Source organism: Lethenteron reissneri, chromosome 27, assembly GCF_015708825.2.
Source record: "Lethenteron reissneri isolate LAM-NWPU_2019-01 chromosome 27, ASM1570882v1, whole genome shotgun sequence".
Classification (NCBI taxonomy): domain Eukaryota; kingdom Metazoa; phylum Chordata; class Hyperoartia; order Petromyzontiformes; family Petromyzontidae; genus Lethenteron; species Lethenteron reissneri.
In genome coordinates this window covers 14,577,885-14,722,063 of record NC_083805.1, presented here as the reverse complement: position 1 = coordinate 14,722,063, position 144,179 = coordinate 14,577,885, and the positions used below count along the sequence as shown (strand labels likewise).

The following is a 144,179-nucleotide window of genomic DNA, read 5'->3' as shown; positions in this document are numbered from 1 at the left end:
TGGGGGGGGGGGGAGTGTTTGGAAAATAGCGATGTGATGTTACACACGTGAAGAGAAAAGCATCTGAGAAAGGGCATCCACCAAGGAGATGAAGCAGTGAAATCAGTTCGGGTACAGGTGTTAGGTGGATTATTACACATCACAGGTTGATAAGAGGTGGTGGTGGCTTGGGGAGGTCTTCATCCAGCAGTACATTGACCGTGGCTATGAAGAAGAAAGTGATTTTCTCATCAGGCTTATTAAGTGTTGTGCCTGCCGAACACCGACTAGACAGCCACCCTTCAGTCTACAAATTCTGGCACGTTATTGCTTAGTTGCCATCTGTGTGTCACAGTCAATGCGAAAGATGTGTAATGTCTACATTTTACTTCATAATTGTAAATAATTCATCTATGTTTCGATCGTAAATTCATTGGGGTTACATGTATTTACTTGGTACGTTAAATAGTTAGAAACAGTCAAATCAATGACAATGGAAATCATACACAACCATCATTTTCTAGTTCATGAAAACTAATTTTAATGTTTTCTCAACAAAGCTTCAGTGACACATTCAAAAGCGTAGAGCATATTGGATGCTGCCCTGGTGTAACGGTTTGCTCACTGGACTTGCAACCCAGAGGTCGCCGGCTCGATCTCCCATCCAAGCACGATCCAGGCTTAATCCCACTAAACTTCCGAGGTCTGACACATTCCGGGCGAGTTGGTCATACGAGGGAGTCCACACCAGTGCCATGAAAGCACAATCATATGGTTCCCCCAAAACGGACTGTAATTCATTGACAGCGCAACGGGGGATGTAATTCCTGCTTGCATGACAATAATGTGCACAACGTGAATCAGGCAGCGGTGCTTCGCCTGGAGATGCATCACCTCATGATTCATGCTTCATGGCTGACCGCCTGTTCTAGAGGTTAAAATGCTCAATTCATGATACTCCAGACTTGTGATCTCACGGGTAACTTCATAAGCTTGAACAAAGTGATCTATTATTAGTTTAAATATTCCAATGCAAAGTGTCACTCAATAGATACGAACGTTCAAAGCCACATTAAAAACTTAAAAACGGACTCAAGAGCTACACTTCTGAAACATTGGACAGAAGCCACTTTTTCAAGACGTACAGAAACCATCTTGGGTTATCTGGGTAGGTGGCACTGCGGCAAGAGCGAAACTCAATCGGAAGGTCACGGAGGTCATATTACAGTCAACAATCAGCCCATCATTTATCTGGGGGCTGATAAAATAAGTATCACTTTGCGGGAAGTCAACGTCAACAGTGGTTAATCCTTGGGCGACTCGATTTCCACCACTGACTCTAAATAGCTCGAACATGAAAGGGACTCTCTCCTCAAGACACTTTGCAATGCACTGGTTTCACGTGTAGCGTATTAGGAGAAAAGGGGGCACACAATATATTGGCTTTCACAGGCTGAGTGCAGATTGTGCTGAGAGCAGGAATGGGTTAATACAATTCATTAATCATTGAGCCTATGCTTCTCATGGAAAAGTCTCCTGTCATATTGGCCCAACGTTGAGTTTTTTCAAACGTCAGTGCAGCATTTAAGTACTGTAAGGGACAAAACAAAAACTAGACATTAAATTAAAAACATTTGAATAAATCATTTCCCACACCAAATCCACACCAGACTCTGAAGCAGTCGCCGTAATTTTGGTTTCTATTTCAGAACAAATCATTGGACCCTTTAGCATGTATTTCCCTTTGCAATGCTAACGACTAAGTACTACATATACCTACTATAGGTCAGGGGGAAAATAATCATGTATAAATATTTATAACCGCTACAATATTCAACAAAGAAAACAAAAATAGTCAGACTGGGAAGTCTAAAAAAAAGACAAGCAGTATAATCCACAGGCGAAATCTGGCCATCATTATATGCAAAAACATGTATGTACATGTACACACACACACACATATGCATACATGATCCACATACATAGAAACACCATGTATATGCAAGATATCCTAGTATAGACTAACGTCTGCATACAACTGGATCAAATATTCTTTGCGTATATTTTTAAATAATAAAAAAGTGATTCATGTTTCTATCATGCTAATAGGCATATAACAAATAATATTAACAGTACATACACATGACTTGCCAGTTAATGTTGCAGCCAGTAAGTCGCACACTATCGGACAGTAATGTACAACAGATGATGCCAGATGAAACCGGGTGACACAAACCAAGCCAGTGGTCAATGATTATAGGGGAGGCAGTGTGCACACCTCAGATATAAAGGCCGCTGGGCAATGCGCGCTGTAGTAAACTTGGTCCTAGACAGGTCTCTGATGTGTATTGTGCATAAAATCAATTCGCATTCATTAACGACAATTGGAAGAGCTACGGTCTCTGACAGCATCATAGAGGGAGTTCTAATGGGTGGGGGAATTTACCCATGGAATAAATCAAAACATATACAACTCATCTTGCATGGTAAGCTATTTGCCATCGGTGATATTTATGGATGACAACTGAATTGCGCGCTGTGTCAGGATTACGAGTTAGGTGAATGCATAAAATTGTTTAATGTCCTGCATTTCTTCTCACCGCACAGTGGAAAGTTCATAGGGTCACCAAGTATAGCTGACATATCCAGAATTTACAGCGGTGTTGGTTAAACGCAGTAGGGATCAACCGCAAATGTCTCGGTCGGTGATTGGAGCATTGCATAAAATGCCAACGTATTTCTCATGATTCTGGGCGGAGGTGGCATGAATTAGCTTTCTAAAATATATACTGTTAAATATTTCCAAAGCGCTTTGAATATTAATTGCTATTAACAGTTAATTGACGAAAATGCGGTGTTCCTGGTTGGCTAACGCAACACAGCTGTATGCACCGATGTGAGGAAATGTGCAGGGTTCTTACAGCCCGACATACGGGTGTCCGCGGTGCTGCTGCATTAACATCAATGCCTGTTGTAAACATTTTTTGAGAAAAATTACCAAAAAAATTGTCTTTCCTTCTGAAATACAGTCATTTTGGGCACTCGGCTCCTCATATCTTTGTCAAAGGTGATTGTTGTGGGGACTCCTTTTGGTGACATGTATAACAAACGACGTAAAAATAATTTAAAATCGTTCGCGCCCTAAAAGTCACCCTCCCCGTCGATGGTCACGGGGACCTGAGCATTCCTGTAGGCATCCGAGGCGTTTTGGGAAGCTGCCCGTTCGAGCCGCCGCCTGGAGAGGGCCGCTCTCGTGCGCAAGGGCGGGTCGTCCCTGTGAGTGGGGTCCTGCTTGCGACACAAAGACAAAGTTCCCCCCCGTATAGACTTAACGGACTGTTGGAGGCTATACGCACAGAGCGCGGATCGTATCGCAGCAACATAACATCATGAGACCACAACAACTCCAATCCTCAGATTCAGTTGCCACAGCATCCCACGTCCAACCTAGAATCGATTACAACACTGCCCCCCCCCCGAAAAACTCCCATGTGGAATTTACCAACCTCATCTCGCATTACTAGCCCCTTCTCTTAATCATCCAACAACAAAAGGCACAATGACATTACGATCCTACGCGAAATGGACAATACGATGATTATCCTGCATCTTGTAAAGTATGATGTATCGTCGCAACCCTGGTGGGGCACCGTTTGCACCTGCGGGCTCGTGTCCTTGTTGGTGGAGTAGGAGCCCGTGGCGTTGTCGTGGGACGCTCGACGTAGGCTGGGCGGTACCGAGGAGCTGCGGATGCGCACAATGCGCGTGTTGGTCACCTCGCAGTCCACCTGCATCATCGTCTCGTAGCCGGCCGGGCCAGCATCCACCAGCGAGTCTGCGGGTAGCCCCCACAAAAACACAAAGACCCCCCCCACGTAGTCTTAAACAGGCTGTTGGGGCAAGTGCTGCTCGTGAGCACCTATGAATGCCGGTGCGGCACACGAGGGGGTGGGTGGCCAGCACCAAACGCAGTTGCCTCTGTCTCCCGAGCGGCGATGTTTACGCACCGCATCAGGTACTAATTTGAGGCTGAGTCAAACTCGGGGAGGCCCAGGACCAGTTCAGATAATCGCCACGGGTGTTGGTCCTAAGCGGGAATTAAACTCGGGTCACCGGGTTCGTAGCGCAGCATGCTAACAGCTGCGCCACCGCTCCCCTCAACACACACATGACAAGCGGACACGGTTATTGCTCGTGTGGCATCCGAGAGGGTGAGGGGGTTATCGTGGCGCAGTCTGTCAAAGAATTTGGCAGTATTCAAAGGTTGGAAGCGCCCCTGATTTAAAAAAGTGTGGGATGGTAATCATCTCCATCGGCGGCCCTTAGCCCATGGATAAAATTCCACATTCATATGGCTGAGGTTAAAATACTCCCAGCGAGGGGACGTGGAGCAATGAGATCAGTCCGTGAGCAGGAACTGCATTGATGATTGTATTACAGGATAACGAGAGATGGCGATGGGCTGCAGAGGCCTTCATTCAGCAATGAGATATATCATGGCCAATCTTTGCATCGGATGACCATGACTGATGTTCTACAAAGTGGTACACATTTAATCAAATCTGGATTGACTGAAGTGACACCTGCTTGGGTGTCAACCCATCTCAGCTGGGTGAAAACAGGCTTTCAGATACGTGATTGACAGTGGTGAGGGCAGTGGTTATGATGTGTGTGTGTGTGCTGCATTCATGAATGTTTGTACCGTTGAGAGCCATGGCCGGCATGACCAAAGACATCTTGGGCCTCCGCGTCTTGTTATGGCTCATAGCAGGCAGCAGAAGATGATCCTTAGGAGTAAAAGCCAGAGGTGGGACAAAGTCATTGTTATGCAAGTCCAAGTCGAGTCTGAAGTCATCAAATTCATGACTCGAGTCTGACTCGAGTCCAAGTCACATGACTCGAGTCCACACCTCAGAGGTGGGACAAAGTCATTGTTATGCAAGTCCAAGTCGAGTCTGAAGTCATCAAATTCATGACTCGAGTCTGACTCGAGTCCAAGTCACATGACTCGAGTCCACACCTCTGGTAAAAGCATCATCCTCCTTATAAATGTACATAAAGCAAGCCTTGTCGAGCAGCCTCGCATTATAATTCGCGCTCAGGGAGGTCACTCTACCCACCTCCCTCTGATGTTCTCATAGTCTGGCTTTCCCCTTGTTGTACGTCCACATCATTCACTGGCAAGGTCCCTCTGGGCTAACAGTGTCTAAAGTGGTACATGCGGCATAAATAAACACACTCACTTAAAGGTGCATGGTGATACACAAAGCAACGTCCGTGACTCATGATTCAACCAATTATTTGGTGATACTGCACGAGCACAATTAACAAAATAACTCGTTCGTCAACAACACTGTAGCCTTAAAAATGAAATATATAGTGAGCCACGTTTAAAGCAATTATGTGGCTTCATCATAGCACACAAATGTATGACTCATGAGATCATGAGACACCTGTGGAAGGGACAGACTGACCCAAGCCTTCAATTTGTTTAATGTAAATAATATGCAAATGAGGCAATTGTACAGTATCTACAAAGATCACAGTGTCTAATTCCACTGAACCGATACTCAAATAGTGTACATTAGATAAAGCCACTAAAGGGTGCATTTCATCACTTCAATCAGTTAAAAAACCTAGTAAATATAACCAGCTGAATGAATGGTTCCAATTACTAAAATTATGACTGCCATTTATTGACATGCAGACACACAGCATAAATGTTTGCCGTATCTGAAAAGTATTTCATTCAACCGCAGACAACGCCTACCCGTCACACTGCGAGAACCAAACACGCGTGCTATGGTATTCATGGAGGGAAATGCAGAGCAGGTTTGATAACCAGTTTGTCTTAACACAAAAATAGGCACCAACATTCCACAGTATCCATACTCTTTGGTATTTTCGGTAAAGTCACGTAGGTAAAAATGTTTTTAATTAAATCACGACGTTTCGGAGGCAACACAAGCTTCCGTCTTCAGGTGATTTAATTTAATTTATTTTTTTTACTTACGTGACTTTACCGAAAAAAACAAAAAGTATGGACCCTTGCAGTCACGAAAACTTCAAATCTAGAATTCCACAATATCCTTTACTGAACAAAGTGAGAGCCCACCCAATAGCCGAATCCCTCTACCTAACTATACATTTATTGCCCTTTGGTTCTTTCGGGTAAAGTCACGTAGAAAGAAAATTATTAAGTAATAGAGTACGACGCTTCGATTGCAACACAAGCAACCGTCATCAGGTAGAACTAATTTTGAGAGAGAGACAAAACACAGACACGGAGACACACAGACAGACACACAAGCAGAGAGAGACAACACAGAGACACAGAGAGAGACACATAACATAGACACACAGAGAGACACACAAGCATGGAGAGATAACACAGAGACACACAAAGAGAGACACATAACATAGACACACAGAGAGACACACAAGCAGAGAGAGACACACACAGAGACACACAGACAGACACACAGTTCTGCCTGATGACGGTTGCTTGTGTTGCAATCGAAACGTCGTACTCTATTATATTATTTATTTTATTTCTATGTGATTTTACCGAAAGAACCAAAGAGTAATTCCTGCAGTCACGAAAGCTTCAAATCAAGTTTATACATTTATTTTACAATTCAGTTCGTGAATAAAGAACAAGTTCGTCTTGGAACATGACAATAACACACATTGAACTACACCTGCTACTTTTACGGGGTCAATGGTTATTACAAATGAATGCTGGTCTACTCGGCTACCATAATTTATGCTCTATATTTTTGATGCTATCTCATGTCAATAATAACACTTAAGATGAAAGTGTATATCTCTGAAGAAACAAGGCAACCGCTTGTTCACACCACTGCTGACAAGACGGATCGTCACTAGACAGAGCTCTCGAGAAACCCCCTCTAAGCGGGTATTTGGCCTACTTCTCCACACTGGTCAGATGTTTTAAAAGAGATGGGAATACCCACAATTTACCCCATCACACATGACCTGCCGATGGACTCTGTGTCCCCATTTTATACCACCGGTTGGACGGAGGCGATGAGATTTAAGGAACCCGCCTGTTGTTTGAAGTTCCGCGCCCTGGGAGATTGAACGGCCTGTATTCATAAAGTAAAAGAACAAAGTGATGCTCACCCGGCTAAAGGAAACAACGTAGAAGGTGTCATCTTGTCTGTCAATTGCCTCCAGGAAGTCGATGTATCCCTGCGCCGGGCCTCCATACAACTGAAGCTGATTGGAGGGCATTGCCCTGTTTCCACAGACACACACAAAACATGACTCTAACGTGCACCAAGAGACCACGTTATATTCCCGATGCCATCAATGCCTCCCTCCCTGCTACCATTGACGAAGATGAATACCGACGCAGCGGCGTGTGGGTGCATGCGTATGTGCACGTCACATGTTCCGCATTGGCCAAATAAGCGCCCACACCCAGTGCAGTTGTTGTGCATGAGGGTGTAACTGTCATTTTATATAGATGATCAGAAATCTGATCTTATCACAGAGAATAAAGTGTGACTAATCTTACGTTAAAGCTATGGGTAAAAAAGTTAACATTCTCCTATAAAAAATAACAAAACTCGTTACTAATTTTTTTATGTGATTATAATGAAAAGCTTAACTGTCACTGAGTGGAATTATTTGCAGTTTGGGGTTTGTGAGGGTCTGATGCGCAAGAAGGGTGGACACGAGATCAAGAGCATTCCTCTCATATATTTAAATTAACACACGAACAGGAACCAAGAACACCGTGAGATCACTTAACACAAGGTCTAACTATGCTAGACAGTCCATCAACAACTCCGGGTTTGCATGCTCCGCACAGAAGGCCGGGAGAGACACAACCTCCTTGCAAGCTTCAATTCTTGGAGCACTGTCTTCTGTTACCAGAACGCAGTTGTTATGACAGCCGTATTGGCAGGAGTGGAATGGGTCTCTGGGTCGTCCCGAAAACGAGCAGGAAGTCCGATGGACCTCTCCCCGTCAATCGGGGAATCACTCTTCAGCCTGACGACTCCTGATAACGCCCTCGCAGCAGTTCACCCCCTCTAAAACACCTCCTCTTCAGCCCCTCATTGGCTTATGCTCCACATAGCATGGCTGTAACAGTTCCCTTGTACTTTGTAAAAATATAATATAGAAATACACCTACCTGGTGGCGTCAGGGTGAGGTATGGACAGGATTCGCCCAATGGATGACCGCTTGGTGGTGAATTTCTGCAGGAGACAGAGGCAAGGCTCTCAACAGGAAGATCGTCCACGCCACTTGCGCCAAATCAAGCACGTAATTGCAGAGTCGTCTAGCCGTTCAAGAGCGAGGACTTGTCAACATGAACGACATTCGTTCCTGCGCTCAACGTAGGGTGGTGATTATGCATACGTTTGGAAAGTATCCCTATTATTTGTCCAATATAGTTATATCCAAGATAAGATAAGATACACTCATGGTCACAGCATGCAGTTTGACAACGATGAGACTTAGTAATACTGTGGGTCATTAACAAAGCTTGTCTACATGTACACAGGAAGGTTTTGTCTGTGTGTGCGTTTGCCTTGAGGGGAAATGGGTTTTGCATGTGGCAATTTTTTTGTGCACGGCACTATCAATACCAACCACCTGAGTTCAACTCTCAGCCACAAACAACACCATACGGTATACTAGCTTCACTACAGAGCTTCGCCCGGGACTTGGATTCACCACGCCCGGCCGCCTTTGTCCCCCCAGGGGCGATGTTCACACACCACAACAGTTACTTGTTTGAGGCTGAGTCGACCTAGGGGAGGCCCAGGACCGGTTCAAATAATCGTCACCGGTGGTGGCCGTGAGCAGGAATCGAACTCGGGTCGCTAGGTTCGTAGCGTAGCGCGCTAACCACTACACTACAATGCGTTATGCTTCCACATGCGCGGGTCACATGACAGATTTGACGTCACAGCTCACTTGACGTGCAAAAAAAAATGCATTATTGAGCTCCCCCAAAAAAAAGTGTATTTTCATAATGTTTGCATGGTGTACAGTCTGGAAAGTACCCACATGGCAAATTTAAAGTTTGTTGCATGTCGGGAAGTACGCTAAACATTTTGAACAGACACACATATTCACAACTTTGCCTTTTATATATATATGGAGATGAACCGGTCTTAGGCCACGCCTAGGTCGACTCAGCCTTAAATGAGTACCCAGTGCAGTTGTTAACATTAGCACTGGGGAGACAAAGGTAGCCAGGTGTCGTGTTGGGACACCCACTTCCTCGTGTGCCGTGCCAGCCTTCATAGGTGCTCGCGAACATCACTTGCACCCCAACAGTATGTTAAAGGCTACATGGGGGGGTCTTTGTCTAGGTACCGGTGGGCTGGGCGGCTTGGGCTGCCACCGTTTAGTCACTTTGCGCCGCTCAACCTCATGCCGGTACACCCAGCCTCTCAGTTCATCTGCAAGTCTGCACACACAGACACACACACACACACATGCCAAATCAATCAACAATCACACACACACCTCATCAATGATATTTCAAATACAGTAAAACCTTGGATTGCGAGCATAATTCGTTCCGGAAACGTGTTTGTAATCCAAAGCACTCGTATATCAAAGCACTCGTATATCAGCTGTGATCACGTGACACTCGGCAGACAAAGCATATACACGTACTACTCGTATTGCAAGACCTCGCTCGTTTATCAAATTAATATTTATTCTAAAAAATTGCTCGTCTTGCAAAACACTCGCAGACCAAGTTACTCGCAATCCAAGGTTTTACTGTATTTAATAACCGCTGAAATCCTGGGTTCGAATATGGGCAGCCACCTGTGATGAACCTGGGTTCTCAAGAATCCAGTTCAGGTTTATCTTGTTTAACAAAATAAACTTGAAAAATTAATTAATCAAAATCAGACCTGGTCAATCAGGATGGCATTAAACACCCATAATGTTAATTATGGTATATAACTTCACTCAGCATATTCCAGCTTTGACGAGCTGGAATAATGTTGGTTTGAAGGTGTGCTTGAGTGGGGATGAGGCCAAGTGAAGAGCTTTTTGACACGACCTACGAAGACCATTTTCTGACACGTGATGATGTGATGTCACACTGCTCACTGTAAGAGTTCTGAATGGAATTTCTTTGGGGTCTCATGACATATCACCAAGAGTAAAACTGGAATTTAAATGTAAAATAAACATGTGTCTTCATCCTCACGGCTAGCCATCGTACAAAGACGGTCACTGCATCGCACACTTTCAGATGCGCTTCTGTAGCTGTCTGGAACGCTCTTCCTTCCAATATTAGGAAGCCATATTCTTGGATCTTTCGGTAAAGTCACGTAGATAAAATAAAATAAAAATTACAAATAAAATTCAAGCAAAAAACCCACAACGTTTCTATCGCAACACAAGCGGTCTTCATCAGGCAGAGAGAAAAGTCAAAATTAGTAAGCCACTGACTGAAGCTATGTAATTTTAAATCATCTACAGTAAAACCTTGGATTGCGAGCATAATTAGTTCCAGAAACGTGCTTGTAATCCAAAGCACTCATATATCAAAGCACTCGTATATCAGTTGTGATCACGTGACGCTCGGCAGACAAAGCGTATACACGTACTATTCGTATTGCAAGACCTCGCTCGTTTTTCAAATTAATATTTACTTAAAAATGTTGCTCGTCTTGCAAAACACTCACAGACCAATTTACTCGCAATCCAAAGTTTTACTGTACATTGAAATCTCATTAATTTACATCTTCTTTTGGTATTTAGTTTACTGTCCTTCCCCCGTACCTCTGATTAGCACATTTGACTATGTACAGTTCGAAATAAAAACTACATGCATACATACCGGAGGGACTCGGTCTTATTGAAGTGTGGGCATGACGGTGGCCGGAGGCTGGGTAGGGAGCTGTTCACAGTCACCAGCAACTCTTTTCCATTGGCCAGGGATGTTGTCTTGTTCCTAAATAACAACAAGGCACGGTGCACACATTCACCTCTTATCAATGGCAGGTACAACAGGTGGTGATGTGTTGAACTTTCAAAGTACTTGTCGCAACATGAATGCTAATATGTGCGTACGCTAATAAACATAAGTGCCACCTGGGCAGTGATGGAAATTATACATTTTCAAGGTGACAACAAGCCTATACATTACACACTGTTGACTCTCCACAAAGTAGTAATTATTGTATTGACATCAGAGAGGAGATGACGGATCGAATGTATTTCGATGCAGGATTTTAAATGAACGCTTTACAATTGTGAGTGAGCATTTTAACATGTAAAATGTCAATATCCGGATTAAAACGTGGATATTCCATGTTTATTACTGAGCACAGGCCCCAAAAACACAAACTGCCAGCAACAAACAGCACTATAAAAGTTGTAATAGATAAGAGCTAACACGTTTCTGGAACTGAGCAAGCTAATAAGAGCTTGAGAAAAGAGACGATGGGAGGACATTCTAAAGTCAAGTAGCATGAGGCAAGAAGCAGGGGTAAACAAAAAGATTTCCAAAACCATGAACAAACACAAGATTTAACACAGTACATAACATTTGTGATCTGATCTCATCTGTGAAGGACAAGATTCCTGACGTGCAATATCCCGGCGTCTACAAATTAAGCTGTATCTGCGACAACCTCATCAGATCTTGGAAGGTAAGCCTGGATAGTGTTTAGATGGGCAACCACCAAACAAGTGCCATGTTGGTTGTGTGACTTCACGGTGGGCAAGTGAAGAGAATATTGCAGTAAAATCCATTGTTGTACTGTACTTCTAAGTTTTCATGTATATGGTCTTCGCCTTTACCAACCTGCAGTGACAAGTGTAGTGATTCTAGATTTGAAGTTTTCATGACTGCAAGGATTCATACTCTTTGGTTTTTTCGGTAAAGTCACGTAGGTAAAAAATTTAAATAAATTACTCGTCACAGCCACCTCTGAGACACACTTAAGCGGTGTGCTTTCGCTAAGTTGTCCCCACCTGAAGGACGCTTGTGTGATGCGCCCGAAACGTCGTGATTTAATTTATTTTCATTTTTTACCTACGTGACTTTACCGAAAAAACCAAAGAGTATGAGTTTGGTCAAATTACCACCGCAACCCGCAAAGGCTAGGAAAAGGCCCTCAGCCGTAGTGGACTGAACAAATAGGGATGAAGGTTAATTGACAGACAAGTGTGGACAATCGTAGGAATTGCCAAGTGAACAAGATTTTTCCAGATTGGTTTGAGAGGCCAGTGATAGAATGAGCCAAGAAGAAGCCCCTCCTCCAGCAGTGGACTCACACAAAGCATGTCAGAAACAGAATATGTACTTATACTGGAAGAATCCTATGAGCTATTCTGCTCTTTTTCACAGATGTCCAGGAGGGGTGGATCAAAACGTTACAACAATACTAAAACATAATAGTGCAAAGTATAGGAAAGGTAAACAAATTATTTAAAAAGTATACTAATGAAACCAAACTATGTTTATTCTTACCAGGTAAAGCCCATTGAACCATTCACTTATATTTCAGAAGTGACCTGGCCATAAGTGATAGCTGAACAAAGTGACTTATCACGTGTACATTTATAGCAGCAAAAGAGTATAAATAATAAAAATGCATGTTTCCAAATCTAAACAAAAATATCCACACGACCACGGGGAGAACACGCCAACTTCAAATATACAGTAGGCATCAGGGTCGGGATCGAACCCCCGAGGAGGCTGGCTAGCCAACAGCGTGCATGCGTGCGTGCTTGAGCGCTGCTGGGTGGCATACGTGTAGACATGGTGCTTGCGGGGGCTGTGCGGGTGGGGCTGGGTGTGGAAGGCAGGCGGCTCGGGAGGCACCGCCAGCAAGTGCCGCCCGTGTCTCAGCGTCAGCTCCGCGGGAGACTGAACCGCGGCCATCGGCACCGTGTCGCTGTCCATGAACCTGCAAACGTCCACACAGTAATTAACGAGTCGGCACTCGGCACCAGCACTGCGGACATCAATGATGGCCATTGTGTATTCTTTAGCCTAAATAATGTGCACCAGCATGGACCAGAAGTAGTCACACTCGACATGTTGATGTCCAACTCAAAACTGCAATGGAGTGTGTCACGGGGTCGACTTGAGGGCTACAAACACCCTGAGCTGCCCGTGCTGTCACACCATATCTCCCCCACCCACCCATTGCAACGCTGCAAACCTCTCCCAAATGTAATCACAATTGTGCTATCGGCATCATGTAATGAGACAAGGAGTCCATTTGAAAATCTTGCGGAGGAGTACAACCATTTGTGCGAGATAATAGCCCACAAAAGTGGATATCACAGAACTGCTTTTGAAATCTCTTCCAGTGACCTCTGGTCCACACAGATGTAGCACTTTCCCACCTGCTCTGCTACAAACTGACATTCAAACCAAATGATGTGCAAAATCAAATTTATTGCGATAGTTTTTTTTGTGCAGTCATTGATGACGAGGCTGAAACCAATAACTCACTCTACCCGAGAACCCGGTTTAACCACGGTCAGCTGCCTGGATTCAGACCCAGGATCCCAGTTGACAGCCAAGTGCTTTGACATGTGACACCACTGCATCAGTTATGAACATATTATCGACTGATCAACCCAAATGAATTTTAGTCATACAGCAAACATTCATTGGCAGACTCAATCCAGTAGGGGAAAATTGTACAAACCTATGGCGATGGGTTAATCACTCCATAAGATAATCCCTATCGACTTTGCCCAATGTGTATTTTTTACCAAACCTGCAAGCACTACCTGGTCATAATGTGAGGACTGCTGTGCAATCAAAATCACAAACAGCTCTCCAGATGTGCATGTCCCTCTCTTTGTACAGCATCTTGATACTTGTTCCCATTTAGATGTCATGTAATGTATCACATGATATACATAACTAGATTGAAAACTCATTTCTTCACAACTGATATTTTTGTGTTTAGTTTGTTGTCCTTCCCCCGCACCTCCAATTAGTATGGTTGGCTACGTACGGTGCGAAAGAAGTTCTACATACATAATTGCCGAATGTAAGCAGGGGAATTATGACACTTCAAAATGATTACAAATTATTACAATTAAACCACCAAAAAGGCAATGTTAATTTCGAATGTAGGTTTTTGCAGCCAATATATTTATCCAAGATTCATAATTGGTATAATAGATTAACATTGATCCATATCTGTTTTCAAATTCTGACAAATAAACAAATATGGATAAAATATAATGTACTGTTCTTATAATCTATGTGAAACTTGATAATAAGTGTTGAGTTAGTGCGACCAAAGAGTGCTGTGCAGGAATCAAGTTCCACTGCGGGATCTTGGTGAAGAAACCGCTGACGTGATGCGAGAACACTCAAACGCTGCACGTAAAGAGCCGGCAAACTACTTGCTGCACTGCCCCCAACAGAAAACGTTGCCACCCTGCATATAGGTGCCTTGCACGCACGATGAGCGTTTGAGTTGCTGTTGTTATAAATGTGCATCAGCGCCACCATATCCCATTAATTCGTTGAGGTAGAGAGGCGACCGTGTGGTTTGCGGTAGCAGCGAGACGTGTATCGGCATGCTTGTGTGCATGCGTGCGGTGTGAGTGTGCGTGTGCTCGTGATCGTTACCTGCCAGGACTCCACGTCAATGCCAGGAAGCAAAAGAGAGCCATGACGCACACAGCGCGTCTGCCCGATACACCGCCTCCTTTCAACTGGGTGTTCTAAGTAAGAGAAGCGCACACGCAAACACACACATGTGCCATCAAATTAACCCCACTGTAATAATAGTCCCCCCCGCCCCGATGCTGAAGTGCAGTGTAGCGGTTCTCCACTTCACTTGATAGAAAACACGCAGAAAGGTTTCATCACCAACGTGGAGACGTGCTTCACGAACACCCGCGTGCGTGATTCACCGTCAGCCGGACCGCTCGAATGGAAATCCCTTGCCATGATGCGCAATGCAGTCATGTCTGGGCAAATCTTGCGTGCTTTACGCATCGATTGCACACACCTGTTGATCAGTGTCAGGCCACGGTTGTGCGTTCAGTGCTCAGTTCTGCACTCCTTCAACGGAGGAACAGCACAAACTCTCTCCTGAAGCCCTCTCATCGTGGCTAGCAAGCAACAACATTGCCATTAAGCTCCTGAAATACATTGCTATAAGCAACAACAGAATTAAATAAAGATAAAGATAAAAACACATTGAAGCAAAATATTAATTTAACAGGGATGTCTTTTTTAAATCCTTTATATTAAGTTCGCTTGCTTGCTTACAACCGTGCAAATCTTTCGGTCGTTTTTTAACCCACTTCCCGTGATCCAATCGAGCTGACATTTTCCACACAGACTCGTTGCGCGTGACAATTAATGTTCGTGAAAATTTTTGTTCCAAAATTTTACACTTTTTAGGATAAAAATATTATATTTAATTACCAATTGCTTAATGGTGCAATGCAATCATCTGACCCATAGGTGGCAGCCATCTCAAGCCAGAGGACGAGAGGACTCTAGCCGCCACGCATATAAAGGATTTATAGAGAAAAACTTTGTTTTTACGGGTTATACTTGTTTAATCTGCTCAGAGCAGCAGGATATCCTCACAACCAGCACCAAGATCCAACATCAATATCTCTTTTGGAGACATTTTTCAAGATCAACTGAAATACATGCATCGAACTGTGTGTGTGAGAAGCAGTTATCTAAGATTTATTAAAATGATATTTTTTTGCTAACATTCAGGATGAAGGAGAAATTTAAAAAAACTATTAGGTGGCTAATATGAAAAAAACTGGAATTAATTAATCAAATTGCGACCCAGAATTGCAATGAATCGAATATCTGGAAGAATTAATGCCTAATACTTGACGATACTGGAAACAATGGTATTAGATCATGATATAAAGATGCCATACCAATCAGGAATCTTTTGAGGCCGAGTCGACTTAGGAAAAGCCAAGGCCAACATACCAATGGCGCTGTGCATTTTTGGCCAGGAATCTAATCCTGGACAGTGAAGTTGAAGCATACTGTACTAACAACCATAACAACCCTCCCCCCCTTTCCCAGGCACACAAAGGCAAATTCACCCTATACAGCCTTTCAGGCGATAAAGACAAGTGCTTCATAACCAGTACCAAAACCTGGCTACATTTGCGAACCCAGTGCAGATGTCTGTTTACTACACACTCAATTAAGGGCGTGTCAACATAGGTAAGGCCCAAACCTACGTTGAATAGGCACAATTGCCACGCAGCTCACATGGGTGGTCAGTCGCCTCGTTATCACTCTTTTATCCCTACGGTGATGACCTTTCCCACAGATCTCACTCCATGATTCCTCCACCCATGCTGGAGATGCGATCTCACCAATACTCTTTTGTCTTGTTCATACTGTATTCCACCACCAAACTGCAGGTCAAACACTTCTCTTTCAGCTTCCTATCTGGCACTGCGCGATGTTGGACTTACCTCCCATTGTATATATGTTGAACTTCTTTTGCACCGTACGTAATCAACCATGCTAATCGGTCTCTTTTTTCTCCCCCAAAGTTCTTACAACCTTGCTCAATTAAAGAAACGTCCGATAAACCTTTACCTATTATCACATCGAAACGGGCACCTACCTCGGTTATCAGCCCCTCCAGCCTCTGCTTGAGTTCCGCGTTGTCTCTCCGGAGCCGCTCGTTCTCGCCCAGCGCGTCTCGAAGGCGCGCCTCCAGGCCCGTCACGTACTCCTTCTTCTTGCGCCGGGACTGGCAGGCTGACTCGCGGTTCTTGATCATGCGCTGCTGCCTCTTCAGCACCTTCACCTGCTCGCACAACGGCACAGCATTCCCTCATTATTCGAGAAGAATACGTTCCGGAGATGCTCGCACCTCCGATTAGCACGATTGGCTATGTACGGTGTGAAAGAAGTTCAACATATATATATGAATGGCAAATTTTGCTGAAAATTATATTGGCCTATGAAAATATTTTTAATGAATAACCTGGAGTACATAAATAGCTATTAAAAACATGAACCTAACACAAAAAAATATCAAATTGGTTATAATAAACAAAGTAAATAACAATAAATATTTAAGTATTAAATAATAGTTTATAAATGAACATACGCCGTGGTGGCCAAGGGCCAGTCTCCCTCACGTAGAAATACATTTGTGTACATAATATATGGTTTGTTTCTGTTTGCAAAGATCCACTATCTCTATCAATATGCCAATGAAAAGTGCAAGGGCAGAAACTGCCTTTCGGGGTATGGATGCAAGCTATCTGAGATTGCAATATGAGACACTGCAAAGTTATGAAACAAAATGAACACCCCTTGATCGTTACAAAACACTTTGTGTGATTTAAAGCAAAATATAATTTAGGATGTATCCTTATAAAAAAAATGCGAACATGCCCAATATCCTAATTTCCTGATATATTTGTACATTTTAGCCATCATGCGTGGATAATGCCAGATTAAGTGAAAAACCAAACGTTAAGATTTTCCTGTGCAATCATTGGTGCCTGGGTTGAGGCCAAACTAACTTGACTTGGAAGTCTGATTAAATCAGATATATGAAAACTATATTCATACCTAGACCATATTCATCAGTAAATGCACAGTAACTCCAACAAGGCCAACAGCATGAACTCACTGAGCCACCTAGCCACTTCCTTTAGCCACACCGTCCAACGGTAACATCTGACAAACACGGTGAAATCTTTGTGTGGGCTCAACGTACGTCGACGTCCCTGCCGTACGGGTCTCTCGACGGCGGTTGTAGGGGCACAATTCTCTTGACGACGGCGGCGGCGGCAGCAGCAGTGGTGGGTGGTGCTGTACTGGCAGGCGGTGACAGGCAGGCACCCGGCGCAGAAGCAGACATGGAGCCCACAAACGTCGGAGAACACAAACCAGCCACCGACGTACCCGTCACCCCATTTTCCATCTTGGTTGTCAGGCCATTGGCCATTCCCTTGACAACAACGCCATTAGCTGTGCCATTTGATAGTCCGTTTGCCAGGCCACCCTGGGGCAGGTTGCACGGTCCATGTGCAAGCTGCGTGCGGCCGAGTCCAGGCTGCGGCTGCTTGAGAAGGCACTGGGCTGGCAGGCGAGTGAGCCCACCTGTGGATAGGACCACCGGTTGGGCTGTGTGTGCATGGATGACAGGGATGGAGAGGTCACAGGGCAGTGTGGGATAAACGAGAAGGACGTGGTTTAGCTAAAATAATTCTCTAGTCATCGTGAATGAAATATACTATTCACATTTGTATTAAACATACTCGCGTGAAATAAATGTGCTGGAACATATATATTTTATCATATACCACTAATATTTTCAAGGTTGTCCTACATGCAGTGGAGTTGTCATATACAACATAGGATTGGCACTTCATAGTATTCAAAGTCAGTGTTACCCTGGTCAAATAAGCAATGGGAATGATGGTGATCTCCCCATTTTTGGTACAGAGACAATTATGGGATTTTCACATTTAATTCGTGGAGACCAGTTCCTCTATAGCAGTGGTTCTGAACCTTTACTGCAGCCTGCACCCCTTTGGTTCTCAATCGTTAAAAATAATTATGTTAATAAATACATCGATTTCAAGAAACAAAGTAGCTACTTATGTGCCCGTGCTAAATTTGTGTTTTCTATCATTTACCTTGTAAAAAAATTCTGGCATGTCTCACACCCCCAGAAAGGGCATATTGCACCCCAGGTTAAGGACCACTGCTCTATATGCTATCCACTATTGATCTCCAACCAAAGGGTAATAATGTTTAGAGTCAACCCCTGAACAGAATTTAAACTTATTTTTAAACTGTTTAATTTTGAGCTGAGCACAGGTATCACATTGTGTGTGGTGCATTCTGCTGTGCCACTGCTAAGTGATGGGAGATGAACTGCAACCTTCAGGTCACATTACTGACCAGCAGGCTTTGCCTGGAAAGCGATGGTTTGTGGCACCAGGGAAGTCACCGGCTGCAGGATAAGGGTTTTGGTGGTGTTGGGTGCTGCAGTGATGCCAGAAGGCAGAGCAAGGTTGGACTGTAGCAACTGGGGTGCCTTCTGCTGGCACTGAGTTGGCACCAACCCTAGAAGGAAGATAAAGTTTTTTTTTCATTATTCATATTTTTTAGGCAGGAAAATCTCACTAAGTCTCATGGCTCTATTCCGTGTGTTTAGTTGGATGTCCTTCCCCCACACCTCTGATTAGCATGGTTGGCTATGTAAGGGTGTGAAAGAAGCTCAACATACATACGTACTGCCCATGATGATTGCTGTATACAATTTAAATTGAGTAATTGGTGGGTAATTTTTCTAATTTGGCAAATTTAGACCATGCACACAATGACTGATGATATGGGCTCTTCAATGTCCAATCTGCACTATCTGAAGCAGACTGCGTGTATTTTACGTTTAACACACCCACAGTGTTCACCAGGCCAGCTGCTGGATTAAAATCGTGAACACCTGCAGCAAGTGGCAAACATCCTTTCACTCGGTCATGTCACAGCCAGAGCACACATTTGTACACGAAAAAACACAATTCACAGGATATGATAAACCATTAATTGGAAAGGAATGTGATACACTCAATCAAGCATGGGTCCATAAATATTTAACTCTCTTGAGCAAAAGTAGTTACAAACGCTCCAAGTGGGGCTGTTGTCAGGACAATGAGTACATTTTAAGCTTAAACACACACGCAATGGCCTAACCCTTACCAATTAGCTCACATAAAATCCACTTTACAGATCAAGAGTACACTGAAAACTTCTCACAAAAGTTAAGGGGCAGCTACAGGTATCACTGTTACCTACATGTCAACTGTCCTAGTGTTTATCACAAAGCAATTAAGCCTAAATTTTAAATCCTCAAGAGCTAAAATACGTTTAATAAAGTAAAAAGCCAAACTTGACACGAGTTTTTTTGTGGCATCATTGAAAGAAATCTGGTTTAAATCACAGATAAGTTGAAATCTGGATATGAACCTAGGATGTCAGTGATGTCTCTGGGCCACCTGGCCACCGTGGCCTTATAAAAGTTTCCCCCCTCTTGGCAGTTGCATTCTCCCCTTACGCTCCATGTCCAAACGTGCCAGTGCATTAAGTGACTTGCTCCTCGGCCAAGCGAGCTCACCCACCTGTGGTCGGTGCAAGAGCCTCATGCTTGGGTTCCCGTTTGGGCCACTCCAGGATGGCCTGGGTTTGGCTGGGTGGGGAGCCTGAAGCCTGCGTCCGTGGCGGGGAGGGAATGTCCCCCACACAGTACGGCGGTGTTGGTGGCCCCTCCAACTTCACTCCCAGGCACGGTGCAGCGCTTGCCTGCGTTGGGCAGGGAGAGTTGAGAGGTGACGCAAGAGGCTCTTGATTTCACAATTAATTAAAAGTTTAAGTCATGGAGTCTCTCCATGAAAAAACAAGTGTTGTGAGGTGCTCGTCTCCACCGGTGGCCACGAGCCACATTCCTACGATGGGAGTTATCTTACCCATAAGACCATCATTGTTGGGTTTATCTCACAATAATACTATTTTATGGACACGAAGAATGATGGCCCTGGGTTAAGATAACCCAGTATTTTACCGACTACATTTTTCATTCATCGATATAAAAATCATCTGCATTGTCCCTGCTTCCTCGTACCGCGTGCTTTTGTGAAGACTCCACCACGGTGCTGATGAGGACCTCGGACGAGTTGGATGAGGGTGGAGAGGGAGGCTCCTCCTTTATTAGCACGTCTGCATGAAAACAAACCAAAATCACCTCCATTGCACCACAGTGAAAAAGGAAATGCTCTGTAAAGCACAGGCAAGTGGACTAAACACGAGGAAGAGGCGGCGTTAAATCAACCCTGCCCCTTATAACACAAACAAAAAGCTCACACGAGTTCCACACTTAAACCAATGGGACGGACTTGTGCAAAACCCAGTCACAACAACCCTTGACATCTGTTTGCTGCCGCTATCGGTAGACACATACTGAATTTTACAAGCAAAGCACAACACCAAGAGTGCCACCATGTGAAGCTAGTGATTCACTCACATCGCTACCCAAGGATGTAGTGGGTCCACACACGCATTAGCCAAAGATAAAATAACACGTGACATAACTTCCTGATGGGATGCATGCAAGGCTAGGAGCAAGGTAAGGAGCCAGATAAGATAACAATTGTCTGATTGGCCAGAGAAACGATGCCAGATGAAACCATTTCCTTTATCGCTCCATTGTGCCGCACATAGCAATGACAGCTTAAAGCTCGAAGCATGAATCATCCTGTTCTTGAGCCTGTGAAAATCACCATGTGTGAAGCAGGATTTATGAACAGAGGATGACTCAACTGTTTTCAATACGTCGCACTATTAGGCTGATGCAACTGAGTGACAGTGCCCTCAATCAAGAGTCTTGCGTCACCTCCCAACTCTCCCTGCCCACGTCACTTAAAGAAAGTGTCACCACTGAAAGAGCACATAAGTGTCAACAAAGCTTTAAAGTTTATCAAGCAATGATTACCGTGGGCATGAAACCACAATGTGGCATGTCAGAAGACTTACTCGTGTGCGTTCACACTAAAACTCTTCCACTCTCAAGACTTGCAAACACCTAGCACTCGTACCTTGGAAAATTTCGGTGTAAACGTGTGACCAGGGGTCACTGGAGGACGACGATGACGAGGAGGGGGAGAGAGATTCCAGCTTGAGCTCGATGTCATTGTCTTCGTCCATCTGTAAGAAGTGCAAGTGTGCGTGCTGTGAGACGCTTTCGTTTTGGTTGGTCAAGTAAAGTAAATATCCCTAGAACAAGAATTGGAATGGTGACAAAGCCTTTGCCGTTGCAGCACCAACGTTTGGAACAACCTTGTTGCAACCCTGAACATCGCAAATCTTTCTTCAAAAATATACTGAAGCAGAAGTTTAGTGCTGGATAGTCACATTTGCAAATGTGATTTGTAACTTTGATACTTACCTGAGTAGTATCTATAGTTCAATGTTATTTTGCCATTTTATTGAGGGACTACTGCCGAGTGCTGTTATCTTGGTGTGGTCTGGGACAGTTTTGTTTTTGTTTTTGCTGCCTTGCCCAATCTTGAGAAATCTGACTTGTATAGTTAATGCATGTAATATTTATTCATATTTCGTGGCTTCCTGACCATTTTCTCTAGTTTGCACTCCCATCGTTTTTCGTATTGTTCACTGTTGTAAATCGCTGAGCCGCCAAAACTGGACACCTGTGAAAAAAAGCTTCAAAGCTCATTGGAATAAATAAAGATTCCGATTCTGTTTGGCGAAGTGGCTAGGTGACTCGCAGGGATAATTCCATGTTGGAGCACTAAGCCAGCAGGGCAGAGCCCTGGTTTGAATCTGGTCATCCATCTGCAATTAAGCTGCATTCTCAAGCATTGTGAGCTACCCCTCTAAGCTTATTTCCCTTTAAATGCACATCACATATTGTAATTAATTTGGATTTTCACTTAATGCGGCATATTCCAGCTATACGAATTAAAAAGAAAACGTCTCTCTGTGGGAAACCAACAGTGTCTATCTAACAAGAGGCTGATTGCTGCCCCGAGACGGCAAAATGTTGGCCGCTGGACCAGGGTGAGAAATGGAAGTGAACGGATGCAGTCCCCCACACTCTGTGAGCCATACAACTCTGTCGATGTTTGTCCCTTTCCACAATGCCCCCCCCTTCTCTAACCTCTGCAACCAGAGGGTAATTATAATAATTTAAAACATATTTTCAAAACCCTTGAACGAATGCTCATACAACATATAGCGAAGCAATGCCCTCTCCACAAATACGAAGAAGACATCACAGCGATACACTCCGCTGCTCCCGACGCGATTATTTGGCTTGACCACCTGAACGTAAAATTGTAGTTGTTACTCTGCGTCTATATCAACCCTATGAAAGAATAATTAATGCTTAGATGAGGTCATCCCAAACATAAATATATTGTTGTATAATTTTGTACCATGTGAATGTTTTTGGACAAAAACAGGCAATAAAGTTATACTAAACAAGGGTTCCCATCGATCGCACGTCTGACATCCACATCCATTTTTATTTATTTATTCTTTTATTTCACCAGGTAAGGCACACGGAGCTATATACAGTAAAACCTTGGATTGCGAGCATAATTCGTTCCGGAAACGTGTTTGTAATCCAAAGCACTCGTATATCAGTTGTGATCACGTGACGCTCGGCAGACAAAGCGTATACACGTACTACTCGTATTGCAAGACCTCGCTCGTTTATCAAATTAATATTTATTTAAAAAATTTGCTCGTCTTGCAAAACACTCGCAGACCAAGTTACTCGCAATCCAAGGTTTTACTGTAGCTCTTTTTCAGAAGCGACCTGGCCACAAATGATAGCTCAATGAAAATGTATAGCAGCCAAATACTCTAAACGCATGTTTCTAAATGTGGAGGAAAAACCCAGAGGACCCCGAGAAAGATCCACAAGCGACCACAGGTAGAACGTGCAAACTCCAACTATACAGGCATCAGGGTTGGGTTGCAGCCCACGAACTCGTGCCTACCAGGCGAGTTAGTTAGCATCTCGCCACTGTGGCGCCCCATTGACCCTGCGATGTGCAGAATAGTTACATGGGTGGCCCTAGTCAAAGAATGTGCCTCAATTCTGAAAGAGTCACATGGTATGCTGAGCGTTGGGTCGGTCCGCTAAGAGCTACCTTGAGAAGCCGGGCCAAGTCCGCTAGCCTCGTTCGTAATCCCGCTAGCCTCGGTGATAAGTCAGCTCGACCCAATAGTCATGGAAACGCAGGTTCAGTGGTGTTGACTCGGTGCTCCAACAATGCCATAAGCCATACAGCCACATTTCTTCAATATCATTCGTGGGAACTATGGCTGTTTCAATAAACAGAACACATTCCTGCGGAGGGAGCTGGTAGGAACGTTTGGTTTCTCGGTCAATGGCCAGGGTCAACGGCGGCGTGGTGTATTCAGCAAATATGCCCGACTGTGAGGGCGGGCACAAGCCGGCGTGAGTAGGTTGAACGTTGAGTTTTACAAGGGCACCACGGGGTGACCAGCCCCTCCCCACCCAGCCCCACCCCTCCCACCCAGCCCCACCCTCCCCACCCAGCTCCTCCCCACCCTCCACACCCAGCCCCTCCCCACCCAGCCCCTCCCCACCCTCCACACCCAGCCCCTCCCCACCCTCCCCACCCAGCCCCTCCCTGCACGACGGACACAATAATCCCCTGTGGGCTGGTGTAACCAGGAGGTTTCTACCAGTAAAAGGTGTTCAGACAGTGACAATGTATATATTCACAGACATCAATTTCCCATTTTTATTTGTTTCCAATATCAAACCCAGGAGAAGATATTGCCATACAAGGGATCATAGAAGTCTTCCCATTTGATCTAGAGCAGTGTTCTTCAATGCAAGACCTGTGGGCCACTGGCGGCCTTTAGTGCAGCCCCTGACGTAAAGCCCCAGACAATACACAAATGTGAAAACACCCCATCATCGTACTGTCAAACCCAATGGTTTCAAATGCGTGGCAGCCCTCACACTGATGTCTTATCAGCGAAAGTGCCCCCCCCCCTCTGATAGTTAGTGAATAACACTGATCTAGAGCGAATATACAACATCCATAGGAATAGGACCGATCCAGACACACATTGTCATACTATGCATTAACAGAAGTGTCTATATTACTGAAAAGGTTGCAAACGCAGCAGCACACTCACATGGGAATGATCGCGAAGGATGCCAAAGGGGTCTTCGGGGTCGTCTGGAATGTCCATGTTTTCCAGGTCATAGAGGCAGCCATCTGTAAGGATGCACACAAGATGGGGTTACGGTATGTTAAGATGAATTCATTGCTGTTTATCGGACTGTAGCACTGTTATTGGGAATGTGGTTTCAATCCGGCTGGGTGGCATTGCAACACAAGGGTTGGTCAAAGGTTTCAATCTTGGTCAAGCTGCCACACAGCCCATAAACCCCATCAGGATCAATACAATGGGTATCTCTTTTTCAGAAGTCAACAGTAATTGTCCTTCGAAAAAAACGGAACACACCAAAAGAATGTGGAATTTCCACCACTGGCGTATGGTCTCTAATAGAAATGAGTATCATACCTTGACTGTTTGAGCAGACAAATACTTGGAATGATCGATGTTGTCCATTATAAGGACTTATGATGTGTGTGATGAGCATCATGCTATGACCACTGTGTACCTGTGATTGTGTGATCACTTTTCACAATCAATTAACTTCTGGGTGAACTACAACAACAATGTATCCAGCGCCTTTCAGGGAATAGAGATTATGGCATGATTAGGTGGTAGATAAACATAAGGTCGTAGTCGCACTAATGTAATGTCCAAAATGGCCAAAAAAATTACCGCAAATTACTCAGTTAAAATATTCATAGCCATTGTTGGCCTTGTACTGTGGAAATGTGGTAGGGCCATCTTGAAAAAGAGTCATGAGACTCGGGCTTTCCTGGGTAAACAAGTGTAAAGATAATAAATTAAGTGGCTATAATAATAATTTAAAAAACATTTTAAAAATTCCAGAAACATGGAGTTCTTGTCGGGAAAGAAAATGTAGCAAAAAAACACGTGATCTTTGCACAGGAAACTGTTGCACAATTTGTGACGCAATAGTTGGCTAAATAACAATCGTTTTGAAACCAAAAATGTGGTGGACTTGTTATGCCCTTTTTTTCCCAATCGTGCAAGTTGTTTTTCATGGCTGAGTTGTGATATTTAAGCAACTGTGCGACTTGCAAAGGTGTGCAGTGTAGCGTTACGTTTCCGTGTGTTCAGGTCTGTAAAGCCTGCATGGGTGTTGCACTCAAAACATCCTGAACCTGGATATTCGTGTGCTATATTTATGCTGCCAGTCAATGCCCTTTGTTGAATCAAATGAGCATCCATTGTGAATCACAATCCTTTATCACAAGTAAAACATGATCATCCTGGCAGTGGGTGGTGGCTATGCACACCTGCAATGAAATCGAGCACTGTGGAGGCGAGAGTTGGTGCATCGCACAAATGTTGTGAAACTCCTTTCCCGTGGGCGTTGAGATGCCATAACCTGGCTCGCCAGCAGTAGGCAGCACACCGAAGTGGACTGATTGCCATCTGTTCCCATCTGTGCATGGATAGTGCGTTGCCACCTCGCACGTGTGCGGGTGTTCCAGTTTCCTCCCACGAGCTCACACATTAATTAATTGCCTGAAAAAATGTTATAATAAATACCCAATACATGACCCTCCCGAAAAAGAGTCCTGCAATACAACGTGGCTTTCATGGATAAATAAGTAAATGATTGACAATGGCTTTATGGGGTAAGATCTTTATTTTCTCTCAATTATTGTCATAGGCAATTTCAATATTTAACACAGGCAAACAGTAGTCTACTCTTGGGAATGATGTCTCATGGTCTTTAACATGGATTCCAGCAGACTCTGCTTTGGCAATTCCAAAATAATCTATCCGTGAAAAGTAAAGTCAATTCCAGGTTACTACTAACATTTACTACCCTATTGTAGTGTTACACATACCACCATAATGACCCTGCCCATAGTTAATTTTACTGTTATAGAAACTAAACAGGTTATATGCCTGTGGTCTAGCTAGGATGTAAATTGTAGGAAGGAACACAAACAATTACAGAAATGGAAGATAATTAGTGTGAACAGCAATTGCCATGATAATTTATAAAATGGCAAACATTCTTATTTCAACTTTTCACAATAAGTAGGCTATACTTGACAATTTGATCGTGCTTGATTTGTAACAAATTATGTAAACTTTACTGGATAACTGCTGCACCCAAGTCAAAAAGTCGAGGTGATTAAAACGATCGTAGAGTGGTTCCAGTCGCCACTGTTTGTCCTGAGCCAGTGGTAGAAATTCCACATTCCCAGGGTGCTGGCCATGAGAGGCCAAATTGATCCTCGACCTTGATTTTAAACCTGCGATGTTCCGGCTGCCACGAGCAAGGAACTCCAGTCACAGCACAACTTGGCTGGATTCACTCTCACACCTGCAGCACTCCATCGGATCTCACCAGAAAAATCAGGGCATCTCCTTATGTCGACCATTATGCAAATTACCATTATTCTGCAGACCCAAGTGCAAAATATACATTAACACTGCTAATTCACAGCCAAGTCCCTTGATGAGAATTTAACGTTTTTACAACATCAGCGTTCAGTGTCACTCTGTGTGCAATAGTCTGCCATGTCAGATAAAATTATATTTGCATTGAATGCTAATTCTTAACGAATGGATGGTCTGTTGCAGACTGCCAAATTCAGCTATGATGCAGTCTCATATAATCAGCACATGGACGCCTTGAGACATTTGATATACACGCTTTAGCAGGCAGGTTCAAATTCCACGTGAAACACGACTTCAATGGTAGAAGGAAAGCTTATAATCTAATACATTACCCTTACACAGATGAGCAGATACGCATCTGCTTTCTAACCCCCCACCATCCCCCTCCGCTGACGCAATTTCGCAAAGTGCTCCTTGTAAATAAAGGTTCATCCTACAATCCACAAAAACTATTCACTTTACGAAGTAGCACTGAAACTAACGTGTGTACAGTGTGCCCCTCCGGCATCGTGCCAACGTTCAGCTGGCAAACTGAGCCACGTGGAACACCGGCATCAACTATGAGGGGGACAGCTTCTAACAAGTGGTTTGCGGAGCTGGGTAATTCGCTGCTTAATTAAGATTTATGCCAGATCAACGCGGTCATAAGTGAGTAGACGCTTACGTAACCTGATAAAATGAGCCGATTTCTCGGTAGTAGTAATCTAATGTGCACCTCCAACTGTCGCAAACAACACGGCTGCTTGAGCAAAAACAACCGTAGTCAACAGACGGTAGAAACCCAATACGTTTGGGTGGGCTGTGAGAGCGATTTTAACATGGACATGCTGTACTTCTGTTTAAAAACCAATAACACGGATACATGTTAATTAAAAGTCACAATTCACATGAAATTATTGTTCCTATGGTGTGAAAGTTTAAGCACACACTGTGGCTGTCAATAGTAATAACCTTTCAAGACAAAATAGAGAGCAGAGAAACGTTTTTGGGGGCAAAAATTATTCACCAGAAGAGGAAATCACCATATACAATAGAGATAGCCAACTAAATGTTGTTATGCTATAAAGCAGTGTTAAAGGATACGAGTTTTCACATTTATATATACACCACCACCATATCAGTCCTTTAAATTTTGTATAATTTTTCATTTTAGTAGACCAATATGCTAGCCAGTGTCCCTCTGCTAATCTCCAATGACTCTGCGAAAATTGTAAAAAATCCACATTTCCATGACAGAAACCAGTGTATATTATATAACCACGGTTGCAATGCCTTTAAACGGTATTCCTCTCATCAATCTCAGATGTACGATGGGCTGATTCGACCCCCCCAAACCACAATTACAAACCACAACTGCTGGTCATGGGTCACGAGCGCTCTGACCACAGTGCCACGCGCCCGGATATTGGCAGGTTAAAGTATTCGATAAATTCGATGAACGGCATTACACTTTTTAGAAGCTCATGTTAATGTACTTGCAGTGAGTATTCTTTAACATTGCCTTGAGTCTGGTGGGACTAATCTACGTTGCTTTTCCTGGTGGTTTCCAAGCATTGTTGTGCAGCAGTGTTAGCTGATAGCGTATGAGCGGCGTGTGGTTTCGGTCATGCGACATTTTGTTTATTATGCTGTGGTTTTTATTTTGCTGTGTAACATGCATGCGGTTGATGCATTTTGTTGATTGTGCCGTGTGTTATGAGGTGGTCACTGCTCCGCGTGTAAATAGCAACCGTGGAATGCATGCTTGATGTTGCTTTTAGTCTTGTAAGTAATTTTGGGGGCCATCAAGGGCCACTCTTAAAAAAACAACAAAAGCACTTTGCTCCATTATTTTCAACTCAAATATTGGGGTACCGATGAGGTCTAAATTTATGTATTCAACAGGCCAGTTCAGACACTGTGATAAGTTATCGCTTTGCACTAGACTGGAAATTATACTTTGGACTGTGATATTTCCACACATGAAACACAAAGGAGTGTAACAATGTATTGACTTGACTTCAATACATGATGCTCATGATGCAAGCATGACATTAAGTGTGACTTACATATTTTAATATATGTTGTATATTATTTGTTCGTGTCAATAGAGGCACTGCAATGCACGAATTTTTGGAACAAAATCAATTCTTAAACTCAACCACAACCCTCAATTCTGACAATTAATCTAACTACAAGGGGGTGCATCATTACAGACCAACCATTCCACATTAATTTGAGCAGACATTACCTTTAAAAAAATATCTAACCTGCTTCTAAAGAAGAGATACCATATACATAATTCTAGTTTAGTCAAAAGTTGTTTTGGATGAATGTGTACGTGTCGCTAACGTGAATCTAGTAACTACACTTTCACAACAACACTCCCACGCGCACACACACAGCTTGCCAAGTGAAAGCCACCATTATGGAACGTGGCTTCATAAAGAACTTTAGCCACCGCCCTTGTACCCCAGATCTATTGCTCAGTCCTCTCATTTGTCTCATGGTTTGAAGAAACATCTGTGGGGATGGGAACCCAATGCACTTTTGAATCGAGATTTAAAACTCATTTGTTTAAAACTGCTTTCTGCGTTTAGTTCGTTGCCCTTTCCCCGCACTTCAGATTATCACGGTTGGCTACGTACGATGCGAAAGAAGTTTAACATACATGCATTTAATGCCAAATCAATTTCCCAGATCAATTTCAAAATTGCGCTCGCCATCTTCAATATCCTCCCTGGACTCGTCCGTGTCGACATATTGCCTCTCATCCCACTCTACTCCCCTCCAAATGGCCAGTCAATCTTCGCTCAATGGGAGGTTGCTCTTTCTCCTATCGCCCGCACATTCTGTAACTCCCTTCTAGCTATCTATGCTGTTGAGTCTCTATGTCCATGTTCAAGTCAATGCACAATACCCTTTTTGTCTCTGCCTATGACCAACTGCCTCTCTTTATAAAAAAAATATATGCCTAATGTATCTATATAAATTCACACTATTGTATTGGAGGTTATAATATGCTTTACCTGGGGTGTCCCAGTTGACTTAAAATGTAACGCGTTGAGGGGAAGACGACTTTGATAAGTGGTGAATGAATAGGACACGCGACTCATCGCAACAAGATCATCCATCATTTTTCTGTTCCTCACAGTCGCCCTCATAAGAGTAAGCAACTATTTGGCTTAAAAACTGTACACTTAATATCAAGAAGCCATAAACCTACCAAAATATTCATCATTAATAGCCCTTCCATATGTCTATTCGTTTGCGTATAAATAACATACATTAGGCACAGCTGCTGCACAGTTTACAATCAAACGCTGAACAAGTCGTGGTCTATGAGGACATAACTTGAATACAACAAGGGCTTAAACAACCAGTTTAAACAAAGCAGTTAAAGGTATTCAACAAGTGTGCCATGTTGCTGGTGTAGCTGAGCTTGTTTTTCCGGATGCGGCTATTTTTTTTAAATGAACGTACGCCAGCTCTTTGTCAGGCAGCCTCCACCCTCTAAGAGACGCATCTTTGGGCCGTGCCTTCTGGGCATCCATTTCGTCCACAATTCCTGTGCAAAATGAGTTTAATTTCCAAATACAGCGTCACCCAGTGTGCTGTATGTAGAGCAAAGCTCTCATCGGTATCTGAAACCAGACAAGTTAACCTGGGAGCCACGGGCACTACATTGGCTAACCATAACCCGGTTACCAACGCCTATACATGTGTAGATGTAACACTATTGTGTGGGAAGTCAACAGTGATTGCAAAAATCAATTAATTGTCCTCTGACATAGGAGTGAGGATTTACGATCACTGCCTTGGGGTGGTCAACAGAAACACCTCCCCCCTTGATGTTTTAGCAGTGATGCTCTACATCCTTCACAGGTGATGTCCTCAAACTTGTGCCGTCAATTGTGTTAAGTTAGTGGCTTCGTCCATTCAAATACAGTACCATGTAATTCACTAAAAGAAAGCAAAGTGCTATACACGTAATACCAGTGCTTCATTTATAACCGAATCCACTGAAAATTGACAGACACACTACGCTGTATTATATAAGACTCTCAAATACAATATTTTCTATAGTAAAAGAATAGATTATAGCAGGAATAATCTGCCTCATTAAAAAAATGTGCATTAGATTTCCATAAAAATGCAAATGCCAGCCCTGCCAGAAAACCACAAGTAAAAAAACAAGGAAATGCAAGTTGACATCAGAACCAGAATTGGCTGGAGAACCTGCATGTTGGGTGGTGTGCTGCCTGATAGTGAGTGCACTCACCATGGCGATGACTCACAGATGCCCTCCAATTTCCGTGGGGAACGACTACTAAAGCATGGTAGGTGCTGTTAAGTTTCAAAGTAAATGTCATTATTCTGAAACACAGATCACTGTACTGGTGTCAGAGTTCAAACTCCAAAACAGACAAGTGAATTGCTAAACAATTTTTTTAATTAAAATTGGCATGGTCTGTGGACCCAATTAGACCCTCTTTGGGAAGCTCTGTGAAATGAATTATATAATAAGGAGTAGGATGATGGTAGGTTGAATAAAAGCAGAGCAATAACTCTCCATATCAAAGAGACTAGAATTAAACTTTCAACTATGAACTCACCAACCACAAACAACAACACCCTATCAAGATAGCAACACCCAGTTCAATCATGTGGTTACCAACTTGAGTCCTAAACAACGATTATGATAGTGACATGGTCTGATAATGGTTTCAGTCGGGCTTGTACGCTGAACCTAGCCAAAGAGTTGGCAATAAATAACGTTGGCTAGGGTCAAAGGTGGGTTTTGATATAAAGCAGAGAGGTAAGTTAAGCAGAGAAAGTGTCAGAAAGTGTTAAAGGTTGGAGCTTGTTAAAGAGTACCTGAATGGTGTAATCATTCATCTCATTCAACTGCACAGCACGTGGTAGTTGTTAAAGAGAACACACAATTAAGGATGTATTGTGGGTTCTAAATAAGTGAAGTTATAAACAAATAACTCCACACAGTGCGCACTGGTCAAAGTCCATCTATGCACACCAACCAATCATGAAATGAATGTAAAGGAGTTCATTATTCCACCTGCAAGAAAATTGAGGCAATGGATTTAACGTGGAAAGGTGAGGAACGCATTGTGCAAAAGGCAGGGCAGCTGTCTCATCGCACTCTACAAGCACGTGATTGACATCTGTATAACAATAGTTACACGGAAGGGATTGTGACACGGTGCTGTAGGGTAGAGGTAAAGCGTGTGTGTCTTTGCAGTTAGTGCATTGCAAAGAAAAATGTCACAGAATAGCAAACCATGGGACGAACAGGGTGTGACAAGGTGGACAAATTTCAGTGTCAAACATGGTGCTATTCAGTCCATGAGGAGGGAAAAGGGGAGAATCGCCAGTCATGCATGCACTCTTCTGCAACAAACGATCAGCAACACTGTAAGGGTAAAGTATAATTTCTATTGCACAAGCTAACCTGCAGTACATGGACAGAAAACACGACACAGGTAAACTTGGTATATTCAACAACCAGATGTAATATGGTTGCAGCCCAAACACTTTCAGTTCAAGCAAACATCCTTACAGATACTAATAGGGTTTTCCCCCTTTTTTCTGGCAACAAAACTGACACCTTTTGCAAGGAATCATGCTTACATTAACCACAATACTTGCAGTCAAATGCAAACAAAAAACAATACTCTGATAATTTATGCATTGTCTTTGAAACTGATTGGTCCACACCAGAGACAGCTTTCTTTAGAGCCTAGTCTCATATGGTGTTCGACCAGATGACGCCAAAAGGCGCACAGTTCAAAGACAACGCACTACGAGAGTAATGAGAGCTCGGGGTGAGCAACTACATCATGGCACCTCCTTTGCCAGTACCAAAATATACTAATAGGGTTTTTCCCCTTTTTATGGCAGATGGTCGAAATTAGTTTCCCAAAAGGGCATTTATACCTACAAAAACGTAATGCAATATAAGCATGTGAAATAATATATATACCATTGCATTACCTTGGTGTACCTGCTGCATAACTGTGGTCACAATACACCAATTTTATTGAGAACCTAACTACAATGTGGGGTTTTGAATAAGGGTGGCTTACAAACGAATCCCCGCACAATGCACGTCTCAGCAGATCCTGCATGAACAATGCACTGCATCATCATACGGGTGCAGCAGTGGCACGATGGTTTTCGGACCACACATTGCAAAGCTGATAACCTAAGTTCGACTATCCGTCAAAGTGAACATCAGTGGCAAGTCTTGAACCGGTGCTCGGCCTCCCCTTCGCCCTTCATCAAAGTGCACTGCTGACCAGAGTAGTGAAGTATGGTCAAATTATGACCCCCCCAACCCCCCACTAATGACAACGTGAGAGAGATGCCTTCATCCAAGTGGCTTGAAAAAGGGATGCGATTCCATGATATGCACACAACGAATGCATGGACACCTTTGCAAGAATGATGAGCCTGGTTAGGCCCCATTCATGTAGATGTCGTTCTCGCAAAGGAGAATCTTTGATAAAAAAAAAACAGGGTGCAACCTTCCACCAAGCAACACGTGTAATTGAATGGTCTAATGCAGTGCCGCATACACAGCAGTATCCTGAGCGATGTTTGACGTTTCAGGAAAGCATCACTGTCGTACAATTCAATACAACAATCAATACAATGCACTGTTAACGTGATTACATGAAACAGCATTTAAAGTCAGCTGTCAATCCATCCCAGGATGATCTCCCCATGTGGTGTCAGTCATGGGGGGGTTGACCATACTTCACCAGGCTAATCAGTGTGGTTTGGCGACGGTGCATGGCCAAGTACACATTCAGTTATCTCTCGCCACTGATGTGAGTCGTTCACGATGGTAGTGACCACCACACACCCCCCCACACACACACAGGGGGGCAGAAGACAGCAATAGGCAGCGCCCTTCATTATCTCCCGTGAACCTCCCTACGCTCCTCTCAGCGCCTCAACCGACAACGACCTGCACGCAATGGCGAAGTATGTTCAAACAGAGCCCAAGACGTGTACACCAAGGGGGCTATAGATGATTATCACGACTGTCACCACCACCACCGTCGTCGTTGTCACCGTATCAACAACTGACATAGCGCACACAACGCTGCACCTTACCCCAGTCCTCCTTCATGAGCAGGTTGTCGGCAAAGAAGCGGCTGTCCAGCTCGCTGATGTACTCGGTGGCCATGGCACCGTCACCACGCGCTTGTGTGTCGGTGTTAAAGGTAGAGAAGAGAGAACGAAGACTGCCTTGTGTGCGATGTCCAAAGCCGCCGCCGCCTCCTCGTCGCTCTCAACGTGGACCGGTGACAGCGTGCGGGGACCCAAGATGGCGGCGCTGGATCGGGAACCGGATCCGTGAGGAACCGGACGCGGGTCACAACGCCCGGAGGCGGATCCGGATCCCGCGGTTGCCCCGGGATACCGGGGTAAGGCCTAGTCTAGACTAGGCCCCGTCAACAATAACAACAATGACAACAATGATCACGATAATAGCTTTTGATGTAAAGCTTTCGTGACTGCAGGGATTCATAGTCTTGTTTCTTTCGGTAAAGTCACGTAGAAGGGAAATAATAAAAACATTCTTTATAAATAATATATATTTTATTTCCCTTCTACGTGACTTTACCGAAAGAACCAACAATAACAACAATAACAACAATCATTAAATATTATGGATGATATCGGTCGCGAAAGTCTACACGTTAAACTGATTAACAGCAATACTGGACGGAGAACAAATAAGAATAGGTGTTTACCCCTTTCTGGCAATAAAAAAACTGGTGTTTAAAGATGTTCAAACTATATTCATATTCTTGGTTCTTTTGGTAAAGTCACGTAAAATATCACGTAAAATATAAAACAATATTGTTTTATATTTTTGTTATTTATTTCCCTTCTACGTGACTTTACCGAAAGAACCAAGAATATGAATCCCTGCAGTCACGAAAGCTTTAAATCGAAATTGAATCCAGTAGTTACATAATGTTCTTGTGGGTTTCTCCACTTTCAAAGCACGACAATAAAAATATAACAAATTTAAAAGGACCCAAAAAAGTGCACGTTACACTAGTCAAATCCATTACTATGCATTACAATGTATAGTGACGCAAAACTATTTCACTATAGGTAGCTTTGAAATCTATAAGGAATCAATTATTAACACCGGCGTCTCTTCCAGAACTTTCCATTGTTACAATCCGCAGTAAGAAATCTAGTCGTGTGTACAACTGTTACTATCTGTAGTAGCAATTCTTTAGTCACATTATTGTTGTGTTGCTCTTAAAAACTGTAGAAAGTTAAGCTTGTCCAAAAACTGCCCAACCACTGAGTTTTTAAACACATTCCTGCGCAGGGAGCTGGTAGGAACGTCGGGTTGCTCGGTCAATGGCCTGCAGGGTCAACGGCGGCGTGGTGTATTCCGCAAATATGGCCGACTGTGAGGGCGGGCACAAGCCGGCGTGAGTAGGTTAAATGTTGAGTTTTATAAGGGCACCACGGGGTGACCAGCCCCTCCCCACCCAGCCCCACCCCTCCCCACCCAGCCCTCTCCACCCAGCCCTCTCCCACCCCCCACCAAGCCCCACCCAGCCCCTCCCCACCCTCCCCTCCCCACCCAGCCCCTCCCCACCCTCCCCTCCCCACCCAGCCCCTCCCCACCCAGTCCCTCCCTACCCAGCCCCACCCAGCCCCTCCCCACCTTCCCCTCCCCACCCAGCCCCTCCCCACCCTCCCCTCCCCACCCAGCCCCTCCCCACCCAGTCCCTCCCTACCCAGCCCCACCCCTCCCAACCCCCACCCAGCCCCTCCCCACCCTCCCCACCCAGCCCCTCCCCACCCAGTCCCTCCCTACCCAGCCCCACCCCTCCCACCCCCCACCAAGCCCCACCCAGCCCCTCCCCACCCTCCCCTCCCCACCCAGCCCCTCCCCACCCAGTCCCTCCCTACCCAGTCCCACCCCTCCCACCCCCCACCCAGCCCCTCCCCACCCTCCCCTCCCCACCCTCCCCTCCCTCCCCACCCAGCCCCTCCCCACCCTCCCCACCCAGCCCCTCCCCACCCTCCCCTCCCCACCCAGCCCCTCCCCACCCAGCCCCTCCCTGCACGACGGACGGACGGACAGAATAATCCCCTGTGGGCTGGTGTAACCAGAGGTTCCTACTAGTATCATTCTGATGTTGACCCAGCTCACTTGCAAATGACACTCTGCTGGCCTCCTGGGTTCTAATCTGGTTAAACAACATTGAAACGTGAACTTAATCCGCCTTGGTGGCATTCCTCCCACTTGTTTTGCTAATACTATATTTACCTTGAGCCCAACCTTTCAGTGTTCTTTGATAAGGGGCCGTCCATAAATGACGTCACGCACCTAGGGGGGGGGGGTCAGACATTTGTGACGATGTGTGACAAAGGGGGGGGGGGGGGTTGAGAAATGTGACGTCACATCAAAATGCGCAACTTTAAATAAATATAGACAACGCGTTCCATTTAATTAAATCGACTTTTTAATAAATGTTTTCTCCTACAACATCAGAGTGCAGCACCACATTAAATACGCACTATAATGACAATAGTTTAAAACGATTTGAAGCATTTTTTGGGGGGTGGGGCAGAGCTTTGTGACGTCATATTTGAGGGGGGGTCTGACTTTTTGTGACCCCGTGTGACGACGGGGGGGGGGGGTCAAAAAACGTCCAAAATCGCGTGACGTCATTTATGGACGGCCCCATACAGCATATTGATTGAATTGACAAGCTGTTTATATCTCAGACCATATCGAGTGGTCTGAAGCCATGGCAAATACAAAAGAGCCTAGTTTAGCCACCAGAGGGTGCACGTGAACACAGCACAGCCGTCGCAATAACACAACCAGAGGCGAAATTTCGATTTAAAGCTTTCGTGACTGCAGGGATTCATCTTCTTGGTTCGTTCGGTAAAGTCACGTAGAAGGGAAATAATAAAATAATAAAAAAGGAAACATAATAAAATACAATTTTTAAAAAATTAAAGTCACGTAGAAGGGAAATAATAAAAAAAAACAATAAAATACAACATTAAAAAAAAAATTGTATTATGTTTTATTAGTATTATTTTATTACCACATTAAATGCGCACTACAATGACAATAGTTTAAAGCGATTTGAACCATGTTTTATATATATTTTTTAAAATTGTATTTTATTATGTTACATTTTTATTATTTTATTATTTCCATTCTACGTGACTTTACCGAAAGAACCAAGAAGACAAACCAGAGGCGGTTGGGTGTCAGACTTCTCTGCGGGGTGACTATGGCAACACCAGAGAGAGAGAGATACATGAGACAACACAATGAAGGCCCATTGCTGTGGGTTGTTCTGTTTGAGAGAGTTCACAATGGCTGTGTCAAGAGCTGTCCAAACATGACTATGTTACTCTTTGGTTCTTTCGGTAAAGTCACGTAGGTAGAAATATGTAACTAAAACTAATCATAAGCGTCCTTAGAGAATATCAAGTCGCCTTCACGTGTATATATCCATCTCCAGACATAAAATGTATATTTCTTACACAACCCATAATCCACACAGCGTTCTGGGAGTGCATAAGTTCAGAAGCATTGATTCCGAAACAAAAACAAATCTGGACTATCATGAGGCCGGCCTCTTTTGCCAGTACAAAACTATACTAATAGGCGGTTTCCCCTTTTCTCTGGCAACAAAACTGGCACCTTTTGCAATGAATCATGTTAACATTAACCACAATACTTGCAGTCAAATGCAAACAAAAACAATACTCTGATAATTTAAGAAATTGTAAATTATCAGAGTATTGTTTTATTTTAATTTTTACCTACGTGACTTTACCGACAAAACCTAAGAGTATGAATCCTTGCAGTCACGAAAGCTTAAAATCTAGAACCAGTGCAGTGTTTTGCTTGCACTGAATCAATGCTGCCAAAATGATGCACTCCCAGAAGGCCGTGTGGCCAATGGGTTGTGTAAAAATACTTGTATTTTCTGCAAAGGAAACATTGTCTGCTTATTTAGAGTATTTAGTTTTTTAAAGGAGATCGATATTTTTGCCACCGTTGATGCCGCTGGCGGAGGACAGGTGAGGATGGAAGGGCTTGGCAGAGTCACTGCTCCCATGACCCGATTCAGTTCGGAAAAGTGGGCCGATATTGATTGATTTCTATATTTTTGCCGAGAGGGCAAGACACAAGACAGACAGACATGAAGGGAGGCAGAAGAGAACATAACTGTTATATTCTGCAGACCGCCTCACTTTCCAGGAGTCCCATTGTATGTGCGCATGTTGATAATAAATATACATCCCTTAGCCGATTCACTGGACGAAGGCATCCCTCTGCTGTGTGAGTAGTAGGGATTGTCTAACCATACTTCACCGTGCTGGTGAGTGCTGGTGCACGTGTGTAAATTCTGAGATCTTGTAATTGATTCCATTCAAACATCTCTCAAACTACTGGACATCTGTATAACTACTGGTCATCCGTGAATACATATTCTGATTCTGATGATGAGTGTTGGATACGAAGGCCTCTACTGAGATGGCGAGACGTCGTGTGGCACAATTTTCCAGAGCTTCTGCCAAATCTGTAAATGGTGAGAAATGTCTCCATGACAGAACGAGTGGGCCTTTGCACACCTTTGTGTGCTGGTGATGCTATACGTACAAAATGGAGAACTTCCAAAATGACTTCCCTTGTCTTATGAAACTCCACTGGGGAGCAATTTGCATATCGAGTACAGTGTGTCTTCACAATAATGGGGCGGATATGCCATGGATATACCAGAGGTTTCCTTGGGAGACCCATAACAATTTAAAATCGCACTACCAAAGCTTAAATATGGAACGGTGTCTAAAGCAAAATTGATTTGTTACCCAGTAAACATGCAAACGTTGGCCCACGGTGAGTTGACGTTGGACACACGGTTAGCTGACATTGGGCCAACATTGGTTCAAAAGCCACAGATTCAAGAATAGTTAATACTCTGGTCCAACGTCGACCAATATTGGCCAAACTATCGCATACTCTTTGGTTCTTTCGGTAAAGTCACGTAGGTGAAAAATAAACTAAATTAAATCACGACGTCATCAGGTAGGACAGCCACAGCAAGAAATACCTGATGACGGAGGCTTGTGTTGCTTCCGAAACGTCGTGATTTAATTTAGTCATTTTTATTTTATTTTTATTATTTTCATTTTCACCTTCGTGACTTTACCGAAAGAACCAAAGAGTATGGATCCTTGCAGTCACAAAAACTTCAAATCTAGAATCAAACTATTGAATGTTTACTGGGCAGCTGCGTCTCCACGCCGAACAGAAACGTCATGTACCATATTTAGTGACTTGCTCAGCTTTCCTTTCCTTTGCACTCCTATCTGTTTTTGTATCGATTGTTGTTGTGACTTTCTAACCTACCCCTTCTGGACATCTGTGAAAAAGAGCTTAATAGCTCATCCAATTCTTACCGGTCTAAATAGTTAAGAACAGTACATTAATGGATGCAAGCGTTGGGTTGTGAATTCCAGTGTTGGCTTGTGATTTTAAGTTCTGTTTTCTTTTGTTTACATCATATAATTTTTTAAACATGTTGTGTTTAGTTTGTTGTCCTTTTCTCGCACCCCCGATTAGCACGGTTGGATAGTATAGTGCGAAAGAAGTTCAACATACATACATACATCCATAATAGAAACGCAATATAAATAACGGTAATTCTGTAAATGGACTTAATTTAATCTCGTTGACAAAACGCATTTACTAGGGCATCCATGAGTTGAATATTCCCAGTATTTTGAGGGCTCACTGATACAATACAATAGGAGATGTAAAATAAAGCCACTTATGAAAAAGACAATCGTTTGTTATGTTCTTGTGATTGTAAATGTATTTAAACATTACCGTATTAAAACAATGAGCCCACCGTTCTGTTTCTCTAGCATCCATGGTTAAATATGATGTTTTATTTTATTTTCATGTAAGCTTTGCAACGCGTGGCTTCGTATTGATAACTTGGGACACCCCAAACTTTTTAAAATTATTATTTTAAATGACCACACTTCAACCACAGTAATGTGAGCTTTGAATGACCCGTGGGTAAGGATGATTGAACAGCCATTCAAGAGATCAAATTATTTGGCGATACTGTGTTGGCAGTGGAGAGAGATCACGTTGAAATACAGACACCAGCGCAAGGCAACAATATATTTGCGTGAGGCAGTACACATAGTACACTGCTAACCTATCTGTATTGAGCTTTAAGTATTTTTGAATCCGTGGCTTTTTTCCTGGTTACTTCTGTTTCCTCATCATCAGTCACGATCATGGGTCGGCAACCAAAATAACAAGAAGAAGTTGCTGACCTCTGGTCGTGGTCAATGCACTTCCGAATAAAGGGCACCCCAGGCTGCCGCAAGCTCTCACAATCCTAAGAGGCAACAATGCATCCAGCTCCTGCACGGGAGTTGTCACCGCTCCATCTCCGTGGGTGACATCCTCTCAGGAGTGACGCCGCCTTTGGCTGCCGCTCTGTCATTCGTCTTGTCCACTGACCGTCATCCCTTGCAGCAACATAGTCATGCCCGAGGCCACTTGCGTATTCTCTCAAATCCTCGTGTTCATCTCCCTGTCTCTTAGTCTAATTCCTAAGCGTATACTTCTCCACCTTTATTGTAAAATTGTCAGCCTTGGTTACATTTTCTTTTGTCATTGTTCGTGTTTCTGATCCAATAATAACACTGGTCAACACACTTTTTCTGGCATAAGGTACTCCAACGGTTTAAAATAATTTTGGAGTGCTGATTCCAAATCTGGCATCAGTTTTTGTCTATCACATCAGGTTTTTGAGATATCAAATATAGCATTTTCAATACAAACTGCAGAAGAAAATATTAAATAAATGTGGATATCTACATAAAATGATATTATAAACACACTATCCTAAAAATACGCACCATATTTTAACACTAAAGCAGTCACTGACTCGCAACAACTTGCAATCATAAAAATGAGATGTGATAGAGCAAATCTGAGATCAGATTTGGAATCAGCACCCTGAAATTAGTCTAAACCAGCTGTAAAAGTCCAGGCCAGAAAAAAATGTTTTTTTGGTTGACCAGTGTAATAGAAGGGAATGTACACTGATTGAAACACGTTCATCTTTGGGCTTATTGCCAGGTTGCTTTTCATTCGGTCTTATAGAACAACACAAAAGACTCAAAAGTTATGACCAGGCTGCCTAAAGCAAGATCAACAACTGTCCCGAAAATGAGCCTTGAGTCTCAGTCAAGGATTTTCTGGGCAAATAATTGGCATCTGTATTCCTATCATTATTCTGCCGACAGCCCGTGTGGGTGCCCATATTTGGACCCGTGCTCACGAACAAGGAGGTTAACATCTCACTTGGGAGACCGAGGCAGGGCAGCTGGACACAGGGAGGGCAGCAGAGGAACAGGACATGTGTGTGTGTGTGCCCTTGCTTTCCTCTATGGGGAGCGGTAGCACTACGAACCCGGTGGCCTAGAGTTCGATTCCCACTCGCGACCAACACCAGTGACAAAATATCTGAAACAGGTCGTGGGCCTCGCCAAGGTCGACTCAGCCACAAATGAGTAACTGGTGCGCTGTGTAAGCATCGCAACTCGGGAGACAAAGGCGGCCGGGCGTGGAGCCGTTCCACCCACCCCCTCGTGTACCGTGCTAACAGCACTTGCCCCGACAGTCTGTTAAGGCTACACGGGGGATCTTTGTCTTTGCTCTCCGCTGCCGAGCGATGACAAAACAGTCACTGTCGTCGAGTGAAAGCAGAAGCCTTGGAACAAGTGGAGGCTGTCGCACAGAAAGAGAGAGAGAGAGAAACCCGCCCCGTCATATTCACAGGGCAGCCCGCACACAACTACAACACCCATCCCACACCAGCACAGCTGTTGTGACAAAAAATGGGGCCCTTCCTAAATTAGCCCCTGCCACAGCTGTTGTGCACACATCACGGCCGATCTCAAACTCATGCAGTCTATAAAACTCAAAGACACGGGTTCCGCTCGTTCGTGTCAGAAACTGTTGGGGGAAGTGCTGTTGGCGGAGTGCCTATTTAGGACTGGTCCCATTGTTGAGGTTCGACCACATCGTGTTGGGTACTAAATTTAGGCCGAGTCAATATAGAGGAGTTCCAGGAATAAATTCAGATTTTTGCGAATGACTGGGAATGAAAGCAAGGATTCCGCCGATATTGTAGTACATTTTACTTTTTTAGTGTTTAGTTTGATGTTTCCCCACCCCCCCCCCCCCCCATCTCTGATTGGCACGGTTGACTATGTTCGATGCGAAAGAAGTTCAACGTACATACAATTTCAACATACATACATTGTGCTGCACTAAAGCTCACACAAACACACAGTTTACACACACACGCGTGTGCCAAGACACAATACCCCCTTCCATTCAATCATCAAATTCACACAGAATGCACCCGATTTTATGAAGCTAAACAGCTTTGAGCCTGGTTATTAATCAAATGTGCATTCCAGGTGATATAGGCTTGGGCTCTAAGGTGGAAAGGACTCTACTGTAGTAATGTACAACAATGCATTGCGTGTGTTAATGTAATTGGTCAATATAGGATCGTCCTGAAGATGAGACTTGTCAATAAAAGGTATTGTTATTATGAACAACTTGGCAGTTATATGTGCGTGGCCACCACTTAATCTGTTAGCGTTGAAAAATACAAAAAATAATTTTGATGTCGAGGTAAGTCCCTATTTATAACGAGATCAGAACACATTGGGACATAATGAACTTTGCAAAGGAGGCCTGATTAAAATTTTACGTAAAGGGAAAATACACAAGTGGGAAAATATTTTTTTACGAAAAAAAAACAATTGGCCAAACATCCCAATGAGGGACTGAAAGTAGTGAGATTTCTGTGGTTAATGCGTGCATTATTATTATTCTCTGTAAGTCAAGAGTGATGTCTAGCTCACGAGAGCATTTAGGTGGTGCTCATCACCTGGGCACAGCCCTGAGCCAGTGATGGAAATTCCACATTTCTATGGCAGGATTAGCGGGGGAAGGACAACAAGTGGTTGTCCTTTTTAACACGTAGGCTTTCGCGACCAATGTTATTCATAATCAACGTTTTTGGGTTTAGATCGCGTTATTTATAAATGTGTCGTAACCCTCCACCACCCGACACGGCCAATCAGTAAAAATGTGTCACGTTGACAAAGACAAATAGTTCACTGCTTTAGCCCACCGGTGTGTTGAAGCCACAACATTTACAATTTGAGTACGACGATTATGAAGTGGTTGTCCTTCCCACGCACCTCCGATTAGCACAGTTGACTACGTACGGTGCGAACGAATGTAAACATACATACAACCATATTCTTGGTTCTTTCGGTAAAGTCACGTAGAAGGGAAATAATAAAATAATACATATAAAACAATAAAATTCTCACGACGTTTCTATTGTTTGTTATTGTTTTCTTTTTATTATTTTATTATTTCCCTTCTACGTGACTTTACCGAAAGAACCAATCATATGAATCCCTGCAGTCACGAAAGCTTCAAATCGAAAAATACATACAACCGTTGTTGACTTCATTACAAAGTGTTATTTATTTTATCAACCCACGAGGATTGATGGTCTCAGTAACCCCCCCCCCCCCAACCACGATGTGAACTCACAACTTTCCGATTGCAACCCGCTCGCTTTTCCGCTCAGCCACCTGACCGGTTATCGTTTAAGAACCAAACAAAATATCTTCTGTAACTTTGTGCAAATAAACAAAATAACAATAACAATCAGATACATTTTGAGATGAAAATACACGCTACCGAATAATGAAACATACGAACATTATTATCATTTTTATTCACAATCAAGGTTATTTTGGGTGATATCGCGTAAATATAAATGTGTTGTTAACCTTCATCAGGCAAACCGCCTGATGAAGCTGATTGTAATCAACAGTGAAACGTCGTACTCGAATTTTAAACGTTGTGGGTTTACTCTTCAACACACCGGTGTGCTGAAGTAATAGCTAATTGCCACGTTTTGTTAACGTGACAAACCTTACTAATTGGCTGTGTCGGGTGGTGGTGGGTTAACGACACATATATATTTACGCGAACTAACCCAAAAAGAACCTTTATTATGAATAGTATTGGTCGCGAAAGCCTACGCAGGAAAAAAAAATTCCGTTGTAGTTTGCATCTGTTGATCAAATATGGGAACTTCGCCTGGGCCAGGTTTCAATATCAATTGGCATTAATGATGTATCCAGGAATGACACCCAGCCACCACTTCTCCACCACCACCACCCCAAAACTTGTGAAAAATCGGTTAGCGAGCGCCTAATAAGGTGGCAAGCCACCCCACAGTGTATGTGTTGGCCAGCAACACGCCTTACTGGCCTGCCTGCCTCCCAATATTCACGTTGATCAGATCATCACACCGAGTAGACCGACTCATAATTTTGGGCTGAGTTGACTTAGTGGAGAGCCAGGAGGCTCCGTTCAGATGCGATACGCATTCCGTGACCATGGCCCCACGACACACAAATATCCCCTGCATCACCTGGTACAGAAGAGAATCTATGGATGTTTTGTTATTGCTCATGTTTCAGAGTGTACGGTACAGCTTTGTTCGCATTCAAAATAATAAATTTCCGCCTCCCCGATGCTGAAGTGCGTTGTAAGCGGTTCGTCAATTAATTTGATGGGGAACGCACATACACCCACACCACACGCATGTTTTACTGGTAGGAACCTCCTGGTTACACCAGCCCACAGGGGATTATTGTGTCCGTCGTGCAGGGGAGGGGCTGGGTAGGGAGGGTGGGGCTGGGTGGGGAGGGAAGGGTGGGGAGGGGATAGGTGGGGAGGGTGGGGTTGGGTGGGAGGGTGGGGCTGGGTAGCGGGTGGGAGGGGTGGGGCTGGGTGGGGAGGGGCTGGTCACCCTGTGGTGCCCTTATAAAACTCAACGTTTCACCTACTCACGCCGGCTTGTGCCCGCCCTCATAGTCGGGCATATTTGCGGAATACACCACGCCGCCGTTGACCCTGGCCATTGACCGAGCAACCCAACGTTCCTACCAGCTCCCTCCGCAGAATTGTGTTATCGCCAATGTGGAAACGCGCTCACACACGCCCGCGTGCGTGATTCACCATCGGCGCCACCGCTAGAACGGAAATCCCTAGCTATGACGCGCAATGTCTTCGCGTCTGGGCAAATCTTGCCTGTTTTACGCATCGATTGCACACGCATGTGGGTCACTGTCAGGCCACGGTTCTGCGTTCAGTGCTCATTCCTGCGCTTCTTCAACGGAGGAGGAACAGGAACAGATCAAACGACACGGACAAACTCCTGAAGCCCTGTCGTCGTGGCCAGCAGAACCTCAACACTAGCATTGATACTCCTGAACCATATTACCATCGTATGCAAGAATAACGGAGAGAATCGGCGCTTTAAAAAAAATTATATTCAAATGTTTCGTCCTGGCTATGTATGGAAACATCTGCCACAACGGTGTAATGGTTAGCAGTAGGGCTGAACGATTAATCGATTTTCTTATTGGATTTAGTTTTATTTTTTATTATTAGAACTTTATTTATTTAACTTAACAATTGTTCTATGTTTGATTGTTCTATTTCAATTAAAACATTTTAATAAATACATGTTGGAAACAATTCATATCTTTTAAGTTCTCATCCTTGAATTATAATATATAGAGCAATTCATATTTTGATGGTATCATGTGGTAATGCTCCATCACATGTTTTAAATCTATTACACAGTGAATATTGTACTGAAGCTTGACTTTAAAAAATGTAATCGCAAATCAAATCGCAATCGCAATATCTTTCAGAAAAATCGCAATTAGATATTTTCCCCAAATCGTTCAGCCCTAGTTCGCAGGGCACTGCAGAGATGACCGGGTCTATCCGATCTCCCCGCGTGGCAGTTGAAACAATGGGTCAAGTTTTCCTACATCCTCCCGCCTCTGCCATCCTAGAAAATACACGCAGTTAGTCCTTTCTCAGGTTGCGTGTGGTGGGGTAAAGTGTGGGTAATCCAATCTCTTCCAAGATATCTGGCCAGCGGGGAAGAGTAGGCCAAATACCATCCAGAGGGGGCTCTCTAGCGGTCACTCGAGTGGAGAACCTTCTGCCAGCAGTGACGTGAGCAAGCAATTGCAGGGTTGCACCCTTAGCTTGTATATTAATATATCAGTACATCGGTGTATATTACCTGCTCGAATATGGTATGTTGCACTTCTTTCACACCGTACGTAGCCAACCGTGCTAATGGGAGGCGCGGGGGGGAAGGACAACAAACTGAACACAAAAAAACATCGTGCATCCTTTTAATTCCTACTGTAACATGGATCAGACCCATTAAACAAACTGGAACAATAGCTGAAAATACACAAAGAGCAGTTTCTCGGATAATCGTTGCTTGGAATGACACTGCGAGGAAGAGGGAAAATGGAATGACCAGCTGGATGTACAACGGGGCGAGAAGTATTATTGCTTGGCGATATTTTGAGGGATGGTATTGGGTTGGAGAGGCGTTCATCCAGCAGAGGATAGCCCCTGGCTCGTGTTGTTCATGATGATATCCAGTTGTATCAATTGTCATGTTTTTTTTATGGCACGGACAGGCTTCTGCCCTCACGAAATCTCTCTCAAGCACTGACACACAGCTGAGTCGAAGAGAAACGGGTCCTCTCATGCCTTCTACCTCCGATTAGCACGGTTGGCTACGTACGGTGCGAAATAAGTTCAACAGACATCCATCCATACATTCGTTGTTGTTTAGGCAAGTTTTGTTCGCCACTATCTATTAGGACTGTGTGGGGACGTGGTGAGTGGCAGCAGTAACACACACCCACACACCCAACTGCCTCGATCTGTCAATGTGCTGGGGTTATGATCACACCAAAGCATTCTAGGCTGTGCCACAACCAGTTTTTTTTTCGCAGAGCGTGCTAACCACTGCGCCACCGCTCCCCACGCACACAAAGACAAAGATTCCCACTATAGCCTTTAGCATACTTTTGGGGGCAAGTGTTGCTAGCGAGGCACCTACGAAGGCCAGAACGGCACACGATGATGTTTGATACTACTACTGATGCTCCTGCTGTTGTGGAGTGACTCATGCAGCCAGCTATGGCTACAGGGTTTGGTGGTACATGTTGTTTATGTCGTTTATTGTGAAATTTCGGTCACAGTTCCTATGATCACTGTTACATTGCTTTTATGGCCTTATTTTGGTAATTTCGAAAATGTTTTTTGGTTTGGCCATTTTTGTTTGTTGTAGTACGGAGTTAGACTGATGGCTTTAATCTAAGTTGTCTTGTGGTTGTTGTTGTTGTTGTTTGACTTGCATCCCACTGGGATTTTTGCACACATCGTTGGTGTACCGTGCTTTTTCTGGAAGATTTTGCTGTCTTTTCCTGGATTTTTCTGTTTGCGCATAGTCACATAGTCACTTTAAGATGTTTTTCTTGTTCATGTTTTTTGTTTGTTGTGGTTGCACCCGATTCAAGAGCCGAATGGCTCACAGGGCTATACCAAATAAATTAAATTAAATGAACAGCGCGGCGCACTAACCGCTGCGCCACCGCTCCCCCACGACTCACACACACGCTGTCAATCAGTCGACGCCCGCACGCGCGCACCATGTCCCCTCTCGCTCTCTCAACCCCCCCCCCCCCCCACATCAACCTCCCCACCCGCCCGCCACCTCCGGCCACAACCCAACCCAACAGCGGACTCTCCCCCCCACCCAACCAGACAATATTTTTAGCAGCTCTCAGTATAGATCAATATAGGGTTACACTCCGATCGTAGTAATGCTGCCCAGCGCACCGCAAACACTGTAGGGGCTTGTGCGCATAACGGTGTGAGCCACCACGCGTGTTGCTTGCCCCCCCACCCCACCCCCAGTTCCTTATCTGCTCCGTCAAGCAGTTTCCTGCACGTGTCCTGGGTGAGCATTACGCCGCGAGTTGGCCCACTTTGCAACTAGCCGCGTTGGTTGCTCAACGTCGCGTGGTCGGAACAATAGCGCGTGGTGACAGCAGCGGCAGCGGCAGGCGTGGAGACGCAGAAGAGCACGAGGGGAACGACGTTGAGGTAGGAAGGCGAGCGGCTGTGGCGAACACCTCGTGGGGTTTGAATGAGTGGCGTACGGGGGGGTGAGGACAGGAGCGCACACAAAGACCCACCCCCCCCCCCCCCCACCGCCGCCCCGTGTAGCCTTAACAGACTGTTGGGTCAAGTTGCCGGCACCACTCCCGGTCGCCTTTGTCTCCCGAGTGGCGATGTTTACACACCGCAGCAGGTGCTCATTCGCGGCTGACTCGACCTGGGTGAAGTCCAGAAGCGGTTCAGATAAATGTCTCGTCACCGGTGTTGTTCGCCGTGAGCGGGAATCGAACTCGAGTCGCCGGGTTCGTAGCGCAGCGCGCTAACCGCTAACCCTACCGCTCCGCACGCGCGCGCGCACGTGGGGAGAGAGATGTGTGGGACAGAGGAACGAAGCAGGTTGAGGACTTCTCCACAAATCTGGCTGTCGCCTGATGAAGCTGGTTGTAATTACTGGCGAAACGTTACGGTACTCAGATTTAAAATGTTGTGGCTTGGATCTGCAACACACAACCGGTGTGCTGTACTAGTGACGAATTGGCCACGTTCTGTTTACGTGACAACCCTTACTAGTTGGCTGTGTCGGGTGGTGGCGGGTTTTAACGACACATTTATATATTCGCGCGATCTTACCCAAAAAAAAACTCTATTATGGATGATATTTTGGTCGCGAAAGCCTCCGTGTTAAACTGGGACAGAGCGTTGGGCATTCGGGTCAATGAATAGGACGGGCAAAGTGAGAGGTCAGAAGCAGCGAAGGGGAAGCAGGCAGTGAGAGACAGACAGGGCAACTACTGGACATCTGTGGAAAAAGAGCTTTATAGTTCATCGGATTCCTCCGGTGTAATTAAATGTGATGATTCAAGATTCTCCTATCCGCCGCCTGTCAGCCGTCGCCTCCAGCCCCCCACCCTGCAAATTGCTTTGATTGAACCTCGTTTCGATATTCGTCGTCGCGCGTTTCAGGAACGCATCGTAAAACTGGGGTATTTTATTTATTTATTGTGGATGGTGCCCCAGATGTCTTGTGACCCCCGATTCATTCTCTAAAACAGATTTTTTTTTTAAAGTAGGGTTTATTTAAAACAGAAATGAATATGCAAAGTGGAAAACATTTAGGGGCCAATTAACTGGGGGGCGGGGAGGGGGCGCAAGAAATATGGACGACCCGTATTGTACTGTGAATGTTGACCATGCTGTTGGGAATACTGCTCTCGTATCTGGAGTGGAGCAACCGAATCCTACTTCACTTTACTCAACAGAAGTCATTGTTAGACACTCGGGGCGACTTCCAGCAGTCACCGATTCACTCTGCAGTCATTCTCATGCCGGCGGTAACCGCCTCCTTTTCACTCTTCTAACGCTTGCTCAACATTCCGTGGTGAGGAATACATGCTCTGTCAACCCATACGGAATACCCGTATTCTTGTACAGGGAAATTGAGATTTCAGGTTCATACGGCGTATAGCCGTTTCAATACGGGCGAACAATGTTTCGTCTATTTTTGTTGTGTTTCTCCCTTGTGATTGGACTTTGTAGGTTGATTATTGAGATTTATAAGAGCACGTGGTGACCAATAAGGTCCGAATAAAGTAGGCACTGATAAGGGGTTAACAAGTATGGAAATATTTAGATTTAAAGCTTTCGTGACTGCAGGGATTCATCTTCTTGGTTCTTTCGGTAAAGTCACGTAGAATGGAAATAATAAAATATAAAAAATAAAACATAATAAAATAATTCTCGACAGACCTGTTCTCCACCTGAGGACGGCTGCTTGCGTTGTGGCCGAAACGTCGTGAGAATTATTTTATTATGTGTTATTTTTATTATTTTATTATTTCCATTCTACGTGACTTTACCGAAAGAACCAAGAAGAAGTATGGGAATGCCAAACTGTCTCGTCTCATCGCCAACGTGTTCAACCACCACCATCATCACCACCACCACACCAGGGCCGGATGAAGATTATTGTCGGCCCTAGGAACTTTCTGCTTCGTCGGCCTTCAGGGGTTACTTTCTATACAGTCGCCACTGCTGCTGCCAAATGTTCCTACCGCCGCCGTCACTCCGCTGGACTGTCGTCGTTACCGCTGACACCTTCATTATTTAGTCTATGCCCGAATTTCAATGGTTAGTTCGCTCTGTGTGCCGCAGATAAGCAGATTTAATTTAAATTTATTGAAGACAAAAAATAACGAGGTGAGCCAAAAAATATCACAAGCGAACATTTATTCAACAATTTTATTTACTATGATTATCATATCGGATGACGCAGCTTAGAAAGGATGCCGTTCCTTTTAATCGATAACAAATGCAATGTTCTGCCAAATCGACCGCGTGGAGAGCGCCATGTTGCTTGACTTTAAATTTAAGCTTAAAGATTTATTTGACTGTTGTTTTAGGTGTAATACGCCTCGCTTACAAAGAGTCAACGACTTGTTACCCCTGCAAAGAAATTGCCACGATCTGCCAGCCATATCACTATTTTTGATTCAAGAAGATATCTTGGTGGCATTTTTATTTATCATCACGCAATATGGCACTTTGGAATTACCTCCTCCCATCATCGCTTCTTGTCACAAATTCTGATCATAACCTCACTCGATGCAAGAAACGTGTTGACGCTTACCTATTGTCATTTCAATAGTGCTGTGTGTTCCTAGGCCGCTTTGTTTTGTAGCCAATGCGATAAAAAGTAATAGCTTTACTGCGTGAATACCGTTATCCTTACCAAAGACAAAGATCTCCAGTATAGCCTTAACAAACTTTTGAGGCAAGTGCTGTTTGCCAGCACCCGATGAAGGCCGACACGCACATGACGGGGGGTGGCCCACACCACGTGGCGATGTTTGCACATCGCACCAGGTACTAATTTTAAGGCTGAGTAGACCTAGGAGAGGCCCAGAACCGGTTCAGATGAATCGTCACTGGCAGTGGACCGTGAGCAGAAATCAAACTCGGGTCGCTGTGTTCGTAGCTTAGCGCGCTAATCACTGCACTACCGCTCACCACTTGTTTTAGTTTTAATCCTAACCAGGTATCGTTTAACAGTGGCTGTGTAGCTCGTGAGCTCTGGGCTGGGGTTCTGAAAAAAGTTCTGATGGCTCTAGGCGCATTTACCACCCAACAGCCGATGGCCCAACCATGATTTTCCAACTTGGAATTTGATGTTTCCATTCTTATACAATTACTCTTACTGCCACCCCACGCCGCGTCGAGCGTGAGGGTTGTTTGACTGACCATACTTCACCACCCTGATCAGTGCGGGTTGGTGAAGGGGTGGGGAGAGGGACTCCAAGACCAATACCGGTTCAGGTGGCTGGGTTCGTAGTGCAGTGCGCTAACCACTGCGCCACCGCTTAACAGAATGATGTTGGTTTATTAGGTTATCCTGGAAAGACATCACTATTTTTTTACAATCGGTTGTGTTCAGACGAGTCATTTTATTATACTTTAGACACGTTCCACACATGTGTCCGGCTGAGTAGAGACGTTTACTCACTCTTTCTTTCCAGGTGAGTGGCACAGTTGGTTTAGCGAGCAGCTCCGCATCGGAAAGTTAAAATCCCAGGCAGGAGGCCAGCCAACCTATCACCATCTCCCCATGGTCACCAACACGAGTAAACTCTGTGGGATCTCACCGCGCTACCAATTATATGGCAAATTGGCGTCTGTCGTGAGCAGTCGCATAGCTGTGAGGAGCGCAGGCGGTGCAACTGCGCACGGGCTGAAGGGGTCCAGGCACCGGGCTACGAGGATGGAAAATCTTTGACAGGGCGCCCCCCCCCCCCTCCCAGTGTCATTTCTTAGACCGGGGCTGCAATGCCACTCGACACGTCAATGTGTGAACGTGGATTTCCTCCACTGGCTCAGAGATAGCATTGGGGTTGATTGCCAGTATATGTACTACGTATGGTGCGAAAGAAGTTCAACGTACAGTTGGTGGTGATGATGCTGCTGCTGCTGTGCTGGAAGTGGTGCACAAGCACAGCCAACAACAACAAAAACAACTAAACACACTCAAGGGCCATTGCCCGAAACGTCGCCAATTATCCATGTTTATTTTAAGGCCGCAGTGTTGTTGACTCGTGTCAAAAAAAGGTCCGGCAAGCCCGACCGGCTCCCTCCTTCGCTTTGCGTGACACCAGCGGTCGGCACACAATGGCTTCACTCGAATTCGTGGTGACATTCCAACTGGCATTTCCATTCGAGGCCGGCCCCATGACTCCTGTATTTATAGCGAGCGGCATGATTTACGGTGGTGCTCGTGAAAATTCCCCGCGCTCGTTTGCCGCACGGAGGTACTGTAACTTGGAACGCGGTGCCATGCCTTATGTATGAATGGTGAACTTCTTTCGCACCGTACGTCGCCAACTTTGCTAATCGAGGAGTGCGGGGAGGAAGGGTAACAAGCTAAACACAATAATCAGTTCTAACGAAATGGGGTTTTCAATCTAGATTTAAAAGTTTATATTTCGCTCTCTAACATCGGAAGGAAGAGCGTTCCAGACGGCCGCACAAGCGCATCTGAAAGCGCGCGATGCGGTGACCGTCTTTGTTCGATGGTTAGCCAAAAGCCGCTGCCCTAAGTGGGACTCGGCGAGTCGCCTGTCAAATGGTGGCTGTACCAGTGAACGTCACTCATTGATTCATCCACCCACGTTGAGGAATTCGGTGAACCAGACGCTGACTGTTTCGTCTCATCGACCACACTGTGTTCAATCAGCACCACACTACAGATTACAAGAACACACTCATCCTCACACTCACCCACCCACTAACTCAACCACACACTCACTCGTGCACCACACTGCATATCACTAAAACGCAAACACTCATTCACCCATTAACTACCATCCTCACACTCACCCACCCACTGACTAACTCACTCAACCACCCACTCACACACCACACTGCAGATCACTAGAACACAAACACTCGCACACTCACCCACCCACCCACCCATTAATTCACTCACTCACCCACCCACTCAATCACTCGACCACTCACTCACCCACTCACCCAGTCAGCACACTGCAGGTCACAACTCTCCTTGTTTCTCCCATCATTGTCTCTTTGCTTTAACACGTAGGCTTTCGCGACCAATATCATCCATAAGAGGTTGTTTTGGGTTAGATCGCGTAAATATATAAATGTGTCGTTAAACCCGCCACCACCCGACACAGCCAACCAGTAAGGGTTGTCACGTAAACAGAGCATGCCAATTCGTTACTAGTACAGCACACCGGCGTGTTGGAGAGCCAAGCCACAACATCTACAATCTGAGTACGACGTTTCGCCAGTAATTGCAACTAGCTTAATCAGGCAACAGCCTGATGAAGCTAATTGTCTTTTTTCCAAAGTTTAAACAGTATCCTTGTTCAATTCGATTGTGCTGTTTATTGCGAATCTGTCCCCTTCGTGGTGGTAAACGTTAAACACATTCAACTGAGTGACTCAGGAGCTCATGGCGGTCACGTTGGTGCAGTGACCCACAACTGCTGACATCCTGGGTTTGAATTTGGCCATGCGCCCGTGATTAAATCGGCGGCCAGTGTCAGTTATTACGCTTACAACACGCGTATTGAGTCGTGTTGTTGTTCTTGTTAGGTTCGGCTTGTAACTTTTCACTGGTAGGCAAAGGCCTGCCTCAAATTTTATTCAAAAATGTTCCTTGCCTCGGGTTGTTCTTGTCCAGTAGCGGCCTCCGAATTATTTGATTTTGATCTCATTGCTGCCATCCTTGCAGGCAGCAGGGAGGGTTGGTGGATCCATAAACACCAAATGTTGTGAAACTTCCTTCCACTCGTGTGTATCATGAAGGTGTCATACCCTGGCTTGCCAGGAGAAGGAGTTACAACAAAAACGTGAACTCGACATGCTCCGTCTGTATGGGATAGAGTGTTGCCCCCTCGCATGCATGGGTTTTCTCTGGTTGCTCCAGCTTCCTCACACTTGTATAATTATCACTCATAAATTGATTGAAAATATCTTCATGCATGCTGAACTTATTTCGCACCGTACGTAGCCAACCGCGGCAATCTGAGTGCCACCGTCTCGCTCTGCTTCTCTTCCCTTCTCAGCAGTCTTCCGCTCACGTCGCTTGATTCTGTCACTTGTCTCTCCGCGGTTGTCATCGCGGGCGCTCCCCTGCCCAGTTTTATTCGAATCTCTTCTGCTTCGACAGCAGCACCATCGGGTGGACCCTCTTGTTCCTTTTCCTTACGTCTTCATCCCTCAGCCTATCCATTGAACTCACTCCTAACATACTCCTGAGATAATGCTTAAACACGTGCGTGTGAGAATCGTAAAAAAAATGTAAATGCGTAAACCGTGTTTGTGATGGGTTCGTGTGACGCCTGCTGCCACTAGAGGCTGCTACACTGACCATGACACAAGCCACTTCGTTGGAGCAATCATTTGTGATAACCAGGTCGCTTCTGAAAAAAAGAGCTACACAGCTCTGTGTGGCCTTACCTGCTAAAATAAAATAACAAAAGTAGTTACCAGTTTTTTAGTAGGAATTCACTTCTTGTGAACCGAGGGAAGTGTTCACACGAGTCGTTATGTGGCCGACCCCCCAGGATCCCGCGTGGTTCTAGGTGACGCGGCGGTCACACAGCGCGGACCCCCCAAAAACTGTGCAAGCCCAGGGACGCGTCATCGTTCATTTTGTATTTCATGCTCAAGCCAGGCCTTGCCCCACACAGCTCCCAAGGGCAACAGATACGCCCCGTGTCAAATGACCGCCGCCATCCCCGGGACACCGCTACGTTATGGAACTTGAACGAGCTGTGACTTCACCGAAGCCCCCCCCCCCTCTCGCCGCCGATTGATGGGGAAGGTCGCCGGCAACGATCGTTTCGCTGTGCCCACTGACTGCCAGGGGATCGATGTTTCTGCCTTCATTCAGCTTCATGACGTGGCCTAAATACACACACCACAACTGTGAGATTGTTGCTGAATATTCAAATAATAACAACCGTACTAGGGGAACTTGTTAATTTAGTAGGAGCGGAGCGGTGGCACGATGGTTATCGCACTGGGATTTGAGCCCCGACAACCTGAGTTTGACTCCCAGCCACGGATAATCTCAGTGGTGATATCTCAACCAAGTCTGGACTCCCAACACCCCCCCCCCCTCCCGAACACAGACCTTAATTTAGCACGGTGATCACTGCAGCCTGCATGGGGAAGCCTTCCTCCAGCAGGGGATTGACAAACTCTGGCAATTTTTTTTGTTTACTCCGCTATGCCAGAGACAAACTCACCAAATAGAAAACAGAGCTAAAAGAACAAAATATGAATCAGAAACAGAACAACCAAATAGAAATGTAATTGGCCAAACAAAAGCTTAAATAGATTGTTTTTTTTTTACTTACGGAGAATAAAATCCACGTTTCATCTTTGCCTTCGCGCGAGATGGCTTATGACACCACTTACACACAACTGTTATTGTTTACAGACGTGCATGGATGCATGAAGAATAATAATCATCGTAATCAGCCTCGTCTATGCGTGCGTGGTGCCATGCGACAATGCTTCTTTCATGAGCAGCCGAGCCTCCGTTCCCCCCTGACACGCAAGGGGGGTGAGTGGTTAACGGCACTCGCGTTATGACACCGCTCTTGTGCAAATGGCTTGTGATGAAAAAGAACCTCGCCACGCGGGCAGCCCCCACAGGGAGGGGAGGCGGGGCGCGTTGCTGCGTGAGCCGCGTGCTACCGCCGGCATTACAAGCGGCAAACGACAGCTCGCTCTGGGATTGCTGCCACGGTGGTGTAAATGGGTACGGCGCACTGGACTTGTACGTATGTGCTGCACGTTGGACTTCTTTCGCACCGTACGTAGCCGACCGTGCTCATCGGAGGTGCCGGAGGGGGGGGGGGCAGGACAAGGAACTAAACTCACAAAAAAACTCTTCTTAAGAAATTCGTTTTCAATCTAGATTTAAAAGTGCATTGCTCCAGTGGCTTGTTAATATCGGAAAGAAAAACGTTCCAGACGGCCGCATAAGCGCATCTAAAAGCGACCGCCTTTGTTCGATGGCCAGCCAAAATCCGCTGCTGTGAGGATGACTGGAGTTCGCGTGATGGTTTATGCTCTTTGACGAGATCAGCAATTTATCGTGGTTCATTTGTGGCAAGCACTTTGCGTGTAATGGGTGCGACCTTATAATGTATTCGTTCGACAACCAGAAGCCAATGCACTCCAGAGGTCGCCGGATCGATTCGATCCCCCGGTGCGACAGTTGAAAGAATGGGGCCAGAGTTTCTAAAACCCCTATGCCTCGAGTCCACCCAGCAGTCTCAATGGATACCACCACAGTGAGTCGATTGTCAGGTCGTGTATGGTGGGGCACAGTGTGGGTTACTCCCAGCTCTTTCAAGACGTCTGGCCTAGCGTGGAAGGGGAGGACAAATACTCCCCGAGAGGGGGCTGTCTCTCTTGAGCGGCCTTCCGCCAGCAGTGGCACGAGCAGGGAATTGCAGGGCTGCGCCTTTACCTGTCACGGGAGAATTGAGCATGGCGATGATAACAATTCGTTTTTGCAGAGCCTTCCCGTCGTGGACACAACGGCGTGAGAATGTCTTTTATGTTTGTTTACAATCCTCACAGAACGTCCGCGAGTTCTGAACGTCCATGCGAACGGAAAGAAAAAAGGGGGACGTACAACAGCACGAACGCGGCGAGGATGATGATCCACTCGCGAATCTAATCTCGGCCCCCCAGATTGCGACACGCGGCGCCGGCCCCGCGCGGTCGCGGTCCATCTCGCGCGCCACCGCGTGACCCCCCCGCCCACCCCGACCTCGTAGACGAGCCGTAACCTGCGCACAGAATCAGAATGTGTGTTTATACTGCAGGAGGAATCCGATGAGCCGTGAAGCTCTTTTTTTTCTCACAGATGTCCACTTGGCACTCTCCACCACTCGTCTGCCGATCCACCTCTGTCGTCCGATTAGCACGGTTGGCTACGTATGGTGCGAAAGAAGTTCAACATACACACATTGACATGCGTACATAGATGGACTTACATACAGTGGCATGCGTTTTACCCAAATCGTTTATATGTTTTGTTTCTTTGATTATTATTTTTTATTGTGTGTGGGGGGTTCGTCACAAATGATATCCTCATTGTGAAATCGGACGGCTATGACCCACGATATGAAGCAACGCTCTTGCTGAATCAGCTGGCTCAGCGGCGCCTCGTGTCGTTATAGTTAACATCTCGACACGATGGCAGCGAGATGTTCACTACCTCGCCTGGCATGCAGGAGGTCGTGGGTTTCTATCCCGACCCTGACGCCTGCTGCTGTATATTTGGAGTTTGCACGTTCTCCCCGTGATCGGGTGGATGTTTCTCCAGGTCCTCCGGTTTTTCCCTCTATATTTAAAATCAACGTGTGTTTAAAGTATTTGGCTGCTATACATTTACACGTGATAAGCCATTTCGTTGAGCTATGATTTGTGGCCAAGTCGCTTCTGAAAAATAGATCAGTGGGGCCTTCCCTGGTAAAATAAAAAGTTTATTTGACTGTTTAGTTTCAAATAGTTTTGATATCAGGGATTGCCAACGAAGACAAAGCCAGAGAACCAGCTGTAAAGTCGCTCCAATATCCCCCTAGAAGATGTTTCTTGCCGTTCTGCAGAAGAACGTGTGTCAGTGCGTTCTGGAAAAGTCGAGTATCAACTTCAAGTGATTTTCTCTTACCAGAACTCCAGACAGAAGGATGAACATAACAGCAGAGACAACCGAATAAAAATCAGAGCAAACAACAAAAGTGACCGCAGGAGACATAAAACAGTGAACGAACATAAATAAATAAATACAAATATACTTCCTGTAACTAAATTTGGCTCGGATAAATTACTTTTAGAAACCCGTTACTGTACGGTAAAACAGGGTGGCCGTAAAAAAAAATCTGCACCCTTTGGGTTATTTAATTCGTGCTTGTTATTCAAGTTAATATTTTATCCATTGTCATTATTAATATCTGGGTTTTTTTCTCCCTGTGGCATCACCATATATCCGTCGTTTAAAAAATTCGACCAAGAACCCGGAATGAATTGAGACAAAGCAGAAGTGATGAATGTTCAAACATTATTCCTGTAACGTGAAAAAAAACTAAATTAATTCCAAAAATAATTAATGTACACACACGTTAATGTTAAAGGAAGTCGGTTTGAATATTCTTACAATAATTTAAATAACCCTATGTCATTTGGTAAGCTTAATATAATAACCCCATGTGTCCTGACTTTTGGGCCATCCTGCATATGTTTGTAGTGACTGACTCCGAGACACTAAGAGAAGGAGACACTCTGTTTATCAAACAGCCTTAACAGTTCACACTGGATAACTACGGTTCCCAGTCAGGACAGCTGGTAGACTGCCTGGCTGGGGACGCCGAGATGGTGAAGACAGAGACGGCGGCGAAGAATCCAGCAGCACGACGGTGATCCCACTCCAAACGACAGCCCCGAGGTCCCCTCCCAGGGCCCCTCTTTTACTGCCAGCGTGGCCTGGCTTCGCCCCCGGCCACGCCCCTCTTCTGGAACCTACTAGCGGGTTCTCTATGTGCCCCTTTCGTAACCTTTCCCCTACATCCCTCTGTGGCCTATCACGTGGCCTGCTGTCAGTCAGGGCTGCTGTAGCTGCAGATCCCCTTCCCTGTCACGTAGATATTTACGTAGATATCTACGTAGATATCTACGTAGATATCTACGTGACTTTACCGAAAGAACCATAGAATATGAATTCCTGCAGTCACGAAAGTTGTAAGTCAAAGCACAACACACTTTATAACACTGACAGTTACGTACAGCTAAATACTGAGTTCCGAGGGTACGAACAAATCGACTTGCGAACGGGCTCCCAGAAACGCGACCCGTTCGTAAGTCGATGACTGTCCGTATGTGTGTATGTATATATACACACACTGCGTGTAGAACAATAATGAATGTGAAAAAGAAAAATGTAACCAAGCACGCTCGTGAAAAGCCTCATGGAAAACAGGTGACAGAAAGGAGGGGGCAATCGCAGCCGCCGTCTTCGATCGCAGTACACAAGTGTGTGTGTGTGAGCTGACGAGATGTAATTAGCCCCGGTCATTCCTCAGCATTTGGAAAAGAGACTTGGGAGAGATTAAAAAATAAATTACTGCTGCCCAAACGCAATGTTTGTGGCTGACTGACTGCTGTACTCATAGCAAGCACAGTGCACATGCGCGTAAGTGCCCATGTGTGTGTGTCTGGGTGCGTATGTGTGGGTGTATGTGTACGTGTGTGGGTGCATGTGTGCGTCTGTATGAGTGCGTGTATGTGTGTATGTGTGGGTGTACGTGTGGGTGTGTGTGTGCGTGTGTGGGTGTATGTGTGCGTCTGTATGTGTGCGTGTATGTGTGTATGTGTGGGTGTATGTGTGGGTGTATGTGTGCGTGTGTGGGTGTATGTGTGCGTGTGTGGGTGTATGTGTGCGTGTGTATGTGTCCGTGTACGTGTTGGTGTATGTGTGCGTGTGTATGTGTGCGCGTGTATGTGTGCGTGTATGTGTATGTATATGTGTGGGTGTACGTGTGGGTGTATGTGTGCGTGTGCGTGTACGTGTGGGTGTATGTGTGCGTGTGTATGTGTGCGTGTATGTGTGTGTGAGGAGCTCACAAATCCTTGAAAGATCTGGGCAAAGTCCCATCGGTGAGCTCCTCCGGCAGGCAAGACTGCGTTGGCTGGGTCATGTAGCCCGCATGCCCAGCCACCGCATGCCTAAACAACTTTTGTTCGGCCGGATCGAGGGGGCTAAACGGGCGCGGCACGGGCTAGAGGAGAGATGGAGTGATGTGGTACAGGATCACGTGGAGCTGAGTGGACTTGCCGATGACTGGTACCAGCGGTGTCAAGATCGGCCTCAGTGGAGGAGGCTCGTGAAGGACGCTACTGGGCAGTTGGAGGCAGTCGCCCTCCAACAACAACGGAGGGCGGAGGAGCGACGCTCACAACAACGAGCGGAGCGCCGGGTGGCTAAAGCACAGCAAGTTGGCACAGGAGGGGACACAGGTGGTGCATCAGCCAGTCATCTCGGTCATCTCAGTCAGTCGACCCGTGGCACCTGGGTCTGCCCCGTGACCTCCTGTCAGCGGGCGTTCGACACTTCACGTGGCCTCAAGGTGCACATGGCCTGGCACAAGCGTCGTGGTGACGTCACCGCCACTTAGTGGCGAAAGGCGGTTGTTGTTGTATGTGTGGGTGTATGTATGCGTGTGTATGTGTGCGTGCACGTGTAGGTGTACGTGTGAGTGTATGTGTGCGTGTATGTGTGGGTGTTTGTGTGGGTGTGCGTGTGTATGTGAGGTGTATGTGTGCGTGTGTATTTGTATGGTTCATGGGGATTGGTGGTGCAGTAGTTAACGCACTCGGCAATGGTTCAATTCCAGGCGAGACGAAACTAAAATTAACTTACGTATCACAACCTCCATTGGGCCTCCCCTCGGTCAAATCATCATTGCATAAGTACGTCAGGAAGTGTGTGAACATTATTACCAAGCGGACAATGGGATCTGTCGTGATGCTGTCAATCTGCCCATCATAGGTGCCCGCCAACCGCACGCGTCTCTATGGCATATTTGTTCCCGTGTGTCCGATTCCCGTTTGCTTTTCCGTTCGGTTCTTCGAGTATGGGGGGGGGGGCGTGACAATGATGATGATGATGCACCGGCCAAATCTGTAGCCCTGGCGTGCTCATCCAAAGGGCACGAAACCAAGAGAGGGCCCCCCGTGTCTCGATGCAGACCGTCACACAACGCCAGGGTCGCGCGAGTCGCCCCAACTCGCAGTTCAGAGGCGATTGAGACCCCTGCGGAGAGAGGCGTTCGGCAGAGTCCGTGTGGTGGTGGTGGCGGTGATGATGGTTACGCTGCGCGTCGCTGAATGTAGTCCAGCACTGTGCAGGCAGCAGAGAGGGTTGGTGGATCACCACGCAGATGGGATTGTGAAACTTCCTTCCACCCGTGGGCGTCGTGGAGGATGTCATACCTTGGCTCGCTCGGAGAAGGAGTTACAACAAAAATGTGAACTTCACCTGTTCCGTATGTGTGGGATAGAGTGTTGCCCCCTCGCACGCATGGGTTTTCTCTGGGTGCTTCAGTTTCCTCCCACTTGCATAAACACTCAGCGATTGACTGAACACATCTTCATGTATGTATGTTGAACTTATTTTGCACCGTACGTAGCCAACCGTGCTAATCGGAGGTGCAGAGGAATGGCAATAAACTCAACACAAAATGCAGTTCTAAAGAAATTAGTGCTTCATATATATTTAAAAGTGCATAGCTCCAGTGGCTTCCTAATATCGGAGGGAAGAGCGTTCCAGACGGCCGCAGAAGCGCATCTGAAAGTGCCACGCGACGCAGGTAGGTGGGGACGGGTGCCTCAGATGGCTCGTGTCTGGATACTGTTGCAACCGAAACGTCGTATTCTATTGTTATTTGATTTTATTTTCAACGTGACTTTACCGAAAGAACCAAAGAGACTTGACTTGTTGTTATGGTCTGTTCTGGATGACGACAGTCGCGCACTCCTGGAGAGTTTTTCAATTTCCATTTGTGCATCAGGTATCCGCATCTGCTCTGGTTTGTACGGATGCGATTTAGGGTGGACCATGATCTTCGTGGAAGGTCAAACACTTGGGGATTTTCTGCGTTGGGTCTATATCGCAAAAAGGTGTTTGTGAGTTATTTTGAACTCCATTGAGCTCTTCAAGCTTCACCGGGTTTGAATTCGCATTGCCTAAGGTTACACGGATGGTTCCAAAAGGGGCTTGTGTGACTTCAAGCGATGACGAGGGACGCTATTGAGGTCCTGATGAATGGGAAGGCGACCGTTTTCCTCGATTCGCAGGATTTACCCCACAGGGTCGCAGCGTCGCAGCGGAAGGACGAGTAGGGGAGAGACGGTGTGACTCGCGAACAGCACTTGACCCCAACAGTCTGTTGAGGCTATAATGGGGGATAATTTGTCTTTGTCTGCGTTTGTGTTTCTCAACCCGGCAGGATGTAAACACAGAACCGACGTCGGAACGTGGATCAAGAACGGGGAGCAGTCGCACAAACCGCACACCCATCGCGTCGTTCCGAGTCCAACGGCACCGAGAAGATTAATCGCAACGTGATGCGTCAAAGCAACTGAAACTCGTGACAGGCACAGCATAGCTGGGAAGAAGAAGAAGGTGGGGGGGGGGGGGGGGAGAGGAGAGGCGTTTAGATTTTACAAAGCCTAACAGCCAGGGCGCAAACGCGAGCATTTCCAGACGAGCGAGCGAGGGAAACAAAATAATAGTCTGAGAAGGAGAGGCCGAGACCCCAGTGGCACCTGCTGCTATTGACGAGGAGGGAGGGCACCACAAGCCCGGCGCTGCTGATATCACCAACCAATGCTGCAACTGAGACGACTAAAGCCCCCGCTGTCCAAGAGCCACGAGACCCACAGCTGGCATGCGTTCATAGCAATCATCAACGTTTGAGTGGGGGGGGGGGGGGGGGTAAAGTGGCAATGTCTGACCAGCAACTAAAACATTGGCGCTCAGAGTTTTTGACCGAGGTCGAGTCATGGATCCAGGAGCCGTTCATCTCGGCGTGACGGGGACAGGCTGCCACCATGCGAGACTCGACGTGCAGCCGCGACGAGGAGCTATTGGAGATCTGTGAAGAAGAGCTTCATCGCTCATCGGATTTGTCCAGGATAAATGATGAGTCTGATGATTCTGAGTCCCACCGAGGATGTTTGTTTAGCGATTCTCTTCGAGAACTGTTGAGAAGACGCTGCCAGAGTCTGTAGCGCGAGAAACTGCGGCTGAAGAACAGAAACTGAGAGCGTTTCTGACGGAGCCAGATATTTTGCTGCTGCTGCTTCTACTGCTGCTGCTGCTGCCCTGAACCCCCACGCCCTGGGAAGGTGGTGGACCTTTGGCGACTGGCGTCACCGGCATAAAGGCGAAGTCCTGCCAGCAGCATCACCCATTAATTCAGACGCCCGATGCACAAGAGATTATGCAATAAAGTCGCCGGGTCGTATGAACTTTTTGTAGGTGTACGATTTATTTAAACATATATGTGTGTGTGTGTGTGTTAAAGCGACGTTTTCTGGACCGTTCTTCAGTCTGGAAGAAGATCACGTGCACTGCCGCGGGTGAATGGCACCGTGGCTTTCCGAGGCGTTCGTTCCATCCCTGTGCCTCTGTAGCCATTGAGCCTGCAGGCTCACTGACCCGAGCCAGAACGCTCAACCACGCAACCTCCCGTGTGGTACCCGCGTGGAAGCCACTTAAAACCACCCACAGGCCTCTATTAGACCTGCCTATCCCTATTAGACCGGCCCATCTCCATGAGATTAGCCCACATCTATTAAACTTACCTACCCCTAATAAAAGACCTACACATCTCTATTAGACCAGGTATCCCAGTTGTCACCATGGGCTGTCTAAGCTGCAAGCCGTCCACCGGGGCGGTCACGTCCAACGGGGCCGTGACCTCCTCGTCCACCGTCGTGACCCCGCCGTGCACATCCGACTACGGCGCGGCCCTGAAGCCGGGCAGCTTGGACGCCGCGCCGCTGCTGGGAGGGACACGGAGGCCTTGCTCGGTGACGGGCATCGCCGCCACGCGGGCCGACCCGGGGGGGCAGCCGGGGCCGCCGCCACCGCAACCTGCGCGGGCCGGCGTCGTGGCCAACGGGGGGCCTCGCTCCGTGGGGGGCTTGGGGCGCTGGGAGGCGCTCCACGGGGAGCTTAAGGTGAGCGCGGCGTTCGCTTTGTTGATGAACTCGACGACGGAAATATCTGTCGAGCTGAGCGTGTCTTTTACACGCGGTGGCGAGATGTCAACTACTCTGACGCCTGCTATTGCAGGAGGTTGTAGGTTCGGTTCCGACCTTTGACGCCTGTTGTATATTTGGAGTTTGTGGCCTCTCTCTCTCCGTGGTCGCGTGGATTTTTCTCCGGGTCTTCCGGTGTTTCCCTCCACATTTAGAAACATGCGCTTGCGGTATCACGCATTTAGAAGTATTTGGCTGCTATAAATGTCCGCATGATGATACGCCACTTCGTTGAGCAATAATTTGTGACCAGGTCGCTTCTAAAAAAAGAGCTACATAGCTCAGTGGGGCCTTCCCTGGTAAAATAAAAAAAGTTTATTTTTAGTTAAATGAGACCCAAAGAATATGAATCACCGATAATTTTGAGTTGACGGATTTACGCATGAATACGTAAATCATATTCCGTGCGTAATTCCATTCGAGTCTGAGTCTTGACCCGCCTCCTCCCTACCTCCTCGTCACGACCGTTTGCAGGTCCAGAACCGGGAGGACGTCTCGGCGGACGACTTCGTGCTGGAGGAGGTGCACGCCTCCATCGAGGAGTGCCCCACGCGGCTCGAGGAGGACTCGGCGCTGGTGCTGCGCTACGTGACGCCGCACTTCACGGCGCGTGCGCGCGTGCGCGTGCCGCCCGTCCCGCGCGCCGCCGAGCAGTGGCACGTGGGCTGGATCCAAGCGTGCACTCGGATGACCTTCCACAACATCTACGGAGACCTGGGCCTGTGAGTGGCGCGGTTGAGGCGGGTAGGGAGAGGGGGGGGGGGGACCCCCACCCGCTAGCCTCTCTCCCTCAGTCTTCCTTCCCTGTTCGTGACCCGGCTCCCGCACCACCCCACTCCAACTTGTGGGGAAGGCCTCGGTGCAATTGCACCGCCTGCACACATTAAAAAGATCGATGCCACCACGTGGTGGATGGGCGGAGAGGCGGTTAACCATGACACTGGGGGATGTCAACGCAGGGTGGCGCCGTGAAGATGAAAATTGACAGCACCTCCGTCAGTTCACTGCCGGATGAAGGCTTCCCTGTTCCGTGTCGGTCACGGGGGCTCGTTGACCATACTTCACCACGCTGGTCAGTGTGGGTTGGTGAAAGTGTTGGGGACCATGGACCGGTTCAAATATCGCTCCTCCCCGACTCTCTCTGTGGATTGAGCAGCGCGCTAACCGCTGCGCCACCGCTCCACCCCGTTAAAGTGAAAATAATTTCAGAGTTGAACATAGCTCATGCGAAGCATCGCTGTGCCTCATGTGTACAGTGCATTCTTTACTGTTAATTTTCAGATCTTTGGCAATTCACTGATGGATCAAGGCCTCCCTGCACCGTGTCGGCCATGGGGCTCTGTTTGACCATACTTCACCACGCTGGTGAGACAGCGACGGTGTGGGGAGGCTTTCATTCAGGAGTGGATGGACAGTGCATGATGATGATAATAATAATACAAATGTATTCTGTATATTTGGAGTTTGTACGTTCTCCCCGTGGCCACGTGGATTTTTCTCCAGGTCCTCTGGTTTTCCCTCCACATTTAGAATCAACGTGTTATTTAGAATATTTGGTGGCTATAAATGTCCACTTGATAAGCTACTTTGTCGAGCTATCATTTGTGACCAGACCGCTTCTGATAATTATCCTTCTTTTCCATGGAAACCAATTGTCCGACTGATGGGTTCATTGCGCTCAGATATCCCGCTCCATCACCGCTGCGCGTGCAAGCGAGCACAGGGCCAGGCTGGGAGATGCCGTGGCACGCTGAAGAAAATGCGCTGAGCGGCAACAAAGCTTCCCAATTTGCGTCCAATGTTTGTTCGATGGCTCCTGTTGGGAGGCGTTGCCGTCGGGTCGTGCCGCTTTGACGTCTGCGACGCCGTCGCCTCTTCATCCTCCTCCTTCTCCCTCCGCCGCGTGGACAGGTCGAGCTGGGAGCTGCCTCCGCTGCGCGACGGGCGAGTGCGCACGGTGAGCGACGCGGACGGCTCGCTCTACCCGTGGTACGGCAGCTCGGGCGAGGTCCTCACCGTCACAGGACCCACGCTCACCAACACCACCTTCTCGCTGGCCATGAGCGACAACTTCTACCCGAGCGTCACCTGGGCCGTGCCCGTCTCGCTCGCCGCCACCGACGCCACCACGGGGTCGGCGCACAGAGAAGGTGGCGCGCGCATTCACTCATTCATTCACTCATTCATTCACTCGGATTATAAGAATAGGTTTCCCCCCTTTTTTCTGGCAACAAAACAGGTGTTAAGATGTAATAACACCGAACTGAAACCTTTTTTCAAGGAATAATGTCTGCATTAACCACAGATACTTGTGGTGAAAATACAAACACAAACATACTATGTATATTTTGTATATACTGACAGTACATTGTATATGAAGCGTGCACGCTGAGTCCTCGCTTAATGCGTGGTGTTCACACTACAAGGCGTTTTCACTGGGACGCGGTTCGTACATTCGGGAATACTTGTAAAACTACGTGCAACGCGCGTCCCATTGTAACGCGGAACGCACACCCCTCTAATTGAGCTTCCTGAGCGGTCGCCTAAGAACTACTTTCATGAGCTGCGCGGCTGAACGGTACTGTGATACAAGGCCGCAATAATAATATATATTGTGGGGGGACACATCCCCCCCCAATATTCAAATATGCTCAAAATGTCCCTCCCTATATATTGCTATAAAATAGATTTCTGTTTATATGATTGTGGTTATGGTTGTACTTTATCAATCCCTAATCTCTGCCATTACATACAATGAAACAAGAAAAGGTAAAAAAATAAATAAACAGAGCAATGTACTACAGTACACTATTAGACATTATTGTAAAAAAAAATCCGTCCTATGTGTTAGTGAATTTTTATATATTTTAGGCAGGAAATTCGTTTTCAAATTTTTTCTGGGGGGGGGGGGGATCCCCAGACCCCCTGGAAGATTTGGTCCCCCCCAATGTTGACTCCATGGCTACGTCCTTGCTGTGATACAATGCGGAATGATGCAATGACGTGGCGGCATACCCTCAGTTATTTATCCCACCATCTCACTGCGCGGTGTGTGTAGCAGTAGTAGTTGTACATCGCATCTCGCCAAACTTGATCGTTACATCATTTATGGGGCGATTGTTTTTGCTGAACGCATTTTTCGCTCAATGCGGCACTTCTCAGGAACACATCTACCGCGTTAAACGAGGACTCGCTGTTCAGTAGAATTTGCAAGATGTAAACTCTGGAAATCCCTCCTCCCATTGTTTATCTTCCCGTGTTCCTAACATCATCATCATCAATCGTCGAATTCCACATGTGCATTTCTCCTTGCGACTTTGCACACTGTACGTTTGCGATCCGTTCGCGCCGAGACCCTGAATAAACAAAGTCGGATATCCGACTTACCGCATGTAACCTTGCTTCTGTTCAACGCGCGCGACCATTGGTGCTCTAAGCTACTGGCTTTGGAACTCTCTCTCTCTCTCTCCCGTCATCTTCTCTTTTCTAATGTCCCCAGATCCTCGATAAAATCAACGCGCGCGTTCAATCTAATCCGCTGTAATGTTATTGTTATCTTTAGCGTTAGTTGCTTTGCAATTTAGAGGCCCGTATGCTCGGCAGCAGCGATTTGCCAAAAAAGACTGTCGCCTTAAAAATCACCTATCTTACATTTTGCTTATTTTAAGGCCACACACAGTGTTAGTGACGAATGCGTTGCGTAATTTTTGTGTTAATCGTGCTTTGTGCACCGCTGCCAATGCAGCAGCAGCGTCACCAAATCATTGATTTTTTAAGAATGCTAAATATAACTTTACGTGGTGGGGGCTTTGCAGCAAGATCCATTGTTGGACTGCACTTACATGCTGCCACAATTTACGCGGCCTGGCTGCGCAAAGCTGCGGGGAGCAGCGTGGCGGAGCGTCGTCAAACAACCCCCGCGACTCGCACGCCCTGGGCAGGCGAGGCCCCCCCACGCAGCGGTGGATCGGCAACACGAATGATCCGCGCGTGAATCTGAACGGCGTCTGTGTGCTGCGTCTGCCCGTTCAATGCCAGGATCGTCCAGGGAGCAGCAGCAAGGGCCGCCGAGAGAGAGGCCCGTCACAGCACCGCCTCGGTGCGGCTCACGGCCTCCCACCACCACAACCACCGCCACAACCACCGACACCACCACCGACACCACCACCGACAGTGCCGACCCGGGAGGGGTCACGAGCAGCCAAAAAACGCCACGGACGCCGCCCAGCCGCGACCGTAGCTCGGCGCGGCCCGACGGTGCGACGCGCGAAGCCCCGCTCGACCGCAGCGGAGCCGATGACAAGACCACGACGACGACGGCGGCGGCATCGTCATCGTCGTCGTCGTTCACGGAGTCCTCCACCCCCTGTCTGGTCTCGCCGGGCGAGCCGGCGCTCACCGTCGTGGTGCGCGACCAGAGCTTCGTGTCGTGGCTGGCGGCGCGCTGCGGCGGCGATTCGGCGCGCCCCGTGGTGCTCGCCACCGTGTCGTGGCGCATGCGGCTCCGCGTGGCCGTGGAGCCGGGGGCGCCGCTGGGCCAGCGCGCGCGCCTCCTGGGGCCGCCGCTGCAGGAGCCGCCCCGTGTGTGCCGCTACGGCGCGAAGGGCCGCGGGGAGGGCGGCGACAGTGGCGATGCCAGCGGCGGGCCGAGCGTGGGGAACGGGCTGAACGGACTGAACGGGCTGGAGGAGGCCCTTCGGGGTCTCGCGGGAGTCGGCGAAGGTCGCGAGCGGTGGACGCGCGACGCCGCCGGCGCGCCGTGCCGCTGCGGTCTGGCCCCGTGGCTCCACGCGGTGCCCGACGAGGTGCTGGGCCCGCCCAACGCCAACGGGGCGCAGGTGCTCATGTGGAGGCCGAGCGTGGGCGAGCCGCTGCTCGTCATCCCGGCCAAACTCCAAATGTGAACGCGGCGGTGACCGCGCGTTGCCTGCGTGCTGTCATCCGGCAGCGGAGTCGCGGACAGCTGCTGCCCGTCACAGGAGACTAGGAACGCCAAGATAATGGATTGCGTGAAATCAGCCGGGGAGGAAAATGTCGTCGTCTCTCGTGTGTCTGTCTTTTATTCATTGAAGAAGACGAGGATTATTTGGATTCCAAGCTGCGTTTGCAAGTTGATTGAAGGGCGGCCCCGAATGCGAGTTTGTCGTCGCATACGATGGGAACCCCGGACGATCCGTCGCTGGTTTCAAAATTACGAAGAGTCTCGACACCTGGACTTGAATCACGAGCCCGACACTAATTCAATGTGAGCTGCACAATTTTTGTTTTGCTGTTTGCAGCACGGCGGTCAAGCGAGAGTTGCGTACGCGAGGGTTGGGGCATTCGTGCGTCTCCGATGAGAATGTGGCGTTCGACTCCTCGTGTTCCGAAAGCCACTCAGATGAGTGACCAACGCTTCTCGCTCGAGGGCGAACAATTCGGGTGCCGGTGTTTTGGCACCACGCGCACACGTGCAGGACGTTTACATGCGTTTCGCTCAGGCAAGATGACTCTTCTTGCAAACAACGAAGTACTCCACTCAGCAATGCGGCCTATTTGATAATTTATTTTGTGTGTGTACGCGTGCTTTAGTGCAAGCTGTAAGCCGACAGGGGCTGTACCAAATAGTGGTGATTTTTTTTTTCTCTTTCTTTTACATTGACCTGTAAAAATGCAAAAGGCCTAACTGTGAATCGTGCTGTGGCAGACGCCGCCAAACAAACGGTGACGTACGTCTTCGCGAACGCTTAAGACGATCCGCGAACAACAACATCAACAACATCAACAACATCAACAATTTCGATTTAAAGCTTTTGTGACTGCAGGAATTCATCTTCTTGGTTCTTTCGGTAAAGTCACGTAGAAGGGAAGTAATCAAATAATAAAAATAAAACATAATAAAATAATTCTCACGACGTTTCGGCCACAATGAGGACGGCTGCTTGCATTGTGGACGAAACGTCGTGAGAATTATTTTATTATGTTTTATTTTTATTATTTTATTACTTCCCTTCTACGTGACTTTACCGAAAGAACCAAGAAGAACATCAACAATGACGCTGTCGCTCTAAGCCAGGTGGCAGGGTGGGCGAGAGAACAATTGGCCCGTGGCCACGCGAGACCTAGGGGGCCGTCCATAAATGACGTCACGCACCTAGGGGGAGGGGGGGTGGTCAGACATTTGTGACGATGTGTGACGAGGAAGGGAGGGGGGGGGGGTTTGAGAAATGTGACATCACATCAAAATGCGCAACTCTAAATAAATATAGACAACACGTTCTACTGAATTAAATAGACTTTTTAATAAATGTTTTCTCCTACAACACCAGAGTGCAGCGCCACATTAAATACGCACTACAATGACAATAGTTTAAAGCGATTTGAAGCACATTTATGTTTTGGGGGGGGGGGGGGCAGAGCTTTGTGACGTCATATTTGAGAGGGGGGGGGGGGTTCAAAAATCGTCAAAAATCGTCAAAAATCGCGTGACGTCCTTTATTGACGGCTCCCTACGACCTCCGGCACCGAAGCCGCGCACTAATCGGGTACTAGAGAGAGAGGAGAGGGCACCACTCGAGACCCGACAACGATGCTGTGTTTCTCATGCCGGGGGCGGCTCGCTCGTCAACTCTATTTTTTTTCGTCACTGCGAAGGCCACTTGCTGTGGCGTGAGCATTGTACGTAGGTGTGTTGAGCTTCTTTCGCGCCGTACGTAGCCAACCGCGCTCGTCGGAGGTGATAATTATCGATTATAATCGGAGGCTCACCAAAGGGGTATTTTAAAATTCCTATTCGGAAGAGAGACGTCCCGTACCAACTTACTCTAAATGCAGGGACGAACAAATCAACACAAACCACTGAACTACAGTCGCTGTCTTCGGAGGGAGGCTTACGAGGAGACTGTGCCTTGCCTGTAGTCAGGCAATGTTTAACGTGAACGCAGGTCGCGTTCGTTTATGCAAACGTTTGAATTAAATAGAAATCAATGCAGCGCCTGGCTACGTCATGCATTGTTCTAACCATGCATTGTTCTAACCATGCAGTGATATAACCATGCAGTTATAATCATGCATTGTTATAATCATCCAGTGTTATCACCATGCATTGTTATCACCATGCATTGTTATAATCATCCAGTGTTATCACCATGCATTGTTATCACCATGCATTGTTATAACCATGCATTGTTCTAACCATGCATTGTTCTAACCATGCATTGTTATAACCATGCATTATTATAATCATCCAGTGTTATAACCATGCATTGTTATCACCATGCATTGTTATAATCATACATTGTTATAATAAAAAACAACGTTGTTCAAAGCCGAAGTACAAGTCACCAGGCTTGGCCACCCCCTCCTCCTCATCACCCCCTCCTCCCACCTCTCAATAACCAGGAGTTCATTTACTCGAGTTAAGAGAAAATCAACGATTGAAATGCAACGCGAGTGTGGAGATGCCGCAGTGGTTGGGACAGAATAAACGGGTCGCACGGTGTGAACGATAAACTTATGAAGTCCAGAAATTACGACGCTGTTTTGTTACTCATTGATTACGCATCGATCGAGGAGGCTGTGTGAATATCGCTCACGGTGCCAAAGCGCACAGAGTAACTTTTCAAAAATCGAGGTTATTTAAACTCCTGAAACTACTCTGGGTCTAGCAGTTGAGCTACAAACGTTTGCACTCCTTTACAAAGTATTATTATTATTCAATTGCCATTTACGAGGGCGGACCATCATCAGCTCTTGCGATGTTCACGCGAATGTATTTTTCTACGACGTGCAGTATTTGTGCTTGCGTGCGTGAAACAAGTTGTGCGCGATTCTCGGTACAATTTCAGAATCAGAAGATGTATTTATACTGGAGGAATCCGATGAGCTATAAAGCGTTTTTTTCACAGATGTCAAGGAGTTTCACAGATGTCGAGTCGCTACGCGCTATATTTAAAAAAAAAAGATTATTGAAATGAATGAATTTGTGCGAGCAATTGACGTACAAAGGTGATCCATGCATCGACATCCGACTAACGTGACAATGTGGAGACGTGAAAAGATGCCTATGGGGCCGTCCATAAATGACGTCACGCACCTGGGGGGGGAGGGTCAGACATTTGTGAGAATGTGTGACGAGGGGGGGGGTTTAAGAAATGTGACGTCACATAAAAATGCGCAACTTTAAATAAACAGACAACACGTTCTACTTAATTAAATATACTTTTTAATAAATGTTTTCTCCTACAACATCAGAGTGCAGCGCCACATTACATACGCACTACAATGACAATAGTTTAAAGCGATTTGAAGCATGTTTCCTTTTTTGGGGGGGGGGGGGGCAGAGCTTTGTGACGTCATATTTGAGGGGGGGGGTCTGACTTTTTGTGACGCCGTGTGACGAGGGGGGGGGGGTCAAAAATCGTCCAAAATCGCGTGACGTCATTTATGGACGGCCCCTAAAAAACATTTTACTGCACCTCATCCCCACCAATAGGAACACACCCTTTGTGACACACGCCACTCGCTCTCTCCTCCCGACGATACGGGAACCACCGCTTTCACAACGCAGCAATACCTCGGTTTAGGACGGGGATGCGTTCCTGAAAGGTGCGACGGCGAATAACCGAAGACGCAAGCAAGGCTGAGAGGCGACGGATAACGAGAAACGACGGACGACTGATGCGGCCAGCGACGTGCGTGTGGGTTGAGGCGACGCGAACTAAGGCAGCGGTAATAATAAAAGTCGTTATTCTTTCGTACGGCTGATGTGGGTGCAGAGCAACGAATACAATTTCACATTCAGGCGGTGAAGCCTAAGACAGTCACGTTCAGGAGCAGTGGAGTAGTGCATCGCTTGCGATGTTCTCCCTTCGTGTTTGTGTCACGACATATTTGCGACGACGTGAATCGGGGGTGTTCCTGTATGCAACCAGCTGCTGAGAAGTGAACAAGATCGCACTCGACATCAATGGGACGGGATGTCTATAAATGGATCGCACTGTCGTAGGCACAACGTTGAATTGTCCACGAATATTTTCGATTTAAAGCTTCTTTCGTGACTGCAGGGATTCATCTTCTTGGTTCTTTCGGTAAAGTCACGTAGAAGGGAAATAATAAAATAATAAAAATAAAACATTATAAAATCATTCTCACGACGTTTCGGCCACAACGCAAGCAGCCGTCCTCAGGTGAAGAACAGGTCTGATGTCTGTCGGAAAGACAGCGTCTGAATGAAACACCACCAGGCTTGGCAGCGTATATTTAAGCTGGGTTGGAGGGGGAAGAGCGCCTTGACAAAAGAATTTGTCCACGAATGCTCACAGCGCTTGGGGTTGGGGGCACTGGCCAACAACGGCCGACACTCGTCAAGGAGGCGGCGGGGTGGGGGGGGTCGCTGGGTCTGTGTCGAACAGAAGCACACGCGCACGTGTTCAATTACCTCGTCTTCGTGGTATGGGTGGCCGAAGTCAGTGCCGGATTAAGCTAGTGCGGGGCCTGTAGCATATGTTATAAAGGGGCCCTAAATAAAATAAAAACGCGTAAATATTAAAACACATACATTTTTTACTTGCATAGTAAATTAATTGTATTTTTCATTTGCTATACTGCCAGATAATACAAATCTCTAACCTTAAATACCCAGTCGTTCATAAAAGTTAAAGGCGGTATAGTACTATAGTAATAGAGCAAGTGCAGAATCACTGAACCGAAATTGATAGCTTGAAAGCGTTTAGCGCGGGGCCCTTGAAAGTGCTACGAGGATAATCCAGCACTGGCCGAAGTAGAAAACGTGCTGACCACAAGACTACAACAGCCGTGTGAGAGGAGGCTGCTCAATCTACAATGTTTGTAAAATTGTTTTCAGGCCCCTTTGTCGCTCCACTGCTAGATGAAGGCCTCCCCCATGCCATGTGAGACATGGGGGTTGTTGGATCATATTTAGGTCGGTGCGGATTAGTGAAGGGAGATGCATGTACGTATGTTTCACTTCTTTCGCACCGTACGTAGCCAACCGTGCTAATCGGATGTGCGGGGAAGGACAACTAAACACAAAAAGCAGTTCTAAAGAAATTAGTTTTCAATCGAGATGATGATTTAAAAGTGCGTAGCTCCAGTGGCTTCCGAATATCGTAAGGAAGAGCGTTCCAGACGGCCGCAGAAGCGCATCTGAAATCGCGCGATGCGGTGACCGTCTTTGTTTGATGGCTCAGCCAAAATCCGCTGCGAGGATGACCGGAGCTTTCGTCACGGTTTATGCTCTTTGACGAGATCAGCAAAGTATTGTAATTCATTTGTGGCGATCACTTTGTGTGTAATGAGCGCGACCCCATAAGGGACCTTGTCAGGTCGCACTCATTACAGACGGTGGGTAAGTCAATGATCATACTCGTTGGTTCTTTCGGTAAAGTCGCGTCAGTATAAAATAAATTAAAATAAATTTAATCACGACGTTTCGGAAGCAACACAAGCGTCCGTCATCAGGTGGGAAAGCCACAGCAAGAAACAAATTGCTGTCGTGGGCAAAAGAGCTGCTTGTGACAAGAGATTATACAAGGTAAGAGGAAGGGGGGGAGGGAGCACCTACATCAAGGACCAGTTCAGATATCGTTCGCACTGGCGTCAGCCGTGACCGGGGATTGAACGCAGGTTGCCGTGTTAATTAATAGGCGAACATCCAAACAGCTCCGCCACCGCCACCGCCTCGCGTTTGTTTAATAGCCTTGGAACGCTGCGCTGGTGAGCGAATCCTCATAAAATAGCACGGGGTGCAACCCACGCAGGCAAAGTGGAGGGGGAATTAATTGCAGGACCGACATGGGGTCTTCTCTTTCCAAAGCTGCCAACAGTGTCATCCAGACAGTGAAGTAAAACAAACATGAGAATGAAAGTCAAATTGTGTTGACATGAGTGGCAAATGCCTTTGCCACAACCGTTATTCGACGAGTGCCAAACGAGTGTTGTTGTTGTTCCCACCTGATGACGGACGCTTGTGTTGCGCCCGAAACGTCGTGATTCATGTTATTTTATACCTACGTGACTTTACCGAAAGAACCAAAGAGTAACAATGTAATAATAGCAATTTAAACGCTCCCTATTAAACCATCGTTCTAATGGCGCTCCGCACGTGAACGGCGGAAATATTTTAACATCAACCGAGGAAAGAAGTGAGGAAGGCGTTAAAAAAATAACTAAAGAGAAATACATTTTAAACAAACGCATTTTAGTCGAGATTTGATCTGTACGTGTCTCTGAAGCCCTGACCTCGAAGATGCAGGGAGTTCCAGAGTTTAGGTGCCGCAATTGCAAATGTACCGTCATCACCCCCCCCCCCCCCGAATTGTGTAACCTCGAGACCGTGGGACAGTGACCAATGCACAATCTTACGACCTCCACCGCTCACAAAAGGGTATTGTGGGTAAGGTGGTGTGGGGGTTAATCGTGGTGGCAACCGCCTCAAAAACCTGCTGTGGAACACATTCGTGGCCCTAGGGTGGTGGGACATGCCACGTGTAACGCATACACAAGATTCCTGTGAACGCCGTCATTGACGTCGAAAAAAAACCAGTTGCCGAGCATGCAAGTTGCAGAGCTCAAGTTCGGACTGCACCGAAGCCAGTGAATGGACGGCACACTTTGTAGGGCAGTTCGACTTGTGGGTCGTTTGCGAAGGAAACACGTTCCTTCGGAGTGGGCAGGTAGGTACTTGGTTGGACAGCGCATTCGTGCGATCCGTGTCACGCGGCGCAAGCTGCGTGGGGCGGCGCGTCACGTGGTGCCGAGCCCGTCCGAAGCGCTCGATATGAAATACAAATTGAGAGCGTGGCTATGCACGACCGACAGACAAATCATCCCTGGTGGGCAGTGTGGAACTTTTGTTCCTACCTGTATAAAGTGAGGGTGCCCCGTCCGCCTCTTCTTAACTTTTACTACTTTTACTGCAGCCTTGCACGCCTCTTTGGGTCTCAATAGTTAAAGTATAATGTTAATAAATACGTAGGCTTGATTAAACAAAGTTATACTTTGGTGCCCGTGCTTAATTTGTTTCGATGATTTACCTTCTAAGGAAATATCTGGCCATGTCTCGCACCACCAGGTTAAGAACCATCGCTCGAGGGGGCTACTGAAAGCTCCCTCTAGCGGAGGTCTTTCCGGCAGCAGTGGGGAAGCAACTGCAGGGCTGCGCCTTTAGCTCCACTTGACGTCGTTATGCAATACCGTAAGTGCAATTTATTTTTCTCTCGCAGCTTTGCTAAAAAGTCAAAGCGCTAGAGTTATACTGCAACCTGTGGAATCTGACTTGTGGCAAAGATGTGCTCGTGTCCATTACGAACAATGGGAGCCATTTACCCAGGCATCGATGCGCCTTGATTATTTCACCGACGCGTCGGCTTGACCAGGTGTGTGTCCATGCGCACGTGAGCAATATGGTCACGGCTAATCCGCCACTGGCGCGCGCCTCTCAGCCAGAGGTGGGAATTCCACATATCCATGGCTTGCCAAACTATCGGACAACCCACTGCTGAGTTCGTGCGGCTGTAAGCAAATTTTTCAGCAAAAACCAATATGCAAAATTACATTTGCAGTTGAGCGGTGTTTGGGAGAAAAAATATAAAAAACGTACGCGTCAACGGAGTTAAATTAGCCATCAAAATTAACGCATATACAATGGAGTTCAACTATTATCAACACGGATTCACAATTCCAACACACGGCCGTGTATTTTTTTATGTACACTGCCTCTTAGGTTATCATCCTTTGGTAATGTTAATTTTACTTTAATGCCATATTAATTACCCAATGTACCAGACAAACAATAAATGTTTCCACACTGTAATTTTCACCCACACTCGTGTTTCCTGACGATTAAATATTCTATTTACCCACAAAAGCCACACCCATGGGACCAAAAAAAAACCCCACACATTTGGCAACAACGCAATTTCTGCCAATATTTTAAAGGATATACGAAGATTTAGAAAGGGCTTGCACTTAGATTTTTGTTCAAATTATTGTATGCAGTACTATAATAAAGACATGCAATCGATAAGCGAACTGCCACCGCACACTAATGCTGCAGATACGTTTCTGATATTCGGTGGCATTAACATAAAAACAAGGTTGCCCTTGTATTTATATAAAAAAAACACCGGGGTGTGTTGTATTCTCAAGGGCCCACTGGCTAATGGCTAAATGTATTTTATTTGATTACTGTTGTTTAAGCACTTGATTCTAAGATTGTTCAAATATTGGTTGGTAATCGAACCAGCCCATCGTGTCTTTAGTGGTTAATACAATGAGTGACTTGTGGGAAATAGTTGTCAATCTACGGAGGGAAATCCCCACCAAAGAAATGTGGAATTTCCACCAAAAGGGAAATGGAGAGCGCATGCTCATTGGCTCAAGGAATAACACTGAATTAGAATGTGGGGCACTTAATTGCCACAAAACCATGCGGAGCAGTGTTTTCAACATGTTTCCCAAATCAATTTATTAAGTATAAAACATGGGCACAGTAAAATGACACAGACAGCTTGTTTCTCATTCGGTACATGCTACAACGTTAGGACGCAGGGCTGGGAGACAAGGGGGGGGGGGTGGGTGGTGGGAATTCGGGAGAAGAGAGCAGGGGGGGAGGGGCGCCGAATGCTATAAACGGCACACGCACAAACAAAAAGAGAGAGAAAAACTAAACAATCCTGAACGAAGCTGTACAGTTCAGACCCCCATATCGCTTGTACAAAAACGACATCTACCGTTCGACTGAACTGTAGTGTAAAGTTAAAAAATGATTCACTTCACACGAGAGAGAAATAATAATATTAATAATAAACCAACGGTGTACGTGAAATTATTTATTTTCAATGGAATTGGCTGGAAAAAAAAAACACAAAAACTTGCTTTTATATCATTTAACATTAATACCATCGTCATCAACGTATGAAAAAAAGAAACCCACATTATATTAACGAACATCGCCCCCCCCCCTCCGTTAACCATTCACCGCACAGGTCTGCAGCACAAAGCGCCTCGTCCTTCCCAAGCAAACTTGGGGGGGGGGCAGCCGTGGGGCTGGGGGCGCGCTCTTAAAACCACCCAAATCCTTGACCATTCTCCAACATCCTGGGAGAGATGCACGCGCCAGCAAGTGTTGATGTGCAAAATAAATCCGAGGCGATGAAGGGAGGGGGGAGGGAGGGGGCTCAAAATGTTTTCTCAAGAAATACATTGGATAAAAAAAAGATCCATTCTTTTTTTTAGATTTTTCTAACAATCCGTAGAAACTTTGGAAGTAATGTTCGTTTGTTTTCAAATAATTCGCTCTAAAAATTACAATGTTTCGCATTACGTGTTTCATAATTGTGCCCATTATGAGCAACTTGAGATGTGGTTATATACTCGTGTAATCTTAGACATTACATAAATCAAATCCGCGACCACAATCAACGCGCCAAGATAACCATGAGACGATACTCGCTCTATCAGCACCGGGGGAACGATAAAAAAATGACCCATGCAAACATCAAAGCTCATTCACCAGAGAAACAAAAATTAACCCTTCACCCCCCCCCCCCCCACAATGAAGCTTACACCAGTTTGTATTTCATTTTTTGAAAAAAGAAAAACCAAAAAAATCCAACTACAAAACAACACACACGTGCGCACTTGGTGGCAAGGTTAACACATCCCCCCTCTTCACGCACAAACAATTCCAAAACACGGCAGCAACTCCATGGGCGATAGAAACGGCGGCGCTTTCAATTGTCTTCTATGCCAAACGCTTCTGTCAAGTTCACAACTCAGGGGGAGGGAGGGAAGGAGGGACAGCGTTCAACAGCAAATATCGCGCTTGTATCCGCTAACGGTGGGGGGGGGGGGGGGGTTACACGACAATTGTCCGCCGTTAATTTAAAATAATTAACGAGGCACAGATCTCTCGGCTTTAAAAAAAGAGGCCCCCCCACCCCATCCAACTTGTGGTGGTGCTAATAGCGAGTGGTGGTGGGGGGGGGGGGTCGCGCACCCGAGGCCGACAAACGCGGCAATAAGTTCGCGACACCAATTTATTAAACGTGACAACGGAATTATTCCCCACAACCGAGGAGGGGAACGCTTGGAAAACGGCACCGCGTGGCTTCAAATTGAGAAAGGGGTTTGCGGCGCTGGAGAGGAAGTGGGGAGGCAGGAGGAAATGAAGGGACTCTCCCATCAGTCACAACAACAAAACGTTGGCTTATTAAGAATTAATCAGGCGAGAGATGCAATGTTATGTGGGGGGTCAGATTCCGCAGGTGTCTACGACTGGGCTCACCACCCACGCTACTCTTGATCTAAGCGCAAATGCACACATCAGGGATGAGCGATACAAAGAAATCCTCAGCGTACGGCAATCCCCATCATCTTACTGCCGGAGGCATTCATTCCCGGACGCCGCCGATATTACCACAGGGTGCCACAGCTCCCAAACTCTGCGCACTGCCAAAAACCGCGGCCGTGACGGCGATGACGCGTCTGCCTTTCGACACCTCGTCTTCCCCTGTCAAGGGAATTTTTTTTCCCCAAATAGATGTGGAATCTCTGCCCAGGAATGAGGGTGTCGAGATGCTTTCTCCGAGGCCCTCTCTCCTGCCGAGTTGGTTGGATGCACCAGCATTATTTTTGCGTGCGACAGGATACCAGAGAATGCACGTGCAAATTTTGGGTTGATTTACGATTGCTTTTTAAAATCAGACCTACGAGGGGGGGGGGGGGCTTGTTACGAAAAATTGTTAAACTTGTTTTGTACAAATTATAGATGTTCCAATTGAGAAATGTGGCTTGTAAAAGCAAGAATCAATAACCCGTTACTTTTAAATCAGGTTAAAATTGCCCACTGAAACGCAACTGGTGTGTACTTTTCAGTCTCTCAACGACAGGAATTATTTTCTTGGCTGCACCAGAAACTCCCCCTGCAACTGGCTCATCGGTGCAAAGGCTGACTAGCAGGTCACCAAACAACCATAGAAAACCCTACGCTAAACCGATGCGACAAACGCCAACACGGAAATTGCTCGGTGGAATGAAACGCAGCCGCCTCGGCCACATTCACCGTGCTGCTAATTGCACTTACTAAACAGGTGAAATGGGTTCAACCAGCAAGGAAGTGTCACGTCGCCTGATGCCGTTTCAAATAATCCATCACAGACGACAAATCGCTCAGCCCTAAACAGCAACGTCGTTTCATTTTAAGTATTTGTTTTGGCCCAGCCTCAAAACTCGCAAACAGACCAAACGGAAACGAACAGAAAACAGCGACGGCATTTTTGGCATCAGGCGAACCGTACATTGTGACAAAACGGTCTCCCTCCAATATTCTACGACGATGCCAAGTCGGCAACAACCCCAGTGCTGCAAATAGACTATTGCTAATTCACGTACGCTTTCGCACCGTCGATCAGTAGTAGAGCAAAACCTTTCGCGGGTGACTGGGGGGGGGGGGGTCATGCAACATTCAACAACGGGGTCCAGAGGGGGTCTCAAATTTTCGCCGTTGAGGCCGCGCTGCCACCAAGAGCACGTCGCCGAGATTGGTGGCAGCGCGACGCGGCCAGCGCGCAGCTCTGCTCAAAGTTGGGAAAGCGAACTCAAGTCGATAGCCAACACCGCCAAGTCTCCATTAGATTGAGAATGCTGCCAAAGCAAGGCTGGTTGGGGGGCGAGGGGGGAACTCAACGTTTTCAAAAATACAATTAAATTGACGTTTCAAAATGCTCATTCGAAATGTACATTAATCAATAGCGTGGCCAACGGGCTGTTATCAGGACTGACAAGTGGGGGAAGGAGACTGGGAGAGAGGGAATGGGGAGGTTTTGTGGGCATAGAGGCAGTTGTGTAAAGCGCATGTAGCTGTCGCATCACACATCCCTAGCTCTCGCCACAGCTTAGCTCTTACACAGCTGAGGCCGACGCGATGTGAACATAAAACATAAATAGCATGTATACTGTATGAAAGCAAACAGCTGACGTTTTAAGACCCAAAGAAAATCGTTGAAAAAATCATGGGAGTTTTAACTTTGGTAGCGAGAGGAGGAAACGAAAGCACTTGCGCGATTTTGGTTCACAGACGGCGGGAGATTTCAAAACAGGGGCCTCACCCCTGCGGAACGAGCACGGGCCGGCGCTCATCTTCAAACAGCCGCTCTGGGAATTGCGCCACCCTGCGGCCTTATCTACGGTACAAACACCATAATGTAACAAACCCTGAATATTTAATGGGGCACAAGTCTACCCAGCTACTGGGATTTAACATCCGAAAACCTCGTGGTTCCGAGTTAAATGCTCTAACCGCGGCAACCACCACATTGTGCATTTGCCTGCGACCTCCCCTCTCCCACAACGATCCACTTCCTTCTCCCATGTTTTTTTCAGAAACACAAATCTCGCAACACATTACGAACGACCTGCAGAGCATACACACACACACACACAAAACGTGTGCACATGCTACGTTTTAAAATAAAAACAGCAAAAATACCACATCACGCGTTTTACATAGTTCTGTTGAATCGTGGGGCCGACCAAATATTTCCGATACGACACTTAAACGACTTGTCCAATGTCCAAAGCTTTCAAGTGGAACACAAGCGAAAAAACACGATACTGGCAAAACGAGATAATTTTTTTGTCATATAAAGAGATGCGCCAAAAAGTCTTTGAGTCGCGTCTCGACTGCAGACGGACGCATCACATTTGTTTTACGCAATCATTGAAATACAGTGGTACACACTCTCATTTTTAATATGTTCTTGGAATTTACTCTCGCTCATTTAAAAACCGCCATCGCGGCACACAGCGTGACATTTTAAAAGAATCAAAAAATCCAAAAACAGTTGTAGGCGTCAATGTTCAGCAACAAGAGGAACTGAAGAGGGGGGGTCGGGGGGCGGCGGTCGATCGAACAAAATACGTAAAGCGTGTTCCCCTATATAAAAGGCCTGCAGAAAAATGAAACGGCACAGCACAAAGTTTTCCTCGTCACCAACTATATATATGTTTCTTTCGTGTCATTTTTAGCACAGCCCCTAATCCTGTGGGCGGTTAAGACCGACGCTGGACTGGGGGGGGGGGAGGGGGGAAATCGTTCATAGTAGAGAGGGGAGAGTAGCGGCACTACTCTGAAGTACAAAACGCTGGATATGTGTGAAAGTTACAACTCTCATCCCTGGGCTTCGCTGTCAAACCTTTGTCGAACGGAACACAACAACAAAATCTCCCTGCCACGTAGAAACGTCCACCCACGCCACTTAGACACACAGCGGTATCACCAAACACAGCGCGCTAACTCATTTCACCTACAATTAGGGCAACAACAATCAAAAGAAACATATGGCCAAAAACGCCAACTTTCTTTTAAGCATCGTTTTTTTCAGGTTTATGTCGGAAGCTATTAAAAATGTTTCAACCGAGTCGTATGTGTACACGTTTTCTGTTACTTCATTTCGGCAACTATCAAAGCAAACCCATTCCACCCCCCCCCCCCCCAACTGAAAATAAAACACGAGAAATAATTAACACATTACCACCACGTTGTTAAAAATAAGTTAGTCCTGCTGCGTATTTTTCATATGACCTGACGTGAAACTCGAAGTGTGGAACGCACACACGTATTGGCGCTCTCAAAAGCGGTCCCCCCGCCTCTCCCAAACCAAACCAAAACCCCCAAAAAGCCTCAAGTCGCCGTTACACAATTCTAACACATAGAAAATATATACTCGTTTTGTAGTCCAACAAAGGGGGGGAAGGGGGGTGCAGCAGGGTTAACAGGTGAATCACAAACCACCGCGCAGTGTCTGTGTGCGGGTGTGCGCGCGTGCGTTGCAAGGCCTGTGCCAGATTACGGATTAATTTACTGTCCCCATCGTCTACGGACTCTTGGTTCGTTTTTTTTCTTGAGGTTTTTTTTTCTTCCAAAAATACCAAAAAAAAAACCCAACAAACACACAATGCGAAGAATAATACGCACGTGAGATAAAAACAAACGAAAGGAGAAAAAAAAATCATTAGTCAATCATTCTATAAATTGAACAAACAAAGAAATTACCATCACAATAAAATACCACTTGGTTTTATCATTACATTAGACACAAACAAAATAACCAATGCGTTTAACATTATTATCGTCATCATGAAAAATGAAACAAGAGATAGCAGAAAAAAATCGTATTATTTTTTTTTAACAAGAGTTCAATACACACAATCGCGCTAAACGCTGAGGGGGGGGGGGGGGTGGCTGGGTCAGCTGGCGGGATTGCGCAACAGCGGCTCACGGCTCAGAGCTCCCTCAGTGGCCCTGTGGGGGTGGGATACAGCAGAGATGGGGGGGGGGGGCAGCAGCCATTAGTAAAATACGACTAACCAGAAAACATTTTACATGCAGGCATTCATGAGCCACAATATCATGATTCACGATTATGAATCCTCGCAGTGACAGGGGCTTTTGGCTGGCCATTGAACAAAGATGGTCACTGCATCGCGTGCTTTTGATGTGCGTCTGCGGCAGTCTGGAACGCTCTTCCTTCCGATATTAGGAAACCATTGGAGCGATGCACTTTTAAATTATCTAGATTGCAAACTCATTTATTTAAAACTGCTTTTTGTGTTTAGTTTGTTGTCCTTCTGCCCACACCTCTCCGATTCACAGAGTTGGTAACGTATGGTGCAAAAGACATTCAAGATGTACATTAGGTTTATAGGTTTTATTTTTGCAGAGGTATAAAACCCAAAGGGTAAGAGATGCTCATTTTCGATGGAGACTTGCTACACCATAGAAATCTGGTTACCGGAGCAAAAAAAAAACATTAACAAAACAATCTACAAACTGTAATCTCTAGTAAAATGTAGAATAAAATTGCCAACATTCTGCATACTTTTCAACACTTCAGTTTGTGCCGATAACCCAAATCATTTGGCATATTTGCCCCACGTGGATACTAGAGGGTAAGTAAAACTAATTTAACATGATACCCTAACACAGTGATCTAACCCAATACAAATTATGAACCGTGAATAAAAGGCGGCTCTTTTTCCTCAATGCGTCATCAGCACCCGCATTTGTCTTATTCTCCACTGAAGCTGATGTTGCCACTGCAAAACTCCTGATTCAGTAAATAGGTCAATGTGACAAGCACACAACTTCGTGGGCGACCGAGCTGTGAATATACACCATGCACACGCTTTTATTTGCGCTCAAAAGTAGAAAATACATTTTGACCCCCGAATTAATAACATTTGATGTGCTCAATAAAAGTGGGTGGCTTGCATAAAGAAACTAAAACATTGAAAGAAAGCCACCCACTTTTATTGAGCATGTAAAATTTTACTAATTCCAGGGTCAAAATAATGTATTTTAACATTTTGAATGCAAATCAAAGTGCGTGCATTCAAACGCATGGTTTTTACCAATTTTATTTTGTACTTGTTGCTAAGCGATTCAGGGGGGCTTGATCCAAATTGTAAATATTAGTTAGTTATTTTTCCCCACTGTACCCCCATATACAACCTCCATTGGTAGGAACACACATGAAATGGTATAGAATAAATTCTTACAATTTGTTTCACAAACTTAAGAATCTACATTTACGAATCATGGATAATTGCAGCAGTGGAAGCAATGTAGGTCAATGTTTCTAAACTCCAGGCTATGTCCCCCACCCACAATGATCCACCGTTTCTTAGTTATCAATCTTATTCATATGCAAAGCACACACCTGATAGTTGGTATTCTAAGAAAAAACACATTCTGTGGGGGGTGGGGTGGATGGGTAGCACAGTGTTGCGACACCCGCCACTGGTGTAGGCGACAATGACGGAGGGGGAAAAGTGTTTTTTTTACCTGCGGCGCGTTGGGGTTGCCCTGCGCCCCACCGGGAGCGTAGTACGCCTGCTGGCTCTGCTGCCGGTAGTACTCGGCCCAGGCGGCACTGTAGTCCGGCTGGCCCCCCTGCTGCCCTGGCTGCCCCTGCTGCTGCTGCTGCTGCTGCTGCGATCCTGGGGCCGCACCACCGCTGCCTTGTCCCTGGGCTTCGGCTGGAAGCAGAGGGGAGTGGGTGAAAAAAAGAGCATGCGGAAGATTTGTAAATCGCATCGTAAGGGACCCCCCCCGCCACCCCGAGTGGATTCCGTGACCTGCCATGTACAACAGCCATGTGCCTGTGTGTTTTGTACATTTTTTTCCCCCCTAATTAGACCACTACGTAGGTTTTTGCAACTGTGGGTTTGTACGTGGTGAAACGCTCCTGCAAAAATGCTCCCGAGCAGGTGGAGCGAAAACATTGGACATCGCGCCAACCAACAACGGTATAACCAAAAACCAAAAAAGAAACATCCATCAGGGAGAGAGATTTTTCCTCCTGGTATTTTAACTGCGGTTATCAGCATCCTGTTGCAAGACGTTTCCACCCCAGGGCTCTTCCAGAGAGCGCCACATCACCCGAGTTAGGCATCTGTAAGGGGTCATCAACGATCTGCTTTTTAAAAAATCTAGATTGAAAACTTAAGTTCTATAGAACTGCTTTGTGCGTTTTAGCTTGTTGTCCTTCCCCCGCAACCGCCGATTAGCACGGTTGGTTACGTACTGCGCGAAAAAAGTTCAACATGCATACAATCCACGCAGTGTGTGTGATGGTGTCACGTGGCATGCAGGTGACCTCTAACCCACACACCAAAGTCTGACTTTCCATGCTTTTAGGTATTTGCCATTGACATTCAAACCAAGAATGTTGTCAAATAAAATATGATAGCACAAAATTCACCATGATTTTCACGCAGTCTCTGTGGCAACTAGGCCAAGACCACCGAATCGTTACGCCTGAAAAGCTGGTTTATTCGCCGTCCGCTGACCGGACTCAAACCCAGGTTCTCAGTGCCCAGACACGAGCCATCTGAGGCACCCATCCCCGCCTACCTGCGTCGTGTGGCACTTTCAGATCGTGCTTCTGCGGCCGTCTGGAACACTCTTCCTTCCGACATTAGGAAGCCGCTGGAGCTATGCACTTTTGAATACTCTAGATTGACGAACTAATTTCTTGAGAACCGCTATTCTGTTTAGTTTCTTGTCCCACCCACACACCCCCGAGTAGCACGGTTGGCTAGGTATGGTGGGAAAAGTGTTCTACTTACATACATTTTGGTACGTGTGAGATTTGTCTTAGAACAGAGGTGAATTACCCACAAATGTGTCACAAGGTACCCATGGTTAAATGTATATCCAAAACCACAAATTAACTCTCGTCTCGTAGACATATACCTAGGCCGTGTGCTATTTATCATTATGCTTGTTCATGCAGAGAAGCCCGACTCATTGCAGGAGGGTCCTGCCATGTTTTTTGACGGACAGGGCGATGATTACTCCGCACATTCCAGGTTCGTAATTTGCGGGTAATTTTTCAACTTTAGATCGTGATGCAGCAGCACACAACCTATTACTCTTGCGAATTACATTGCGGGATCTTTTAATTCCGCTGTGAAGCAGATGGTTCAGTTCGCATTATTGCCAACATAGCGCATTCAATCAAATCAATGATTGATGTGTTAGAAGCGTATGCAGGTGACGCCTTTTTATGCCATGACAAACACACGTATTCATGAATGTAATATACGATTTGTCATTAACGAAGCTTCGTTAATGACAACTTGTGTCAGATATCCCAACTATACTGGAGGACAGCAAAGTCACTAACTGCTAACCTTCAAATCCAAGACACACGCATTGGTTTTGCCAATATAGTTTGGAGCACTGTTTGTAATCAGGGCATTTGGGGAAATGGTGTTTGTATTAGATTACCTGAACAAATATGCACAGGCAAACGTTGATGACAAGTAGATTGCTAAGGTACCAAGATAGTCTTATTCATAATCAAGTGGAAGGCCCTGAAGATTTGAGATGCCCCCTATTCACAACTGCTTATATTTTTCTTCTTCTTGGTTCTTTCGGTAAAGTCACGTAGAAGGGAAGTAATAAAATAATACCGAAAGAACCAAGAAGATGAATCCCTGCAGTCACGAAAAATTTAAATCGAAATTTAACTGCTTATTTAACTACTGTATACCCAGGTATACAGAGAAACATGCCTCCTTGGAAAAAACTGTCAAGTCCTATCTATATATAAATGCCCTATTGCTCACAAATAACAAATGACAAAAACGCTTGCCACAGCTTACCCTGCTTTTTATAGTATTCTTCCCAAGCCTTGCTGTAATCAGGCTGCTGGCTGCTTGGATTCTGCTGACCTGCAATGGCGATCATGCACGCACGCACGCACACGCACTAACAGTGATTCACCGCTAAAGCAGTCGTAACAGCATCATCATCGCACACGTAACCAGGGGGTTAACGTTAACTAGGTTAACGTCCCCTTGAAGGTAACGGAGGATTCTGAATACGGCAGAATGGATGAGCTTAAACCGCAAAGCAGCCAATCTGCTCGGTTGGGAAGAACTGGGGGCAAAGGTGAAGGGAGTTCAAAACCAGAACTGCCAACACTGTGCCCCGATGACCTCATTGTTAGACCGGTCATGGGAGATGGATGGATGGAAGTCACGGGACAACACACACCTGCCTAAGACTCCTGCACGTGTTCACTTGGGAATGGGATTGTTTGCATGGAGCTGTCGCATGCCAATCAATCTTTTGACTTTACAAAATAGTGAGGGGATAGGGGAATGGGGTCTGTCCTGAGACGTGTGGGTACGATTTGGCAACCACTGTCGACATGCCTGCACAGTGTGCAGTCTCAGCAGGTGACACTCATCTTAAAGACCCCGGAATGATGATGCAATTTCGTCAAACCCCGACTGGGATTTTAACTAATTTAGTTATAAAATGGCAGCTACTAGCCAATCAACTGCACTAGATTTTGAACATTATTTCTACCCTACATACATAAACACAAACACACACACACAAAGGTAACCCAAGAGTCATCGTCGTACCAATTTTCTTGTAGTACTCTTCCCATGCCTTGGTGTAATCAGGCTGTCCGTTCTGCCCGCCCGCTGGCTGGCTTGGATCTGCCGTGACACAAAACACAGAGGGGTCAAACCTTGACGGGAACCAGATGCAGTGATCAGTTGGCGTGCATGGCGAAGAATGAAGCGCGGGTCTCACCAGTATTACAGAACAGGAGTAGCTGAAGGTACCAATGATGAAGCATTGTTTGCAATGCACCGGCTGATGCACGCACGTACAGAGACTTACAAACAATGCCCTGCCATATGGTTTAAGTGCTGCAGTGGAAGTGTGGAGACGTCCATCCTGTGTGTGAAAAGGTGTCCCCTACAACTGGTGAACATAAAGGTAGATGTACCCGTGCCTGTCGTGTGTATACAGAGGTGAGCTCTACACACTGCGTGTGTGTGCAGGAAATGCCACTAAGCTGTCGCGCGTGTGTAAGTGTATCTACACCCTTCTTGTGTGTGTACACATGGAAGTATACCTACACCTTTCTTGTGTGTGTACAGGGAGGTGTACCCGCACCTGCTGTGTGTGTGTGCACGTGCGTGCGTACAGGGAGACTCTCTCACCTGCTGTGTGCGCGGGGTTGTGTTGCGTGGGCTGCTGTCCGTAATACTGGGCGTAGTATGCAGCCCAGGCGGCAGAGTTGGGGTCTCCTGACTTACCTACGCGTGTACACACACAGATATTATTATCGTGACTAATTCGGTAAGGAAACATGGCAGATTCCAATCCACCGCTGGGTGAAGGCTTCCCCCATCTCGTGTCATAACACCACGCTGCTCGGTGTGGGTTGGTTAAGAGTATGACTAGAGTGTATTATTGGTGGTAAAAACTCAAGTTTATGCACAGTCCTAATCAGCTTGTGAAGAGAATAGAAGGTTTCTAAGTTATTGCGCATTTGAATTTGTGCCTGAACGTCTCTTGGAATGGTAACTTGTTTGCTAAAATTAAGCCAATAGAAAAAAAAATAATTTGAATCTTACAAAGCAGGATGCCTGTATTGAAGTACAAAGAAGGCAATTTGACCAATTAATACAAATAATGAAGAGTGTATAATTCTAAAAACGTTGTATAACTTTGCAGGCATGTTGTATATATGGCAAGTCCTCGCGAAACGCGTTTTTGCTGTTAACGACGGTCCTATTTAGGAACACTTAGCAGAACACGGAATGCGCACCGATATAAAGCGGTTTCTGAGCTAAAGTAGCTCGACAACGAACTACTTTCTTGAGCTGCGCAGCTGAGCAGTACGATACAGTACGCGGAATGATACAGTACGCAGCGTAACCTCATCTCACTTCTTTGTCCTGCCATAGGATGACTGCAGGTTGATTTTAAAGTGAAAATGTGATTCAGTAATGCCACGCTTCACGTAATTTTCGGTTAATGTAGCACTTTTTCAGGCACGCATCGACCATTTTAAACGAGGGATTACTGTACAATCTATAGCGAATCACAAAACAGATTCTTGAGGACAGCAGAGCCATGCATACCTTATTACCAACAGACGTCTCAAGGCCAAAATTCCAGTGATTTTACTGCAAGCGCCTTGTATAAATTGGGCTAAGTATAAGTAATGGGCCAAATCAGATTTAAGCGCAACACAACATTCATATCAAGAATCAAGCGGGTCTTATAATGCAGCTTAGCAACTGGAACCAAACCTAACACATCTGCCAGGTATTTCGATTTAAGAGGCGCCATGTCACAAAAAGCAAACGGCAATTATTTATTGACATGCAACAAGGCTGCCAGTCAAAAACACACATCAAGTTTTATTGATGATAAAAAATTAAATGACTTGAAATTTGTCAATTGTGCCAGAGTGAAGTCACTGAAATGTGACTGCCAGATAATTCAACACCGTGTCAATAGTGAGGCCACTAGAGTGCAATAATGGCACACTTTATAGAAGTTGTAAAACTTCCGTTCTCATTAACAACGCTTTAAACGCACATCAGGCACATGCAGACAGGCACACGAGTCTAACGGCTGTTAAGTATTTTTTGGTTGAGTCTTCACTTAAGTGACTACCTGGTTGTTGCTGGTTTAGTACCACATCATTATTCCCCAGTACATCTAAACACCAGTGTGTGGTGGCATGCATCCTCGCTCATGCAGCACTACTACTCACTGGGGTCTTGCGCAGCAGGGTTCTGCTGTGGCTGCTGCTGCTGCTGTTGTTGCTGCTGCTGCCCCTGTGCCCAGGGTTGGTATCCACCGGGCCACCCACCCGCCTGGGGAGCGAAGGCCTGCTGCCCGGGTCCACTGCAGCACGGAGGGGGGTAGGGGGGGTGTTAAGGACACATGCACCAGTTAAGATCTGGTCTCCAAACACCACACACCAGGGCTGCAACAAAGCATTACTCGTGCATTCAACAACAGTCGGGTGTAATAGTTCACAGACCTTTGTCAATCTACTGCTGGATGACGCTGACCCCCCACTGTGCTGCTATAAATTTCCACGTGATAAGCCACTTCGTTGAGCTATCATTTGTGTTAAGGTCGCATCTGAAAAAGAGCTACATAGCTCAGTGGGTCTTACCTTGTAAAATAAACAGTTTGGTTTAAGTTTATATCAAATCACAGGTTTGTTTGACCATACTTCACCACTCTGGTGAGTGTTGGTTGATGAAGGGGGTGGGAGTGTGCCAGCCACTGGTTCAATTATCACTTGTTACCGATCTTAAGTCTAAATGACTGTCACCCCGACAGGGGGAAAGTCATAAGCCCTCCTTGCATGATGAAACGGCTTGAGTTTCCACACTGCCTTAGGGGGCCTCAACAACTGCCATGAGCAAAAACACGAATTCCAAAAAACTATGATTAAATTGACATCACTGTCAAACCACTGCTGGATGAACGTCTCTATCCCGTCTGAGTTGTGGGGTGGGGGGTTGGTTTGAGCATACATATTCTACGACACACTGATCAGTGCAGTTTGGTGACATGGGGGAGGAGCCAACACCGGTTGAGATATCACTCCCTCAACGATCTTAGCTCAGGTCGGGAATCGAACTTAGATCGCCGGGTTCGTAGCTCAATACAGTAACCCTACGCTTCACCCAACACTCAGCTTTACACCAACGCTGATCAGTCGCTAGCAAGATATTTCTGCAATTAGATGGTGCGGTGATGAGGACATTCCAACTCACAATAGAAATTTTGGGAGTTCAAATACCGGTCAGAGGTTGACTTTACCCTTGATAAAATAAGAAACGCACGGTGTGTAGGAAGTTAAGCGTTCATCCTCTCTTACAGAGATTGTCTCACATCCCAGTGAAGTTAGATTTCCACCACCAGCTCACTGGAGCGGCAAAGTGTGATGGCGCACCTTTGTGTTTTACCACTGAAAGCAAGAGCAGTTATGGGAATGGAAGCATACAAAAACTGGCTCAGTGGTCAGGTGTTCTGCCTGCTAGTACCCAGCCACCGACCGCGATGGTAGCAGAATGAACGTCAGCTTACTTTTGGTGAGGAGGGCCTGGGGGTCCCTGTCCATAGGGACCCTGTCCGAAAGGGGCAGGTGCTCCCCCGAAAGCAGAAGGTCCCTGGGTGACACGAGAGCAGCAGGAGCAGGGCAGGTGAGAAGAGGACATTGGACGAGCAGACGGGAAGCACACAACCATCGCCCCAAAGTTAAGTCGGCTACAACTCCGCACACCTGTTAAACTAGGGCCTCCCACATTTGTTGAGAGAATTAACAACGACACCGTGCAAGAGTGCCATCAGTAAAGGCACGAGGTCAAAACGAATGTTCAGTGGACCTCTTTAGTTCACAGAAATGTCACGTGGTCATGAGGGCAAGGCCCTGGAGGAGACATCACAGGCCTGTGCCATGTACATCCTTCACCCAACACGGGTAACACTCAACCAAACTCCTTATGTTGAGCTTCGCCTAATCTTCCAGGAGAACTTGTATTTACAAACTTTGACCGTTAAATCTGGTGACCAGGCTGAGAATCAACTCATGATCCTTTAAGTAACTTTCATGTTGGGTGGATTTGAATCCAGGACTTGAGTGGTGCTTGCCAAGACACCGACTAAGCATGAAATATAACCCCAAAACCACCAAATAACACCACACAATGTATGGTCCCCCTTCATCAATAATATGCTCACATGCTGGCCACCTTAGTCTAAAAAAGCAATGGGAGCTCATGCTTTTAGCAGTGCGGGCCCTTACCCCAAGCCCCATCTTCTCATCCATTAGGTGCCTCGCGTGGTCCACTTGCTGCGGCGAGCCCCGGATGAGGAAGATGCGGATGTTGGGGTCGGTGTTGGGGGGAGGATTCCTCTGCAGCTCCACCCGTGCGCCCGATGTCTGGCTGATGTGCTTGATGGTCTCCCCACCTGGCACGATGAGTACAAGGGTCGCACAGGTTACACGAGGATCAGATGTGATCCAACAGGTGCCTGGATTATTCTGATCACAACGAGGACCTAGCTGGATTTTGTATTATGATAATAATTACTCGAGAAAGTGTTGTGAATAATAAAGTGACCCGACCGACCAATGGAAAAATGAAGCTACGTAACGTATAGATTCACACGCTGGAGTCAGGCTGCACTAGCATGGGATATATCCCACGATGTGCACTGAACTGCGGCGTGTCGTGCCCACCCTTGCCAATGATGATGCCACACTTCTCCGCGGGCACGGTGTAGGTGATTTGGTCCTGCATTCCTCCCGGAGGCCCTGGGCTCCAGTCCCCGAAGCCCCGCCCACGGCCGCCCCTCCCTCGTGGTCCCATGCCGCCAGGGGGTCCTTCGCGCTGTAAGCACACACAGACGGGCAAACGTGCCAATGAGTACACGTACGTATGGCAGAAAATGCAAAAAAAATCCCCCCCCTCCCCCCTTTACAGCCATGCAGACTGTTGGAACAAGTGCTGTGTGTGAGCATCTATTAAGGCCAACCTCAGGCACGACGAGAGGATAGTGTGGTCAACAACATTGTCCAGGCTGCCTTTGGTAATACTCATATATGGCTACGAACAGCTAGGGGAGGACCAAGTTCTGTTATCAATTGCCATTGAAATTAGTAGTAGCCGAGAATCAAGACCCGGGTTACCAGATTCATGGCGCAGTGCGCTGACCAATTTGTCAACGTTCTCAATAAACTTACACTCTCACACTCAGCCCATGAAAACACGCACACAAACTCAAGTGCGCATCCCAACCATGCGTTCACGCAAAACGCGCAAGGATATAAAGACACCAACCAGCTATGATCACATGCAGACAAACTATACATGCAGGTATGTACCACAAATATAAGCAGAGACCGAAACACACACAGACCACAAGTACAAATACAGTACATCAATTAAAAAATATTTATCGCTGCAAGTGTACCCTCTTAACTTTGCTCCACACTTATTTATTTAATTCGGGTCACCCTTGTCAAACTCAATTTGCTCAGCGCCTCCTGCCCCAAATGCGAAACAAAAGGTTACCACCAAGTGAACCAGAAGCATGTCCCACTGTAAAACCGGGTGGCTTGAATTTAAATGAGTTACGCACACTGGTTGCAGGGTTTGCCAAACTCCAGTTGTCGGAACCCACCAGGCTAAGTTTTTCCACATTCACCAATTTACCCCCATTTCAAATACACATCTAATTCAAATTAAGATTGAGATCAATGCGTGTGTGTACACATGTCCCACGTGACTCAAGACAGCATTAATTACTTGGGGCGTATTTAATAATCATGCGGGGCGTTTGCAGCAGTGTAATTACTTAATTTGTATTTGAAGGGCAGTAAATTGGTAAACCCTAGAAAGACACGAGCATGGTAGATTGTGAAGACTGGAGTTTGGGAAACGCTGCACTCATGCCTGGGCTGAGTTTTAGTTGTCGGCGTTGCATGCGTTCACTTATCCCAGGGACACTGAGTCGGAGAAACGTGTTTAACCGCTCTAAGCATCTAGTTAAATGGGGGGACACGTTCTATACGCTTGGGCATAACTTGGCCACGTGTGCATCAGATAAAATATGCATGGGCCGTTTATATTTGCATACAGCTCTAAACCGACGCGAGAAACTTTACACGATTAAGATGGAGGCCAAGATCAAGTGGTACCACATTCTCCAAATTTTAAGGTGCACTTTTTTCTCCTGGATTTTAAACAATAGTTTTTGGTGCATCTTATAATATTGGTAGACGTGTGTGCATGTGTTGTGACCAGATTTTCATAACTATGGACACATGGGTCACAAAAGTTAGCACGTAAGAGCCGAAAACACATTGGTGAGCTATGTACACAATATTCCCGCGTTAGTCATCAACTTGCTATTCGTGATTTTGGCTATCTGCGAATCAGAGGTATCGGGGAAGGACAACAAACTAGCATCAGTACTCAATGAGCTGGAGAATCGAAAATAACTTCCCCAACATCTGGTCTCTACACATTTAAAAGAGCACCACCCCCCCCCCCCCCCCCCAGTGGCAGCTCGCCCTGTGGGCACAAGGTGTCCCGGCACCCGGCCTGAAAACAGCCATTAATAGAGCAATTTGCGGGCAAATTTCAAATCTGACAAGTGTGGACAGGTGAGTGAATTGTGCATTGATGTGCATGCGCAAAAACGAGCGAGCATGTGCAGTGGCCGTACCCCTTCCATCTGCATGCCATTGATGAGCTCGATAATCATCATGGCGGCTCGCTGGCAGTTCTCCGGGACGCCCATGATCTGAGCCATGCGCTCTGGCCCACTGCCGTCATCTGCGGAGCCCGGGGGGGGGGGGGGGGGGGAAGACAGGCACGTTGACGAAACCACTCACTCTATAGATCCAACGGTGAAGGTTAAACCTTCATACAACGTGACATTTATAATGTCACGTTGGCGAAGGTTAAACCTTGGCCAAAGGAATGTATAATTACCATAGGAATGTACAATTCTTACCACTAGATCAGGATCGATAACAAGAGTCTGCAATGCCCAAAGTTTACTCTGAGTGGCACACCCGAATACATTTCTGTTACGGCTTTAAAAACGTTAAAAGCTGCAGGCGAATGCTTCTTATCTATCAATAAATCCTCATGCATGATCTTATACCCCATTTCAGCACAGATGAGGAATTGTTCATCACGTATCATCTGGCTGGACACGTCTGTTTTGGGCCTGGTTGTTGCCCATTCAAGCACTAGCCAGGCACGACCAGTCCCATAGCATGATAGCTGGGTCTGCCCCGTGACCTCCTGCTAACGGCCGTTCGACACTTCATGTGCCCTTAACGTGCACCTGGCCTGGTGCAAGTGCCATGGTGACGTCACCACCACTTAGTGGCAAATGACGGTTGCTGTTGTTGATGAGGCCCGAGGAGGATTAACTGCCGTGTACCCCATTTTCCCGCGTTTCTGTAAACCCAAGATTGAGCGCATTCCAGGTGAATTGGTCATCAGCCACAACACAAATGTGCCACACAAAGAGACTCACACCACCTACATTAAAGCAAACTGTCTAGCATAGATTCCACCAACACATCCCAATGACAAAGATCCCCGTAATCGCTTTGACAGACTGGTTGTGGCAAGCTCCGTTAGTTAGCACCTAATAAGGCCGGCACAGCACACGAGCAGGCTGGGTGACTGGTGTTTACACATCACACCAGGTAATCATGCAAGGGGCTGCGAGGACCTACAGGTGACCCAGGACGATTTCAAATATTCGTCACCGTTATTGGTCACGAGAGTGAATCAAACCTGTGTCGCCGGGTTCGTAACGCAGTGCACCAACAAATGGATGAACACTCCCCACAACAGGGCACCAGGGGGAGGTACTTACCAGGCTGAAACTGTATGCGGACTCCAGCCTCGTTCTGCAGCTTCTTGATCATGTCCCCACTTCGGCCGATAACCACGCCCACCGCAAATCGAGGCACAGCGATCTGCACGCACGCACGCACAAAGCCACAGACCAAGTCTTCCTGTTAAAGCCTTGAGATAGCTGGGGCAGCATATTGTGTCAGCTAGAAACTGGATAACAGAGTAAAGGACTGTACAAAAGTACCGAGCCTGGATTTGACTATGGGGGTGGGAGGCAGAGTTAGCAGTTGGATGGCCAGGGATAATTAGACTTTGCAGCCAGCAAAGGAGGATGAGCGACCTCCCACCAAACCAAGATTGAAGGAACGGATAGCAATGCCCTATGGAAAGCTCCTGAATAAGAGTGGCAAGCAATCTTAATAGTTCGTCCACAATGATATCGCAAACCAGCGCAAGCATCTCAAGTGCTGAGAAGACATGGCTGAATTTACAAGTACTGATGAGAACCATATGGAAAAAAACCCAGATTTCTCAAGTACAATGAGATCAGCCTCTTACTCCTTGCCCATCTACGCAAGATGAAGGAACGAAGTTTGGCTCACCTTGACAGACTCGCGGCCTCCCGTCCGGCCTGCAAACTCCCCGAACCTCTCGCGGTGGTCCTCCTTCCTGAGGAACTCGATGACCATCTCCTTGGCTTGCTGCAGAGACACGTACGCACGCACACCCTCAAGTACATGTGCACAAAAGGGCTCAAGGAACGCACCAACGCAATGTGACGTCGCCGATGGAAGCGAGACAACACGGCAGCAGTGCCCCACCGGGCGATGCGGTGGGCAGGCGAGCGAACCAGCCCCCCTCCCCGCCCCCCCCCCCTTAAGACTTACACGGCTCGAGCCCATACACGTACGTGGAGCCCTTCTCTATCAATCCACGCACGCCTCCCCACACCGTGCGGATCAGGAGGTTGATATGATCGTACTTCGCTATTTGATCGTACTACGCCACACTGGTCATCGCGAGTTGGTGTCGGGGAATAGACGTTGGTAGGGGCGGTGCATTTGAGAACAGTAAAACAATGCATTTCGCTGCTGCACTGCTTCTCTGCTGCCCACAAGATAGTCACACAGCCTATAACAAATGTTGTGTAGAATGGTTGCGAAGCCAAGCACAATCTAGGCTCGACCTTGCTAGGATTTGTAGATCCTAAGAGGTTGTGGCTGCATTACGGGCAATTTGGTCATAGACCAGGCTGTATGGGGGTCCATCGAATGAGTACCACTTCGTGGGACGTCAAGTGGTTAACCCCTATGGAGGGAATTCTTCCTGACAAATGGATAAGGGGCAGTGGCCACTTGTGCTTCAAGATGCATGTTTAGCACGATTGGCTAAATTGCAGCTAGAAGTAGCAATGGCATATACGAAACTAAGGTTATCGATTAAATCTCACCTGAAGAAACAGCCGTTTAGAATTAACAGGTTAAAAATTAACTCATTAAAAAGTGGGTGGGACAAAATTACAAGCAAGCAGAATTCATCTTAGCCCGAACAGTTTTTTTTGCTTTAACCAATTACCGAGCTTTTGGGAGGCAGCCTGCCCTGCTGCAGTGGCGGCACACCGACCTGGACTTTGTAAGGGTCGCCGGTGATGCGGAGAGGTTTATCCACGCCCGAGTTCTGCCGGTTGTCCTGGATCATGACCATCTTGACACCAGCACGGTCCTGATACATACAAGTGGGTGCGCGCGTGCACACACACAATCACGTATTAGGCATTTATTACTCCGCTTGTTTACCCAAGGGAAGTCTTAATACCACTGGGCAAAAGGAAAAGGTATCTGATGTAGTCTTCACGAACCGTTAGGGCAAGCCATTGACAAGGTCTATGATGTTGCCGGACCCATTACATGCTGGGAAACGACGCCTAAGAATGACCAGACCCATCAGCCCAGTTGGATAGATTAATCCAATGAGAAATCAATTTCGTGAGCCCAGCAAAGGCGTGCGTAGAGTTTGTGGATACACGGCGTGCAGCGGCGTGGCACGTTTGCGGGGTACACACGTACCTGCAGTTGCCGGATGGTCTCGCCTCCCTTGCCGATGACCAGCCCCACCTTGTCGGCAGGGACAATGATCTCGACCATTCCATCAGCGCCGTTCTCCGAGGGGCCCCCGTTCCTGCACCGCTCGATAATCTGGTCGATGAGACTCTTGGCATGCCTGCCACACGAACACGAAGCCAAGCAAATAAATCACGGTTACCACATGCGAATTATGCAGTTCTTTCCAACATACTTTAAATTTTACCATGTAAAGGCCACTGAACTATATAGCACTATTCACAAGTGACCTGGCCACAAATGATAGCCCAATGAAGTGTCTTCTCAAGTGGAAAAACCGGACGACCAAGAGAAAAATACACGTGACCACACGACGAGTGACATGTGACGTCGATACATAATGTTGCACATAATAACGTCACTGGCAAGGACAGCGTGCGCACAGAAGAGGTTTTTTATTGCCAAGTTTTGGGTAACCCTTTCACAAAGTTGCCTGGCTACATACAGGGTTAGTCCCCAACAAAAATAGAACTGTAATTTAAAATGTAAATACCCACAATAGTTATATATTTAATAGGACTTCCGGGTCATCTCCCAACTTGACGTGCGATTCTGTTCCGATGGAGCCACGCGACCAATAGACGTCAGTCAAGGGGGGGACAAAGCAGATGAGGATCGCTGCGCTACAGTGCATGCAGCGCGCGGTGAGTGCGTCACTCACTGGATGGCCTCGGGCGGTCCCATGAGCATGCACGTACGTTCCATGAGGCCAGTGGCATCCACAACTGCATCTCACACGCGTAAACGCGGCCAGACCGAAACGGGTTACACACAACACTAGCAGGGGAATGAGCATCAAACAACGCAGAAACAAAACAAGAACCACCGCTAACACTGCCCGAATAGGAAATACAGGAGGCTGATACTTCAGGTGACAACCATTCGCAGCAGAGAGCCTTGGCACAAAAAGTCAACCCATGGATATAAGTTTCTGTTTCCAAGGATGGCTTACAGCGGTGGCCAAAGGCTCTTATCTGAAAAATGGCCACCGATCAAAATGCGAGTATTACTTTACATATTTTCCTGTTACAAGGCAGTGTTCATGATGCAGAAGGTAATATTTGTTTTGCTTGCGATTGTTCTCCACCTGTAACGCAGACCCTTAACATGTATTTGTCAGCCTGGGACATTTCTCTAACAATTCTCAATTTGGTTGCAAATGTTTGGCTCTGGACCATTGAGGTACTTATTATGAGCTTAAAGAATCCAAAATATGCCTTTAGTTAGGGAATTACAACAGGCCCATGGTGACCCACTTGCTCAAGCACATTGGTTGTGATAGTTTGGAAAAATCTGTTATCGAAATCCAGCCAGGTGGCACTTTTGTTGAGTGCACCCAACTCACAAATGGACGAATGAGCGCTCAAAAAAAGTTGGGATTTTTGGGTTAGATTGCGTAAATGTGTCGTTAAACCACCACCACCTGATACAGCAAATTCGTGAAGCTTGTCACGTGACCAAAACATGCCAATTAGCTATTACTTCAGCACATCGGTGTGATGGCGAGTAAACCCACAACCAGTTTCATTTGAGCAGTTGGGGATTGACTCATCAACCCCATTATCATCATCGCCAATTGTGAATTAAACTAAATCAGTACAACTACGGGCAACCCGCCGTGATGGTCCCATGGGACCCGAAAACAAGGTGATATTTTCACCAATGGCTCAACGCCATCAATGGAGTTCTATCTATGTAGCCAACCGCGCTAATCGGTGGTGTTGAGTTAAGCGAGTGCTGCCACATGCCTTGTACGAGCAGGAGGCAGCACACTTCAAACGTTATTTTCATTATTCTTGTGCATTATTATTGTGCACAGCCCAGCAAGGGAGAGCATTGTGTGCATTATTGTATACCTGGTGAGATCTGGATTTTGCAGCCGGTTTCAGTCTGAAGCCTTGAAACTTGCTCGCCGCCCCTGCCAATGACTGTGGACAATGCAATGTGGAGAAAAACATCACTTTAGAACGTGGGGAGGAGGAATAAGAGAGAAAAATAATCTTAACAAATCCCCAATCTGTGTCAATCTGTGCTTGCAGCTCCCAACAAAAAGATACCAGTGTTCCTATAAATGACCGACCTTGACTTGGGCCCATGTCTCGGCCACTTATACAAGTAGTTTAATGATCAAAATGTTGAACATATCAGCTGCCGCTAGTTTATATCATCACATACAAAAGCCTTTATGTTACAGATTCAATGCAATTACATCCCATGTTATCTGGCTGTAAAGGTGGTGTATTTATACAAAATACGATGTAAAATATATGAAGGTGGAAATAATCAAAACATAATAAAAAAACTTGTATCACCAAATTCTTAAAGATATTTTTTCAAGAGGGTCCTTTGAGTTAGAAAATTCCAGAAAAAACCCACCACAATCCAAGGGGTTAACAGTCACTGTGCCTTGCACACAAATAGGGTTCAAGAATCCACTTCTATACTATCATCTGCTTGTTTCACGGCCCAAGGCACAACACCTAGCACTTTTAGGGAGTCACACATACATGTCCAGTAAAACCTTGGATTGCGAGCATAATTCGTTCCGGAAACGTGTTAGTAATTCAAAGTACTCGTATATCAAAGCACTCGTATATCAGCTGTGATCACGTGACACTCGGCAGACAAAGCGTATACATACTACTCGTATTGCAAGACCTCGCTCGTTTATCAAATTTATTATTTACTTAAAAATTTTGCTCGTCTTGCAAAACACTCGCAGACCAAGTTACTCGCAATCCAAGGTTTTACTTAACTAATATGGACGAACCCTGCTTAGTTTGAGATCTAAGGGATCTGACAGAGAAAGATCTGGTTATAAGCACAATCACCCCAGTTACTCTTTGAAAAAAATAACTATCCTTGCCTCTCTAAAGTTCTCACCTGGTTAAATAACACACACTTTAAAATGTACATTTGCAGGATTCGAACCCGGGTAATGTGCTTTCACTTCAAAAGCAGCTTCACAATGCCCCTAAACCAGATGTGAGAAATCAGTGGTTGGCTGGCCTGTGGATAGACTGGTCTCCAACACAGGAACCATGTTTCACACAACTTGAACAAACACAAGATCCCAGGTCCGATTTAACACGGTGCATAAAATTCGTGTGATCTGATCCCATCTGTGAAGGACAAGATTCCTGACATGCAATATCCCGGCGTCTCCAAACCAAGCTGCATCTGCAGCAGCAGTTACATGGGGGAAAATAAACGACATGTCTCGGACCATGTTCGTGAACATAAGGCAGATCTGTAACACGGCAGGACCAATACTTCTGCCGTGGCTGATCATTACTTTAATGCGGCTGGCTCACATGAAATTGATTTCTCTAAGACGATAGTACTTTGCAAGCCGACTGGCTATCAACAAAGATTCGTTCACGAAGCCATCCATATATAGAGACACAAGACACAAATTCAACCCGGACAATGGTTTGAAATTAAGCAATCATTGGAAAGATGTCATCAACCAATTTGGGTCATGACTTGATTTGTGTTTTCTTGTCAGCCTCTACCGCCAGCAGTGTGGATGGGCGTAGTGAGGTGCAATGCCCCCCCCCCATCTCTATCCCCCCCTCTCTCCCGATCTCTACCCCCCCTCTCTCTCCCCCTATCTCTACCCTCTTCCTCCCCCCATTGTCTAACACACTTGGACTGCGCCCTCACCTTTCAGCTCCACCTCTACCCCCCCTCTATCTCCCAGTCTCTGCCCCCTCCCTCCCCCCATCGTCTAACGCACTACTTGTAATGTGAATGGGTGGTAACAACAACCGTGCGGAGCGTATGGGGGCCTCGAACGTGTGTTGTGTGTCACTTCGTCACTTACTGAATCCAACCATCTTATCGGGGATTTTCATTTCCTCTGTTTGGGCCCTGTCAACGAAGCACAACAAACAGGCAGAGGTATTAGAATCACGCACGTGATTTGCTTTTCTGTTTCACCACAAAGAATTTGGCAACAGCAATATGCACATGTACAGGTACAAAGCTTATGTCAATGTACTGCTGGATAAGGGTCGCCCCATACTGTGCGGGTCATGAGGTCAGTACAGAAAAAACACATTATTGTACTCTACTTCAATGCTCCCACATCTACGCTCCCCACCTTCACCGACACGTATTGACCAGCTAGAAGCAGGTGGCAGTAACCAGCAACACAACACCGCAGCCACCTCTAGTCCTGATCTTTACACACCACACCAGGTTACTTAATTAAGTTTGTCCACCTAGGGGAGGTTCAGGAACCAGTTTAGGTACTCACCACTAATAGTAGCCATGGCCAGGAATCTAAGTCAGATCGCCGGGTTCGCAGTGTAGTTTCACTCACCAATACACTATTGCACACACGCATACACACGCACACACCTGGGGTTGAGACCACCTCCGCCTCCACCTCCACCGTGATGGGAGGGCGGCCAGTGAGGGTCCCCGTCCGGGGAGTCGAACCGGGGCGGTGGTGACCATCCCATCTCGGGGGCGTCTCCACCTCTGCCGCTGCAACGAGAGGCTGACATTAGTCGAGGCTCACAAAGGCGCGGCGACGGGTGGGTATGCCAAAGGCCTACGAGGTCTGGGCTTCTTCACATGGAAGACGAAAGAAAAATTAAGTGACATTGAAGCAGTTTTTATTTTGGAAACGAAATTAGTGACGAAAATATTAAATTGACAACGTGTGCGTTGTTTTATTCAACGGTGACCATGAGTGGACAGAGATCATCGAGCATGATGAGAAATACAGCTACCCATAAAAAAAAATTCTGCCCGGAGTTTGAAGAAATTAAATTCGTGTGTCTTAATGACGACAAAGACGAAAATAATTTAGTCGGACCAATAACAGTAATTGGTTATACATGCGTAGCCTTTACCGATTGGATGACTTGGGAAAATTTGTGGTGGTGGGGGGTGAAGGGGTAAATTGGGCGCCTCTCGCATCATCATTTGAATAACTGCGAATGCACTTAACGTGCGACTGTTTTCATCGACGAGACTATGAATAAATAAATGCCCACCAAATTAACAATGCATCACGATCCATTGTGCTCACTGTTGGGTCAGACAAGAGCTGCACAATTCCCACAGCAGCTGCCCTGGAAGTTTTACAGAGTTAGCAAAGCACGCCCGCTGTGCTACCAACATCCTTTGTAATGACGAGTAAATTACTTTTGCGTGGGGGTTACAGCACAAATGCATTATTTTGAAATTAATAAATCAAGCAAAGTTGTAAAATAACCAAGTGGAGTAGAGAACCAATTGATTTTGCTGCCCTGCCCTCTCCTGGTCACATTATCTACAACACCTGTTCTTGAACATGGTAACCCATCCAAGCACTATACATGACCAAACCTGCTTAGCTTCCGAGGTCTCACGAGATAGGGTGTCACGAGATAGGGTGTGTATTCCGGGTGATTTGGTCATCAATACAAGTCCTGATCCACGGCAAAAGAACCGGTCCAAATTTTCTTCTGAAAAAACTAAACTCGATTCACCACTCAATTCCGAGCTCTTGGCCACAGGACAGAGCGCTGCCATTACAGTTTTAAAATCCCCCCCCCCCCCCTCCGTGCGCCAGGCTACACAGGTTAACACGGAGGCAGCTACCAGCTTTGCATTGTAACATTGTGGGTATTTCAGCTTCCATATCGTAAGGGTTATAGGCCTGCCATGCGGCGGCGACATCACTAGGGGGCACTATGGCAGTGAATCTCCTGCATGTCGACACGGCCATGATTTCAAAAGGATTTTTTTCTGCTTTTTCACGACGCTTCCAAGTCGTGGACTGCCCATGAAGTGCAAATGGAAATGGACGGCTGATTGTGCTGTTGGATGCGCGAGTTCCACACACCTCTGCTGCTGTTGTATCGCTGCCAACTGAGCACCAATTGCTGACGAGAGAGAAAAAACACAACACAATCCACATGGTGGCATTAATTCACCAGCATCACACATCACAATTTACTTAGACATGCCAACTCAATGCTTAGGTGGCACCTTTACTTACATCTACACATTCCCACATTCTAGGCAAGACCATGTTCAATACCTGGTTGACGAACACTTAAATCTCGATTTTCACTATAGATAGAAATTAAGACAAGCAATGTGTTTAGGGTTGGAATGAATGTAACACTGTGGTTAGATTTGTGGGTTGACTTATAAGCGGTGATACATGGGTGTTGACTGCTCTCTGATACCGAGCATGTGAACTGTATGTAACTTGTATACGTAATAAAAAATTCGAACATATGCTCATGACATTCACAACATTGCTAAATATACGTGCAGTGCTCATGAGAACTTTGATATAAAATGTATGGTTTAGCCTTCTTCTTAGATCTTGACTTAACCCGCCAGGACAAGAGTGTCTTCATTCAAAATGCATCATATTGGAAGGACAATGGAGCACCAGAATGAGAAACTTGTGTATGTTCAGATACAGATTGGGTGTCAATATAATGAATTATGCAAAATACTCCATTGCAGTGCATAATGAGTTTACACAGGCATATGAACCTTATAGCGGCACCCCGGGCTCTCGCATAATGTCCGTGGAGCAGTCATTTTTAGTTTGTCGAAGGTCGGCGATGCGGCAATCGACTCATTTCGACGAGCTGTACACGATGCACCGCTACGGTGCATACGAGCGTTAAGGGTTTCAGCGCAATCGTCCCGCTGCGTTTCGACATCACGGAGTAGCACCCGATTTCGGATTGATTGGTACCCCAGTCTCGGAGGTAAGTACACCCCTGGAAAAAAGTGTCCCAGAAATGAAAATATTTAATTGCCTCGGCCATTTTGTATTATTTGGTACCCCGGGGTACCGCCATAAGGATCATATAATGTTTTTGCCAAGAGGATCCCCATTCAATCTTGATTTGAAGCTTTCGTGACTGCAGGAATCCATACTCTTTGGTTCTGATTGACAGGATGCTTGCGCTGCACCCGAAACATTGTGATTTATTTTATTTTATACCTGCGTGACTTAAGCCGAAAGAACCAAAGAGTAATGATCCCCATTGCTCAGAGGGAAAGCTCTCAGCAATAACATATTCAACCAGCAGTATGTTAAAAAAAAGCTGATGACCAAAGGCATAACCAGTCCAGGGTTCGTTAAAATAAATGTGGTTGGTTAAAGTGTAGGTGGTCAAAACAAAAAAAGTATATTATTTTCATGGTAGATACACAAAAGAAAATGTATTTAATTCCTATAGAGGAGTCACAGGTGTAGGCATAAATACGATGGATGGCAGCAACCTTGCGGAACCAAGTATAGCCCCGAATACGACGTCGGATTATAAACAACGTTACCACAAGAGGGTGCTTGAGACGCGTGGACAGACGAGCACCAGTGTGCCGCAACAAACTATTAATTCCTCCATCTATAGCATCCCTCAAGAAAATAAGAGGCCTTGTTTCCTTTGAGTATAATAAAGACTGCAATACCAACAGTTGTCGAATGAGAGCCGAGCCAAGTGATAACATGCAGTTAAAGTATTCCCCTCATGATTCACGAACTTCCTATCCGCAATTTTGGCTGTCCGCGAATCGCATCTGGAACACTGCACGGACTGCATCGAGAGAAAGTGATGAGAAAGTGACGAGAGCAAAAACTTCAAAGCTTTAGAAGCATTTGCAGGCGTTCTCGAGAACAATATTTGTTGGCCAACATCATTATCCACGAAATTTGCGATTTACGAACAGCTCCGGAACATATCCCTCGCGAATGAGGGAAAACTATACGGCAAACGTGCCCAAAATTATTATTACGCACTACCCCAGCTGAATTTGGGTAATAAAATCCCACGCAAATCCACATTTTGGTATAAATGCAGCTTGCTTACACACTGCAGGCATAAATATGCAAGTGTCAAGAGTTCAAACGCATGTCACCCTATTAAATACCACTTTATAGAGTTCATCGGTGTACACACACACAGTACTGTATAAACATATTTCTCTTAAAAAAATGATTTACCATAAGCACAAGCGGCGATTAAGATCTACGAAACGTCGCTAAATGAGCAAATAACACATTTAACGAAATGTGTAAGCATTTACATAAAATGGCACAGCAGCAACAATATATAATAGCAGGTCAGTGCTAGTGAGTCCTTTTAACAAACTCAAAGATGAATAAATGAAATATCCAGCTGCTGCCAACGTGCTGCTTTGAATCAGACAAGTTTAGACGGGCACAAAGATGGTTGAAATTGACTGACAAAACATTGAAGTTCAGCATTAAAACGTAATTAGGTCAGCTACCTCTATCAAGGCCATTTATTCTGCGGTTAAAATTACTGTAAGTGTAGCGACGCGGCTTGGCTCACAGCAGCTTAATGAGTTTGTTTGGGTCTAAAAATAAGCGCGTAAAGCCCTGGGTATTAACCATATATAGTGCATCCAACAAGGGATTGGACATTTTAACATGGACGGGGACAGAACATTCACCGTCACCGTGAGACCAGGCACGGAACACGTGTCGTAACTTCGAGGCGCGGGTGTACACGCAGAAGTTCTCGCACAGTGCGCGACGCAAACGGTACAACGAAACAGCGAGGGAGATGTACCGAATAAAAAAAAAAGTAAAAATGTTTCCCTGCTCAAATGAGCGTGAAACGATGCCAATTTCCATATGCCCCACCGTGCTAGTAATGAAAATCCTGATTCACATCGTAGGGCCTAGTAACTTCACAGGAAAAAACTAAATAAAACTCATTTACGTGCAAGGGGGTGATGATGGGCTGGGCCAACCAGCCACATCTTTGCTCCCTTCCGACTGGGCGGCACAGTGGGAACGCCCGTGCACAATGCGTAGGAGACGCGTTCCGACATGAGTTGGGAGCGCTGAAGGCTATTGACAGAGGACTTTGTAAAAACGTGTTTGTCAAGATGAACGCAAAATAACATTTCGCAATATGAGACACTGACCCAGAAGTGTAATGGCCAGAAACCCAAGAAGCTAGGTCATATATAGAAAAGCAGGCAAGGAAACTTGCCTCAGAATACACAACATCCCATACACAACCGTCAACAGTCACTGAAATGTTTATCAAGCGGTAAGCTTGTACATTTTGTATTAGCAGAGGGGAACAACAGCAACATGGAACGTTACTCAAGAAGAAAACACATAATTGGTGACATTTCTTGCAATGGCCATCCTGCACAGCACAGAGGTGCCAGAGAGGTCGTCATGTGCTGTGAAGGGCCACTGCCAAACACTGTCACCTGTGACTGCTCATTCCTCTTAAGCCACTGTTCTTGACGAATGTGTTGTTTATTATTTGTTGCTATTTGTGCACCACTGACAGCGCAAAATCAACAAAACAATTTTCCTATTTAATTGGGTCTCTTCAATTTGAAGCCTAGCAAGAATTCGACTCTTCCATGACAAAGGAATACCTTTAGAATCCACACTACAGAGGATGCGTGGCAGCATTAATCAGGGTCTTGGTGGAACGATACTCCCCATGTGGCACAAGTGTGTAATGGTATCAGTGTTGCTGATGCTATTCTTGCAAAACGTTTGCATCACTTCCAAAGTAAACCTGTCGCTCAAGTAACTCACGGCAACGCAAGATATTTCACTAAAATTGCATTGGTGAAATGATCAAAAGAATAAGTAGAAACATTACCGATTAAATATTTGCTGATGGCAGTCAATACAACCAATACGAATTAATTACAGTAAACTGAAGAAAAAAAACCCAAGGGTACAAAAGTTGGGCTCAAGAAAAATACGAGAAAAAGAAATTTCACGTCCTTACGAGACTAGATCAGAAACATGGATACTGACAAAGAAAAAGGCACAGAAGCTGAAAAATGCACAAAGGAACATAGGAGAGATTCATGCTTGGAATTACGATGAGACACGAAAAAAAGGGGAACAAATGGATGTGAGAAAAACTCATTTACAGGCACTGCTGTTGACTTATAAGAAAGTATGTAGGCTTGAGGCAGGATACATCTTAAGAAGGGTGGCCCGGTGGTGCAGAAATGCAGCCGGTGGAGAAGAACACTACTGAAACGACGTCCACCAGAGATGGAGCAATAAAATCAGCTGGTGTGCAGGAGCTATATGTATTGTTGCTTCTTATGATCGGCGAAGTATGGCAAAAGCTTGGGTAGTAAGCTATTCATCTAGCAGTCGGCAAATCGAGGCTGATGATGATTTATTGTAGGATGTAACATACGTAGTGATAAACTACATTCGGAACACCGGTGGCACAACTAAATCCCTGGCATACGTAAAGATGCAACCCGAAGGCCAAACGGTGCTCATTTCATGGACAGACATCAAGGAGGTGGATGCGAGGACTGTCCGACACAAGCCTGAAGCTTTGTTCGAGATGGAGGGGAAAAAAATACTTCAAAGTTATCCTAAGGAGCGTTCAGACTCTACAGGCATTGGGCTTTGATGTATTTTTTTGCCATTAAAGCAGCGAATGTGGGACAGCCCAGGACACAACAACACAGATACGCATCTGCACAGAAATGTTTGCTTCAGGGTTGCATTTTCCTTTAGAAAGGGTGCGCACTTGACAATAGCCTATGCTAATCTCTCTAATGATGAGTGCATATCAAGCGATACAATGGTTTTCAAACACAGATAAATAGTATTTCATAGTTGCCCTGTATGCAGAACCTCTGCCAAGAGTTTGGATTTATAAACAGTGGTGGAGCAGTGGTTCATGCAATCTATATATATAAAATCGTTCATGTCTGTCTGTGTGTGTATTTCGGCCCATACGCACTTTCATTGGACGGCGGTTGCCCCTGGCAACGGCTAGCCACGCCTTCGCCGCTTTCATTGGACCTGGCAACGGCTAGTGACGCCTTCGCCAAGGGCTGCAGTTTCATTGGACGGCGGTTGCTTCAGCCAACGGCTAGCCACGCCTTCGCCACTTTCATAAGCTCCGTATTTAATTAAATAATAGCCATTACACAGTATTGTTGGAGCGCTGAGGGGGGGGGAAGGAACGCCACCCGTACCCTGCCTCTTCCAAGCCGACAATTTTAGGCGAGGCCGCAGGCTTTGCACGCTACTAGGCCTCGACACCCACCACGCCACTCTGAGGTAAATTCATCAAAGTTTTTCCTACTCTTCACTACACCCCCACCACAATGTGTGCTATTAATATTACTTTTAAACCCAACGCGCCAACAATCGATTACTTTAATGTTCACTGTACAAATACTCATTAAGCTGGGTGAGCGTACTGCCAGTCTATCATGTACACTGTAGCCTGCTTATTAAGCTCGGTGAGCGTACTGCCACTCTATCATGTACACTCTAGCCTGCTTATGAAGCTGACTGCGTGTACTGGCAGTCTATAATGTGGACTGTAGCCTGGTTATTATAATCGATTCTTTATATGTTCTTTGTACAAACAGTCATTAAGCTGCTTGAGCGACCCCAGTTCGATTCCAACTCACGCCCACCACCGCTGACGATTATTTGAAACGGACCTGGCCCTCCCCTAGGTCCACTCAGCCTCAAACGCGTAACTGCTGTCGTGTGTGAACATCGTCACTGGGGAGACAAAGGCGGCGGGGCATCGTGGATCCAAGTCCCGGGCGAAGCCGGGTCATGTGTATGTGTGTTTGTGTTTATGTGTATGTCTGTGTGTCTCTATGTATGTGTGTATGTATGTGTATGTATGTGTTTGTGTGTATGTGTGTGTGTATGTATGTGGGTTTTTTTATGTCTTTATGTGTATGTCTGCGTGTCTCTATGTATGTGTGTATGTACGTGTGTGCATGTGTTTGTGTGTATGTATGTGTGTGTCTATGTATGTGTGTGTATGTGTTTTTGTGTATGTATGTGTGTGTATGTATGTGTGTTATGTGTCTGTCTGTGTCTGCATGTATGTGTGTGTGTATTGTGTATGTGTTTGTGTGCATGTATGTGTGTGTTTGTGTGTATGTGTATGTCTGTGTGTATGTATGTGTATGTGTGTGTATGTGTTTGTGTGTATGTGTGTGTATGTGTTTGTATGTGTTTGTGTGTTTACGCTCGCATTACACAAATGTGTTGCTGGTCTAAGGCGTTCCTCGCACAGCATTGCCGCTTTATTTTTTCAGTCGTTTACTGCCTTACGCACCCTGAAAGTCGTGTGTGTCTGCAGCAAGCGCGTGTATGTGTACCTATGGACGCGCGCGCGTGTGTTGTGTAGGGGGAACGGTAGTGTAGTGCTTAGCGTGCTGCCTGTGTCTGTGTGTGTGTGTCTGTGTGTGTGTCTGTGTGTGTGTCTGTGTGTGTGTCTGTGTGTGTGTCTGTGTGTGTGTCTGTGTGTGTGCGTGTGTGGTGTGTGAGGAGCGGTGGGTGTAGTGCTTAACGCTACGCTGCGCTACCAACACTGCAAACCCAGTTCGATTCCCGCTCACGGCCACCACCAGTGACGATTATTTTAACCTCCCCTAGGTCGACTCTGCCTCAAACGAGTAACTGCTGTAGCGTATTAACATCGCCACTGGGGAGACAAAGGCGGCCGGCCGTGGTAGATACAAGTCCCGGGCGAAGCCGGGTAGTACAGCTAGTGCTCTATAAACCTGGTAACCCGAGTTTGATTCTAAGCCACAGCTAACATAGGAGAGTGATAACTGAAACGGTCCTAAGCCACCCTTTACCAACACACACTGACCGGAGTGGTGAAGTACGGTCAAACAACCTCGAATGACCCACACGGCAGGGTAGGGGGGTAGCCTTCATCCCATAGTGGAATGACAAAAGGTTGAAGATTCTAATAATTTAATTCAACGGCTTTCAACAGGAATCAGATCACGCGAGTTGCATTGTACACGGAATCTGTGCTGTGGTTTCAGCTTCACAAAGGCTCATCAGCAAAGAGTAACGGTGCTGCTCTACTGCCATAATTGTGTACATGTCTGTTGTATCAAACACTGAGGCAAGAGATCTGTGCAAAGTGGTCGAACACTGGTGAGACAAGGCCCTCTGCCAATAAGTTTCAAAGACTGCTTTTATCAGAGCATGTATGTAGAACTTCTTTCACACCGGAAATAGCCATACTGTGCTAATCGGAGGAGCGGAGCATGTTTGTTTGCATGTTTTTACCACAAGCATGTGTGGTAAATGCAGACTTGATGCCTTGCAATGGGGTGTCTGAACATCTCAACACCTCCTGTATTATTGCCGAAAAGGATGAAGTCGATCATTGTTTTATCATTTTGATACTGGCAAACAAACAAGATACCATGGACTATAACGATTCGATGGCACATAATGCGCGCGAGAAGAACAACCGACATATTGCCACATCCCTGCTTCTTTGCCCTGTGTGGAAAAAGTATAAGGCCCACATATATAAACAGGAAGCGGTCACATCTCCCTGGTATACAATGTCGAAACGCTCCAATATCTCTCGCAGTAACGCTTGCTGCCGCCCGTTGCTCAGATTCAAAAGGCCGTCTGCCCTGTTCGAACAAGCAATAAGGACGCGCTCAAGTCTCGTTACAATCACTCGCAACCATTACAAGAGATAGAGATATAAAAGTACAGTGGGTGGTGGATATAAGCACATCTAATATAGGCAACACCCTTACATCACGCTGATTGGGGGCAATGGGCAACATCTGAAACATCTAGCATTGCTCCCAATGGGATAATGTGCTTATATAGGAGCGCCACGGTGAGATGTGAACTACCTCGCCTGGTATACAGGAGGTCGTGGGTTTGATCCCGACCCTGACGCTTGTATATTTGGAGTTTGCATTTTCTCCCCACGACTGACGCCCACCACCTCCCACTTCCCCACTACGCGGCGAGTGGGATTACTCATCGCGATTCCTCATCAGAAACGTAAACATTCGCGTGTCATTTGCATGAATCACATAGAATGGAGTCTTGCGACTAACAATCTTACTCACGTGCTGCGAGCGAGAACTGATGATAATCGATAGTGGAACTTGGTCGGCGCTACGGAGGGGTGCCCGTACTTGATTCACAGCAATTATTAAGCGCGTGGCGCAACCACCAGATCGCAAGGGAATTAATGTTTATCCCTCCATGCTGTACGCAATGGGTACATGCCACCCCTACAGTTACTTAAGCTACCCCCCCCCCCAATGATAAATAAGGAAAACCATGCATATGCGTGTCCTGTAACCCTTTCCAACACACGTTTGTCTCTGGAATACAGTATTTAACGACCTATAATTAAAGGATTTCCACCTCCAATCATGACTTGCCTATGGACAGCAACACACCATCTCTATGCCCATGTGCCTCGCATGACCTGTGTACACCCCGCCGGCAATCTATGTTCACGCATGCTTCCATGCATCGTGTCTGGATTGCGTATGCATACAAATGAGAGATTGAAGAGCTCACTTGGACAAGGCGGCTCTTCAGGGGAGACCTAGATTTTGTTTCCCCCTTACTCACTCCAAGCACTAATTTGGAAGGCGGATCAAATGAATTAAATTACCTTTGAGCATTATAAAAAAACGCCTTTTGGCAGTCCTCTGGGCCAGCACCGTTTGAGACGAAGTTGTCTCTGGTGTGGGCCAACAGTTTCAAAGACAATGCATATATTAGAGTATGTTTTTTTGTTTGCATTCTGACCACAAGTATTGTGATTAATGCAGACATGATTCCTTGTAAAAGGTTTCAGTTTGGTGTTTTAACATCTTAACACATCTGTTTTGTTGCCAGAAAAAAGGGGGAAAACATATTCTCATATTTTGGTGCTGGCAAAGGAGGTCCCATGATGATGAAACCCTTAGCTTCTTCATATTCTGAAGTAGTAAGAATATTGAAGCTTTTTTAAACTATGGACCCACTGCAGCAATATTCTCGAGATCTCGCATTATTAGCGGATATCTTATCATTTACAAATGCATAAAGAGTACCACTGGTTTATCAAGCCTCATGTTGCTCATGAGGCTCAGTATCTTTGTAAGCGGCGTACCGGCAAACGCTCCTGCAATGGAGTAGTCTGGAAGGGCTGCAGCACACAATGGACTGAATGTTCCTTTTAGAGAATGTATAAACAATCCTACGTACCCATCTTGTCTGCTTAAGGGACAGGTCTTTCGTTTAAAGCTTCCTTCCTTGAATTCAAATGAACACTTCCTTCGTCACATCGTCAGGTGGACGCCTTCTTACATCCAGTTGTCGAGCAGTGGCTTACGTTTTCTACCGCTTGCCCTTTTCCCATACGTCCCAACATCCTTCCTTCTTGAACTTCAAAATGACAATATTTACATATACTGGAGAAACCCGGTGGGCTATAAAGCACTTTTTATATGAGTAAGCACTTCAACTGACAATTCGCCAAACAGAACTTTTGCCTTCAATACATTACACAAAAGACGTTATTTACACTAAAGATTTTCCTGAAACGTTTGTGTTGACAACCTGCGTTTCACCTTTAACTCCTAGATTCTCCATGTAACGAATTTAAATACCCACTCCCTATCTGCCGGTCTTCAGCATACGCCAATTATGTGCGATACATGCCCACACCACATGTGCCTTGAACTCACAACCCTAGCAAACCATGCACCACTTTACGATATAACAGCAAGACAAAAGTGGAATCCCACTCGCCCAAATGTGAAAAGTATTTTTTTTTGCTTTTTTCCCCTCTTCACATTACTACAAATGAGGCCGTATGGATAATTACGCCACTAAATATTTCATTACCACTCAACCCGTGTGCTTTCCAGCGAGACGCACGCACCTCACACCTATTTACGATTATGAGAAGAGCACAATTGAAATTTGGATGGCCGCATAAAACCACCGCTCCCCAAGACGGGCTAAATTGGCGTACGATTTCACTGTTAATCCAAACGGCCGCCGAGTAATTTTTACGAGGCTTCAAGTACACGTCAACAGGGACCTCAAAAGACCCCGTGACATCCTGCGCATGAATTTGGAGACACACCGCGTGTCACTCTTTGCATCTCCCATATGCAGAGGCAAATCATTATTGGTTAAGCCATACAATATGTTCCCTGCCCTGAGGTGAAGAGTGTTCGACGAGCAATAATAAGATCACAAGTGCAAATCCTGGTTGAGGGCTGACTAGACACTATCACCCCTTCGAGGTCAATTAAAAACTTTGTATGAAGTCCACCAGTCGCTATCTTACGAAAAGACAGGCCTCCAGCATAGAAATACGGAAGTTCCACCACTGGCTCAGGGCAGCCAATATAAACGAGAGCTACCCTATGACTCCATGGGGAAGAGGCATCATACCCTTTTCGACGATTAAAACCCATCATTTCTAATAATACCGATCGGGACATCTCCGTTCATTCCCACATCAGATTTCAAAGAAGATATATTTTTTGGACATCAACCTTAAGCAATTTTTTGCAGTTTTCCCACCCAATGGTTTTGAATAATTAAGGCCACAATTTCGCACCACCCCATCAGGTAAAAACTTCGTAACGGAATATCCGGAAATGCAGGAGCCACACAAACGATTACGACTCACGAGCACCAACGACTCAACGGTGACAACGATGCCCAACAGAGAGGCGAGGAGGCAGCTGAGGAACCCAGGAAATCCGCTGGGTGACGACATGCCAATGGACACGGGGTACTACTTACGGTCACTTTGAGGCGCCATTTTCTTGCTGTCAGGATTGTCTGCAAGAGAAAGAGACACACGCTGACCAAATATAAATATATGTATAGTAAAGTTTGCTCGCTTGTTTGCGGTGGCGGCTCCTCGTTTGGACGGAGGGAAAGTCCGCAAACAAACTGCACATCCGAGTGCCTGAATTTGCAAACTCGACCAAACTTCACAAGGGACCCCCCCCACCCCTTTTCTGCGAGCGCGCAAGCGCTGCCGTAACCCCCCCCCCCCCATTGGGGTTACAGTGAAGGGAAGTGGGCAGTGGACAGAGGAGAGGGTCGGGGACGCCAAAGTACAACGCAGACACAAGAGGAAGCGAAATGTGCACGCACAGACGCCGCACAAGTTTCACGGCACACAGACGGTCACCGGGGGGGGGGACAGGTACACAGACAACAAGGCACACACGTGTAGCGTGACGCACCAGGATATTTTACGGTTTACGCGGAATCAAATCGCTCACAACACAGGAAGACGCACGTGCGTGCGCGCAAATCCGCACACAGGTACAGCGACATACGCAGAGCAAACGGCTCGCTGCTAACTACTCCGTGAAATGTAAATACTTCTAAACCATAACAAGATTGGCTCTCGCACCCGAAATTGCCATTGCAGCCATTTTGAATAAATTTAAGCAACTGCATTTTGTAGTTAGTGTAAGAAAGTAAAAGCCAAAACAACTCACCACCTGCGTCGCCAATACTGGCTCATGATGGGAGGACAGCAGGCTATCATTTTGGAAAACGGTCCTTTAAGAGCACAAGTTGGCGGCAATCACTTGGAAATATTAGCCAACTAAATATTTTTTCTCTTATAACGTAACGTTAAGATCGAAGATGGAGAGAGATTATTTAACACGAAGGCATTTCGTGACCAATATCATCCATAAGAGGTTTTTTGGTTGGATCGTGTAAATATTTACGCAATCTAACCTCCATTATGGACAGTCTTTGATGGAGATTCACTGCCTGTGCTGTTAAGTTTACAATTCAGAGACACAGCAGGGCTCGGTGTATAGTACCTAATCAAAATAATAAAAGCGCACCATTTAAATTATTTGGTTGATGTTAATGGGTCCTATTTAGGAGCGGTCACATGCACAACCTGCATGTTAGGGCAGCCATCCGTCTTTCCAAACAAACGGCTTGAAACTTACGAAACAATTCCGATTTAAACCATTGTTTTACATGTAGATTTACTGTTATCAAGTAGCATTTTGGCCATAACATACAGTGAAATGGATGTGTAAAATAAATATATTTTTGGTTGGTATAGATGCCATGTGACGGGTTGACGTTACCATGCAGCCACTAGGAACTGCCACTTTCACCAACGACTGCAATGTTAATAATAATTGATACCCAACAATGAATACAATTTCCAAAGACAAGTGGGAGTGTGGGAAATCGCTACCCCCGTTAGTATTTACTAGAATGACACACCGAAACAGAAAGGCTAAAAATGAGAGATATATTTCTACCTTAACAGCTATTGGAGCTAATTATAATCTTACAGCAATATTCCAGATGGATGAGCGGTCATTATTGAAAGTTAATCTGAACTACAATTTTCTACTTTTTTTATTCAAATAGCTTCTAAGCGAACATGTGCGATCACTTAAAATCTGGCTTAACATTCACAGAGCTGCATGACACACAAACCACACATGTGCCTACACACCACTCTGCTCTTAAGAACAAAGTAAAACACACATGCAGGCAGACCAGTCAGGTGTCCATGGGACAATGTCGTTGTCTTTTTGGCTTCACAGAAATTTCTTTTTTACATATATACACACTGGGGGGCCCGCCGACCAGCAATAATCAAACCAGTGCATTCACTTCAATGCACACAGCTTCTTCGGCCACAAAAAGTAAAATGAAGAGCAACAATGTGCACACGTGTTTTGAGAGGAAAAAGCCTCTCGAGTTTTAATGAATTAGACTACCTTGATCTCGAATCCCAGATGTCTAAACGCTGCGTGAGAAACGCGCCAGCTGCACGTGGCGGGGGTTATCGCTCACGCGGCACGGGGCTTGATAAATCATCCCATGGAAACGGGAGACATTCACAAGTGACACGCACACGCGCATAGGTAGGGAAGCGGCCAAGCATCCGCGGGCACTGGGGAAACACAGCAGGGGTGGGGGATTGGGTAGGGGAGGCAGGAAGTCGTTTGAGAGATCCACACTCACGGTGCCAAGAACAAGACCCGCAAGGCTCGGTTAGGGAACAGAATATAGAGATTCAAGTGGATTGTGCCAGCAGAGTTTGCTCAAAAAATATACATCGATTAGAGATTATTTTAAGCACAGCTGTACGTGAAGTGTCAGGCACCGTAAAATCATATCTCTGCGTCAATTTTCAAAAACCGGTAAGAATTTTTCTTTTAACATTACTTTATTAAGCCCAAAATCCTTCACCTTTAAAAAATGAAAGAACCCCACCAAAAAAAGAAAACAGAAGGATAGGTAAAATCAGCAGAAATGACAACAAAGCGGATGTGAGAAAAAAATTAAGCAAAATCACAAGACGACACCACCGTCACCAAACATTTCCAAACAGGCAAACACGCAAGCAAAGTAAAAGGAAGGCAAGTTAGTTGAGAGAGATGAAGGAGTCACTTGGTGTGACGGAGGCGTTTGCCCTCAGCTGGACGAAGGTTGCATTTAATTCAAGGCAGTGTTGTTTCCAGGCAAATGTGGTGCCTTTTTCAACGTGTACGCATTGCGCTATGAACTTCATTGTTTTAACAATTTCATCGGCAATGGCACAACAATACTTTTGGCTCCTCGATACAGAACAAGTGGGCCAATCTTTTTGCTTTTCCTCAATTCCTTTTCATAATGCCACAATTGTCCATAATTGCCACCCTAATCAACTACTCCGACATCACAAAAGTGTGGCATTGCATTACAAGACACCTCGAAGATACACGTGGCTCCAAAGGTAGAACGCAACGTTGTGTTTGTCACTAACAATGGTATGTAGGTCATTGTCTCAATGTCAATAACAAAACAACCCCAAGCTAGTTTCTGACAGCCCTATTAAGAGCCACCTCACAACGACAAATAAAAAATCCATAACTCACGAGGTGACCATCTATTATGTCAGCAAGCAATCCCCCACTTCGTAGCCAGAACTTACAAATTATTATTTTAAAAAACCAGGCCAAGTCTCTTATATCATGGCGGGGGGGGGGATGCAACTGAGACTTAAAAAACACTGCCAAATTTGTATCTCCATCAGCTAATGGGTTTCCAAACTAGCAAACCTTTCGCAATGAACGCATTTAGTTTAGACGTGAAGTAAAGCTGAAAACGAAAGTGACGAAAACGGCATACAAGATTTGATATCGCGTCCTAAATTAACCTGATCCGTAGGAAGGGTGGGGGGGGTAGTGCGTTTGGAAGATATAAGAAAGGAAAGTATCACGTGGCCATCAGGGCCTAATGAATTATCGGCAAAACTAAAATCCATGGGCTGAGAGCTCCACTTGGGCACGCAGCTTCCATCAACGGATGCACCATTTACAGCCACCAAATTGGTGTGTTCACAACCACCACGCACGAAGTTACGCAGCCTAAATTTCACAAGTTTAAATACACCACGACATCTGCATACATGTAATTATATCTATATATCCCACTGATGTTATCTTATAAAAACAAATCAATCAGGTCTGATGTACTTATGAGCGACCTCTCAAGTCACAACATCGCTTTATTATATTCGCCACCAAAATATGCCAGCGTTAAGCTGTAAATGGCTTTAAGCAGTCCCAAATGCAACCAAAACTTATCATAAATCAATACCTATAGGTAACGGTCACCCTCGTTAAGCATCGATATCCTATACCAATTTAGATCAACTTTCCTGTGTTGTGCATTTATGTCTCCATTTTACCTAGACCACCAGTGCAACATGATAAACACTCGCTGTGCTCCTACTGTGGACTATTACATCGCCACATCTTGAGATATCGTTACAAACTGCGGAAGACTTCAACCTACAGGACTGTTGATGGCTAACTGAGATGACGACGAAGTGGTCGAGTAAAAGTACAATAAGCCTTGCTGGAGGAGCCTCTGTTACAGATGGCGACACCAATGATTAACGATTAGCCCCCCCCCCCCCAATCCCTCTCCTCAAAGCAAAGTGAAAAATATTTTTCTTGAGCAGGCAGCGACAATCTTTCTGCTGCCTTAACGTAAAGGATCACTTCACACCGGTCGAGGAAGTTCATGAACGAAGCCAAGGGATCCATGCTCTTTGATTATTTCGGTAAAGTCACGTAGATGAAAAATAAAAATTATAACTAAATTAAATCACGACGTTTTGGAGGCAACACAAGCTTCCGTCATCAGGTGGAACAGCCACAGCAAAATTGCTATTCACTACAGTAATGTTGTAATTTTGCTGTGGCTGTTCCACCTGATGACGGAAGCTTGTGTTGCCTCCGAAACGTCGTGATTTAATTTTGTTATTTTAATTTTATTATTTTTCTTTTTCATCTACGTGATTTTACCGAAAGAACCAAAGAGTATGGATCCTTGCAGTCACGAAAATTTCAAATCTAGAAAGGGACAATGCTCAAGAAAAAAATATAATGAGGAACACATCCTTCAAGGTGGTACAAAGCTAATCGAACTAAGGGGTTTGAAGGTTTAGCTCCTGCTGAAAGTGAGGTGGTGACTGCTTTGGGTAATATATTGAAAACAATCCACTATTGTCAAGAGGGCTGCAAACAAACTTACATAATCAGCATCCACATGCCTCTCTCGGAAGCAGGGAAAAACTCGCTTGATATTTTTTTTACCCAGTTGAATCAAGATTAAATCAGGATGTTTTGACCAACTCATGAAAGCATCCTCAGAGTCAACGTGTACAGCTGCTACCTCAATACCACTAACCTTGAAGCAGAAACTGGTTATATTTATCAGTAAAGGGAAAACAATCAGGCAGGGAAAATGCCAGTTTCACAGCCTCTTCTGAAAAAAAATGCCAATGACGGTTAGGTTGGAGGTGTGGCCTGATGCGCTATTTTGTTTATGGTCGTTTGACATTTTGGGCCTATGCTCGCTAACGGTGGTAAAAACAAAGTTTCCTGTTCTACGTCTATCAAGGGCACTGGATCGCATTACAGAGGTAGATATGGCGGCTGAAGAATCGTGGCAAAGACCTGAGAGCCAAAAGTGCCGTGCTAAATAAACTGTTATTTAACCACCCTGTCAAGAAACACGAGTTCCAATTTTAACTCCTTCAAGCTCGCTGAGGGCAACCACGTGCACAAAGAAAAAGACAAGCAGAAGGAAGATGGCAAAAGAGATTTTTTTTGTTTCGGTTAAAAACAAAAAGTCCAAAATCAAAAACTCAAAAGCGGAAACGAAATGGAACATGAATCCCTGCCTGGAGGAGACAGCGCGAGCTCCAAGCCTGCTCTAGTGGGCGGGGGGCCCGTCCAAGGGACATCTACGCATGGACACAGAGAGAGGGGGGAACACAGTTAGGAGACAACCACACACAACGGACGGCAGGGTCCGGCAAAGCCTTGAGCCCCGCCGCTCGCTCGTTCCACCTACCCAACACGAAACCCGAGAGGGCTCTTGTCAATTGGTCCCTTCGCCTCAACTGTGGACAAACTAAACTATAAAGTTATTCAAATTTGACCAGATTAAGGCCCGAGCTATAGAGCTCTTTTTCAGAAGACCTGGTCACAAACGAAAGCTTAACAAAAAAGTGGCTTATCACGGTGGAAATTTATGACGGCCAAATTACTCTAAACGCATGTTGATTATAAATGTGGAGGGAAAAACCGGAGGAAACTCGGAAAAAAATCCATGCGACCACAGAAAAGGGGACACGCAAACTCCAAATATACAGCAGGCGTCAGCAGGGTTGGGATCGAACCAACGCCCTACTGCATACCAGGCGAGGGAAGTTAACATCTCGCGAGTCACCGCGGCACCGCGGTGACAAGGGCCTTCAAAGCAGCCAAGTCTGGGAATGCTGCGCACGTATCTGTTGGTGGCCCCCTTGGCTAACGGGACAAGTTCCACACTCCGATTGCAGGGGGGGCAAAGGGGGACTGACTTTCAAAGGATTACTTCTGTGGATTTATGACAAAATGGTTCACATTTTAATGACCCCCTCCATGAGAACAGCAGGATGTGTTGTCAAAGGGAATCGGAGTTTGATACCAATTGCAAATAAAGCGTTCTAACCACAGAAACTCCACGGACATCCAAAATAATAACAATCTATTCTCAAATATTTTATTTTTGAAGTAATGGTTTTGGTCAGGTGTCGTCTACTACCACAAAATTCATCCACACATAAATGTATATATTAATATAATTTAGGGTCACGACTTGATAAAAAAAATTATTTTCGTTTTAACAATTGCATTTGTACTTTCTATTTTTTTCCTGTCTCAATTGTACAATTTTGCTGATATAATGTGGAATTCACACCTTTAAATCTGGGGATGTCATCAAAAGGTTGCCACCTAATACTTGGACTAATAACGTTTGCATGTAAAGTTTTCAAGGGGGTTAACAATGTGTTGAGATTTAAAAACAGGTGCCAAATATCACTATCTCTGCAAAATCATATATAAAAAACTGGGTGCCAAGACATTGGGCCAAGTGCACAGGAGCATCTGTGGAATTTTATAGCTATTAAACCCACACTTATTTAGGGGAATTCAATCAGCAAAAAAGGTAACGCCCCCAACTCACAATACGATCCAAATTAGTTTTTTTTACAGAATTTTTTTTTTTACAGAAGGTATGCAATACGTAGGCAGGGTATCGTCTCCGCAGACTATGACGTGACATTTTACAATTACTTTCTGCATACACCGCTCTGTTCACCAATTGCACCGATATATCATTTTTGATAAATCAATAAAGATGACATTAACATTGGCCACAGTAAATCATAATATATTAGTAACTGGTTAATTAAATAGGAGTGCCTATCTCGCTTTTCATTTGCCATCCCAAATCAAACATGATTTATGAGTAATCATTCATTGATATTGTACAAACGTTTGGGGAAAAGGTCCAAATGTAACTCAAACCCAAGATCTAAACGGGCTGTACCAGCACAGGAAATTCCTATGCCCGATGCTCAGGGGGATGCACCATTCAAGCAGCCAATGATATTTTATTTCATCCTTGGCATCATAGGGGCCCCTACTCCATTCACAACTATTAAGTTTGTCTCGCTGCGACCTCCAGCGTCAGCAATTTCACCCGGCAGCACCACCAGTGTCACTACTCGGTTCGCATTAACGCAAGATATCTTTACGGCTGTAGCGACGAACATTCTGGCACGGGCAGGGACTTTTATCTGCTATGCATTTAAGTGGAGTTGGCAGGCTAAGAACATTTGAGACACGTTTACAACCGCAGTAAAAATTTTGAGATCCAGCGGCTTTTCGGCCAGCACCTTTCAAGATTAACGCGGCAACAGATTCATCTAACGTACATATGCTATTCTACAATGCGACGCGTGCTCATGCAAATATTTGCAAGTGTTTAGGTTTTACAGCATTCAAATGCAAATCAAAACATTAATTAGTCCAAAGCTATTTCTTTCTCTAACTCTCCACTCGGGAGATAAAAAAAACAATCCTTGGAGCAGCTGTTCAGCTGGATTCAATTCTACACACAGATGCCTAAACAAATCACTTGCAATCTTGCAGAGATCACACCCAGAGTAACTCCGGCACCCAACACATTTAGAATCGCAAGCGGTGCAGCCACAGGCTGTGATGGGGTTTGTGTGGTGGCAATTCAGCAACTTGGAGGTCTACTTGTGGGATCGTATTACATGGTGGTGCTTCTAGAAGGCAGTGTACAGCAGCAGGCGGGTTCCGGATCGAGGTCCTTTCACACAAGGGTTGGTTTTCTTTGTGCACTCTCGTTAACTCAACACGCAAAAATGCTCAAATTGTTTACTTAGTCCAAGCAACGCTGCGGGAAACATTTGAGACTCGGTAAACCTTTAAGGATTGAAGCCTTCAATTATTATTGTTTATTACACTTGCTTAAACAATTACATTTTAATCAACTGCACAAACCTTGCACTTTCGCAGTGCAAATAATTGCTCTTAATTGAAAGGAAAAAGTACAATAATTTATGCAAAGTGCTAGAAAAAATTTCAACCGGCATTGTATAAATGTTTGTAGTTGTTTTTTTACTCCTTTCCTACTCTATTCTTAACGAGCAGTTTGTTTGCATAGCTTGCAGTCATTCATTATAAAATACATTTCAATCCAGTTTGCCCATCCTTAAAAGCAGTGCCTGCAAGTAAAATTGGCCAAGCAATTTACGTGCAACGTACACGCATCTATCTAGCAACACTGCACGAGTAGCTAATACCCTAGGTAGTCACCAAGACAACTCGAAAACAAATTAAGGAACTAAAAAAAATGTACCCACACACACACAGACGGAAAAAGTACACAACACACGAGAGATGTACATCCAAACAAACAAAAACACGTTTTAGAAAATAGAAACAAACTTAAAACGAAGAGACACGACACGAAAGCAGAAAAGGGAAATGAACACGAAAATGAAAACAGAGGTGGGGGTGGGGGGGTTTGTGAAGTTTGGGCGAGAGCATTGAGGGCCCCAGTGGCCACTGGTTCACCGCTATTACCATTACCTTTACCCTTGTCCATTACTTTTGTTGTTAATATTATTGTTATTCTTTGGTTCAGCGAGTGCGTCTTTACACTTGCAGGACAAAGCCACTCACACAACAGCAGAAAATGCACGACACCGACTTCATGGCTTCAGTCACACAGTCCCTCAATTCGGTGCCGAATTCACAATACCACAGACGGGCACATTTGCGTTTCAGCGGTGCGGCCTTGGGGAGAGTTGTTGTGTGATAGCGACAGCCGACCAATGCAGATCTTTTAAAAAAATGCCACGTTTGAAAATAAATGAACGCGGATGAATGGCAAGCATGTATTTTTGTCATAAATATTAACATTTTTCCCAATTTCAAAAATGTGCACGGAGCATTGCGGTAACTAGTTTCAAGACACATCGATTTCCCCACATTTAAAAAGCATTTTAGAACTTGATGCAATACCTTTATCTGCCAATTCACATTGGTGAAAATTTAAATGAGCATTACAAAAATAAAGCTCAACGAAAAATGTAGAGCTGTGAAAACATTAACGAGCGCAAAAAAACTGAATCCGGTTAAAAAAAAATCAACGCAAAGAAAACGGCTACTATACCTACTGTCGCCGAATATGTCCCAAGCTGTAATTTGGATACAATGCAGCAATTAGTTTCAGTTCTGTGTCAATGGTCACGCGGCCTAATTCCATCAGATTCGACAAACAAGCGGTTAGCCGTCGCTATGTAACCAGCGCTTTCAAAAACAAATCAACACGAGCCAGTGCGGTCATTTAAATTTGCAAATCGGCAGCCAATTGGCATCGTACGATCAGAAGCCATGAACACTCTGCTGTAGTAAGTGCACTTGTTGCGTCGTCAGGGGGGGGGGGGGGGGACAAGGGCTTTCTTGGTGGAGTCCGCGCCTTGGATCGATGTGCACATGCGTTGGGGCGCATGCACGATGTTGTTGTGTAGCGGAGCTTGGGTAAGGGGGGGGAAGCGGGGAGGGTGGGTTCCGCGCAGGCGAGCGGGCTTCCCACAACAGAACATGTAAACACGGGGGCGGGCGGGGGGGTCGAGGTGACGTTGTGGCTCGGTGAGGCGACGATATGGGACAGGCTTCTGGCAAGCTGCGCCCCGTGCAATAGGTCGATTGATTCTGCAGCTGCCGGTTTCAATTCAAGCTGAAATCGAGCACAATGTTTTCCAAACTAAAGGACATTGTTTCCTACGATACTGCATCCTGCGGGATTTACAAAAAAACCCAATTAATTTGTTCATTTGTTGATGCTATGCAAAACGCAGCATGTAATTATTCGGTCAAGTGGCACTATAACGGGGGGGGGAGGGGGGACGACGACAATCGACATTGTCAGGGATCGGCCGAGACCATTAACCCTCGAGGGTGAATTAAATTAGAAAATAGTGATACGTCAACTGTGGTTGCTTTTACAGAGAGACTGGGCAATACTGGCTCTGCGTTGCCAATGGCGGCGAGTGCTGCAATAATGTTTGATTGATCAGGGAGACGGTATATTTATATATTTTGAAACTTGTATCATTTTAATGAACACAATTCCCCGTAAAGCAATGCTAATCCATTATTGGTTTAAGTGATAATGCATCTCGACAAAAGGTGGAACTTCCTTTAATCGTGCCAACAATTTGTCTTGCACATAACGCCAGAGTTAATCGACACGAAGGCGATGCCTACCTAGCCAGCTCACACCTTTTTAACCCTTTTCTTGAAAGATCACTTTGATACCATACACAGCCTCACCTGTGAAGTGCATAACTAGAAAACTTTACAAAAGCGCAATTTTCACAGTGAACTTTCCACTTAACCAGCATCAGTAGGGCCCTGCAAAAGCACAGGCGTGCACCTGCACAGCAACACAAACGCATTCTGACGCAGGGCACATCCCTGCACCTCGGGAATTGTACATGCGGGAAGGGGGGGGGGGGAATGGGTACAGCAGCAGCATTTGTATCGCCTTGGAAAGCGTGCGGATGAGTGGCATCCAGGTATGGTCAGGGTGGGAGGACATCTCATTCAGAGAGCTTCATTTTAACGTCGCCACGTGACGACCCGAACCCGAGAGCCTGGAGGTTAGCGTCGTACGCCACAAAGTCGGTTAACGCGGCCAACGGCTCAACTCCTGCAATCGCCTGGTGACCTTTGTGATGCAATTACCCGAGCGTGCACTCTCTCAGGTGAAACGAGGCATTCAAAGACCCTATGACGTCATTTGTGATAGCAGGCAGTTCTGTGCCGGTTTAACAAGCCAAACCCTCACTATCAAACGCACCATTCTAAACAATAAATGTAGTTAAGAATAACAGTCCCCAAAGCAACAATGAGGATACTAGTATCCCAGCAAACAGGCGAATACATCTCTACAAGGGCTACTATTGAGTTAAATATTTAAACAAACGGTTTATCTTTTGGTAGGCGTTGTCCAGAAAATGCATTACTTTCCAAACTAATTAGATTGATGTATCATTTAACCAAAGAATTATAATCGAGGTCTTTCAAGCAGGTAGATGAGCACCATGCCACTGCCCATATAACCAAGGAAAACAATGATATATACATACATTTTGAACTTCTTTCGCACCGTACATAGCCAACCGCGCTAAATGGAGGTGCGATTAACAAACACTCATACGGTCCAATTTATAAATTGACATGTTCCTTTCTGCCTAGTTTTTTTTCGGCAAACAAGTATAAATTTCACCCATCAAGCACGTAGCAATAAATACACGTTCACCACAACGGCCCTAGTATCTTATGAGCTATATTCGGAAATGAAGCTCAGGAATGAGATGCCTGAGAGCGATTTTGTTGATGTGCATGCAAGGCCATGCAAAGTCCGTCCGTTTTTCCAGGCCCCCCCCCCACCGCACGTCCCAGGCGAGGAGGGGGGGGCTACGTTGGTCGGTGCTGGATGCTCGTGCGCACGTTCGTTGTGTGCGCTGTACGGGTTTGTTGTGTGCGCGTGTGCTATGCGAGTTGGGTGCATGCGATGTCAGGCGCTACTCAGCCACGCAGGGCGCAGCTGGGCCATGCCTCTACCCATGCAACTAGCAAGGCGACGGCGTCTCGGCGACAAAGCTTGCCAGCAAAGAAGCACACGCTTGTGGAATGTTCTACAGATGTGAGTGCACCAACCTGTTGCTGTTCTTTACATTTGGTTTGTACCTTCGGTTACAAACGTGTTTGAGATGGTTGGTGTCGCCACCCACTGGACTAACGTTGTACTCTACTACCGTCATGCAGTGGGCGGTGACACTAACACACAAGGCCATGTAAAGAAAATGGTAGCTTAGGGGACAGAGAACCTGATAAAGTGCAGATTTTTACATTAAAATGTGTACCAGTTAAAATCCTGGTCAGAATTTACTCAGCCATTCATTAAACCATGGTTGATTAAATGATTACTTAAGTGTGAAGTCAACAGTGGTCCTCGTGTGAATTGACACTGGCCATGTTAATACCACTCGCTCGTGGAAACCATATTAATGAAGTCTCATTGCTTCTTTGAATAATAGGAAAACATTTTGATTTTGGCAAATCAGTATTGTTCGGTGCTCTATTGAACCTGAGCGTGCATAGAGGTTTCACGTGTTCCATGAAAATGATCCTATTCCTTCCCATCTGATACATCTGCATTGGTGCTTGGAATGTATTTACTGTGGCAATGACCCAAAAAATGTTTCAATAATGGTGAAAAATTTGCAAAATGGGGCTCTGTCAATAAGAGTCATTTCATACTTCAATCACTCGCAAAGGATCGCTGCGGCGATTTACTGCGTGCAGAGCGGCTGTGCTTTTTAAATCTAGTGGTTGTTGGTCAACAACACTCCCAAGCATCCGGGTTTTCTATTTTTAAAAGTAGTTCCAAAGGTTGTTAGAGCGTGATGACAGCGCGTAGCATATACACGTGGGACTTTTGGTAAGACTTGGGAGCTGTTGCCTAGTGTCGAAAAACGAGCGTAGACGCCGGCGACTAAACGAGTGCATGCACTCGCGTGTGTGCTACCGACACCCCAAACACACATCAGTACTACCGCTGTATAATATAAAAAGGAAGTTATGGCACACGTAATCTACAATACAATATGTATTTGTATTGCTTCCTAACATATTACAATTACATATTTTATGGAGATTAGATTTTCCTATCAATCCAAATTGAGGACATAATGCAATATTTATTACAAAGTGTTCTCTGTTTTATGGGGGGTTTTTTCTCCCATTATTAAAATATTAAACCCCAACAGTTATTTCTGAAAATAAATTGCCTGCAAGTTATTTTTGTTATTGCAATGTTCAGTTGTACGCAGCTGGATAATTATGACCGGGGACAATTACAATCATAACTGAAAACAAAAAATTCCGTACGAAATGTTTTGGAAATAATCAATATTTAAATTTAATTCCTATTCAAAATGCGACGACATAGCCTTGTCCCATTTCTGGATCTTGCATAACCTATCATTGAAAATTCCCCAGTATTCATAATCGCTTGGAATAAAAATGTATTTCGACAAAGTGTAGGTTTTTTTTTTTTTACACGTCAAAACTGTCTCCCTTTTTAAATGTTGCTGCTCCGACTATCGGCCCGGAGCCATTGATGTAAATTCCACATTGCCATGGAAGCCAGTCTGTCCATACGACATTGACTGAGTTGACCACAACGGAGCTCTGAACACACAGCAGCCGCCTTTCAGAGAGCAGGTCTAACACCAGCCCGATCGCTGTGCATGATAGACGCAGGTGAAATGACGACGCCTCGTTCAACGGGGTGACCGAATGAGCCGTGCGTGCGCAAGTCCACGCTTCATCCCATTCCTATGCGCAATGGGAGCCCATGCACACACATATGTATGCACTGTCAACGAGCGGGCTGTGTGTGTGTTTGCGCTGCCTCTGTGTGTGTGCAGTTGGGGGGGGGGGGCCGGCAGGCAGCACCCGTGTGTGCTCCGAGTCCCACTAACCGGCATCCTCCAGTGGACGTTTCTGCCCCGGGAAGCCGTACGCCGACGCCATGTCTATTGCAGCACCACCCGGAACTGTGTCCGAGCCGATCTTCGCTGCTATCTGTACACGCAGGGATACACACAGAGGGACCCACACAAAGAGCGACGCACAGAGGGACCCACAACACGTACACACACACAGACAGGGACACGCAAGGCACACAAGAGGGACGAAAACAACATAAATGCATACAGATACGCAAAGATACATAGAGATAAAGCACACGAGCACGACAGAAACAAGTGCGGAGAGATACACACAGAAAGTTACACACAAACGCCGATGTTACACAGATGGGTATAAATTGAAAACAGAGATACACACACAGAAATGGGCACATACAAAGAACGGTAGAGAAAGATAAAAACCCACGCACAGATAAAGCAGAACCGCAAGTGGATAAACACGGACAGACACGCACAGCAATGCATGCACATACACGTTGAAAGACACGCACACATACAGGCAGACAACCACATACGGACAGAAACGCGTAGATGAGGCATAACAGACATGCCACAAAACAAACAAAATGAAGATGTGCATGCACAGAAGACACGAGAAAACAGCCATTAACAGCAGGACATTGCACAAAAAACAAACACGAACATCAGGAGGCACAGAAGCACATGCAGGAAAGCAGGCACACACACACACACAAAACACAATTAGTTTGAGTTAAGAGACTACTTTTAATTTGGACCAAAAATATCGTTCAAAGCATCACACCTTTTTTATTATTGATATACAGTACTTCAAGCCTACGTTAAAAACAGCAAGCAGAATGCAACAGCCAAAACAATAAACCAATACATTCAACGCAACCGGCCAATTCTGCAAATCATCCTATCAGTGGAGGATGCGGAATTAAAACAAACAAATTATCAATCGTGGGTATTTGCAGGAATGTGGTGTAGAATGGAAAATATTAGACGCGTATCTAGCATGCAGCAGATGTGGAAGACAGAATTTTGTTCTGCAGCACCAGAGTTATTTTGTTTCGTAAACTCCATAACGACGCAGCCTTCGCCACACATCTACGGTGATTCACGTCAGACAGAGGCGCCCAACTACATCACCAGCGATGTCTGAAGAGTGATCTGAACTGGAAGTCGTATTGGTTGTATCCGCTCGGAAAATTAGGCATTGTAAGAATTAACCACCACTCCAACCCCTCCCAAGATTATATGAACTGTCATCTTTCAGGTTCGTAATTCGTTTGAATATTTCATATCGTACACATTCTGTCTGGTTTGCATCCGTCTGTTTTGCAACGTGTTTTGTTCTGTCTTGATCGTTCTGATGACAAGCGAAGTGTCAATGTTTGCTTTACGCTTGTATGGATTGAAAAAAAAATGCGATTACTACACACAGATTGCAATGCACGTTTTACCAGAGTAAGAGTCCTGATAAAATCGGACTTTTATAAGTAATGAATTATATTTAGTGCCTTTGCTTTCCATTTTCGCTATTGTGCACTCCTATCATTATTTTGTTTGATGTTGTAACATGCCGACCCACCCATACTGGACCATCTCTGAAAGAGCTTAAGAGCTCATCGGATTCCTCCTGCAGTCCAAATAAAAGATTCCAATTCTGAATATTTACAAGCACTGCCAACAAACAGGGCGACTGCATGGTTCGACACCACACATTCCGAGTTCAAACCCACAGGTGGGATAAGCAATAACTAGTTTTGAGCGAACAAGCTTCTTAGGGCAAAGCGATAACCAATGTGTACATCTTGTGCCCCCCCCCACCCCCTGAAGTTTGGCACCAATATTACTTGCCATCAAACGTGACGCTATTGTTTGAGGCCACACCGATGCATCATGCATCCTCCCAACACCCAGGGCCACCGTGTCCTGCAGTAGGATTTCCACAAAGACAGTGCATTACCCTCAAATGGCAAAATGAACTTACCTAGGCACCAAGGTACAGATGCTGCCCTGCAACTTCGAAAAATCCAGTCGTACGGTACTTGTATACGTCCCAATGTCGACTGCTTCAACGTTTGCTCCCCACCTTCACCAAACCACATTGAGCAGTGTGGAGAAGCATGTTCAAATGACCCCCACTATACGCACGAAATCAGGAGGCCCCTCGTCCAACATTTGGAATACGAAAAAAAGCCTGTACGTGTACAAGTACTAGAATCGCATTGCGCCACAGTAACTTTACACATGACATGCAAACCCTCACATACTGCACACGCAGCAGTATCCGTAAATGCACCCCTGCGTGCTCTGTGAAAGCCAATTACTCTCAACTCACCGGCAATGCATACTCAAGGCCCGAAAGCTGCAAAATGTTACATTCAGCTTTGCGGCGTCGCCACAAGATGGTGCTTTCTGGGGGAAACCTGGAGGCGGGTTTGGACGAGTAGTGTAAATGACGACTGGGTGTAAGCCAATTCCAACATTTCTGTAATGGATAAAAAAATCATGGACCTGACATGTCCTAAAGAGGATGGAAAACAGCATACAGTAGTCTCATTGTACTGCTGCTGTCTATAATAACGTGGCGATCATTTTGATTCCGAGTTGGAGGCCGGCCTAAAACAAGGTGGTCTGCGTTATTCACGAAGTGTAGTGATGTGACATGCAAGGCATGTTTGGAGGCCAGATCCAACGGTCAATATCATGCCTTTTGTGATAGAAAAGTCCACTTTTCGTGTATGACCGTTACAGACGTGTTTGGTTTTAACAGTGGCTTGTTGGTTTGACAAGGTTAGTGGGGGGAGGGGGGGAGAAACTGAGGGACTGGAGTTAACAGCCAAAATGTAGTTTTGTTTCCCATTTGTTGTAATCTAAGCCTATACGGCGATAACATCCACTTACAACAGCACGAAGCATTCTTACTTCTACTATTCGCCCTTGTGTGCAAATAAGCTGGATTACATGACTGCACGCATCATACACGTGACCCCCCAGTACCTACGATTAAATACAAATATAATAAGACTTACACGTATACTGTCCATAATGACCACGGTAATTTATAATGTTCGAGCATTCTGCCGTCGGCGATAATATATTACACTATCATATTTGCCACCTGTTAGATGATGCTCATTACTGCAATCGGTGAATTAATTTGAAATAAAGTCAATGAATAATAATGGTGCACAGCCAAAAGTGCCATGACCTAAAGGACAAGCATAAACCAGGGGCAAATGGGAGAAATAAAAAGTTAGTCAAATCCCATGGGTGTAAGTGTCGAGCAGTAAACAAGGGATAGTACAAATGTCTTAAAATCCCTTAGAAGGCTAAGCTGGTACCAGTAACAGCCACAAGGTACATTAAAACTATACCAAGTCACTAAACTATTCGAGTGGGCAGGAACTCTTGACGCTTAAATTAACAGCCTTTCATAGACAGCATTCACCCTCGTGATCGGAATTTCACACCCTCTGGCAAGGGCAGCGATGAAAGAATTGAGGGGGGGGGGAAAACTTAAACACGTGCGCTGCTGCCACCCTGCCACCATACACACTGGGCGGTTTCACTGCGAAGAGACGAGAAAAACACAGACTGTGGTTCACGCACACGTGCCCAAGAAGCCGACCGAATTTAACCGTCCGGCTCTGTTTTGCTCGTCCTGCCTGCAACAACGCGAGGACGCGACCGATGTCCACACCTGCCCTGGCCCCCCCCCACGAATGTGCACGCCCAGGAAACTCGATCTCACCTTCCCCCGGGGGTGTCCACGCACAACAGGCCCGCGCTCACGCAAGCGCGTCCCCCAGAGATTGTGTGCCACCCACTTCAGCAACGCAACTCTTTCGCTTTAAAAGGCCGTTTTAATTTACAGTGCGTCACACGCACGGGCGCGTACGGGGCAGCAGGTGTAGGGTCCACCCCCCCCCCCCCCCTTTAACTCGTACGGCCTGTAGTGTGTATGAGACCGCAGACAGTCGCCACCAAGCTCACTTTCGTGTCAATCACCTATTCTTCCGGCGCAACTTTGCGTGTGAATGTTCGGAATGCCTGGCGGAGCAGCGCTGTCGCTAAACCGATAGCTGCAGCAGCGGAACATTGGAACATTATGGACAGAGTCCACAGACTGCTGACGCAGGGTGTACCGACAATTAATTCATGGTTGCAAACCTCTGGGGTAAACCTTTAACGGGAGTCAATAATAAACGGAGCATCTTTGCAACCCGACCGCAGGCCAAGCTGTACCGCGTGGGACTAACATTGATGCTCAATTTGCCAGTTTGGCCCACCCAGTGTCAAGATTTAGTCTGCATTTCATGGGGTTGGGGGGGGGGGGGGCTCAGCCACGGTGATAACGTGGTCGGGAAACGTGCGAGTAAATTTAAAGGCGTTTGGCACCCCAATTTTTAAGATGGCCAACACAGAGAAGGCCGGCATTCTCTTGCAAGCGTTTCAATCCTACAACACAGACAATTGAAAGCTATTCTGGGCCAGGTTTTTTTAATCATAAATGAAACGAGGTTATTCCAAAGAACCGAACTGTAATTCAGCTGTAACAGGAATAACACCACACATCTGTATGTGAAGAGTCATCGTTTGGTCATCAAAGGCGGTTATTTTTATGAGAAGTGGTGACACAGTATCGCTCTAGACACAGCTTTGAATCATCGACAAATCATGCGCATGGTATTTTAAACCCCACCTCTCCTCTGCTGGATTAATGTGTTTTACAACTGAGCAAATAAATATAGAAAAGCACACCGATTGCAAACATTTCAACTCAATGCTAGTGCTTGTACTCTGTGCAATCCCAGCGCTCACGCTCGGCGATTGTCAGTCACCGTGACGGCACCAGCGCATGCGTTCATCACTGCGTATGGGCTGACCTACATATGCGGGGGGGACCCGTGGGAGGGCAAGCGACACTTGCGTGGAGCGTAAACGCTCTGGTGTGTATGGCACTGCTCGACACAGCTAGTCACAGTAGTCACCTTCAGCGGCTTAACGCAGACTTTTCACATTGACAAGTTCCTCAATAAGCAAGCCTTCCAAGCGAGCGGGGAAACGTTACAATGCGATTCCTCGAATCTGATTGACACGAGCACCACAACAGCAAAGTAATTTAATGCACTCCTGCATGAAAACTATCGAACAAGGTGTACACTAAAAGTCTCAAGGTCCACAGGAGGCAAGTCATGCCAGGCGGTTCTCGTATGCACTAACACATGCACTCATCTCTAGACATCAGTACTGGAGCCTGCAGTAAACATTAAATTCAAATGAAACATCTTGAAACGCTGTTACTCGCAGAAACGGGTCAATGCATGCTGCTGTCACAGCGGAGGTTCCAGACGCTAGGCACATAATTCCTCATCTGTCCTTACTCGAGATTCCCAATCTCCGTGGATATTCGCCTGGTTAAGGGTCGGTAACCGATACACAAACGTGCAAGAGATTTCAAACACAATGCTCCTCGAGTAACACAAACACTCGGCTAAAAACTTTCGTTGTACTTTTCAAAACGTGACAGGCACACACCAATGGATGTCACTGTACAAAGCAGAGGCTGAAACCCTAACCCTATATACCGGGACTGAGAATACTTTCAAGTCAAACGCGATTCAAATGGCCCTCTTTGCTCCAAAGAGCAATGGCGCCGCACTCATCTCAGTGACGCCGAGTCAATGGTGTACATCCCACGTGACAAAGGTGGCGATTTCTCTTCTAAACTCCTTTCCCACATGTACAACTATCTCTGCCTTCCAAGTAGAAATGTATTGTCATTCAATAACATTAAGAGCAACGGCCTTGCCTTACAGCAGCACAAAGGGAAGGCAGAAATGTAGCTGAAGCAGCATTTTACTGTGCAGTGTCCTAAATTCATGACTCACGAATTACAATCGGTGGTAGCGTGTATTCATCACGTTAATGCAAAACCCATACGTTTTATCTACAACACAAAACTACTTTATTACTAAAAAAAGGGGGAAACGCACACATAAAACTAAGACACTTAAACCAGTGAGTTCGACAGACCAACCGAACCAGGAACACAAAATCTCCTCCCTCCTGCAGGACCACGTGAAGTGCAATGAGTCGGCCATTATGTTCCCTTCAGCGCAACACGGGTCAGCATTGAGCAATAAAGGACATTTTCAAATCGTCAACTTGAGCGTCTCAAAAGACCGAACACACTGTGCAAGAAAAAAAACCCCGTCAGGAATGCATCTAATGTCAATGCAAAGCGCAGTAACACTGTGGAAAGTTTTAAAACAGTTTGCAATCAGGTTTCTCAACTGCACAAACATGGTTGTCACCTCGTCAACTTCATCAAGCCTGGTATACTGTGCTGCACTTCAGACTTGCTTAGAATTTAATCTCATGCATACAAATATGGCACGTTATTTTTACTGCACTTGTTTAAAATACAATTTTCTAATCTCAAAAGCCTGACTCAATCACAAGGTTGAAAATCCCGATTTGTCCGAGGGTCAACTCGGCATATGATCTCTCTGTGGTCTGTGAGTGGGAAGTTAACAGCAATTGTCTTATGTGAAAGTGACCTCAGCCATGGAAAAGGTGGAATTTACAACATTGGCTCAGGACTGTCAATGGTAATGAGTGCAGCTCCATTACTCACTTGAGCAGGCATACACTAACTTGGGCATATCCAATGAGCATCGTCGGTACTACACATGGTGGGATTAAACCCAAAGTAAGATTTTAAACATTTTAATCAGCTACCATTTTCACACTCTAAATGGTAGAAACTTTAGCCCGCTAATACATGAGCATTTCAATAACGTGCGAAAAAAACACCTGGCACTCCTAATTTCAACTTAAGAGAAATGCAAGTATGTTTACCGGGGCCTACGAAAACATTACTTAACGACCTCCATAATAGGTTCTCTAACGTTACACATGACCAGATGTGCGTGCGCAAATCGACACCGATTCATGTCGCCAGCTTGCAGCCAAGCTATATGCTGCCGTGGCCAAAGCAGCTGTGTTTTTGAGTAATGACGCAACGCCTAAAAAACAAGACGTGCCAAGCAATCGATCCAGCGTCAATTCAATGGCGGTGTGCTTTCGTTAGAGAAAGAAAACAATGCCGGGCTCTACACCTACGCTTAAAAAACAAGGCCAACAAACCCAAGGATACGCGAGGGATGCCGTAGCAGATATTTTGGCCAAATATGACTCAGTCAAAAAAACAAGTGGCTTTTAACTACGTTGTCAGGTATAAGTAAATGCCTTGGCCTTTTAACACCGAGTGATCATTCATCTCAATTTCAACATTACGGAACCTTTAAAATACAATTAGGTGAGCAGTAAAAATTAAGAAAAAAAGTGCTCTACAGCAGCACTGACCGCACTTCCGATGAGCATGGTTGGCTACATATGGTTAGAAAGCAGTTCAACAGAGTAAATACATACGTACGATGGGTCATTTTGATGTGACCGTGGACTGTGCCTATGCAGCACAATCGCATACTTTACTCCAAAGCCAAATCACAACTTCGACAGCACAGACTTCTCAACGGGTGCCATCACAGCGCCAAATTAAACATGCAGCTTTCGAAAAAAGCGACACCGAAGGCGACAACAAGCATGCCTGTTCCAGTAGGGCAGGATTTTTTTTATCCATCGCCATTCACGGGGTAACAAACAGGTACATTTAAATAACTTTTAGAAACATAAGCAAGTGCACATCAAATGTCTTGCTCGGAGACCGAAAACCAAAGACATTTGGAATGCGTATGCTTCGCAGAAAATATGAAGTCAATCAAAAGTGCAAGAATGAAACACACAAAACAAAAACTAGAATACACATGCCTAATCCAAATTATTTCCGTGCAAATTCTTTGCAAATCACTCCAGAATGTATACAGGCCCATTACGTAAGAGTTACAGTGCGAATTCAACTCCCCTCCCCCGCTCGCATTTGCTCGATGAGAGTAAAGTCGAGTCGCAAAGTCTCCACGCTCTAACGAGCGAGGTGGGCGATGGGGGGCCGGCCTCTCTCATCACGCTTGGCAGGCCCCGTGCCGCTCAGTGGGGACAAGCGGGGCCGGCGTCATCACGTGCTCGTTGCTACGACGCTTTTGATGCCGCTTGGGGCCAGTCGCAAGATGAGAGCCGTCTTTTGATTCGCGGCAAGCGGATCGCTTCATTCACCCTACGTGGTGGTGGGAGTTGGGGGGGGGGGGGTTCTCTCTCACACCTGTAAAGCTGGTCCCGCAACAACAAGTGGCAACAGAGGCAGGGGAGGCAATGCGCCTTTTTAGACATCCCACGCGTGCGCTTCGCCTGTGCTCACTTGAACACGTGCCAGGCGATGGGCTCTCTTATCTCCCCATGGGCCACTGTAAGCACACGACAAAGCGCGCGGACGGCAAGGCATGCGAGTATCTGTGGCACGGCCCTATGGTATGGCCTCGTCGCAGATACATAATGATCAGAAAGGCCAACTTCGCAGTTGGCCCGCGTAAACCCCTGCGGCGCGCCATGTTCAAGAAACTTTGTAAAAACCACCTGTGTGAGTAGCAGTCATTCCCCTCGTCGTTGTTCGCCTTGCATGTACTGCATACCCTTCTTATCAAGTTCACCCGTGTATTTATTTAATAGGAGCATGAACATTTGCGTTTTAATTTAGCTTCCACGAAAGCCATTCCGTCTAGAGGAATATACTTAAGACTTGAAGATCGTTATAATGACGAGCGCAGGTGAAAGAGCAACTTTCTGCAAATAATTTTCCAAACGTTGGGTAAATTATAATCATTTGCTGTTAAATCGGCCGGCAGGTAATAAATAGTACTGCACACTCAATGACGGTGCAAAAACACAAGCCACTTTTTGCTCCCATTTCTCATTACATCATGAATCACGATCAAATTTTACCTATAGTCACACAAAATTAGCATTGCCTGGAACTACAAAGGGGTTGAATTCGAGGTGCGGCCCCAATGTAACAAGTCTATTGTACTGTGCTGCATTTTTAGACCGTCATTAAACTACAGTCGGGCGGTATCTTAAGTGCACAAGGACTGTACACCCCATATCCTCATCACCACTGCACATTTTAGGTATCTGTTTAAAACTTTACATAAATCGGACGAGACAAACTATGATAAATACGTTTTTTTACCAAAGGACGGGTCAAAGTTAACTTAAATACAGTGACAATAAATACCAGGACTTGTTAATTTGTATACATTCACTGCACATTTTTGTTAATCCACGACTGAATGGAGCCCCCCCCCTACCCACGCCGCCGATCATGTGGGGGGAGGGGGGGTTTGACCTCATTTAACCAGACTAGTTAGTGCGGATTAATTTAGGGACAATTACACAAGAAAAAAATACTCCGTGCGTTTCATGCTCCCGGTTAAAGAAATACAGCACGAGAAAACCTACACGCAGCGAGTGGGTTTTACCTGTGTACCCCGCACCACCGGCTCAAATGATCACCATGGGCGGCCCTCTAAGCCGACAGTGGTAATTCCACATTCCTAATGCGGTCAGTCTATTCGAAGGACAAACCCAAACGTTCACATCGCACAAAGTGCCAGTCGTAACGCCGCGTTATATCCATCGACCTAACAAGTGGTAAAACCAACGCGCCGCGCAAAAAAAAACTTCGAACCCGACACCGTACAGTAGTTGCTGTGTACACAGCGCGATTTGATTTCAACCCAAATTACTAGCCCCTCTTAAAATATAAAACGAAACGATTAAAACGAACTTTCAAGTTTGAAGAGGCGGCTTTAAAACAACGAAACACACGAAAAAATACAGACGCATTGTTGCGGATTTGGAGAGCAAAAACGGCTCAACAATGGTAGCCTAATGCGGCGTAACACACAAGAGACTTACGACTCAAGTAGCAGTCGGAGTAAATACGCGGCTCGAACGCTAGCACACGACGGATAAATCAATATAAGCGGTGGCTAGAAAGCAGTACGACTCTTAACGAACGCGCACACGCGGGCGGGAGAAGCGGTCGGCTAGGACGATGCGGGCTGCATGGAGGCCTCAACACGTGTCCACGTGGAAAGGCCCAGGGCTGCAGCGCACGCCTCCCACACTCATCCCCACACACTCTCCCCGCCTTCCACCGCCGATTCAACTCAACTCGAGCCCGTATTCTCTCGCGCTCACCCCCACTGAATGATGCCAACATTCACGGCGACACGGTTTAAATTTAGGTTACGGGACACGTTGCCTCGCAGTGCTTAACACGACCTCGGCAAGGCCCTCCCACCCCACCCCGCTGACTTACTGTACTACAGGCCGCGACGAGATTACGGCTCCCAACTCCACGCTCTTCCTTTAAAGTGTCCACGTTATCGGGGCAAGGGGGGTCTTCTCTCCCTCTTCTGGCGTAGCAGGTAACCCCCTCTCTCTCTCACACTGTGAGCCGTCTGTTACACCCTTTCCTTTAGAATAAGGGACCCCCCCTCCCCTCCCCGTGAGCCACGGGGGCACGGGGGACGCGACGAAGCACCCCCCGCCCCCTCTAGGCGGGGCTCCAGTGTAAACGTGGGGAGTGGGTGGTGGGGAGTTTAACACGAATCTCGGATCGACCATCATGGACCACCCACCCCGCCCCCGTTCCATGGCTCCTAAACAAAACTAGGTTAGGACTTGTCCCCTGGGTAATAGCGGGTGTTTGACTAGATCCGTGTTAACATGCGGTTACAACGTTACCCCCTCGGTCCCCCGAGTAGTGGCCACGACACCAGGTCTCACACTCCCTGGGCCGTGGATAGATTTTACCTGGGCCCCGTGCGTCAGGGGTCACGTCCCCCCCTGGGCCCCAAGTTTCCCCCCTGGGGCCCCAAGTTCCCCCCTGGGCCCCAAGTTCCCCCCTGGGCCCCACGTTCCCCCCTGGGGCCCCAAGTTCCCCCCTGGGCCCCAAGTTCCCCCCTGGGGTCCCAAGTTCCCCCCTGGGCCCAAGTTCCCCCCTGGGCCCCAAGTTCCCCCCTGGGCCCCAAGTTCCCCCCTGGGCCCCACGTTCCCCCCCTGGGCCCCACGTTCCCCCCCTGGGCCCCACGTTCCCCCCCTGGGGCCCCACGTTCCCCCCCTGGGCCCCACGTTCCCCCCCTGGGGCTCACGTTCCTCCCCTGGGCCCCACGTTCCCCCCTGGGCCCCAAGTTCCCCCCCTGGGCCCCACGTTCCCCCCCCCCCCCAAGACGAGGGTTTTACCATCGATCGCCCGCGTTCGCGCCAAAGCGCGGCCCGCTAGCCTAGCTTCAGGCCTCGCCGCGGTTACAATGGCACGCACAGCACCGATTATAATAACGCACAAACTCGCATCACGAGCCAGGGGTCAGATTGCACGGAGAAATGTCGTGCAAAGCAACTCGATGTACATCGGCACGGTAATGATAGCGAGCCTCGAGAAGCATGGGTCAGCATAGGACCCACACAAGACACGTGGAGGCAGACGGACACACACGGACTGTATAGATATTTTATGGCACACACCCATGGAGACGAAAGACACAGACACTGGCATACAATGACAGAGCCGGACACTGAAATCGGACACGTGCTTTGTACATCTACAAAAGAAGACGCATTAACCCTACAACACATGGACAGATACTACACAAGACGACAAAGGCAAACACGTACCCTAAATGGACACTCGGACCTACACACACAGCCGCACATCGACCCTACAAACGGAGGAGATACGTGAATGTAAGAGACGCCGAACCCCGTTGACCCTACACACCACACACGGCCCACCCCACACCCACACACATGGGGGCCCTACATGGACACACTTATGGCTTACACACATACGAGACATACATGGACCCTACACACACACACACACCTTAGCAGACACGCTTAGAGACACAAAAGGAACCCCCGACACAGACACAGACCACCCCTAGACCCACCACACACACGAAGGCCGCAAGCGCACATGAAGGCCGCAGGCGCGCACACACACACACACACTCTCGGGGCGTCCCCCGTCGCGGCCGCCCCCCCCGACGTCTCCGCAAGGCGGCCACGAGTGCGTGTCGAGCCGAGACCTGTCGCGCGCGCTGCACGGCGTCTGCAAACACCTCGGGCTTGAGGCTCCCGGCGCCGACGCCCGCCGCCGCCGCCGCGGCCGCCTGCGCGACCCCGAGAGAGAAGTCCGCCATCTTCCCCCCCGCGAGCCCCGAGCGCGACATGGCGGCGCTGAGGCCCCGCCCCTCGCTTCCCCGTAGCCACGCCCCCCGAGCTAAGCCACGCCCACAAAACTAAGCCACGCCCACAAAACTAAGCCACCCCCCCTTCTTCTTCAGCCACTTCCGCTAATCGCGCGATGACGTCATGTAAACCGCCACCCCCCCCTCCGGCCACACAACTTCCGTCCAGTCACACGACGGGAACACGTGACGTGCCTGCTACGTCACTTCCTCCTTGCGTGTTCCCGCCTAAACTGATGACGTCACATCCGTCCCATCACGCCATCCTTCCGTGTCACTCCGTGGCCCCCGCCCCCACCCCTCAGCAAAGATGTTGACTCACTACTCTTTGGTTCACGTAGGTAGAGAAAATAATAGATCACGATGTTTCGATCGCCACGCAAGCAATCGTCCTCAGGTGGGATCGAGAAACAGGCTGCGTAAAGGCCGCGTCACTTCCTCCCGCCATGCAAACGCGTATCTCTTCGTGGGATCGTCACTTCCTCTCTACCTGAACAATCCGGTACAGTCACTCATTCCCGCCGATTTGATGACGACGACGACGACACTTACCTCTCGTCACACATCAAACGATAACCCTCTTGGTGACCTGCCTCCACGCGTCCACTCGCTCAGACTTAAACCGCGCCGACTTAGGGTGACGTCACTTCCTCTCCCCGGAAAGAAGCCGCGCATGACGTCACGTCCTTCGCTTCTTTCCTCGACCCCCCCACTGAAAAACTGACGTCATCGCACCCCGTGACGTCACGTCACTCCCAACACCTCTTGGTGACCTGCCTCCAATCGTCTCTTCGCTCAGACTAAAAACCCCGCCGAATTTCCGTGACGTCACTTCCTCTCCCCGTATAAAAACCCCGCATGTTGACGTCATGTCACTCCCCTCGCCCCTTTCCTCAAACTCCCCCCCCCCCCACCGATAAACGGACGTCATCTCACACCGTGACGTCATGTCATTCACACCACGCACCCGGCTAACGCAGTCTGGGTGACGTCGCTTCTTCGTCTTGCCTGTCATTAAGCTGAGACCTCAACAATTGTGAAACTACAAATAGAAACTTCACTATTTAAACTTTACCAGGGATAGGGCAACTGAGCTCTGTTTTTTCAGAAGCCACTTGGCTATCCCAAACGATAGCTCGGCTTATCGTGTGAACATTCACATGGACACATTTATTGCTGCCAAATTAAACTAAACGCGTGGGTGATGTTGATTCGAAACGTGGAGGGGGGGGGGGGTTGGAGTAACCGAGATAGACACCGCAAACTCCAAATACACAGCAGGCGTCGGGCATCTGGATCGAACCCATGACCCTTCCTTGTTGTAGGGCTGTCGCCACGACACCGACGAGGACTTGTGGCTGAGATTTCGTGTCGTTTTGCTGCTCTTACGTTGAAGGAGGAGGGCACGTGTTGACAAGTGGCTCACGACGACCTGTGCTGCGTGTAGGGGTTTCATTGATTTTAGTGGCTTTATTTTGGTGATTTTCGAAAAGTTTTTTTGGTTTGGCCATGTTTGTTTGTTGTAGTTCGGAGTTAGACTGATGGCCTTAATCTAAGTTGTCTTGTGGTTATTGTTGTTGACTTGCATCCCATTGGGATTGTTGCACACAGCGTTGGTGTACGGTGCTTTTTCTGCAATATTTTTCTGTCTTTTCTTGGATTTTCTGTTTGCACATAGCCACTTTAAGATGTTTTCTTGTTCATGTTTTTTGTTTGTTGCGGTTGCACCCGATTCAAGAGCCGAATGGCTCACAGGGCTCTACCAAATAAATGAAACTTGAAACGACCATGGATGATGATTGGGGTATGGGGGGGGGCGCTTTGCCGCACTGGAGGAGCACGTGGATTCATCTTGGTGTTCCTGTGAAAACTACTGGGAATGAGAGATTTGTAGCTCATCGGATTCCTACAGGAGTAGACATACATATGGGTGATGACCTTAATGGTAGCATCGTGTTATGAAGTTAAGTAAAATTCTAAATAACTTTGAAAAAAAAAATTGTATCACACAGGTTGAGCACAGGCTCAACGACCCAAAATTGCAAGCAGCATGGATTATGTTTCTTAAAGCAGGCAGGTTTACAATAATGTGTGCGAGCAAATACAAGTCTGAATCAGAATCTTTATGCTGGAGAAATCCGATGAGCTATGAAGCTTTTTTTTTCCACACGTCCAGTGAAGTGTTTTTTTTTTGCATTACGGTGTTTGAAGATCGTGTGAATGAGACTTACTTATACCAGTCAGGTATAAGAGGGTCCTTCAACACGGTTGAAGAAAGCAAATGAGTGGAGTTAATGAGAGTAGTGTTTGTATGTTTACGATGTCGGCGTGTGTAATCCTAATCGAGAAATTTGCGGGTCATGTTTCACCATTGGGATGTTTGGCCCCAATGCCAGTTATTCAATCTGTTTTCGCTTTGGGAGGAAACCCGTGGCAGACATTGGGGAGAACATCCAATAAAATAAAACACATTCCTGCGGAGGGAGCTGGTAGGAACGTTGGGTTGCTCGGTCAATGGCCATGGTCAACGTGGGCATGGTATATTCCGCAAACATGCCCGACTGTGAGGGCGGGCACAAGCCGACGTGAGTAGGTTAAACGTTGCGTTTTATAAGGGCACCACGGGGTGACCAGCCCCTCCCCACCCAGCCCCACCCAGCCCCTCCCCACCCAGCCCCTCACCTCTCCACCCAGCCCCACCCCTCCAATATTTGGAATCACGACGGACGGACGGGCACAATAATCTCCTGTGGGCTGGTGTAACCAAGAGGTTCCTACCAGTATCACGACGTTTCGGGCGCAACAGAAGCGTCCATCATCAGGTGTGAAAGCATGGTCTGCTGCTAAGACAGACTGAAAGAACCAAAGAGTATGGATTCCTGCAGTCACGAAAGCTTCAAATCAAGAGAGAACATACAAGTTCCACCGAAAGGTGCCCGAGTCAGGAGTCGAACTCTGACTCATCTTGCTACGAGGCACGCGTGTTAACCACTGTCACCGTGACATCCGTAGCAATGGTTCGTAGCGATACAAGAGTGATACGGAGGTAAATTACCGCCGGTAAATTGAGTGAATCGGTGAGTTACTATCACTTTGAACACTACTGCTTTTAGCAATAATAGAGTAAGTACGATGGCATGTTATAATGTGATTATGGCAGCATGACTGACACTTCATGTGGAATGTTAAGCATCTTAATTATCCCCCCCCCCCCCCCTTTGCCTTTGAGTTACTATATGTCACGATTTGTGGTCACGATGCAAATCATGATACTGGTAGGAACCTGGTTACACCAGCCCACAGGGGATTATTGTGTCCGTCGTGCAGGGAGGGGCTGGGTGGGAGGGGTGGGGCTGGGTGGGGGGTGGGAGGGGTGGGGCTGGGTGGGGAGGGGCTGGTCACCCCGTGGTGCCCTTATAAAACTCCACGTTTAACCTACTCACGCCGGCTTGTGCCCGACCTCACAGACGGGCATATTTGCGGAATACACCACGCCGCCGTTGACCCTGGACATTGACCGAGCAACCCAACGTTCCTACCAGCTCCCTCCGCAGGAATGTGTTTTACTTAATGAACAGTGGTCAATGTAGCGCCTCTAGTGGTTGCTAGTGGTTGCAGGAAGTGACCCGAATGAATACAACAAAAAACGCGAAACATTCGTCATGAACGCCGCTGCTTTAAATGAAAAAATATACATGATAGGCGACGTTTCAGGCATTGTCCCTTCATCCGAGCGAATACACACCGCATATGTTGTTGTATCG

General features: G+C 46.3%; 3 protein-coding genes across 21 annotated transcripts in view; 1 reads left to right on the top strand and 2 right to left on the bottom strand.

Moving 5' to 3' along the window:
• ATF6B (activating transcription factor 6 beta) overlaps positions 1 to 34,444 on the bottom strand; it is a 34,804-nt gene extending 360 nt beyond the window's left edge. The window contains exons 1-17 of the mRNA XM_061561547.1: positions 34,200 to 34,444; positions 24,693 to 24,775; positions 21,587 to 21,695; positions 20,617 to 20,711; positions 20,117 to 20,297; positions 18,900 to 19,064; positions 17,707 to 18,116; positions 16,597 to 16,782; positions 14,601 to 14,695; positions 12,751 to 12,906; positions 10,830 to 10,943; positions 9,341 to 9,434; positions 8,147 to 8,211; positions 7,126 to 7,240; positions 4,682 to 4,766; positions 3,639 to 3,814; positions 1 to 3,267 (exon numbers count right to left, since the gene is read on the bottom strand). The exon at positions 1 to 3,267 is cut by the window's left edge and continues 360 nt beyond it. Of these exons, the coding sequence (XP_061417531.1) occupies positions 3,121 to 3,267; positions 3,639 to 3,814; positions 4,682 to 4,766; positions 7,126 to 7,240; positions 8,147 to 8,211; positions 9,341 to 9,434; positions 10,830 to 10,943; positions 12,751 to 12,906; positions 14,601 to 14,695; positions 16,597 to 16,782; positions 17,707 to 18,116; positions 18,900 to 19,064; positions 20,117 to 20,297; positions 20,617 to 20,711; positions 21,587 to 21,695; positions 24,693 to 24,775; positions 34,200 to 34,272 (2,349 nt within the window). The 5' untranslated portion in view covers positions 34,273 to 34,444 and the 3' untranslated portion in view covers positions 1 to 3,120. The remainder of the gene's footprint in view (positions 3,268 to 3,638; positions 3,815 to 4,681; positions 4,767 to 7,125; positions 7,241 to 8,146; positions 8,212 to 9,340; positions 9,435 to 10,829; positions 10,944 to 12,750; positions 12,907 to 14,600; positions 14,696 to 16,596; positions 16,783 to 17,706; positions 18,117 to 18,899; positions 19,065 to 20,116; positions 20,298 to 20,616; positions 20,712 to 21,586; positions 21,696 to 24,692; positions 24,776 to 34,199) is intronic.
• A 13,580-nt stretch (positions 34,445 to 48,024) lies between these two features.
• On the top strand, positions 48,025 to 69,934 carry LOC133348622 (uncharacterized). Its single transcript, XM_061561546.1, has 5 exons — positions 48,025 to 48,225; positions 62,286 to 64,023; positions 64,579 to 64,826; positions 66,016 to 66,254; positions 68,143 to 69,934. Exons 2-5 carry the CDS (start codon positions 63,703 to 63,705, stop codon positions 69,006 to 69,008), a joined length of 1,674 nt encoding a protein of 557 aa, XP_061417530.1. The 5' UTR covers positions 48,025 to 48,225; positions 62,286 to 63,702; the 3' UTR covers positions 69,009 to 69,934.
• A 7,612-nt stretch (positions 69,935 to 77,546) lies between these two features.
• On the bottom strand, positions 77,547 to 141,073 carry LOC133348619 (far upstream element-binding protein 1-like). 19 transcript variants are annotated; one of them, XM_061561541.1, is made up of 23 exons: positions 140,968 to 141,073; positions 128,219 to 128,321; positions 119,978 to 120,040; positions 114,541 to 114,579; positions 103,807 to 103,846; positions 102,330 to 102,458; positions 101,791 to 101,837; positions 99,821 to 99,892; positions 98,626 to 98,695; positions 97,911 to 98,064; positions 97,420 to 97,566; positions 96,447 to 96,545; positions 95,864 to 95,966; positions 94,691 to 94,800; positions 92,700 to 92,850; positions 92,262 to 92,428; positions 91,544 to 91,626; positions 90,210 to 90,343; positions 88,642 to 88,737; positions 88,051 to 88,128; positions 87,280 to 87,348; positions 84,953 to 85,146; positions 77,547 to 83,410 (listed from the first exon to the last, which is right to left on the bottom strand). In XM_061561541.1, the coding sequence occupies exons 2-23, from the start codon at positions 128,268 to 128,270 to the stop codon at positions 83,402 to 83,404; spliced, it is 2,106 nt and encodes a 701-aa protein (XP_061417525.1). In that variant the 5' UTR covers positions 128,271 to 128,321; positions 140,968 to 141,073; the 3' UTR covers positions 77,547 to 83,401. The 19 variants fall into 19 exon arrangements, with proteins under 19 accessions (XP_061417525.1, XP_061417514.1, XP_061417511.1 ...); XM_061561530.1 differs by lacking the exon at positions 140,968 to 141,073 and adding an exon at positions 140,287 to 140,408; XM_061561527.1 differs by lacking the exon at positions 140,968 to 141,073 and adding an exon at positions 140,254 to 140,403.
• Positions 141,074 to 144,179: the final 3,106 nt, after the last annotated feature.

Excerpts from the sequence above, each read along its gene's own strand:
- LOC133348622 (XM_061561546.1), top strand. The coding sequence starts at position 63,703 with ATGGGCTGTCTAAGCTGCAAGCCGTCCACCGGGGCGGTCACGTCCAAC. Across the intron at positions 64,024-64,578 it reads CGCTCCACGGGGAGCTTAAG|GTCCAGAACCGGGAGGACGT; the intron begins GTGAGCGCGGCG and ends GACCGTTTGCAG. Across the intron at positions 64,827-66,015 it reads ATCTACGGAGACCTGGGCCT|GTCGAGCTGGGAGCTGCCTC; the intron begins GTGAGTGGCGCG and ends CCGCGTGGACAG.
- LOC133348619 (XM_061561527.1), bottom strand. The coding sequence starts at position 140,397 with ATGTCGCGCTCGGGGCTCGCGGGGGGGAAGATGGCGGACTTCTCTCTC. Across the intron at positions 114,580-119,977 it reads GCTCGCGCTGTCTCCTCCAG|ACAATCCTGACAGCAAGAAA; the intron begins GCAGGGATTCAT and ends TTTCTCTTGCAG. Across the intron at positions 98,696-99,820 it reads CAAAATCCAGATCTCACCAG|ATGCAGTTGTGGATGCCACT; the intron begins GTATACAATAAT and ends TACGCGTGTGAG.